This window comes from Orbicella faveolata, unplaced genomic scaffold (genome assembly GCF_042242905.1).
Source record: "Orbicella faveolata isolate gen_17 unplaced genomic scaffold, um_ofav_v1 contig_26, whole genome shotgun sequence".
NCBI lineage: Eukaryota > Metazoa > Cnidaria > Anthozoa > Scleractinia > Merulinidae > Orbicella > Orbicella faveolata.
The window spans coordinates 14,324,009-14,465,058 of record NW_028301554.1 but is presented as its reverse complement, the minus strand read 5'-3'; the positions used below and the strand labels follow the sequence as shown (position 1 = coordinate 14,465,058).

General features: G+C 39.6%; 12 protein-coding genes, 1 long non-coding RNA gene and 3 pseudogenes across 16 annotated transcripts in view; 7 read left to right on the top strand and 9 right to left on the bottom strand.

Annotated features, from left to right (window-relative positions):
* The window catches only part of LOC110043951 (N-alpha-acetyltransferase 35, NatC auxiliary subunit-like), a 37,487-nt gene extending 23,586 nt beyond the window's left edge, over positions 1-13,901 (top strand). The window contains exons 9-30 of the mRNA XM_020749456.2: positions 187-261; positions 1,399-1,465; positions 1,544-1,587; positions 1,682-1,735; positions 2,308-2,397; positions 2,983-3,100; positions 4,469-4,557; positions 4,977-5,060; positions 6,098-6,157; positions 6,651-6,745; positions 7,077-7,143; positions 7,680-7,778; positions 8,159-8,212; positions 8,487-8,611; positions 9,108-9,190; positions 9,531-9,578; positions 9,872-9,954; positions 10,372-10,437; positions 10,855-10,965; positions 11,643-11,726; positions 13,162-13,242; positions 13,607-13,901. Of these exons, the coding sequence (XP_020605115.2) occupies positions 187-261; positions 1,399-1,465; positions 1,544-1,587; positions 1,682-1,735; positions 2,308-2,397; positions 2,983-3,100; positions 4,469-4,557; positions 4,977-5,060; positions 6,098-6,157; positions 6,651-6,745; positions 7,077-7,143; positions 7,680-7,778; positions 8,159-8,212; positions 8,487-8,611; positions 9,108-9,190; positions 9,531-9,578; positions 9,872-9,954; positions 10,372-10,437; positions 10,855-10,965; positions 11,643-11,726; positions 13,162-13,242; positions 13,607-13,666 (1,737 nt within the window). The 3' untranslated portion in view covers positions 13,667-13,901. The remainder of the gene's footprint in view (positions 1-186; positions 262-1,398; positions 1,466-1,543; positions 1,588-1,681; positions 1,736-2,307; positions 2,398-2,982; positions 3,101-4,468; positions 4,558-4,976; positions 5,061-6,097; positions 6,158-6,650; positions 6,746-7,076; positions 7,144-7,679; positions 7,779-8,158; positions 8,213-8,486; positions 8,612-9,107; positions 9,191-9,530; positions 9,579-9,871; positions 9,955-10,371; positions 10,438-10,854; positions 10,966-11,642; positions 11,727-13,161; positions 13,243-13,606) is intronic.
* A 659-nt stretch (positions 13,902-14,560) lies between these two features.
* On the bottom strand, positions 14,561-18,241 carry LOC110043952 (uncharacterized). The gene is made up of 2 exons (XM_020749457.2): positions 17,621-18,241; positions 14,561-15,736 (listed from the first exon to the last, which is right to left on the bottom strand). The coding sequence occupies exons 1-2, from the start codon at positions 18,120-18,122 to the stop codon at positions 14,889-14,891; spliced, it is 1,350 nt and encodes a 449-aa protein (XP_020605116.2). The 5' UTR covers positions 18,123-18,241; the 3' UTR covers positions 14,561-14,888.
* Positions 18,242-20,282: 2,041 nt separating this feature from the next.
* LOC110043965 (beta-2 adrenergic receptor-like) lies at positions 20,283-26,171 on the bottom strand (annotated as a pseudogene). Its single transcript, XR_016209167.1, has 2 exons — positions 26,028-26,171; positions 20,283-22,360 (listed from the first exon to the last, which is right to left on the bottom strand). The product of XR_016209167.1 is annotated as a beta-2 adrenergic receptor-like (transcript).
* A 7,696-nt stretch (positions 26,172-33,867) lies between these two features.
* LOC149108235 (uncharacterized) lies at positions 33,868-35,936 on the top strand. Its single transcript, XR_016209228.1, has 3 exons — positions 33,868-35,139; positions 35,222-35,287; positions 35,643-35,936. It is a non-coding gene; the product is annotated as an uncharacterized LOC149108235 (long non-coding RNA).
* A 6,364-nt stretch (positions 35,937-42,300) lies between these two features.
* LOC110043959 (SHC-transforming protein 1-like) lies at positions 42,301-54,418 on the top strand. Its single transcript, XM_020749464.2, has 13 exons — positions 42,301-42,435; positions 42,671-42,741; positions 43,533-43,590; positions 44,244-44,274; positions 45,479-45,621; positions 46,682-46,733; positions 47,176-47,302; positions 48,198-48,285; positions 48,829-49,057; positions 49,961-50,209; positions 51,086-51,268; positions 51,464-51,657; positions 51,882-54,418. The coding sequence occupies exons 1-13, from the start codon at positions 42,301-42,303 to the stop codon at positions 52,005-52,007; spliced, it is 1,686 nt and encodes a 561-aa protein (XP_020605123.1). The 3' UTR covers positions 52,008-54,418.
* Positions 54,419-54,611: 193 nt separating this feature from the next.
* Positions 54,612-86,415, bottom strand: LOC110043956 (lon protease homolog, mitochondrial-like). The gene is made up of 23 exons (XM_020749462.2): positions 86,130-86,415; positions 84,228-84,311; positions 83,172-83,397; positions 72,062-72,150; positions 70,722-70,841; positions 68,983-69,175; positions 67,074-67,206; positions 66,162-66,304; positions 65,727-65,947; positions 65,394-65,532; positions 64,143-64,212; positions 63,498-63,550; positions 62,229-62,284; positions 61,556-61,643; positions 60,845-60,967; positions 60,120-60,236; positions 59,827-59,967; positions 58,872-59,037; positions 58,450-58,595; positions 57,926-57,997; positions 56,900-57,025; positions 56,607-56,645; positions 54,612-56,011 (listed from the first exon to the last, which is right to left on the bottom strand). The coding sequence occupies exons 1-23, from the start codon at positions 86,366-86,368 to the stop codon at positions 55,865-55,867; spliced, it is 2,931 nt and encodes a 976-aa protein (XP_020605121.1). The 5' UTR covers positions 86,369-86,415; the 3' UTR covers positions 54,612-55,864.
* Positions 77,719-80,050, bottom strand: LOC149108234 (uncharacterized). The gene is made up of 2 exons (XM_089295679.1): positions 79,932-80,050; positions 77,719-79,471 (listed from the first exon to the last, which is right to left on the bottom strand). Exons 1-2 carry the CDS (start codon positions 79,993-79,995, stop codon positions 78,504-78,506), a joined length of 1,032 nt encoding a protein of 343 aa, XP_089151805.1. The 5' UTR covers positions 79,996-80,050; the 3' UTR covers positions 77,719-78,503.
* On the bottom strand, positions 80,023-82,148 carry LOC149108233 (uncharacterized; the record flags this gene model as incomplete). Its single annotated transcript, XM_089296097.1, has 1 exon — positions 80,023-82,148. A coding segment is annotated over exon 1 (519 nt), but the record flags the coding sequence as incomplete, so codon positions are not given.
* Positions 86,416-86,450: 35 nt separating the features above from the next.
* LOC110043961 (serine/arginine-rich splicing factor 5-like) lies at positions 86,451-89,200 on the top strand. Its single transcript, XM_089295775.1, has one exon. The coding sequence runs from the start codon at positions 86,543-86,545 to the stop codon at positions 87,494-87,496; it is 954 nt and encodes a 317-aa protein (XP_089151901.1). The 5' UTR covers positions 86,451-86,542; the 3' UTR covers positions 87,497-89,200.
* On the bottom strand, positions 88,365-97,463 carry LOC110043958 (dual serine/threonine and tyrosine protein kinase-like). The gene is made up of 4 exons (XM_089295773.1): positions 96,710-97,463; positions 92,792-94,317; positions 91,748-91,994; positions 88,365-90,536 (listed from the first exon to the last, which is right to left on the bottom strand). Exons 1-4 carry the CDS (start codon positions 97,337-97,339, stop codon positions 90,141-90,143), a joined length of 2,799 nt encoding a protein of 932 aa, XP_089151899.1. The 5' UTR covers positions 97,340-97,463; the 3' UTR covers positions 88,365-90,140.
* Positions 97,464-97,614: 151 nt separating this feature from the next.
* Positions 97,615-101,449, top strand: LOC149108232 (uncharacterized; annotated as a pseudogene).
* Positions 101,450-102,917: 1,468 nt separating this feature from the next.
* On the bottom strand, positions 102,918-110,390 carry LOC149108231 (uncharacterized). Its single transcript, XM_089295774.1, has 4 exons — positions 109,737-110,390; positions 107,113-108,632; positions 106,112-106,358; positions 102,918-105,099 (listed from the first exon to the last, which is right to left on the bottom strand). Exons 1-3 carry the CDS (start codon positions 110,364-110,366, stop codon positions 106,202-106,204), a joined length of 2,307 nt encoding a protein of 768 aa, XP_089151900.1. The 5' UTR covers positions 110,367-110,390; the 3' UTR covers positions 102,918-105,099; positions 106,112-106,201.
* A 30-nt stretch (positions 110,391-110,420) lies between these two features.
* On the top strand, positions 110,421-118,755 carry LOC110043947 (dual serine/threonine and tyrosine protein kinase-like). Its single transcript, XM_089295772.1, has 4 exons — positions 110,421-111,309; positions 112,233-113,773; positions 114,119-114,365; positions 117,893-118,755. The coding sequence occupies exons 1-4, from the start codon at positions 110,680-110,682 to the stop codon at positions 118,286-118,288; spliced, it is 2,814 nt and encodes a 937-aa protein (XP_089151898.1). The 5' UTR covers positions 110,421-110,679; the 3' UTR covers positions 118,289-118,755.
* Positions 118,756-118,892: 137 nt separating this feature from the next.
* Positions 118,893-128,686, bottom strand: LOC110043955 (tetraspanin-36-like). The gene is made up of 7 exons (XM_020749460.2): positions 128,589-128,686; positions 126,177-126,368; positions 123,126-123,200; positions 122,512-122,610; positions 121,183-121,317; positions 120,354-120,437; positions 118,893-120,006 (listed from the first exon to the last, which is right to left on the bottom strand). Exons 1-7 carry the CDS (start codon positions 128,634-128,636, stop codon positions 119,920-119,922), a joined length of 720 nt encoding a protein of 239 aa, XP_020605119.1. The 5' UTR covers positions 128,637-128,686; the 3' UTR covers positions 118,893-119,919.
* A 2,517-nt stretch (positions 128,687-131,203) lies between these two features.
* On the bottom strand, positions 131,204-133,202 carry LOC110043963 (uncharacterized). Of its 2 annotated transcripts, XM_020749468.2 has the most exons (3): positions 132,935-133,200; positions 132,248-132,385; positions 131,204-131,459 (listed from the first exon to the last, which is right to left on the bottom strand). In XM_020749468.2, the coding sequence occupies exons 1-3, from the start codon at positions 133,136-133,138 to the stop codon at positions 131,340-131,342; spliced, it is 462 nt and encodes a 153-aa protein (XP_020605127.2). In that variant the 5' UTR covers positions 133,139-133,200; the 3' UTR covers positions 131,204-131,339. The 2 variants fall into 2 exon arrangements, with proteins under 2 accessions (XP_020605127.2, XP_089152497.1); XM_089296371.1 differs by lacking the exon at positions 131,204-131,459 and having other exon boundaries at positions 131,969-132,385; positions 132,935-133,202.
* Positions 133,203-137,823: 4,621 nt separating this feature from the next.
* On the top strand, positions 137,824-139,592 carry LOC110043962 (uncharacterized; annotated as a pseudogene). The gene is made up of 3 exons (XR_016209257.1): positions 137,824-138,361; positions 139,035-139,174; positions 139,320-139,592. The product of XR_016209257.1 is annotated as an uncharacterized LOC110043962 (transcript).
* The last annotated feature ends 1,458 nt before the right edge of the window (positions 139,593-141,050 follow it).

Here is a 141,050-nt window from a genome sequence, read left to right as displayed (position 1 = left end):
AGCATTGCACCAGTAATGCAAAGGTCAGGGTAGGAATCCAGTTCAGAGCCTGAAAATTTTTTCAGGTCTTTTTTTCAGTAGTGTTATGGCTGCATTGTCATCCATCATCCTGTCTGTATTTGGTATCATTAGTACCAGTAATTTGTAAATGATTAATTTATAATATTAATAATATTGTATTTTCAGGCATTCTGTATAGCTATCTTGAAGTCATGTGATACCATCAAGTCTATTGTAAACAGAGCTCAAGTATTTGAGGAGGCAAGACTGATTTGTTGAATGATACTGCAGTAATGTTTATGTCTGGTTTTGTAGGTTAATAAGGATGGGTTGCAAAGCCACCCCTGTATATGCCCTTGGCTGTTCATAAACCTATCATCATTTTACATCTAAATTATTTTTATTGATTCTACGCTCCATGTATTTCCTTTCAGATGATTTAGTCAGAGTTTCAGTAAATACACTAATTATTATAGGTGTAGAAAATGTAAATTGAGACTTTCAAATTTGGAGTTAACAGTCAGTTGAATTTCAGACTTGTAGAGGGTTATGAAAATAAATGCAGCTTAAATAGAACATCTTTTCTCTTTTTGCCAAAAAATCATTGCATTCCCATACTAATTCTTATACAGTCAAAACTCTCCATATGGACACCTCTCTAATATGGACACCTCTCTAATACGGACAGTTTCCTATGTACTGACAAAATTCTCATACATTTCCTCTAAAAAACCTCCATAATCGGATCCCCTCTAAAATGGACAAGGGACACAAAATCTTGGCCTCAGGGAGCAAGTTCTTACAAATTTAACCTCTTTATTACGGCCACTCCAGGGACAAGGTGTCGATAATTTGCGGTATGTACCATTTCCTGTTGGCGGTTACACAAACATTGACACTTAATCATTTAGCCATACCAATACCAGAACATATAAAAATGTTAGTTTCAAAACTTACAATTACAAATGCAGATACAATACAGTGTAATCGAAAATACTGTTCCAAAATTTGTATGTACAGCATGTAACTGAGAAGAACAATAAAGTTATTATAATCAACTTAGATCCAGAAATTCACAAGAGACTCACTTTTGGGCCTGATTTTAGTTACTAAACACTCTAAACTGTCAGTGAAGACTTAAAAGTGTCATCATCATAGTGTCCTCTCCCATACGGACACCTCTGTAATACAGACACTTAGCGCTGTCCCTTCGGTGTCCGTATTAGAGAGGTTTGACTGTACATCAAGTCATTGTAACACAATACCACTCAATAGCAAGAGTCACTTTCATGTTCCCTTACCACTGAGTTTCTAAGTATTGATGAAATCATAAGTGTTCTTATCAGTCAAAAAGGTCTGGAGAAATCTATTTATTAGGAACCAATTAACTCTTTGTAGGAAGATTTTCAAGCAATGACATATGGATTTAAAATGGCAACTCAAGTAACAGAGACAAGAGCAGCAGGTTGGTGTTTTAATAGAAAAACCCCTGAACATTACACAATATTATTTAATTAATCACTGTTATGTTGCTTTCTATTAGGTATGCTTAAAGAAGCAGAAGATGAAGTGGGCAGAAAAGTGAAGGTATACATAAGTTATATTATACTATCAGTTAATCCTGTGTTACCTCAATCCTTGACAGTCTCTGTTCTAACTTATTTCCTCATATTTTCCTCAGCCTCTGAAAACAACACTGAGAGAGGAACCAAACTGTGATTCTGAGTTGCTGCAGGTACAAATATCATTACTGTCTAGTGTGTGCAATTACATGTAAACATCACTGAATAGTAAAGTCAATGTTGGTAATCAAGACCAAATTGAGTTTGCAGTCATGACCGCAGCCCAATACCACATGTGACTCCCATATTCAGCATCTGTCAATCAGGCATGTTTTTTCTTGCACTGTGAATCTTCACAGTTGGCCTATTCTGAGAAGGCTGCAACTTGTCATTTAATATCCCTAAACAAGGGGCGGAAATTGGTGAGCACCCATTTAGCTCTGTGCTGCAACCCTACCAGGAAGGAAACTTATTGTTACTCTGCTGGACTGGGTTGATTCAGTCCCAGGATATTATGCCAGTAACCATTGCATAACTTGCAATACAGGCATGAGACACCCCTTAGCATGACACCATGTGCGGAGGCCTCTCATCTGGTGAATCTTGCAGTCAGTGGGTTTTGGTCTGAGCCTTGCCAGTACACTCCCTGCTATACTTTTGGTAACACACGGTGAGTCTGACGACACTTTACTGCATGCCTGATCATTAACCTTGATTATTCTATTTCCTACTGTATTCCTTGCAGAGCCAAGTCAAGAGATATGAAGCTGTTTTAGCAAGATTAAAGTTCTACAGATCATTTTACCTCACCCTTGTTGCTCTTGAAAAGACAGAGGTGAGATGAATACAATAGTTACATGTATTTGCACATGTACACCATTTTGTTTTCTAAGTCAAGCCATATATGACAGGGTTTTTTATGTAAGAGACAACCTTCTTGGCCAAATTAGAGCCATGCATTCAGTTGTTGCCCCTCCCACGGGCAGGACACTGAGCTTTTCGCAATAAGTTGCTAGTATGGGATATGCCTTGGGTTGATGTCTGGAGTTACAAATTACATGTACTTGTAATAATGGCTGAATGTAATGCCTGGCTAAACAGAGGTGAAAGTGGTTGTAAGTGGAACTTACCTATGGACTTGTAGTAGGTGGCCAAGGAGACTCACAAATTTACTGTTAAGAGTATGCAAGTTGCAAAACGAAAAGTCAGTGACGCACTCTGATCAAGCTTTTGGCAGCTTAACATGTGACACCAAGATATGTGCAAATTCAATTTCAAGAAATGCATCAACTCTCAAGTCCCTCTGGTCAGGCCTTACAGCTTTATCAGGTTTTTGCTTAGAACAAATTTCTTTTGCCAAATTAAAATACAGCAAAATTTTTCAAGTTACTTAATAATGTGCTTCTTTGAATCATGCTAGGGTTCAGGTGTACCCACTGCCAAGCAGTTGTTAAACACTGCCCTAACTCTATTTGAACCTATTAGGAAGACTGTTGGATTAGGTATCCAACCCATACCAACTGATGATAATAGACAAGGTAAACAAAATTCTTCATACTTAACAACTGATTTACACTTTAGAGTTGAGAATTATTAGAGTCATTGAGTTGATGTAAGCGGGAAGTTTGGAGAACCCAAAAGAAGCATCAACTAGGCTAGCTATATAAAATATACTTTAAAAAAAATAAATAACCAGAATACACAGGAATTAGCAGCAGCACTATTCCTCAACAGTTTCCAGATCAAATTAGATCAACAATTTCCAAATTGTTTGTAAATGTTGATTTTAACAATGCTGCAATTCGATTCTTGTAGATGCCAAGATCAGAAAATCCTTATCACTTCTTTCCCTAGAACAGAAATATCCTCAAGATGTTTCTTTCCTTATCCTGGGTGGAAAGCAGCAACGTTTGATAGTTAGTCATATACTTGATACCACAAATGTTAGATTCAGATTCAGATGTTTCTTATTTGCTCTATTTACAAATCTTGTACTACTTATATTTCTTTTTATATTTATATCTATGTATTTTTTTTCTCTTTCTACCTCTTCTTTTATTCATTTTTCCTACAACCGATTTAAAGTGTAATAATTCTTGTAACTCAGTTCGTTTAGTTTATACTATTTTGAGTAGTTTTTTTGCTTATTTAAGTTTAATGTATTCTTTTGCTGAATGATATTCTATGTATTGTGGGAGGCGCGGTGGCCTCATGGTTAGTGTGGTTGTCTCCAGATCGAGTGGTCTGGGTTCAAGCCCTGGCCGGGGACATTGTGTTGTGTTCTTGGGCAAGACACTTTACTCTCACAGTGCCTCTCTCCACTCAGGTGTATAAATGGGTACCGGCGAACTTAATGCTGGCGGTAACCCTGTGATGGACTAGCATCGCATCCAGGGGGGAGTAGAAATACTCCTAGTCACTTCATGCTACAGAAACCGGGATAAGCTCCAGCCTGATGGGCCACTTGGCTCGCACACAGACTTTACCTTTACCTTACCTTTTATTCTATTTATTATGCAAAATAAAATGGTTGTTGTTGTTGTTGTTGATGATGAAATTATAACATCTACAAGGAAAACATAGAAATGGAAAAAAGGAAAAATGTACATCTAAAACCATATAAAGATGTGCTCAGTGACTTGAACTTTCAAGTTAGTGGGTCACCCACGAAAAAAACTGACAAGAAATATATTATTACAAAAAAAGTAATACAAAAAAAGAGCAAACCAAAGCAAACCAAAGTTTACTAGTTACATGTAAGAACCACTAGGATCAAAACAAACAAGTGATTAGGCTATCACTCCTCTCTGTATTCTCTTAAGTTTGTGTTTCTTATTTATGTCCAAGTTGAAGACCATATAGGTTTATACTGCAGTGATACTTAGTTGGTTTGGATGCCATTGTAGGTGGTATAATGGGCTTTGAACCACTTGTCAATCAGAGGCTTTTACCACCATCCTTCCCACGCTACACTGCTATCTTTGGCCGCCCCCAGGTAAGCGAGCATGTGCATTTAATGATAATTATGTATTCAACAATTATTGACGAAATACCAGCCTATTTTGCCCCTACCCTTGGGGCCACAGAATTCAATCAAATAAGTCAGTAGTTATGGAAAACTTGCTGCTGAGCATTTTTTTTGGTGAGCTTCTAGTTAGAGGCAAATGCATTTTTGACTATAAACAGAGAGGCAATATAATGAGTGACACTAGAACTAGCCATAACCTCAAACCAACCTTTTTCAAAGATGTTTTGGGCTCTTCAAGTTTCACAAATGTTCATTCTCAAAGGTTATATTACTTGCAGAGACTGGTTAATGCACATGTACATTGTAAAGAGAGATACTACATAGTCACATGTGCAATCATTGATGCAGTGTTTTGATGTGTTTTTTTTTTCTTTTCTTGTTATCAGGCTATTGACTATACTGAAGCAATGGTCAAACGATTTCTCCACATCTGTGATGTAGTAAACTATGGATCTCTTCATATTATTATCGTATGTAAAGCTTTCAATTTCTTCTGAATTATTTGGTTGCTGAACAAGAAATGCCATTTTAAAATCTCAAGGGTGCAGATTTTGAAGAAATACTTTTTCAAATTCATTAATAATTCATCAAGTTTAAACAAAGGAAATCATGACCGTGACGGTGTTTGGATATGTGATGTTGATTAGCATAGATTTTTACGATTTTAATTCTCCATTTTCTCCTTAGTTTTAGTTTTGATTGAGAAGATATGTCAAACACTCAAGACAGTGTTTGACCATATTTCCATATACCTCGAAGTTTGTCAAAAATACTCTGTTACGCATTGTATTTTCAACTCTCTTCTCGGTGTTTGAAAATGTGGTCAAACACTGTCTTTTGCGTTTGATATATTAGAGTAAGCCATATCTGTATAGCCTTCTAAGCAAATATTCTTTGGTCTTGTTGTTGTTGAGTGATTTGTCTTAATTGCCCTTGATGTCATGCCTTCTGGAGACCACATGCCCAAGGAGTGTTTGCATAGGGTGTAAGGCCATATTTGTAAAATAGCTTTCAACCAAACAGGGATTAAAAAAATAGCACTTTATACTGGTGCTTTTAATGAAACAAATGTAAACCCTGCAAGAAAATGACATAGTAGGAGTGTAACATTTGTATCTTTCCTCTATGTTAGAATGTCCAAAGTGTATGTTGCTAGTTTGAGAATCAGATTTAAGCTGGTCTAGAATGTTCTAAAAAGTGAAATAAAACATTTGAAACACTAACTGTACATAATGTATAGTATTGTAACCTGCGTGGATAACAGCAGCTTTCACATCAACTGCCAACGGTTAATAACAGAGATCGGTTCCTGAACATATGACTTGTACACTGCAAGTCTACACACAGAAAAGCCCGCCCCCCTCCCACAACAAAACACGAGTCTTCTTTTCATACCCTTGCATTACAAAAATAGTCCGATAAGCCACCAAAGTGTATGAAGAAATTGTGATTGAATATAGCTATAATACAATGGTTCAAAAAAGTATCAATTGCATTCTCTTTGCAGGACTTTATTTCTGAGTTCAGTAAGAAGCGTCCTTGTGTTTTAACACGATCTTATTTACAGGTATTTTGATTGTTTGAAGAATTTTCCTTCTTATTCGGCATGTGAAGGTATTACCTTTGAATTTTTCAGTATGCTTTGGAATATGGTGTTAATCAGTTTTTGAGTTTTTTCATCGTTGCCTGTTCACAATTTTGTAACAACCAGAACATATTTAAAGGAGCTACATCACGGTTTGCGCATATTGAAAAGTTTAGCCTCAATTTTTCAAATTCGTCGTTTGCAATCTGTGTCAATCTTCTCCATCCTTAGCCATCCTTGTTCCTTTATGGTTTATCATTATCTCTTTGGTGTTTTTCTATCTTATTAAACTGTTATTTTCAGGTTTCCTACCATTTAAAGGTAATTTTGTATGTGGCCAAAATAACTCAAAATACCGTGACTGAGCTCCTTTAATAGACAACTATCGAAGTAAGGGCATAGTTTTCACAATCAGCTAACATGTTGTTGAAGGTGTTTGCGTATTTGTAGTAAGTTCTGTTTTTATTCTGTACAGCTCCTAGTGTGGCAGAACAATAATCTCTTGGGAAAAGCTGACACAATAAGAGATGCTATTAGAGCATTTAACAGTCCACCATCAATTGCTGAGAAGTAAGGCGCTTTATTTAGCTTGCTACTGATATGCCATTTGTAAAATTAATGTCTCATTCTTTTGAACGTTATGTGATAGCTTTTATCAAAATCTTATATAGTGGTATGGTAGCATTGTGTACCAACCTTTATTAAGAACTCATAAAAACGTTGAAAATGTACAATTTTAAATGTGACGAGATTCTAATTTGGCTGTGAAAGTCAATTCATTTTTTAGATCTTCCTTTCTCTTTGTACTTGATAGCTTGAATACTAAGTATTAAAAATAAGAGACAACATCTTAGGGGTCTATTTTAATGATCGACTGATCTTTGTTTTTTGATCGTTACAGGTCCTCTCTCAGTTCTAATCCCAAAGCTAATGACCTTGCTGAGAGCTTTATTAGCAGAGCTGCCAGGGTAAGTGTGAAGATAAAAACAGGACTCAGAGAGAAAATGACTACAGTAGCAAAATCAGCCAATCACAACGTCCGAATTACCCTATTTGTAGACCTGGTAAAATCCGTAGGAAATCCTTGGAAGCCAGTCACAGGGTCCGGGTGGGGTTCAGTACTGTAATCTCAGTCATCAGTTCAATTTTTGTTGATTTCCCAGTGCTTTATCAGCTAAAATTTAAAACCATTTCTCAGCTATCAGCGAGCAAAGTTTGCAGAGCTCTGATCTTAGCTATCAGTGAACAAACGCTTTTCAGCCGACAGTTACAATTTTGACCAATCCTTAGCTATCAATTCAGACCCTCCTATACGGCTTTCTCTACAGACCGATGTAAGAAATTGTTATTATGATTTGCTCCTGCGATAACTTTGCACCTTCTAGATTTTTCTGCACGTTCTTGAATTTCAGTCTTAGAGGACGTTTCCCCGGAAGAAATATCTCGGTTTCTGCGGTTTTTGAAATAGGACATGTAAAGGTTAATTGATGTAGTTGTTTTTCAGCCAGTGAAATCCATTATCCACGCTCTTGGTCACAATCGTGCTCGACAGAGGGACAAGTTAGCTCATATCTTGGAGGAGTTTGCTGCTTTGCAAGACGAAGTAAGAGACTTCACTTCAATCAGTAGATACTTCAAATGATGTACCTCTTTAGTTAGAAAATGTCCTCGAGGATAAAGACCTAATGGAAGTTCAAATGGAAACCATTAAAGATGTGACGAAATTGCTCAGTAGAGCTTTTAAAAAGGTTATATCTGTTGCAAGCATGCTAACTGGAGGGGGTGCTAGTTCTTTGCAGATTACCCTCCCCTCCCTTTCCTTTGCATTATGTCAGATGCCCTCAACAATTCCCTCAGCAATGGCTCAGCAAAGTAAAATGTTTTGCCCAAGAACACAGTCGAGTCAAATCAGCCTTAAACAAGACCAAGATGTAGATTTTGAAAGTCTGCAAAACTGCTTTTTAAACTTGTGCCCCATTTTAGGCAGACAAAGTCGACGCACAGCTTCATACACTGCTAATCAAGGTCGAACCTCAGGTAAGGAAAGAATATTTACCATAACTAACGTTTATAATGTACGTGATTGTATATTTAAGGTGAATTTTCACCCGTTCCTCTGGTCGCGTATTCCTGCACTGGGAAGTGATTGGTTACATCTCACACTCATGTTTGAAATAACGTTGTATCTCGAGCGTTTTGACTTCTTTACTTCGGTACTCTGTTTCTTAATTGAGCTTAAACAATAGTAGAAACACAAGCTCCTATTTTGTGTTGAGTGGGAGATAATAGCTTTTGTTCTTTGGTTTTGCAGCGTCAACACTTTGCGTGTTTCGGTTCGTGGGTGTTATACCACACACTGAACATCATGATTCAATATCTGTTGTCTGGATTTGAACTAGAGCTGTACAGTCCACATGAGTATCACTATGTGTTTTGGTAAGCTAACTCAGTCACAAATTTGTCTTATAATCCATGAAATAATTTTGCTCGCACGCGGTGCACGTGAACTGAAAATGCGTCACGTGACTGCTTTTTGCGGATAATATTTGAAGGAAAACAAACACAATAACCTCCATGTGACTTAAAATATGCTCGGATCTTTGTCCTTGGACATGCACCTCGAAGCTCGGAGTTTTCCTCGAGGGTCGTCGGAAAACTGTTCCAGCTAAAAGTGAGAAATAGCCTATTCCCATCCCTAGCGTTTGAGGAACGACAAGGATTTAAGTTCTAAAAAGTCGTCCTAGCTGCTTTTTTTCATACAAATCGTCGAAAAAAGGTCCGGGATAAGAGTGAATTTGCTGCTTAAAAATTCTAGAAGTTGGTTTTTCTCATTATTGAATCCGAGTGGCAATTAAGAGATTAAAGAAATAACTTAATGGTTCGATGTATTTCATAATTTGCTGTATTCATGAACTTTCTTTGCCCATCGTAGGTACCTGGACTTTTTGTTTGGTTGGCACATGACGTGCCTCAATCGCGCTGAGAAGTTACTGCAGGCTCAAGAAACCGCTTTAGGTACCTGTCTGTCGGCCTGTCTGTATGTCTGTCTGAGTGCCCGACTGTCTGTCTGTCTCGTTTCTCTCCTGTGTGTCTTAGTCTCTGCGTTAATCTGTTCTAGATTTACTGAGGATTGATAGCCTGTAGTTCAACCGAGATCGCGCGCAAAAATTTCGAAGTTGCACCGTATTGTTGGCTCTACTGTTTGTTTCTAGCCTTGACTCCTGTATCATACGATCTCTTTTGTTTTGTCTCTTGTTCTATATTAACATGACTTAAGTAGTTAAGTTGTGGTTCTGCAAATACTGTTGATGTAGAGTTAACACCTGTTTTGAGCATGATCTGATTTTTCCTACAGAGCAAAAAAGTGGGCGAAGTGGAAAGAAAAACAAAAAGAAAAAGAAAGGTGAGAAAGTGCAACATACTGTTTTATTTCAGATTCTCTCCAGTTTAAAAACTTGTTTGATGTGTATGACAGCAGTGAGCGAAGAAGAATCAATACTGCATATTTCTACACTATTTCCATATTAATTTGGATTCCGCAAACGTCGTATATTTATCATTCCAGTTCCGTGGGTACAACGCTTTATCCTCAGGACTATGGGAGGGTAGAGTAGAGTAGGCAGATAGGGGAACCAAGAATAGAGAGAAGGACTGAGGACTATGACGACATTGCATTTTTTCTTTGTTCATTGATAGCAAGTGAAAAAGCTATTCAGGAGCACCAAGGAATGTGGCACTTGTATCAAGGAATGAGACATTTATGTCAGGGATATCTCAGGGTAATTACACAGCCATATTTCCTCTTTCCGTTTAATATTCTGAGTCTTTTCTCCACTTACCGTGCTGATAAAACTCTCGTAAAATCTGGATATGTACTGTAGAGCGGTTGTAATCGAACTAGTGGTCTTACCGAACTAGTAGTGGTCAGGCCCAGGTTGTTAAAAAGGTGGATTACGCTATCCGCTGGGTAAATCATTTTCCAGCGGATAGCGTGATTTGCTTTGTTAACACGTATCCACCGGATAGTGAATTATCCGGTGGATAGCGTTATCCACCTTTCGAACAACCCGGACCTGGAATTCTGTAGGGTAAATGATTAAAGCTGGCGGTAAAACTAATCGTAGCACCAACACGTAATTTACATAGTATGATGAATGAAAACACTGCCTTTACTCATAATACTTTTCTCGTGCCAGGCTATTGAAGGGTTTGAACTACAAGATAAGACAAGGAAACCTGCGGATAAGTTTGGTTCCGAACAGGTATGAGCTTACTGTTACTGTAGTTGTCATTTAGTTCTCACGTGAAAAATATGCAGAACGGCTTCTACTGTACTGCGAGATACTCACACCTTTACCCTGTTTCGCACCCAAAAGACAGTGGCGCGGAAAGGAGCGTTGTAATTTAAATTTCAGTCCTCAGAGCTGAATGACTGGAAATTATAAGTTGGATCGACGCATATAATTGGTAAAACATTACCCTTGGTATAATTTGATATTTTCCTTTGTTTCACACACATTATAATATATTACCATACACCAGAGCAAAGAAGACTACAAAATTGTACCACGGGTAAAACACATATGCTACGACCCTTTCTTGAGAAATTAAGGCCTCTATTGTGCTGTTTGACTGTGCGAACTCACTAACAGTGATATGTGTGCCGTTTCTTGTTACAGCTGCGATTTGAGCGTCGTTTCCTGCCATTTCAAGCAGTGGATACACCTCAACCGATGTACTACCAACACTACAAAGAGTACAGTAACATGTCCAAGATGAACATGTCACAGGTCAGAATTGAAATGCTGCAACGGCTCTGAATAATGCAGGGTTACAGGGGAAAACCGTTTTGCTCTACTGTGAGGATTCCTACAGTCTTAAAATTGCTCTAGTGCTATTGGTTTGATTCTTATTAGTGACTAAGCGTTGTAATTAAACAAAAACTAATTGACTCGCATGGGCTAACTGGGAGCGTACTTCCTTTGCAATTATGAACACTGAAGTTTATAAGAAAAAATTCATGCACAGCAAAAACTGCTGAAGTGCTTTCTATCATCCGGTTCCTTTGAATGACTCTTAAAAAAATTATTGCTCAAGCTATTGCCCACGAAAAAAACTCATGCGCAACCTAAAGAAGAAAAAAAAATTCATGCCCCAGAAAATTACCCACTTCCAACCCCCCCCCCCCCCCCCCCGGCCGGCCTACAAGATAATATATGGTCCGTCCCAAAGTAAGTTTATATTGGGCCCTTTTAGCCGCCGGCGGATTTCACTGTTGCCCCAGTCTCCCAATTTTTTTTTTTTTCTGTTTTGGGGTGGAGGCCTGGAAAGAAATACCAGGAGATACTGGTGTTGACTGCTGTATTTTGGTTGGGTTCAGACGGTTTCAGAGATTTCAAGGTCTAACGGACTCGGCTTCGTCTAATGAAATAATTGAGCTGGAGGTTTTGCTATGTCTATATTACAGAGTACGGACCTGTTTGTGATGGCGTCGAATTCCTTCCAGCAAGCAAAATCGATCTTTGAAGTGGTGAACAATGTACATAACGAAGTGAGTAATCGCCAAAAAACTGTTTTCATTTGGTTAGTGCTTTTGTTTGTAAACATTGCGTAATACTTAAAGAGTGAGAACTGTTACTATTAACTTCACCCACTCCCTAAATACCTCTTACTAACCGAGTTCGAGGGCCGTACTGTAAGTTACGGACCGAGTTTTTCCCCATCGATTTATGGCCCAAGCGCGAGTGCATAAATCGATGGGGAAAACGAGGATCCGTAACTTACAGTACGGACCGAGAAAACGAGGTTAGTAACTATGATTATATCTCTACTGTGTGTCTGACGGGCTCAGGAACGATTTCTATTCACGCGGAACGGCTACAAATTCTGACGCACCTCGAAAGCAAAACGACTCCATTTGAAATCATCGTTGAGTGACTCTTAAGTCGTTAGTAGGTTTTAATGCACATTTTTAGAAGTAAAAGAAAGTTTTAAACTTTTACTTGCTAAAAAAAAACTTAAGAACACTTTGCGATAAATCACGAAACATTTTGGCAACAAACACAGCTTTAAATTTTAGCGGGCGGTACAGGAGAATACGGCCCGCTAAATCGACCAATCACAGCGCGCGTACTAACTGAGAGATATAATAAGCCTTGTTACGAAACACGCAGCATCATGCAGAACTACAGTAGAATTTCAAAAGTAACGGCCCCCGTTGCTTAAAAAACGTTTGTACGGTACTTCATAGTCGCTTCAGAGAAAGCGAACGCGTAACACATGAAATAAGAAAAGTTTACTTACTACCCACACAAAGCAGACTGTATTAACATAAAAGGCCGCGAATGTTGGTACTGTATTTCGAAGGTAATGCTCGCATTATATCGCAATGTAATACTATTATATCGTTTATAATACGTTTTTTTTATTGTAGTTGAGTGCTTATCTTTACAAGGCCGCTAATTTCGGGTGGGCCGTTACTTTAGGAAAGTTAAAAGTTACCATTACTTTCGGGGATCCGTTGTTTTCGGGGGGGGGGGGGGGACATTACTTTCGGGATTCTACGGGTATCATAAAAAAAAAGTATCCCAAAAAAGTAGCTGATGGAAGTGAAAAAGGAAATTGATTTTTTACCTCGCACCGTTTGATGTTCATTACAGTTGTTTTCTGTAGGACAATGCATGCACAAATTAATAAATATCTAGCTTGAGTACTGTCGAAATAAGAAATAACTCTCTAGACTACAGTTTTACTTGATCCAGGAAACAGACGGTATTCGTATTCTTGCAATGGAGGCTCATGCGGGGGATATCATTAAAAAGAGATAAATGTCATTTGCATTTGAAAAGACCCCCCTCATTAGCCTCACTTGCAAGCTAGTTCCAGTCCGATACCGAGAATGCAAATATGGTCGATTTAATCGTTCTTAGTTAATCGTTCAATATGCCTTGCGATATTGCTGACACGTGTCTGTATATTTTCGGCAGGTTGCTTTGTTGCTCAAAGTGACAAAGACAAATCTTGTCGTCACCAAGCTTGCGGCTGGAGGTCACAAACGCGATTCTAAGGTACGCTTTTAACAGCTTGGGAAGTAAAAATAAAAGGGTAGAGATAAAGAAACTTCATTTATGTACGGTTTGTGTTTTAAGGTGTGTGTGTGTTGTGGAGTCGTTTGTACTGACGAAATAAATAATTCAAAGCTGAAGAATTACAGCCGGAATGAGGCTTTAAGCAAAATTTTTAGTTCATTGCGGGTAATAACGAAGGAGACATGGGCTTTCAAAAACTGTAGAAAAGCTAAAGAGGTCCCATATATTGTAAAATTTCTAATTTTAAGACCACGTCACAGAAATGTCTAGTGAGAGACAGTTAACGTGGCCAAATTTACTTATACTAGAGTCAGTGTAATTGCTTTGTTGGTTTTGTTCTTAGAATCCTCCAGAGTTTGACTTCCAATGTCACCGAGCCTTTCCAATCATAAAACTGAAGTGACGCCGACCGCGACGAGAAGAAAGATAACTTGCCATCTTAACTTCAGGCGTGGTTGTGTGAGTCATCATAATTCGTGGCATTTCATTTGTTTCCTATCTAACTGGAACTTATGAGACCTGAAGAATTCACAGAACGGAAATACCATCGGCTTTCAATCTCAAGCGAAAACGAATGCAGTTTCTTTTTGCCCGGTTAAATTGTCATGTAAAAAAATAAAGCTTATTTAATAACGTCTTGCCTTTGCCCAGTTTTACCTCATCTAGTCAATATTGCTGTTTGTTTGTCTGTCTGTCTGTCTGTCTGTCTGTCTGATTGACTGTGCGTAAATTACCTGGCCAGGCAGACAGTCGACCATTCATTGAGTCGTAGTCAGCCATCAAGTCAGGCAGTCTGTTGGTCAGTCAGTCATTTATTCAGACAGAAGCTAGAGAGACAGTCATTCAGTGAGTCAGTCACTCAGAGAATCAGTAAGTAAATCGTTCGGCCGGTAAGTCGTCGGTTGGTCGGTCAGTCAGTCAGTCGGTCAAACAGTTATTCATGGAGTTACTCTCGGCCATTCAATCAGATGGTCCGATGCTCAGTGAGTCATTTATTCAGACAAGTGCCAGTAACACAGTCGGACAGTCACCCGGTCAGTCCGTTTGTCAGCTGACGGAAGTCGGTCAGTCAGTCAGGCGATCAGTCAACGCAATTTTCGTATGTTCATTGGTTGTATTTGAACCAATACTCTAATGATAACCCGCGCCCCAACCCCATTCCTGAACGGTAGCGTTTATATTTTACAAATAAGTTGATTTCGACAGAAAAGTTGTGACTTGTTTTCGTAATAAGTAGGTTTGGACTATCTAGAAGTTTCCTCTGATTCAGGCAACACTGCAAAGATTTTCAAACTAATTAAATGTGAAAGTCTTTTTATTTCAGTAGAGTGGAACAAACAATTCTATTTACAAACTTGGAAATAAGATAGCCAAATACATACATACATACATTACTGTATTTACCCTCGGATTTCAGAGTATGCAGGTAATATCTCCGAGCATTTAACTATCAGATGAAGGATAGACCACCACACCGGGAACTACGTCCCCCTACTCTTTTCGATCAATGTGTGGGTTCTTTTACGTCCCACAGAATTAATTATGAAGAGTTTTAAGACGGGGCCTACGGTTTATCATCGTTATCCAAGAATTCAATTAAATTCAATCCGTCACAAACCCACCAATTACTGAGAGCATAAGGAAGTGATATTAGAGAGTTTATTTGGATCTGTTCTTGTGAAACAATACTCCGACAGATCAGTTATTGTGAGGCAGTGCCGTCGGAAGGTAGGTTCCACTACGAGTCCAAGCAAGCCAGCGATTAAAATCCCCATGCCCGTGGCTACAGCTACAAACCCCAGAACAAATTCCCGCAGGGGGAACTCGTACGAATTAGTAAACACCTGCAGCACATTAGCGTACATAATTCCGATGATGAGACCAGCCAAGAATGAAATAAACAGCAGTATTGTTACACTGGGAAGGAAACGGTACCAGGCGGCAAAAAGACAGAACACAAGAATACTAACTTCTATCACAGTCAAGAGCCATAACTTTCGAATCATGACTTTGGGAAGGAATTCTTGTTTGATCAACGAAACGAAAGCGAGGTATGATCTACCGATGAATTCTCCCAAGAGAAATAACGTAATGTAGTACTGGTAATGATCCCGAGGGGGGAAGGGTGAGTTTGGAAATGCGTACGTCGTGATAACACCTTGGGTGACTAAGAACTCGGACATCCACGAAATCACCACGCAAAGGATTGTTGGAAGAATCTGTTTTATGGCTTGTAGCTTCTGTGCTGTTGTCAGCAGGGGTGGGGAGGGTTCGTCTTGTTTATTCTCTGTACTTTTGGTTTGGTCAACTGTTTCGTATTGTACATAGTCGAAGGGTAACTGTCCTGGTTTTCTTGTTGTTGGTTTGCTGTGCTTTCTCTCCATCAGCCAGTAGAATATCAAATAAAGAACAACAAGCCCAGCTACTGTCACTGTTGTAGTCTCGGAGGACACACAAAACCACGTTGTCATGGCTGTACACAAAAAAGAAGACAACTTTAAGAGTAACTCAGAACTGTTTAGTTTTAGATTCTGAAAATGAGAATAAGTAATACAAAATTCGGGAAAGAATTGAGATTGCCGGTGATGGGTACTTTCCGAAAAAGAAAGTATGGAATATTTGCAGCGAACAGGATTGTGGAGGTCAACGAGGTTGGAGAGTGGATCACTCCATAAACGTATTTAGAGGACTGACTATACAACGTACAAATAGCTTAGATACCGTGTTTATCCTGGAACACAAACGAAGACTGAAAAATAGCAATTTCAAATGAAAGCTGTAACTTTTCTGTTATGTATAAAATGCAAGAAAAAAGCCATTACCCAATGTAATAAAGTGAGGTTAAGTGTCTTAAATGGTTACGGTTATTTGGAACTACTCTATGAAGGATTGATGACTCAGAAAAACGGTTGCAGTCGAGTATTTAATAATTTGCATGAACAACAGATGAAGGAGTGGAGAGTCAATTCCAATCCCTCGCACAAAAAAACAGGGAAAGCAGAGAGGAATCGTGTATTAGAAAAATATAATATGAGAGCCAAAACAACAGTCTGAAGTTGAAAAATGAAAAAAAAAAAAAGAAAAAGAAAAAAAAGTCTTGCTGACAAAACGCGGCCACCCCTCCCCCAATCTCCACTGAGTTCCTTGGCTGGAACCATAAGAAAACCATTAATCGTTTGCATGGGTTTGTACGGGCGAGCGAAGGGAACTTTATTCAATTGTACCAAAAAACAATGAAGATTACTTAGAATTCAAAAAATCACTTTTAACTAATGCCTGAAGAAAACCCGCAGCATCTGTTCTCCGCCGGTTGTCCTGGTGACTAAAGTTGTGTTAGAGTATTTAACATCTGCCGGATGACCTAATCGTCCAATGCAAATTATTTTGTTTTGTTAACAAAATAGTTTGCTGAATTAAGAATTAATGAAAATTTACCGGGAAAGACGATCGACTCACCACTCAGTTGGAATCGACAATCGTAAAGCATACAGGTCAGAGATACTTTTTTGTCTTATTTGCTATTAAAAATACACGATCAAATTACGTGACTTTTTTTAGGGCCTGATTACATGGCGAATTTCAGCCGGCGCTGAAATTTCAGCCTGGTTAGGCGGGCTAAAGTTTCAGCCCGGCTTCTGAAACAAATTCTCATGAAATCAAATTCAGCAATTCAGCTGAATTCAGCTGAATTTTGTCAGCAATTCAGCAATTCAGCCCGGGCAAACGGAATTTCAGCCCGGGCTGAAAAGCAGGAAATAAGATGGCTGCCGCTACGAAGTAGAAGCGATCTCAGTGGAATAAAGGCGATAAAATAGAGAATCTCTCTAATTTCAAAGCTTAGATGGAATATAAGAACATCGAGACAAGGTTAAACAGCACGAGGCTGTCAGGGAAGCCATGAACTCGGCAAGCTTGAGGACATATTTTCTTTCTATAAAAGTACGTCTTTCTGGCTGAGAGACAGGTTTCGTTTCAGTTCCATCATCATTGTAGGGTGTAACTATCCCAAAAAGTTAACAATTGAGCGCCAACAAAAGGTCAAACTACGAGAGAAGCAATGCGCCTATTTTCACGATTCGTGTTCTCGGCGCCATTTTGATTCTCTGGGGACTTTTCGCACACAATTTCATATTTGGCGCCGAGGCTAATATTTCAGCCCGGGCTGAAATTCGTTATGTTTATATCGCAACAAAATTTCAGCGCCCCCTAGCCGGGCTGAAATTCGCCATGCAATCAGGCCCTTAATCTTTCGTTCGATTGCGATCGATTTATACGCATTTTTAATGGCTTGACTACGAGCTTCACATAGAGCGACTTAGACAACTGTCCTCTTTATCAGAAGTACGACATTACTAACCTGTGTAATAAAGAGGAGCTGTAATGAATCCGACACCAGTCCCAGCTGAAAACACTCCGACAATAACTTTATTATAGAACGATGTCATGGCTATGCTCGACATCTCTCCCACACCGAACGCGAGAGACACCAAGCACACAGAAAGCAGCTTCGTCTCAACACGCGACACGTAAACCAAACAGAACAAGCCAACTTCGTACAAGACAAACACCACGATAATGCGAGGCAGGTACGGGATCTTCTGAACAAAATAAGGCGACACGAGAGTTATCAACACATACGGTCCGATAATACATGAAATAACAGCCGAGGTTGGAATATCACTGCCCCTCAAGATATCTTCAGCGGCAGCTATCAGCAGCGAGTAAACCGAATACAAGATAAACCCGAACGAGAAAAACGCCACGACTGTAATGACTCGCTCGCTGTCGTCTTTTGCTGGTGTACCATTGTCATTTCCATCGACCAGTTCTTCACCTTCGTTGCCTTCAACTGGTGCCATGTCTCAGGGCGAGAGATGAATAAAAATATTAGTCAAACAAGAACGTATTCAGTACAATTCCACTTCAGATGCAAATGAGACTTTGATTGCGTGAGTTTGCTTTACTAGTTCTGCATATATTATAAATGATTGCTTATAAATTTGCAACTGGTGAATATCAATGATCCGTATCGCACAGGACACCCAGTCAATAGACTTATATATATGTAGCCAGTTTTCATGTCACTTTCGACAATGAAGAACAATAACAACACGGTCTTTTTATCTCGTTTTCCTCTCAAAATGTCGACGCTCGAGGAATAAAATGGGAAGCAACAAACTCTTGGTATCAATGTGGACTGTTTTGTTGTTTAAATGAAATACAGGAAAATCCGCAAAAATGAGTTTTTATGACTGAAATTCTTTGAAGGAACGCGATACTTCGGTCTTTAAAACAGTGCCATATTTAGGCGCGCAATGGTTTACAGTGAGAAATGAAACAAAAAGCGTGATGTGTGCCATCATTTATTATGTTAAGAATCATTCACCACTAGCTTCAATCTAGCCTGCGAACAGGCTCCCACGATCGCTTTGCTCTCCGAATTGTTCTGTTTCGCGCTCGCCGATCTAGCGAAATTTTTTTCCGTCCTCGCCGGGAGCCTGTTCACAGGTTAGCTTCAATCCGGTGTTGAAAACCCCAGATTTTTTTTATCTTGGTGTAATTTCCCTCTCGTACACATCTTTAAAGCTCTTCTGTAAAGTATAATTAAAATGTACTGAGTTGAATCCACGCAAACTGCAGTGATAAACATGGCAATAAAACGCATGTTAAAAAACAATTATTTACTTATTTTAAATTGTAAATTAGTTGTTACTTCTATTCCTAACGGTCACTTCTAAAGATGTATGTTGAAACATACGAAACGTCAAGTAAATGAACTTTGTTTTTTAACATGTGTTTTATTGCCATGTTTATCACCGCAGTTTGCGTGTTATTTCTTATCAAGCCACGATGGCCAAAGAAAAAGAGTATTTATGAAATGAATCAATGTTGTAACTGCTTTTGGACTGCAAACAACCGTTGCTATGGGCCTTGCTAGGTTGAAATATAGCTACCAGCGTGCAGATTTCTTAATTTAAACGTAAATCAAGGAGCAATTAGAGCATAATCGTTTCAAAATAAGTTTAGCCAATGGTCAGACATGTCGAATCTTCGTGTTTCGAAAAAATGTTTTTTTTTTGTTTTAGAAAAATTAATATCTGAGGGTATAAGACCACCTTAACCCAGGTTAGACTATTTTGACCCGGGCACAAATTGTCTGCATTGATTTGCGCGATATGGCGATATCACGCGACTTTCATTAAACTGTATACACTCTCAGGTGCAGTACACACAGCCATTCAACGTTTCATTTTCATAGCAATAATATTTTTGGAGACGTAATGGTGAAAATAAGACATCATATTAAGATATTCCCCACTCCTCTTAAAAACTCGAGCACAATCGTCTTGCTGGAAGAAGAGTGAGAAAGAGAGAGCTGGAGGGCGGGTTGGGCGGGGGAAAATGTAGGAGAGAGGAGAGAGCGAGAGAGGTGATTTCTCTTGATAGTTTTAAAGCCTCCTTTTCCACCGCGCGCGGACCGTGCTCGCCTCAAGTTCCTTGCAGTCGCCTCGCGCAACTCTCACATGCGTCTTGCTTGGTTGGTATCGTGTAAAAACAGCCTTTTCTACCATAGGATATTTAGAATCAAAAGCTAACCCGACTACAAAGAAACACAACTAGTAGTTAAATGCTGGAGTTCAGCTTGGCAGGAGTTGTCGTTTTGTTCTTTCAACGGTGACAGACAAACGTGCACTCCACCACCATTGTAATGAAGTTAACGTTGAAAGTCACAATTTCTACAGTACTTCCTGAATTGAGCGTTCCTTCGTAGCACAGGCATACTTACTGTATCTTCAAGAACATAAGAAAAACGATGTCAGGCGAGATAGTTTTGCACCATGTATTGACGTTGAGTTGGTCAACTCAGTAAAATTTGAATAAGTGCACACACGAGAGCATACGATTCGGTATAACCTTATCGAAGATACTATGGCTGGACTTGAACACCCCCAACCCACCCCCTCCCCCCCCCCCCAAAAAAACAAAAAAAAACCGGAAATTTCTACTTGCCGCGAATCTTTATCACCTATTACCTGTTTACTTCTACAATTCACTTTAAGATTCCTGGAAGTAGAGCCTTAATTCTGATGTAAGAGAATTACCCTCGGCCTTGATTGGCCATATACATTTCATTTCTAGGACGTATGGTTAAGTTTAAGTTACGACTATCTCTAGTCATAATATTTTTGTCATTAAATTTTGCAGTAGTATTATATATCAATGGAGAATAATTATGGTATATCGCAGTGGGTAAGATGGAGAAAAATATAAACAGCGACCTTACATGTACATGCCATCCATACATATTCCACCTGAAAGGAAAACGCAATCATCGAAAGTCTAATAGTGATATTTCGACGGCTTTTGAAGACTTTGAAATATGTGTGAAAATTGCAACGCTGAATTCACCTAATCATTTATATAACTTGTCGTACGTTCCTCGAATCTTTCTCCAGTCAATCATTTTTCACCCCATTGAAAGTGAATTCAAGCTATGTGTACTTAACAATTGACGTTGTGAATTCGGTTTACCTCTACGTACTATAGGGAAAGTGAAGTTGTTGCATTGATTAGTTCAAGTTTAAAACCGTTTGCAAAACACCACCATTCCAAGGCTTTCCAAGTGCATCTTCGTTAATGATTTTTCAGACACGCTCCCCTCCTCAAGTGCGTCTTCGCTGATGATTTTCAGACACGCTTCCCTCCTCAAGTGCGTCTTCGCTGATGATTTTTCAGACACGCTCCCCTCCTCAAGTGCGTCTTCGCTGATGATTTCCAGACACGCTCCCCTCCTCAAGTGCGTCTTTGCTGATGATTTTTCAGACACGCTCCCCTCCTCAAGTGCGTCTTCGCTGATGATTTTCAGACACGCTCCCCTCCTCAAGTGCATCTTCGCTGATGATTTTCAGACACGCTCCCCTCCTCAAGTGCGTCTTCGCTGATGATTTTCAGACACGCTCCCCTCCTCAAGTGCATCTTCGCTGATGATTTTTCAGACACGCTCCTCTCTCCTTGTGGAAGTCTCTCTCTCTGTAGATTGTTTTTGTTCAACACTTCGTCGACTGCTGTGTTTGCTGCTAGTATTTTGACCCTTTTAAGACCAGCCAAATTTTCTCCCTGAGGTCTCGACAACGCCAGCAATATAGAAACGGGTTGAGAGAAGAATTAAAAAACGTGATTGTCTCCGCCAAAGGGTATAACAAATGATCAAAAAGTGCATCGTCTTCGATCAGCATGTCGGCGAACGACGTGACCATGAGAAGTAAATAACAAAGAACAAGCACGCCTGTAATATATGCCACAGTTCGAGCCATATGCGTTTCCCTTGAGCTCAAGGTTGACTCCTGTGCAGAGCTATTGCCGGTGTCATCTTTGCGCGAGTCGCGCGCGCGAATCGCTCTGTTCACTAGGTTCTGTGCGTTAATTTGTCTCTCATGTCGCCTTATTATTTTGAATATTTTAAAGTACAAAGCTATGTTCAAAATCAGACTGAAGCCAATAACAGCTGAGGCAATGGGAGAGAAAAATTCGTCATTTTTCACTCTCAAAGTTCTGCAAATAACATTGAATAAAAACCACACTGCCCAAACTGCAACCACAATGGTTATCAATCGAGGTTTCGTCATGTAGTTGATGTACTTGAAAGGGTAAACTATGGCGAAGAACCTCTCACAGGCTATTAGACTCAATGTGATCAAGGAAAGTCCCACGCAAAATATTTCGGTGTATAAGTACGCAAGAAGCGCTCCGCAGTAAAACTCAAGGTTGATTTTGCCAGCGATGTACACTACGAAGGAGGGTTGCACAACCACACCAACTAACACGTCTATAAGAGCAAGTGAGAATATAAGTATGTTGGAGAGAGTCCGAAGAGATGGGAACTTGAGGATGATTATTAACACAAGAGCGTTCCCGACGGTAGCTAAAACCGACAACAGTCCATTTGTAATGCAGATGGCAAGGAGAAAACCATGCAATGTTGACGATAACTTGAAGCTAGCCAGCTCCAAGGATAGAGTTGAGTCGAGGCAGGGTTGTGATGCATCAGAAATGTTCATTGCTTGCATGTTGGAGACAAGTTGATTCCTCTAAGCGTCTGCGGCGAAAACAATACGTGTGCATGTCAAATTCAAATTAAATAGTATGCAAAATAAAAACCATCTTGATTGATGAAATTTTACGCTCGCGACTGGTTTAACCGAAATAACTTATCTCGATTCTCAAAGTCTGAGAAACTGAATACAGTCCCTCAGTTCGTTCGAGCAAGAAATAGATTGTAAAGAGGCTGAAATACTCAATAGGAATTCATTCGTTCTTAGATAATAACATCAATTACAATGTTTCCATTTCATTTGCAAATTTCCACTACCAAACATCGGGGGATTGATATTTACACAAAACAACAATTTTAATAACTTTCATCGCGTCTGTTTAAGTACGACAGAATTTTAATTTTGCGACCCTAACCATAGTTCAGACATGAGAGAAATTTTCTTGATCATATCTTATGAAGCGCAAAACAACATGCAAATATCCGAAACTGTAACAGTTGATAAATCAGCTTAATTTAGACAATAATGTAGAGGAAAAAAAACTTTTAGAGACTCAATTGTAATGAAGCCGGCTTCTAGCCAATCCTTTCTCGGTGCTGTCCTCGTGTACCGGTTCACATGAACCGATACAAAAGACCCAAAAATCTTCAACAGCTAAACAAAGGTTCGCAAAGAAAGGAGTACTATGGTTATTCCCTCTGTACACCAGGACACAACCCCATTCTGGATTGTGCGCGCTTTGAAACATCTTTCGCTGAAAATTGCCAAGACCAGCTGGTTTCAAAATCTTACTTTTAAATCTCCTGATTATTTATCCAGACAAACAGCCATCGAAAAATACCAATTAAACCACACACTTCCGAAAGGCTTTTATTTAGGCAAAAGGCCGACGAACATTTTTATTTGTAATTATTAATCGTGACTTTTTATATGTTTTCCAATGTACGTAGTTTTGCCTTTTTAACTTTTTACCTTTTTTAAATTTTAAAATTTTTAAATCTTACAGGACCCCTTTGATAACAGTACTTTATAGTACTGATGGGTTAATCCTGTCTAAAGATTCGTTTATTATTATTATTATTATTATTATTATTATTATTAAAAATCTCATTGACACATTCACATATGTACGGCGAGTGGTTCAAGAAAGTTAAGTAAACTAAACAAGTGGATATCAGTATAGAACAAGAAGCTGATCACTGATCACGACTATGGTGGCCCATGTTGGTTACCAACACAGCAGTTATGAAGGAGGCTTATCTGAGAAAGATGCACATTCGTCCGGTTACGTGGAGAAGCTATTCAACTTTACCACTTACAAAGTTCCTGAGCTGAAAAAGTCACCCCTTGTTCACGAGGAATCTCACCAATTTCGTCAGTTGCTTAAGGCGAGCAAAGACTGTACGTGTTGTTTGAGTCGGTCTGCTGGTTTAATGTATGTGTTTAATTATTCATGAATGTTTTTTTTATTTCGAACTCCAGCCGTCAATACCTACTGCGCGGCTGACCCATTCAACAAGAATCAATTTCAAGTGTTGTGAAAAAGCCTCGCCGCAGCGGTATGGTGTAAAATTATACAGGCCTTTGTTCTTAGGAGTTTTAGGAGACAGAGTCAGTGTCAAGAATTTGCAAGGTTTCCTTGATTAAAAAAAATAAAGAAATACGAAGTCATAGAGGAGAGAAATTAAAACTCATCTGCTTTTTGCACACAGATGGAGTCAATTGAGATGACGCAGTTCTAGGTGCGAACTAGCGCCTTGATGCCCAGCTCGTCTAAAGATGTTTGGCGCGGCAATTTATTTGTTTGGCTTGCAACACCAGCTTTTCAATGCACCTTCAAGGAAAATTCTGTTAAAAGAGTCAACTTGTTTCATAATCAGATCTTATAGTCATTGAACTCCTATTTCATTGTTTGCCTGAGTTGGCGTGAAATTGTTCTGAAACGTGAATTATTTTCTATGGTTACTAAGGCCTTTAACAGGGATAAGCACGATTCAGAATATTTTTATTGATGTTCGTATCTAATTCTCTATTTTTTATTACAAGAAAAAAGAAAAAAAATTAGGCGAAAGAATAAGTATCGCCATTCTTGAACAGTAACTTTTTCACGAATCAAACAGCTCACGTTTCGCGCAATGAAGAATCACGGAGCATTTCATCGCGCTGTAATATGGGTTATTGAGCAAGCGTGAGGTCCGAGATGGCCGGATATTGACCAAGGTTTACGGACCGAGATGGAGTCAAGGTCCATTATTAAAACACGCCAACAAAGAACGAGGCCAATATCCAGCGATCTTGACCGATATGGGATAAAAAACAAATTTTTCCTGCGGGACATAGCGCGTAATCCCGAGCGGGCAAGATAGCTCCATCTTGCCCGCTCGGGTAGCCAATCACAGTGCAGGATTTGGTTCATTTTGCCCGATCAGCGAGCTAGCTATATAATAAACAGCTGTATAAACTGTACTTTTGTTTCGCACTACCATTCAAAATCACTAACCTGTGCCAATATGTCAAAAAGCGATCGAAACGGGTCATGCTCGACAACAGAAAAATACTCTGTATTGTCTCGAGCGTTTTTTGGCCTTTGTAAAGTTACCCAAGGTAGCCTGAACTTTGCTCATCTAATATAATATAAAGCAGTAATATCGACAAAGTCGAATTAGATTTTCAATATTCCGTTTTTCGGACGTTGCTAATGAGTAATTCAAAGAGAGACGGCGAAAATAAACATCCTCCAACCAGAAAAAAAGAAAAAAAGTTTAAAAAATGATGTCGGGCTGGTTGGCGGTGACAGTCGTCTTCTCCCCGAAAAGCCTCGCAAACGTTTCAGGCTCCTTTTAAACCAAAAATGTATGAGACTAAAATTAACTACAACAAATTATATGAGCCTTATACGTTGTGTCCGTAGAGGGTTGCAGACCAAAATGTCGCGGGAAAATTATATTCAACTGTTTGCCGGCTTTTACCCTTCATCTTTTGTCCTTACTGCGAGGGTTAGTCCAGTTGTTAGTTTGCAGTTTCAGATTACCAAGTATTCATTGTATTGCCCAGTGCCCAACCTCTTTCAAATTGCTATATCTTCCCTTACTCGGTCACTGGAGGTCTAAAATTTGGCCCCGACATAATATATAGATTTAATCTTGAATATGATTTGCAAAGGCTTTAGAAGTTTATACCCTTGTAGTCGTCGTGTAATTGCCTTTTCTGCGAAGCTCCTTTTGCCGAGTCTCCGACCACAGCAATATAAATAAAGCAGCAACGTAACTTTCTGCAGCCAACCAATGTATTAGCACCATGAAAAGAAGCCAGGAGCAGACAGTATTTTTCCTTGCGCTTTTTGTTATGCAAAATGCAGTCAGGTGAAACAACACCCTAATGCAGAAAATAATTTGCCTCCAAAATGAAATCAATAAACTTTCCATGCGTGGTGTTGCCTATCGTGGGATTATATGCATATCCTGAGTTTATATCATATCGATAAAGTTACGACACTGATTTTAATTGAACTCTGTTATTTCAGAAAAAAAGAAAACTCAATTTCATGTAAAGTTAATTGATGTTCTGACCACTTGAATTCTTCGAGTATTTTCAAGCCAAAAATCAAAAAGCTCTTTTGAAAATACCACATTTATCAGACCCTTAGTTTAGCATCGGTAATATTACTGCCCAGTGAATAGCGCAAATATTAACCACGAACAATTTACTTACCTGATCAAAACGGAGGCCTTCCTCAGGCTAATAGTGCTCCTAAACTTTTATCCCACAGCAAAAATTGTCGGTTTCCTTTAGGAGTATTTGTCAGTGCAGATATTAACAAGCACGATTAAAAAATCAAATTATTTTTTAACTGTTCGAATACTGATACCGGTCGGTAACTGGACAACATAATGTAACACAAAACGCCTATAAAGTTGACAATGAAATCGCTGTCATTTATGTGCAAATAATGTAACATTCATTGAGACATTTCCTGACAGACCTTATTAGAGGAACAAATACGGCGTTGGAACGAATAAACATGTCACCATGAGATTTTGGTGTCGAGGTCATTTTGATCAGGAAAAACCTCGTTTTCAGTTTCTTTCAGCACACTAATTTGCATGCCTTTTTGAGCGCTTTTGGTCTGACAAATGTATAGATTTTGACCATTTTTGTCTGAATTAGGGTATCTTCTGTAAACTCTGGCTTGGCATTGGGTATTTTGTTTACAAGGAACTGATTTTTTCCGCATCAACATTGGTACATTTGTAGCCCTTCTCAAATGTTTACACACATGGGGCCTTGGTTAGCGGCGGTCATATTTTGAGCCATGTACAGTACTAATTTTGCTGGTCTGAAATAGGAGTCCCAAATTTTGGCACAGGTCTGAAATAGAGTGAGGGTGCCTTACACCCCAACCAAAAACTCTGGCGAGTAACCCCGCCGTAACCCTCCCCTCCCCAAGGGGCCTGCATGTAACTGAAACATGTTTCGGCAGTTGATGTCATGAACCGTCATAACATTTCTTGCAGGTGGTGATTGAAAGAACGAAAAAAAAAAAAAGAAGAAAACATACGAACTCAGTAAAGCGAGGGTGAACGGGCGATGTCTCGATTTGTTAGCCTGAGCCGGTAGGCTGGTCAGCAGATGATGTCTACTGCGCGGTAGGTACGTCATGTATGGGGACATATATTGTACCGAGATATACGTTTCATATATGCTTTATATGGTTGTCTTACTTGAGATTCTTGTCTTACTTTAGGTGCTTTCCTTACTTGAGGTGCTTTGTCTACTTGAGGTGCTTTGCTTACTTGAGGTGCTTTCCTTCTTGAGGTGCTTTGCGTACTTGAGGTGCTTTACTTACTTGAGGTGCTCTGCTTACTTTGGTTACTTTACTTACTTGAGGTGCTTTGCTTACTTGAGGTGCTTTGCCTGCTTGAGGTGCTTTGCCTGCTTGAGGTGCTTTGCCTGCTTGAGGTGCTTTGCCTGCTTGAGGTGTTTTCCTTACTTGAGATGCTCTGCTTACTTTGCTTACTTGAGGTGCCTTGCCTACTTGAGGTGCTTTGCTTACTTGAGATGCTTTCCTTACTTGAGGTGCTTTGCCTGCTTGAGGTGTTTTCCTTACTTGAGATGCTCTGCTTACTTTGCTTACTTGAGGTGCTTTGTCTACTTGAGGTGCTTTGCGTACTTGAGGTGCTTTGCTTACTTGACGTACTTTCCTTACTTGAGGTGCTTTGCGCGCTTGAGGTGCTTTACTTACTTGAGGTGCTCTGCTTACTTTGCTTGCGTGAGGTGCTTTGCTTACTTGAGGTGCTTTGCTTACTTGAGGTGCTTTGCTTACTTGAGGTGCTTTGTCTACTTGAGGTGCTTTGCTTACTTGAGGTGCTTTGCTTACTTGAGGTACTTTTCTTACTTGAGGTGCTTTGCGTGCTTGAGGTGCTTTACTTACTTGAGGTGCTTTGCCTACTTGAGGTGCTTTGCGTACTTGAGGTGCTTTACTTACTTGAGGTGCATTGCCTACTTGAGGTGCTTTGCTTGCTTGAGGTGCTTTGCTTACTTGAGGTGCTTTACTTACTTGAGGTGCTTTGCTTACTTGAGGTGCTTTGTCTACTTGAGGTGCTTTGCTTACTTGAGGTGTTTCCCTTACTTGAGGTGCTTTGCGTGCTTGAGGTGCTTAACTTACTTGAGGTGCTTTACCTACTTGAGGTGCTTTGCTTACTTGAGGTGCTTTCCTTACTTGAGGTGTTTTCCTTACTTGAGGTGCTTTGCGTGCTTGAGGTGCTTAACTTACTTGAGGTGCTTTGCCTACTTGAGGTGCTTTGCGTACTTGAGGTGCTTTGCTTGCTTGAGGTGCTTTGCTTACTTGAGGTGCTTTGCTTACTTGAGGTGCTTTGCTTACTTGAGGTGCTTTGCTTACTTGAGGTGCTTTGCTTACTTGAGGTGCTTTGCTTACTTGAGGTGCTTTGCTTACTTGAGGTGCTTTGCTTACTTGAGGTGCTTTGCTTACTTGAGGTGCTTTGCTTACTTGAGGTGCTTTACTTACTTGGGGTACTTTGCCTACTTGAGGTGCTTTGCTTGCTTGAGGTGCTTTGTTTACTTGAGGTGCTTTGCCTACTTGAGGTGCTTTGCTTACTTGATGTGCTTTCCTTACTTGAGGTGCTTTGCCTACTTGAGATGCTTTGCCTACTTGAGGTGCTTTGCTTACTTGAGGTGCTTTAATTACTTGAGGTATTTTGCTTACTTGAGGTACTTTGCACACTTGAAGTGCTTTCCTTAATTGAGGTGCTTGAGTTACTTGAGGTGCTTTGCTTACTTGTGGATTTTTGCTTTCTTGAGGTTCTTTGCTTGCTTGAGGTGCTTTCCTCACTTGAGATACTTTGCTTACTTGAGGTGCTTTCCTTACTTGAGGTACTTTGCTTACTTGAGGTGCTTTGCTTACTTGAGGTGCTTTGCCTACTTGAGGTGCTTTGCTTACTTGAGGTGCTTTGCCTACTTGAGGTGCTTTCCTCACTTGAGGTACTTTCCTCACTTGAGGTACTTTGCTTACTTGAGGTGCTTTCCTTACTTGAGGTGTTTTGCCTACTTGAGGTGCTTTGCTTACTTGAGGTGCTTTGCTTACTTGAGGTGCTTTGCTTACTTGAGGTGCTTTGCGTACTTGAGGTGCTTTAATTACTTAAAGTGCTTTCCTTACTTGAGGTGCTTTGCTTACTTGAGGTGGTTTTTTCGGCTTTTTGAGGAATTGGAGGAAATTTGTAATGTAATTCTGGTACAGGAAGATGACTACATTTAAATTCCCCAGGATTATTAAAACGATAGGCGCACATTTAAAAAAAAGGTTTATAAAGCAATGCTGCTCTACGAAAAAATTAATAAGGAGAAATCAATAGGTATTTTGTTGTATTTAACGAATTCAAAAGCTTTTCTTAAAGAACTTTTTAGTTTAATGGTCCATGCTAAAATAAAATAGTACGTTGAAGTGTTGACGCAAGCACATAGGATCCTTGATGGTGTTCTACACTCGCAACTTGCGATTGGCGGATTGTCCAATCAGCTTCGTTGATGAATGGACGCTTGTTTCTCCCCTTTGAGAATCACAGTAGTTCTATGCACCGGCGCCCGGTGCATACAACTGCCGTGATTGTTATAGCGGGGGGAATATCTTCCATTATAACCCACCCATCAATTTTCGCGCGATTTTGTTGGCCACTTTATGTCACGTGGTGGACAGTTATCATGCAACAACCCCCCGTTTGAGTCGATATTTGTCCTCCTCCTCTGATTTCCACTGAAAAAAAAAACAATGTCTGGGGGAAAATAGCCAGCAAAAGAGTTTCAGTTTTCATCTTTATTTTACATGGAAGAAGAACGATCTTGTTTTGTATAGTCTAGCGATAGTGACATTAGAAAGCTGGTCTCAAATGTTAACGTTGTTTCAACAAAATACGATTCAGAAAGCTTAAGAGCGCCAAGTTTTTCGAGTATTTCGAATTCATCTAAGGGGCTACTACAAGAGTTCATTTCACATCGCAGTCTGTCAAGTTTTGGTCTAATCGCAGTGGAAATTAAGTTAAGCCGATCAAGTTAACTAGCTCTCAACGATCGCGCCAATTCGTCTTCAGATCAATACTGGCTTTTTGCGAGCGGTGCAAGTGCCATATGAAAATTATTGGGAAGGTTATGAAATAAATAAACTCCTATCTGGTATGTTGGCTGATAATCTCCTTGGCTGAGAGATTGTCTTCAAAATTTCACATTTGCCCTTGAAGTTTCGCTTTTTGGCCAAATAGTGTATTCATTTTTCGGACAATCTCTCAGGCGCGGACTTTATCAGCCTACATACCAGCCATCCAAAGGGGTTTATTTACTAATTGACTGACACCCGTGGTTTGTGTTTGGTATCGATATCCCGTCCTTGGTCCGACTGGTTGCATTTTCGTTTTTCCTCCCCTCACAAAAACGTCCAAATCGATATTCGATAGAATTACACGTTACGAACTCCTAGAGCTGTTCCTATTTCGTGGGTAAATAAATGACACCTACCACATAGGCAGAATAAACGTGCTAACGATGTGACACACATTCTAGATCCACAAACGGGTATAAATTAAAACGCCTGAAACGAAATTTCAATCTCTCTGATAACCACCCCTTGTATGAGATGTTTTATGTATGAGATGGATTTATTGGGTGGAGTATTTTACCGGAGTCTAACTTAGACCATGGCTGAAGTTAACAAATAAACTTCTATATCTGTTCATAGTTGGGTTTTTCATAAGGGATGAATATTGTAGTAGTCTGTGCTATATGCCTGCTTGGGCTTACATTCTTGGATGTGCCAGATTGAATCGATTTAGACCATGGTTTTGTTAAACCTCGTCTAAACTTTGTTTATATGACCTGCCCATGGAGTCGGTATGCGTGCTTTGGCTCAGTTTTTCTACATACGAAAGAATATCACACTGGAAAAGTAATGGCAATACACCTTTATTGACAACTTCATAGACATTTTTTATTGACAGCTTCACTGGCATTTATTGACATCTCATTTTGACAGTCTCCTCCTCTTCTCTGAAAATTGAACAAAAATTGTACAGTTAGCATAAATTGTAAACTACCGTTGACCTTTTACCAAGAAGTGTAATATATAAACAATAGCCTCCATTTGGAGCGAAAATATGCTAGGATATTTGTCGGCGGACATTATCTGAAAAGCAAATACTTTTCCGAGTGCGTAGCTAGAGGAAAACTGTGAGCTTCGAGGAACAGATAATGTCCAAGGACAAATACCAGAGCATATTTTCGCGCCTGATGGAGGCTAGTGTGTTTATTATCCTTCAAATCGTTTTTCGCAACACGCGCAGTTTTCAAAATTGGGGAATATTCTCGGATATTCCCGGTTTTAGCTGTGGGATATTCGGTCAGGTCACGTGCTTAGACCAATCGCGCGCGAGCGAAAATATTTGTTTTACAATAACTGTCCAATTTCTCGCGCGCTGATTGGCTCATTTTTGTCATCTATAAGAGTACAGACGGATAAAATTTTAATTTACGCAAGCTTTTAAGTTCAGCTCTCAGCTGTCAAACTGTCAACTTTTCAACCAAAAGTAGCCAATCAATAGGCGAGAAAAGCTGTTGACAATGTTAGCGTCATTTGGAATAAAATCCACTTATCTTTGTTTACGGCAAGTTAACGGCGTCTTTTACTCTCATATTTATTCCCAGCATTTGACCATTTTGGGGTCTTGTTATTCTAAAAAACACATTGATGTCAGTGTTTTATGGGTATGTCCTCTTATTGATGATAAATTTCGCCATAACATTGTCAATGTACATTTCTTTGCCGTCCACTTCAAACCAACAAGGTAAAATGTCCGTCCTTGCAGTTTTTGCTAGATGTACGTATAACAACAACTAACTTTATTGCATTAGCCTGCGAATAAAGCCGCCTCTCTCGCACAATGACCCTCGGCGGTGGGCGATGAGAGGCGACTGTATTAGCAGGCTATATTTGAATGAACATAAATACATACAGTGTGAAATTTACACTTGCTGTATCACAATTATAGCGAGTTTTTGTACAAAAATACAGATTCATTTGTAATTAGGCGCTGTTCTCGTCGCCGTCGCAGTCCTTGCTTTTAAGATCCCTATAAGAGTTTTGTACTTTTTAGAACTTGATTCTTTAGTTGTTGTTAGACTGTGCAAGGTTAAAATTGGCAACGAAAGGCAGTTATTTTTGCGAAACGACATACGGCAGGAGTACCCGTCGGATCCGCTCCGCAAAATATCCGCTCTACAGATTAAAGTTGAGCTGGCTGGGAATTTTAGCATTAAACAGAATCTTGCTGAGAATTTAGCTTATCGAGAGCTAGCTAGCTGGAAAATTTTTTTGGGTGTTCAAATAGCTTACATTGTGGTTTTACTAATCAGTTCTGGCTGGAAATTACATTCCGGATGCAATCACTGACTGAAGTGTGTCACTTGACACTCTCTGACTGCTTGACCTTTTGTTTGAAAACATGCTTACAATATAATGTTAGTTCTTTTATTTGTAAAAAACTAGGTTACTTTACATATGAAGCACTACAAATAAGAGAACTTTGTAACCCTAGAACTTAAAATGAAGAATCTTGTAACTAACGATGTTTATTTTTCTTTCTGGTTGCTGTTGTAATTTGTTTCGTTTTTGAATTTTTATTTAACGATTATGTATTTAGGTAACACCATTTATATGGGAATATCAATAAATTGTTGTTGTTGTTGTTTATTAAAGTTTTATTTACCAGCAAACAATAGAAGTCTGTTCTGCTGTCATTTATAGTGTGAAATTAGATCGGTTTCTTTTCCCTTGACACTCCTTTTTCCCACGTTCAGTTGCATGTTTCACCACCGTTGATCCGGTCGCGGAAAATCATCGTCTGTTCTGCTTTCATGTTCTACCTTGAGACAACTGGTTATCTGGTGATGACGTTTGTTGATTCGTGCAGTCTTTTCACATTTTTGCCTGAGGCCCGGTGAGACTCGGGTAACCTCGTAATATTTTGTAACTAAAACATTGTTCCCGTATAATTTTGTGTCCAACGGTCGGTTTCAAGCGCGATCAGATTTTGCCGACCAGTTGTTTGAGGGTTTGGCAGCCAGAGAACTCTGAGGACTCCACTGATAAATTCCAAGGTTCTACTTTGGAGTTGAACTAGCTGAATCAGCCTATGTATTTAATATTCAGTGATAATGTTTAAGCAATGTGTGCGGGAAAAGCCGGCGCAGGTTTTCAAACTGTATTCGCCACTGTATTGTATTTCAAACCCAACGGAAAGTGCAGCTTCAGTGAAGACAGTGAAAGCAAGAAAAGGCCTAATATGTCTCAGAACTTTGAAGGGTTTTCGAAATTGTCAGTGCATTCATCCACAGTGATCCTACTTCCAAGTGTAATTTCAATTCTGTAATTTTAACGACCAGTAAAATCCGATCCCGGTGCTGCAGTCGATGATGACCGCTTTTTAACGCGTCGAACGTTAAAACACGAGCTATTGAAACACATTTGCCGCGTCTTGGACAAACTGACGAGATATTGAAATGATTATTTTTTTCCCGGTGTAAGAAAGTATTGTTTCCATTGGTTTCTTTACTGAAGTCCGATCGTGTTCTTTATATAACTGAAGGCTGATTACCTATTGCTGCCTTTTGGTATCGCCGAAAATTTGTCCTGAAAGAGTTGTTGACCAACACACCTGATTGATCTAGTTCAATGCTAATTGTACTGTACTTTGGGATTTAAAAGGGAATACAAAGGCTTGCCATGTCAAAGGTCAGAAAAGACCAGAAGGCAATCATGTCATTCCAGATTTCGTTCTTTCGGTGTCGATAGCGCCAGGACAATAATGTGTAATTTAATTTCTTATGCGTTCCCATTTGTTAACATTCAGTTTAGAGAACAAGTTATTTTGCATGCATGCGTTGTTACCGGAAATGGAGACATTTCGCCTTATTGTCCTTCTTTTTATGATGGCACAGACAGTGATTTTGTGGTGGAACAGTTATCGCGCGGTTCAGTTCATGTAGCTAAGGTAAAGCACGAAACAAGGCACACGAAAAAATAGGGGAGGGGCGTGGCACCAGTTCACACCATTCACTGAATTCACGCTTCTGGGTTATAGTTTGATGACGAAATGAGCGGTAAAAAATTATTCCACAATTATTTTTCTTGTACAGTTAAAACCTTGCTTCTTTCAGTTGCCCCAGGGAATGTAATTTTTAGCAATGTGACATCAGTTAAAATCTAAGACATTTCATTGAATTCTCTCATGAATGAGCTATTTTTGTGAACATAGTTCTTGATCTAGATCTTACATTGAGGGGCCCGATAGTATCACCAGTTTTGTATATTATTATGTGTCCTTGGCTGTATGCGTATTTGGATGCATGTGTGTGTGTGTGTGGACGGGGGGAGGACGCCGGTATAAGAGGGATTGTGCAGTATGTTACATTTTCTAAAACATATCATTTTTCAGGTGTAAAATTAACTGCGTGAACTATAAGAAGCACAGCTAAAGATGCTGCAAACGTTACCCGATGTCATGGACTGGTACCCAAGAAAAGACGAGCAAATTTGTTGATGAAATCACGAGATTAAGTTTGTGAATCTTTTATGCTGATCGTTCAGTGTATATTTATGACATTACATTGATCTGATTGATACATTTTGTTAACGAGTTAACGAGTAATGATGCTGTTAATAGCAATACTTTTACTGTGAACGGCCTTTAACATTCCAACAATGCCGGGGTCTTTGCTGCGAAACTTTGCACTTAACTGTGTGAAACTTTTACGGTGAACGGCCTGTAACATCCCAACAATGTCGGGGTCTTTGCTGCGAATGCTTGCACTTAACTGTGTGAAACTTTTACGGTGAACGGCCTGTAACACAGTCCCAACAATGCCGGGGTCTTTACTGCGAAACTTTGCACTTAACTGTGTGAAACTTTTACGGTAAACGGCCTATAACATTCCAACAGTGCCGGGGTCTTTGCTGCGAAACTTTGCACTTAACTGTGTGAAACTTTTACGGTGAACGGCCTATAACATCCTGACAATGCTGGGGTCTTTGCTGTGAAACTTTGCACTTAACTGTGTGAAACGTTTACGGTGAACGGCTTTAAACATCCCTTCAATGGGTATTTATGAAATTTTTACGGTAAACTACCTCTAGGAATGTGAGTGTCTTTGGTTGTTTAGCTTTCAAGTTAAATTAATTTTGTGAAAGTTGTGTTGACAGTGCTTTGCAGTGTTGGGTAAGGCATGGATCAGTGACATGGACTGAGATGGATCACCAACATTCAAGGTATATATTATCAAGATTCTTTTTATTCATTTTATGATAAAGATTCTAATGTGGTTTATACACTTTTATCTCGCAATTCCAGAGTGGGAAGCTCAGAGAAGACAGTTGTCCAAAGAAAAAGAAAAACACGTTTTTCAATACTTTTGAGGTAAACATGGTATTACTAATCAGCACTAAACCAGCTCCCTTTGGTTGTTTTAAGGAGCTGGCATAACCCTTTAGTTTTCAAAAAAATCATTAGCAATAATTGTAAACTACTAAATCGGGGTAAACATATAAAGTGTGTTGCTGTTGTTGAAATTACAATCATTATTGGGCTAGCAATGTAGAAGTAAGGCCGATATGTAGTAAAGGACTTCAATATAATTTTTTGTTCATTTCCCTTACAGCGTTATATAAAAGTAATTTTGCAACAGGCATTTCTTTGGTGAAAGCAAGTTTGATCTGAATGTCTAGAAGGATTAGAGGGATCTTATTTTAAACATAAGTGTGAATCGTTTTAGATGTCAGAACGTAAAGTGCCAAACTGTCACACGTATGCTGAACCTGGAAGACCTCTGAAGTATCGGAAAACAACGTGCTGGGAGACACCTTGTCCGATCCGCTTAAGACATAAATGGTAAGTTGTATTGTTTTTAAGTGATAACATAATCAAAGTGTAGATTTTGCTCATAGCGGCAAAAATAACCACATATTGCTAATTTATCTCTAATAATAGTCAACAGACAATAGGCTGTTGAATAAAGGTCCTAAACAATGCGTTTGTTTTTAATCTAGGCCAAAACGCTGGCCAGAACATTTTTTCGCTTATAATTGCCTTGCTGGCATTTACAATGTTACCCTTTACTGCTGGCTGGCTACTTGGCTAATTGCCATTTTTCTAGCTCGGTATTCAAAATTATCATTATGTCTGGCTGGGAGTTTTATGAAATAAAGTCGATCTTGCTAGCAGTGAAGAGCGGATATTTTTTTCCCAGGAAAGTTGCTTATTAATGGTAATTGACGTGGGAGCACAGAATCAGTGCTTGGGAAGTCACATATTAAATTTCCAGTTAAAGTGTCGTTGGGTACTCCTGATACAGTACAATTGTAAGAGTTATAGTTTTATAGCGCTCCACAGTTACAGTTTATATAGCGCCCTTTTTTCAATACGCTGCTTCTCTCGAGACGGGTATGGGTGTGCCAAAGTTGATAGAAGGAAATGGTCAAGGAGTCCCGGCAAACAACAAAGGAGCAACCAAAGAGGCCAACGGATTTATGTCGGAAGGTCCAGGACCCTGCACATCTCTTGTTAAGCTGTACACTAATTACCTAATTGTAAAGCTTCTTTTGTTAAGTTGCATGAGCACAAATAATCACCTTTTGTATTTGTGCAGTGTCAATATTCCATATAAAGCGGCCAAAAACATACAACAAAAAGCTTTTCTGGGCTCCTTAACCATTCCCCTGGAGTTAAGGTAGAGTATTAACTCTAATCTAGGATAAATGTTAAAAGTGGAAATGAATACATTAACAAGAAGCAATTTACAATACATATATAACTTGGAGGGAAATAAAAAATGCAGGGCCCGAGGATGATGCTTAAGGACATCCACGTTCCATCTTTTTCCAGTCACTTGTAATTTCGCCCAGTTTTACTGTATTTTTCTGTTTTTGAAAAGGGATCGCATCAAGTCAAGAGATCCACTTCCAAAGCCATAGTATAAGCCTCCACTACTACTACTACTACTACTACTACTACTACTACTACTACTACTACTACTACTACTACTACTACTACTACTACTACTACTACTACTACTACTACTACTACTACTACTACTACTACTACTACTACTACTACTGCTACTGCTACTGCTACTGCTACTGCTACTACTACTGCTGCTGCTGCTGCTGCTGCTGCTCCTACTACTCCTACTACTACTGCTGCTACTGCTGCTACTACTGCTACTACTACTACTAATCGAATATTTCCTCAGGATAACCCTTCAGTACAAAGTACCGTTATCAACGGGGTCCTGCTAAGAATTAAAAACAAATAAACAAGAATTATTAAGATATATAAAATAAGATACATATTAAAAACCGTTAAAAATACAATAGAAATTACAAGTAATAATCGTCTAAGGCTTTCCTAAATAAAACTCTAGAATTAATGTTTCTTAAACTTAAAGGCAATAAATTAAAAATCGAGGCACCTAAAAAATAAAAGCTACGGCGCGCAAAATCCAGTCTGACTTTTGGTAGTTTTGCAGTTTTCCTATTCTTTCGAGTGTTTAAAGCGTTATGATGTAATCGGTGAAAATAGTCTTTAAATGAAAAGCATACAGTTCCATTAAGGCAGTCAAATACAAAGCAGCACGCTCTTTTTTGTAAAAAGTTATCAACAGTTAAAAATCGAAGATCACAGTTCTGCGAACTGCATTTTGGGAAAAAAAAAGTTTTGTAAAAAGTTATCAACAGTTAAAAATCGAAGATCACAGTTCTGCGAACTGCATTTTGGGGAAATGATTTCGAGGCTTCGGGTCTCAATGGAGCGGATCATGCGTTTGCAGGACTCTGACCATCCAAGACTAGTATAGCCGCAATACGTAAATATTGGCATAATCATCGATTGGTAAATTCGTTGGGCAGTAAAAGTATCAATACTGGAACGGATGCGCCGTAAGAGGTTCACTCTTCCTGCTGCCTTCTTGTAAATTTTTTGAAAATGAGTTTCAAAATTAAGTGTCGAGGTACTTATAACATGTAGTGGTGTTGATGGGAAAACCGTTGACTGAGAGCTTGACTTGACAGCCTTGAAACAGATTCAACCACTTACCGGTACCAAACAGCATCACCTCAGATTTTCCTTTCTTCAGATTAAAAATAAGTTCATTATCACGAAACCAGTTAAAGAGATTATCTAAGTCCTGTAAAAGGCTGCCTTGTATCGCATCGATATCACTTGAGGATGTAAAAATCACCGTATCATCGGCGTCAGTGATAATCTTACAATGACGAAGGGGACTATGCACATCATTAAAGAAGATGAAAAAAAGGAGGGGCCCAAGAATACTTCCCTGAGGAACTCCAGTGTTAATTGGATTTGGTTCAGAAAGCACACCGTGAAATTGAACGATCTGCTTGCGATGGAATAACTAATCTTTATCGTCAAAGAGTGACTCAAGCAGTCGAAGACCTTACTCATATCAGTAGATAAAACATACAACAGTTGTTTTGTGCCGGCGGCCAGTTTCCGATCGTCTATCAGTCCAAGCAAGTTTCTTCCTGTACGTTGTCATTTTGGAGTACAGAGTTTTGTCATAGTGGCACATCACCTGGTGACTTAATAACTGTTCAAATATCTTGTCAACTGCTGTAAGGGAAGTGATGGGGCGATAGTTTTTTTTGCATCCCGTCTATCCCCCTTCTTAAAGACAGGTGTCCATTCACCCATTTTCCACGAAGTCGGCCATTCGCTCTTATCTATACAATGGTTGTAAAGAGGGTTGGTTAGCGATGTTGCTGTTCCCTTAGCCACATTCTTAAGAAGCTTCTGTGAGATCGCGAAGCCTCATCCACTTGATTTCTTTGGGGGTGATCTTTTCAAGTGCCTCTTACACTTCAGCCACCGTAAATCAAAATCGTTTTCTTTGTAGACTTCTTGTATGCTTCTAAAACTATCATCTTCCTCGGTCAGACTACTAACTTGATATCCAATATTTAATGCCGCATTGGTAAAGTACCTGGCCAGCATTTCTGCCACTTCATTTTAATTCTTTTCCACATTGTTTCCCTCAGTTTTTAGGAGTATTGCTGTAGATCCCTTGCCTTTGTTGCTAATAAACGGGTTTGAAGGTGAAGTAGGACTTATCTGGTCCATCTCTGCGTTCTTCCGTCTTTTTGTACCAATATGTGCGGCTACGTTTCGGTACTTCCTCTTGAGTTAGTGAGTTCCAAGTTCTCGGCCGTATACAATACTAGGGAAACTTTCCAGTGTACTTTCTTTCCATTCTCAGAGCATTTTTCCATAAGATCAGGTGATGGTCACTTATCTCTGGGTTGTAAACCCCGCACCTTTTGAACAGCTCTGGGGTGTTTATGAGCAGCACATCCAAAAGCGTGCAAAAGTGTGTCGTGACTGGTAGGCTCTGTTATTAGGCTAAATCAGGAGCCATTATGGCTCCTGGCTAAATTAAATACCTCCAGCTTCCTCACCCCAACCAGGGCTGAGCCTGTCCTAGTTTAAGTCTCCTAATATAAATGTGCCCTGCTACTGAAGACACGCCCACCCAAAAACGTAGTTTATTTCTTCCTCTACATTCTGCATGTAATAATTTTGATTCAGTGATCTCTCTTTCGATTGCCTAGGTGCCTGTAAAGCGCTAAACACGATATTTATTTCCTCCTTATCGTACATTCAACAGCAATAGCTTCCAGCGTCTTGTAGCTCTAGAAAAATAAGCAATGAGTCCACCTCCCCCTTTGGTTCTCTCTCTGCGATACATATAGTATCCTTGTAGTCTAAACTGCTCGTCGAAATAAGAGCTGTCAATTTGGGTTTTAGATACATAAGTATTTGCGCTTTAAAGAACCATTCAGCAAGTTTAGTTACTCAAATTAGTTTTGTACGCTGCTAATGTTCAAGTGTGCTACAAAAGCATTGTGTGAGTTGTTTTTTCGTTCTTCAATAATCGAGCTCTCCTGGGGATTAAGACGGACATCATTACCATATAATTCATCTTCAATTTCGTTGCCTTCCATCCCCGGGCCTTCCATAGACGAACCTGATAACAGTGTGTTTATTTGCGTGTTTAACTCTATTTAAACGAAAGATTCACATTCGCGAATGGAAGATTACACCATGAGAAAGTCTGAGCGAAGTCTGAAAAATCCAGGTAAAATACTTGACGGCTGTCTTTGTAAGACCGACACATGTAGCGTGCGCCCATGTATTAAAACCAGAGCACAAAAGGGCGTAAGATGTCATTAAGAAGCAATAACACTGTGTTGCTCCTCCCTTTTTACCCTTCTCTGAGCGTGGCATTTCTAGTCAATAAGGTGACGGAATTAAAAATCTTTAGCCGAGAGCATGAAAAAAAAGCAGTAATAAAGCCCATAAAGTACGCTAAACACCTCAGCTAAGCAAAGTACTTCCAGTACGTAATGCATCTCAAGTAAGCAAAGCACCTCAAGTAAGGAAAGCACCTCACGCAATCAAAGCATCTCAAGTAATCAAAGCACCCCAAGTAACCAAAGCACCTCAAGTAAGCGAAGTACCTCAAGTAAGGAAAGCACCTCAAGTAAGCAAAGCACCTCAAGTGAGGAAAGCACCTCAAGTAATTAAAGCACCTCAAGTACGCAAAGCACCTCAAGTAAGCAAAGCACCTCAAGTAAGGAAAGCACCTCAAGTAGGCAAAGCACCTCAAGTAAGCAAAGCACCTCAAGTGAGGAAAGCACCTCAAGTAATTAAAGCACCTCAAGTAAGCAAAGCACCTCAAGTAAGGAAAGCACCTCAAGTAATTAAAGCACCTCAAGTAAGCAAAGCACCTCAAGTAATTAAAGCACCTCAAGTACGCAAAGCACCTCAAGTAGCCAAAGCACCTCAAGTAGGCAAAGCACCTCAAGTTAGCAAAGCACCTCAAGTAAGGAAAGCACCTCAAGTAATTAAAGCACCTCAAGTACGCAAAGCACCTCAAGTAGGCAAAGCACCTCAAGTAAGCAAAGCACCTCAAGTGAGCAAAACACCTCAAGTAAGGAAAGCACCTCAAGCACGCAAAGCACCTCAAGTTAGCAAAGTACCTCAAATAAGCAAAGCACCTCAAGTAGGCAAAGCACCTCAAGTTAGCAAAGCACCTCAAGTAAGGAAAGCACCTCAAGTAATTAAAGCACCTCAAGTACGCAAAGCACCTCAAGTAGGCAAAGCACCTCAAGTAAGCAAAGCACCTCAAGCGAGCAAAGCACCTCAAGCAAGTAAAGCACCTCAAGCACGCAAAGCACCTCAAGTTAGCAAAGCACCTCAAGTAAGCAAAGCACCTCAAGTAAGCAAAGTAAGCAGAGCACCTCAAGTAAGGAAAGTATCTCAAGTAAGTAAAGCACCTCAAGTAGGCAAAGCACCTCAAGTAGGCAAAGCACTTCAAGTAAGTAAAGCACCTCAAGCACGCAAAGCACCTCAAGTAAGGAAAGCACCTCAAGCAAGTAAAGCACCTCAAGCAAGTAAAGTACCTCAAGTAAGGAAAGCACCTCAAGCAAGTAAAGCACCTCAAGTAAGGAAAGCACCTCAAGCAAGTAAAGCACCTCAAGTAAGGAAAGCACCTCAAGCAAGTAAAGCACCTCAAGTAAGGAAAGCACCTCAAGCAAGTAAAGCACCTCAAGTGAGCAAAGCACTTCAAGTGAGCAAAGCAACTCAAGCAAGTAAAGCGCCTCAAGTGAGCAAAACATCTCAAGTAGGCAAAGCACCTCAAGTACGCAAAGCACCTCAAGTAGGCAAAGCACCTCAAGCGCGCAAAGCACCTCAAGTAAGGAAAGTACGTGAAGTAAGCAAAGCTCCTCAAGTACGCAAAGCACCTCAAGTAGACAAAGCACCTCAAGTACGCAAAGCACCTCAAGTAGACAAAGCACCTCAAGTGAGCAAAGCACCTCAAGTAAGTAAAGCACCTCAAGTACGCAAAGCACCTCAAGTAAGGAGAGCACCTCAAGTAAGCAAAGCACCTCAAGTACCTCAAGTAAGGAAAGCACCTCAAGTACGCAAAGCACCTCAAGTAGACAAAGCACCTCAAGTAAGCAAAGCACCTCAAGTAAGAAAAGTAAGCAGAGCACCTCAAGTAAGTAAAGCACCTCAAGCACGCAAAGCACCTCAAGTAAAGAAAGCACCTCAAGTAAGCAGAGCACCTCAAGTACGCAAAGCACCTCAAGTAGACAAAGCACCTCAAGTAGACAAAGCACCTCAGGTAAGCAAAGCACCTTAAGTAAGCAAAGCACCTCAAGTAAGGAAAGCACCTCAAGTAAGACAAGCATATAAAGCATATATGAAACATATATCTCGGTACAATATATGTCCCCATACATGACGTACCTACCTACTGCGCACAGCATTCTGGGAAGATCAAGAAGACCCAGGAAGGTAAGGAAGTAATGTTTACGTCAGGGTTGTGTCTGTAAGCAAAGTCTGGAACAAACATGTTTGGCAAGAAAAAACCTTCCGATCCTTCAGCTGAGTGGACAAAGACAGGTAGCTTTGTACATAAGCCAAGCAGGGGATGGCTTCATTCAGATAATTCGCTGATGGAAGGCGGAGTTTGCTACGCTGTCAAAGTGAGTTTGTAGTACTAGTACGAGGGATATATTGGGTCTCCGAGATTTTAATAAATATGCTTTTGTTTTGATTAAGACAGCGGTGTTTGTGTTAACGTGACTAAGAAGTTCGCTTCAAAATGGACTTTGCTGCCTTCGAGTCACCATAAGTATCCATCAAACCAGGGATCGATGTTCAAATCAATTGATTGTTCGAGTCACCAAATTAATCTGAATATTACTTCTTCCTTCTCAGTATGTTGGCTGTTTGCAAGTTTTAAAGTCCATGCGAACTCTGCCTTATGATCTTCGACAGCAAGTAACAAGGTATGAATTCAAACTGAAAAAAGCAGGAATTAAGTCGCACATCCGTAGGAAGCCGTGATTATTAACTGCTTAAATTAAGACTTACTTTATATGGCTGTGCAAAATTGTGTTTGCTTACAAATATAACTGCCGGAATGCGTGAATAATGCTTTAGAGATTTGAAAGTTACAAATAAGGCGGGACTTTAAATATTTTTCTCGTGAGGAAACACGTCAAATGCGGGCTTGATAGAATCTTTGTATGTTAGAAACCAACTAATCAATTTCCATTGCTTAATTGAATTGATCGCCATGCAATTACGATTACGGGCTCATCAAGAAATTAAATAATCAGCTTTTATAAAATGATTGAGCTACTATGCACGCTCTCATTGGTTGACAGGTGTGTTTAGATGAGAGTATGTAAACACAGTTGTGACGTTTTAGCTTCGTGCATATTTTTGAGAATTATTTTATAAAAGCAATAGAACACTTTTTCCATGATTACATAGCCTCATCTAAACACTCGGGGGTTGGGAGAATTCTCGTAAGTTATGCAAACCCAAGACATAGTCGAGGGTTTGCCTAACTGTCTTGAATTCTCCGAACCCTTCCCGTGTTTAGATGAGGCTATGTAAACACGGAAAAAGTGTTCTATTGCTTAATTTGGGTATTATCATGCATGGATATACCCTGGGCATCAGAGGGGTTTTTTTTGGTGATGAAGCCACTAGTGCACCCAGGGTAGCATGGCCAGGCCTTGTTTTGTTTTCATGTGTTTTAGTTTATTATGTTTATTGTCTGGTACAACAGGGAGGCCATCTTGAGATGTTCTGAAGCGGCTGGTTATCAGTTAGGAAGAAGAAAAAAGGTACAGTGTGCAATGTTTGATCCAGCTTTTAAGATAGCTGTTCTTTTCCTGTGTGTTTATTTTCATGATACCTTATTTGGCACCCTCATAATTAATCCATCAATCAAATGTCTACATTCAAATCATATGCTGGCACAGTAATTTGCAACATACATGAAGGAAAATAATTGCCAACCAGCCAGTTTGGGGTCATTCCATGATATTGATACAGTACAGTATGTCAAAACTCATCATGCAAGTCCACACATATAGGCCACCAAAAGTTGCCCCATGAGGTCAAAGTCCTAATGCTATGATACCTCCCCCACCCCCTTCCAAGTAACCTAAGTTTTCTGTAGTCCCCCGAATCCCCTCAGAAATATTCATAGAAGAGCAACCACCTCACAAATGGCTTTCATAGCCCTTCAAAAAATCTTGTCAGTGGGGGAGGGGGGGATATAAAATGAAATGACCCTTTTTAGGTATCAACATAGTCATTGTTTTGATTGAGTGGAACATTATACTGGTATGTTTGATATAATTGTACAAAATTACCCCTTGTAAATTAATGCCACAAGGGTTATTTGTTTTTCATTCATTAGCCAGGCCGTGTAGGTTCAGAGCTGGAAAGAAATTAAATTGATATACAAAAGAAATTCTGTTCTTTCCAACAGGCTGCAAAGAACATACAGAAACTTTTAGGAGGTAATAAAGTTTTAATGATCTATTGATTGTTAATCATTTGTAAGATTCTTTTACAACAGTTCAAAGTGACTGTACTATTATACTGTACTGACACATGATTGTGAATATATGGTCCTTTGCTCCAAGTACATTACATATACATGCAGCTTTTTGTAGCATTATCAGGGCTGTAATTAAGGGCAGTACTCCATAACACCTACATTGTATTATTGAAAAAGAAATAAATAAATAAATAAGTAAATAAATAAATAAATAAATAAATAAATTAATTAACACTTGTTATGGCTGAGTATGCCTAAGGAACCCTTGATGTTACTGTGAACGTGCCTGTTGTTGATACCATTTATCCACAAAGCAGCAAGTTTGTTACGGATGTGAAGACCATGGCGACAGGTGCCTCAAAACTTAATGAGAGCTGTGCACATGATTATATTTTTGATGTAACTAGGAATTATATATAGAACATGTCTTTTTATTATATAAAACTCAGTGGTTTACTGAGTGGTAACAAATTGATAAAAATGATATCCCACATGTGAGGATATCATTTTTATCCACATATGTGGGAATATCAATTTTGATAACATTTTTGTCCCTGTAACTGCACTTAAATTTGTTAGTGTATGATCAAAACATCTTTGGACCTTCTTTGGAAGTCTTCGTCAATCTTTGGTTATCTTCAGAAATCTTAGGAAAACTTCAGAAATCTTTGGAAAATGTTCAGAAACGTTTGACTGGCCTTCGGTCAAATCTTGGAAAATCTTAGAAAAGTGGTCGGAAATCTTCTGAAAATCGCCAAAAACATTGTTATGTATTGTGAGAATTTTATATAATAAAAAGAAAATTACATGGTTGCTTGGCAATATGAAGTCATCTAATCATGTTGAAAAATATTTCACTTGTTCGCCATGCTCACTGGTGAAATATATTTTAATCACTCGCAGATAAATTTTGTATCTCCGCGTGGCCATGTAATATCCTCTTTATAATCATTGATAACAGTGTCTACTGGTATATGTACATTGTTAAACATATATTTATTGTGTGACTATTTTATAAATCATTATACACATATGTTTGTCGTTAAAGTAAAACTCTAATTCACTTAACACTCCTAACTTTCTAGTTATTTGTTAGGAAAAAGGAATAGCTCACTTGAATACTACAGCTGAAATTGCATTTTGTTTGTCTGAATGTTATTTAGAACTCCCTGGAATGGTTAACTCAGGTTGTACTGTAAATATGACTGTGTCATCACTTGGTATAAAGTTAACAAGTATTGAAAGTGGTAGAGTTATCTTGACTCATGACATGCAAGGAATTTCATTTGCTAGTGGTGGGGAAAAGGTAAGTTGATACTTTAAACCCTTGAAACCATCTTGGAATGAAATCCAAGTTATAGTAAAACCTTGTTAAAGAACCACCAATAGGCCATACTGTTGGTGCTATTGATCCCAGATATCTGTTGAACTGGCTTATTTCTCAGGCTGTTTTGTGCACTGTTGGTTTCATTCACATGATTTAAAAGTGATCACATGATAACAAACATCTCTTGGTGTGGATGGATTTTGCACCTGTCAAAGTCTTCTCTGTAACATATCTTGGATAGCATCTTACTAGAAAGTGTGAAACTCAACAAACTTGCAAAGAAACTGTGAAGCAACTTCCCCAATGGCAGATATTCACTCATCACATGATCATGAAAATTCATCATCACGAGTTCAGTTGTTTTTAGTCACATGAAAAACCAATAGTGCATGCAACAGCCTAAAAAAAGCCATTTCAACAGACGTCTGGGATCAATATTATCTGCGGTAATAGAGGTTTTCATGTTAATTTAAGATTTAAATAATGATACTGGAATTGGTTTATCATTGTAATCATTATAGTTATCATTAATTAAATGCTGAAATCCCCATTAAATCCTGTTTGAAGTGCAGTGAATACAAATGACTCATTTATCTCTTAATGAAGGGAGTTTGAAAGCTCATTTATTGTATTTTCTCAGTATGCACGTGAGCATTTAGGAGAGTGTTTATATAAAGAAACTACAGGTGGAAAAATGGAGAGGGTTGGGCAACTTGACAAAGAACGTAGAGGCTCAGTACTCCAAGAGGCTGTTGATCATATGAATGGATTCGTCAGACACACACATTTGGCTTTCAGATAACTAATTGTCCAGATGAACTTTAGTTTGGGTGAAATAAGTAGCCATTACTACTAAATGAGGGGTTTGTATTGACAGGATTTTCATACTTACAAAGAGTTGATCCTCACCATAAGCTGTGCTCAATCTACCTGAGTCAAATATTTTTTGCTGCTTTGTGCTCCTAATTGTGCAAATAACTAAATATAAATTTAAGTTAAGTCAAAATTCAGTCACATGATTTTCAGTTTCTTCTCATAGGACTGTATCGATATGATAGGATATGTGGCTAAAGATTCTGCCAATGGAAGAGGTTGTATTTAATGTACTTGTTTAACTATAAATTAACAAGTGATTTAAATGTGGAGTTGTATTTGATATAATCCAAACCCGTCTGTTTCTGTTTGAGACCTACATGTATGAGGTTAAGTAACAGTCTGTTTAACATTAAATTAATGTTTGTATTTGTGTTGGCTCATTCAGTTACAGAAAGCACCTTTAGTTAAATATAATCATTATGACTGCAAGGATGCTCTTGGAAATGAATGTGAGAAATGGTACCCTAGGCTAGTACATTATTTGAATTTAGTTGTTTAATTTGACAGGTTGAAACTCCAAGCAGTGATTTAAAACTGTCAAAAACAAAAAGAGAAAATATCAGGAAGTCACATTGAACTATTTTAGCCACAAATGAATGATTAAAACAGGTTGTGTCGCCTGTAGCATTGTAGTAACCAGAAAGTATTTTCCTGCAGCCTGTTTTGTGGTTGACTGTGGAGGAGGATTAGCTTATGATGTTATTAACACCATTGGTCAAGCTTTTGAGATTCGTTTTAAGATGTTTCTACAGAACCCTCCACTTGCTACTGAAGTGCCTGAAAGGTAAATTTAACAAAGATGCTGTCAGTACTAGTTAAAAAGGAAACACTAAGTAGTTGTCCATGTCTTGTTATGAAGCACTGCAACATACAGTGATACTGGATTTGAATCTGACGCAATCCAAGAGCCTCACCTCCCCTTAGGGGGTAGGGGGAACTCCCACATGAAAAGGACGGGGATGCTCGTTGTACCTTTTAGGGGTTAAGAAATGATTTTGGTACCTCTGTGTGTTCAGCCTAAAGAAGTCACAGGAGCTTTCTTGGTATCTATTAGGGTATAATGAACGACTTATATTAAACAGGATTGAGATTTAAAGAGCAATGCTTTCAGAATAACTTTACAAGTGGAAGGTATTCAAAGCAATGGTCTTTGTTGCTATTAAAAATAATGAAAGTGTCAGTTACCGGTAATGCATTGGTTTAGAATTGGTACCTCTTAGGTGTGAAAAATATTTCAAACCACGCTAACAAAACAGTTTCTAACAGGCACCCCAGTCCTTTTTATGCAGGGTTCCCATCCTGGCCTTGTCCCCCCAGGTTTTTCAAGGCCATCATCTACAAACAAAAACGTACACACTCCAGAAATTTCACTTATAATAATTATTATATTAGTCTAGACAACTTGGAGGTGAAACAATTTATTCTATCTTGTGAATTTGTTTTTAGATTTTATGATAATATTATCACTTTTACTGATTTGGAGCCATGTAGTTGTACATGTAGTTTCTTGGACACCCAAAATGTTACAGTATCATGTCGGCCAGAAGTCATATTATCAGACCAGTGATCATAAGTAGCCTGTGAATGATATTTTCTCATGGTTCCCATTGGGAAAACAGACCAGAGTGATGAGAGGCGGAATTGTACTTGCACAAGGTCATGAAGAGTTTTGTTGTTAGGTTTTCAGAGACAATATTTGAAGAGAGTGAGGACCACGCTTATGAAATGGAGTACGAGGAACCAAAGAATGATGGAATGCATGTTAAGGTACAATCAAACCCTAGCTGTTAATATGGACACCACAGGGACCAGCGAAATTGTCTGGCATAGCAGTTAACAAGGTGTAGATCTAGTGTGTCAACTGGGTGAAGTTATGAGAAAATACATGTAGCTAACCAGGAATGAAAACCACTGGCTACAATTACTGTCAAAGACATGTAAATGGTTTATTTAGTTTTTACTCTGCACCAAATTTAATTTTTTTCAAGAATTTCTAACCATTCATAGATTTTGTAGTTAATCCCATATATGTGGTTCTTACAGCTTGCAAGCTGAATGAAACTCCTGAAAGAAGTGGCAACAGACTTCTGCTAAAGCCTAAAGAAACAATGCTCTATAAACATTATGTTCTTTCAAGGAATTGAAGTTTGGAATCTATTAGCACAGTAGGACACACACCAAGCCATGGGCTTTGGGCCTATCATTTCTTTCATTACACATTGTACTTACTTACAGTTTTACATGTATCAAGTTGAATAATCTGCTCATCTCAAAGTCATTGCTAATTATTTAGTTTGATTTCATCATCAGCCATCTGGTGCATATGAATCACCCATGGATCCAAAGCCTGTAGGGTACATGACACTCAGAAGCACAACAACTGACGGATTAAGTGACTATGACAACCCTAATGACATGAAAAATTCCCATGGTTATGATGTTCTTCACATGAAAGGTTCCCACGGCTACGATGTTCCTAAGGGATCCCTTGTGGGAAATGAAATGTCTAAAAATCCCCAGACTGACAGACATATGCCTGGTAAGGTTTGTAATGATATGCACCTTATTATAGGTGTATAGAATGTAAGAAAACAAAACAAACACTGAAGGATGTTTCATACAATGTTCTATGATTGTAATTAACAATTATTCCACTAATGTGCATTGAATATGAGATGATAGATAGCCAACGAGGTCAGGTGCACAGTGCCGAGTTGGCTTTAATCATCTCATATCCAACAAGCGCGAGTGGAATAATTGTTTTATTAAAAACTGCCCCCATAATATAGAAAACTAAACTAAAAAATAAAAACGTCCCAAAAAATCACGCGTACGCTTACTATATTTGTAGAGCATGGTGTAATGGCTCATAACCCATGATGGCTCAGCCAATGAAAACTCTCATGTTATCCAGTGATCCAGTTTTTAATAATATCATTTCGATGACAGTAATTATTAAATATTAAGGAAAATAGTGATTATATATAACTACAAACATGTTTGCCGTGCCTGGGTAGGGATGGTACTCTCAGAAAAATTGGGTGGGGGTGTGTTGCCCACTTCCCAAAACCCTTACCCTCTTGAGGACCAAGGCTTTTGTTGATGGTCTGGTAGATAATGATGAAAAAACTAGTTTCTTCTCAAAAACATACCCAATTTAAGACTAGAATGCAAAAACTATACCCTGTTTGAGACCAAAATGGTCAAAATGGATACCCTATTTCTGACCAAAATGGCTAAAAATGGTACCCTTTGGGCTGCACATACCTGTAAAGCCCATATAAGGCAGTACTCCCTTCTGGGTGTTGTACACAATGTTGTTTATATTTTCCTTAAAGCAGGAGAGGAGGGCAGGCTCATTTCCTAAACAGGGTCTGATACCCAAGCTTATTAAACCTGTGTCATTTTCTTCACTAAATTAATGGTACCATTATGATCTCAGTTTCAGATGGTTATGATAGACCGTCAGTACAGTCCAATAAGTCTGGTAGCAGTAATGGCTTGAGCCAGAGTGGTAGCCTGATGTTTGCTGCTGGGGCTTGTTATGAGAATCCTAATGGTTTAGGTTTCTACGAGAATCCCCTGGCTGCTCCAAAGTTACCTGAGAGGAATGACAGCTTGGAGAGACATCCAGGTGACTTGCTCGACTCATCGCTGTATGACAACCCATCCTCTCCGACCTCTGGATCAGGTAATGAATGATTTAATTGTTTCTGCCTCAAAAAATGCGGTAAATCCTCGCTAGCAGCCATTTAAAATGTGCCAAAGAAGAAGTTTCCCTCCCAGAAGATGTGAAATATGAGTTAATATGAGCCTCTTTCATCGCCAAACTGGCTAAAGGTGTTGTTTCAAAAACCCAAATTTTAAACCTTGTTGTAGAATGTTGGAAGATGTTTTTTGTCGATGTGGCACGAGAAAGCATTGCATTATTTTAGCCTGGTATGTCTGTGGACTCTTTCCCATACGCATAACAGGAAAGAAGCTTTGAATAAGACTCTACTGAACATTTGAGAAAAACTGAAAAAACTTTTGACATTACCGGTTCCGATTCGAACTCTTCCCTCAGCTTTTCTGATAGCCAGAGGATGAAATATGTATACAGTAAACAGGGGAGTCTGTAACGTGAAAAGTTCTTGCAAAGCTGTGTTTTCTTTGCCGTTCTTGGCTGAGCCACCTGGCGCGCGTTGTGAGCTGCGGCTATCATTTTGGCGGGAAAACTTAGATCCCGTGATCCCGTGATGAATGCCGGGAAACTACTTGGAGTACTTTCTACCAGTGACGGGGGACCGGTGGGATACTGCTGTCTAGCTTCATGATTGGCTATATTCTGTAATGCATGGGATAAATACGTTCGAGGTCTGTACTGTAACTTACGGACCGAGTTCCCCCTCCTCCCTTATCAATTATGGCCCAAGCGCGATACTCACAGTAGGGACCGAAAAAATGAGATTGGTTAACTGTCTGCATAGGAGAAGTGTCCGCCTTTATTACAGCGATTCCCGTATTGCATGAGGGCGTTGCCCGTATACATATATATGGTAATCGAGAACTTTTAATTTCCCCCTAGAACAAAACTGGGCAAAATTTGATGAGGACATGCCGCCTCCTACTCCACCACCAATGGCGACGAATCCTGATCACGAGGACTACCTAACTCCGCGTCCCGCCCCGAGGAAACCTCCACCCAAACCTAAACCATATGCCGCGAGCAAGGCAGAGAAACTGCAGCAAGAAGCTGCAGCCGCAGAGGGTACGTTACCACTGTGACATCGCTTTTGACGCGTGAAACTTCGTCGTTGTACTCAACGATGACTATTGGATTCACATTTGCTAAAATTCTCATTTCGCGACCTGCATTTGAGTCAAGTTAATAAATTGTCCAGGGTTGTCATTTGCTGCTCTTTTAGAAAAATAAGTCATTTCATGCGTTTTCTTAATACTGCAGTTCTCAAGTCCATTCCTCTCGAGTCTGAGGTTTGGTACCATGGCTCTATGACCCGTGCTGAAGCAGAACTGCTATTGGAAGACGAGGGGAACTTCCTTGTGAGAGAAAGTAAATCAAAAGCTGGCCAGTATGTTCTTTCTGGAGTTCAAAATGGACAGCCTCGACATTTGTTGTTGGTCGACCCTGAGGGCAAGGTTTGTACAGTTTGTTGTTACTTACGTTTACAACAGAAAGCCGTTGAACTCGAACCTTTGGGTTGTTCTTAGAATGTCCCGATTCACCCACGAGCAATCCCGAATCCCGGACACTAACGAAAATTACCGACAAAAAGTTACCGTTATTCTTGAAACAGCATTTTATAGAGTTGTCAGCGCAAACCAGTTTCATTCATATTTTTGCTGTTATTCGCTCATTCCAGGTACGAACAAAAGATCGCGAGTTCCCAAGTGTCCAAGAACTCGTTGCGTACCATATGAAGAACTCTCTACCAATCATATCATCAGGGAGCCAGGTCACAATAACTCATCCTGTCCACAAACATTAACTACAGCTGTTTCTGTCATTTGCTATCCGATTGCATAGACTGGATTGCAAAGCAGACCACTGTGAACTCCAAAACTGTAATATTTTTGTACATGATGTTTTAGAGGGGAAGTTACATGGGGGAACTGGATTACTGGTAGAGACTTACAGCTCTCTTCAGTTCCTCGTTTCAACTTCTCATCTGCACGGGTTCGCACGGTAGCGTGTTCGTGGTCGTTTGTTTTGAAAGGTTTTGTAGTAGATCTATTAAGTCCAGCTAACGGGGCAAAAGCTACTATGTAGTAAGTTTATAGAAGGGGGCCCGGCTTTAGTACAAAACCAATAAGTCAGTGATTTTTTTTAAATCGTACTTTGCTAATGATGAAAAACAATTTATATTGAGCCGGACCATGATTAACCCCTTGTCACGCCACTGGAAGTGACATAGTAACGGTGCTTGTGTAGTGTTATTGTACAGTTGGAAAGAGAGATTATCACAACATGGGGCAACAAAGTTTTGATTGTAGAGCGTTTTCTAGTGCCACTGTAACGACGGTGTTAATGCTTAATTACCTCATAGCCAGTAATACAAGTAGCGTTAATAAGGTAGGAAGGAAGAGGTTTTTGTGGAGTAGTGGTAGAGTTTTATAAAACGCACTTACTATAATCGAAAAGTTTCTCCACCAGGTGAGTTATCGAGGGATTTGTGGTTATCTAATTGGTCATACTTGTCATATAAAGTTGGTTTCAAAATGATTACTTCCCCCGTTTTGAATTTGTTATATAAAGAGAAGTTAGCAATAAGTGACAATAAGCAATATTTTTTTCACGGTTATTTTTGTTGTCGTATCTGCATCATAATAAAATCCAACGTGAATGTGAGACAAATTCTCAAGGTTCTGCACAAAAAAAGCCCTTTTCACGGTTAAAGTTTGTCATTTGCATTACAATATAATCTAACTTGTATGTGAGGTGATTTCAGGGAATTTTCTAGTTTCTGCCCGAAATTTCCCCGCAGCCACCGTCAATTGCATTGTAATGCAATGAGAAAAGCTTATCGTAAAAAGGGTTATTGCTTCACATCCACATTGAATTTTAGTATACTGCAAATAGGACAAATTCACCGTGAAAATAGCTACTGTAAAAGAGTGAAATTTGTAAGAATGGAGGAGATACTTTATCAAAGTTGAAAAGCGACTTAAAGCTACATCCATGATAGAAAATGGTCCTTTTCTGGTCGAAGATTTCTTACGATTTGCGATGGCATTGTTTTTCTTGTTAAAAATATTAGTGTTAACTTCCGTAAACTAAGTCCATGGTCTAATATACCGATTCAGCACTTGAAGAAAGATATCATTTTTCCCAGTGAGTCATCCCTTTCTCCCAGAGACAGAGCCCTTCCCTAAAATAACCAAAGTAAAGCTTTGAACAAATGTCAGCCCAGGACTTAGTTGGGAATTTTACGGTTTTTGTAATTAAGAACAATTTATAGCAATGAACTTTTGAAATTTTATCTATAGTAAATAATTTGCACGCAATTTACACAACATACCGACTTTGTGGAAACTGGATCAATTGATAATGTGAAATAATGTGGTGTTTTACATGCAGATATTTTTTTTGAGAATGAAACCAGCTAGCCCTGGTTTGTAGATTTGTAGCTCACAATTGAGAATATTAATAGCTGGTCTATTATTTTAGACGAAAGTTACAATTCAATGTTCTATTAAATGTCCAACCTTTCTTTCATACCATGCAGCAGTTCTATTATTGCATGCTGCTATTTTCGTAGAAAAATCAATTTGGACCAAAAGTGCTCAGGTCCACTCCGAAGGTTTTCCTTTTACGTGAGACAACAGTATAAGGTTTTAAATGTGGAACCATCGTCTCAGTTACGACAGTGGTCACGCTTGTTTCTGTGGAAGGAGTAGAGCCCCCGTTTCCGTCTTTATAACGAGGATTTATTCCTAAAGCGAATTCTTCACTGTCACAAGTGTTTCAGTTTTGTTTTTGGAAAGAAATCACATTTCATGGCTTCTTCCCTAAACAAACACAGTAACATGAAAAGAAATCACTAAAATACATTACGTCAACTACGTCATCTTACAGTAGTTTCCTTGTAAAATAGAACACGTGATTTGTTAATAGAAGTAGTAAATAATTGTTATAATAGAGAGAAGTTATGCAATGTAGTCAGGGGAAAACAGGTTCTGGGCCAAGCTCTCCAAGAGTTGGACCCTGATTATCCCATAGGAAAAGAGCATTTTAAGATGATGAGAGTTCAAACTACTTACGGTATTACGGTACGTAAGAAAGTAACAGTTGCTATCGAAGTTACGAAAGGTATATCATGGCAACAACTTGAGAAGCTGCCACAGTTTTTGTACTTTTTAGATCACTCTTCCGCTATTTAAAATAAAAGCGTTTTTAAAATCCGTTGTTTTGCCTGGTGTTAAGAACAAAACATCATCCTCCCAATCTATCATTTGTACTTCCCTGTTCCCATCCTTCCATTTTCTTGTAATTAAAGAACGTTAAAGAATTGCACTACAACGAGGGCATTTCTCCAAAAGAAAATTCAAAGGCGAGTCTCCTGGTTTTTTTTTCGTTTTTTTTTTTCTTTAAATCTGAAATTTGGTGGTACAGTTAAATTCCGAAAATTTGCTTTTCTTTTCTCTTCCCCGAACGAAAAAAATCCCATTCTGGAAAACATGAAATTTTGAGAGTTTATAATATATTTTTTTTTATTGAACTAAAGGTGTTGATCCCGTTCCTATATCCTATATCTCTATGACGCCTTTAGCGAGCCAACAATATCTCGAAGTAACATTATGCAGTCAATTTGGAGATGCATTTATTTGTAGGGTTTTGTGTTGAACTTGCCGATATAAGAAATTCTTTCATTTCATCCCAGTGTATAAGTAATGAAGTTTTCAGCCATCGGTGATCGCATTCACGGGGAAGGACTTAGTTTTCTTAATTGATGATTGACTGATCTTTGTAGGACGTTCGTAGATCCATTATAATGTCTTCTCCAGAATAATCTTGGAAGGCTTGGTTTGCAAGATTCGTTCAACTTGTTGTAAGCCACTGCATTATCCCTTCACAAGATTCCTGTGATATGAAGCTTTGAATGGTTTGAGGCTCTTGCACCTATTACTAACCATTCAGAGCCGAGATGCTGTTCTGTCGACCAATCAGGTTCCAAAACGACCTTTATGACAAAACACCGCAAGGTGTTCCAAAACACATGGCGTGCATAGTCAAGCATGACAAATTTATTCTAGGTTTTTTCTTCCTCTTTTTTTTTTGTTTTTTGTTTTGTTTTGCTGGCTATGAAAGTAAAGACGGCTTGATACTGCAATAAAAAAACCTCAAAATAATAGAAAATCGACAAAAGGGGAATGATAAAGTAAAGCGAAACAAGGATGGTTTAGATTGGGGAAATACGAACAGTGACTCCGTGACATGGCCTTTCGAGCTCCGTTTATGACAGTCCTCGAGAGCCACTAGGTTCATCAGATTTCACCACAAACAGGTACGTACAAAAGGCGATTTCACCACATACTGGTACGTTTAAAAAAAGCAAAGTCTAATTCTAGGGAGCGGAGGATCCGACAGGCGAAAAGCACTCCCACCAGATTTGTTGACGGGCATCTAGACTGCATTGGCTGAAGTGTCTTCCGAAAACTCAAATTTCTGAAATGCTTGCGCAAGAGCAAACATTTTCTTTAACAACTATGTGTAGAACTCCTTCAGAACTTGGATGGTTTCCTGCCAAATTCGAAAGGCTCGATGTACAATTCGCATTCCTCTTTACTTGTAGCCCTGAAAAGTTGAGAGGACCTTTTCCTTGCTGAGACAGCCGCGAAGCCGATGTCACGAATCAAAGGCGATGCGATATACATCATTGTAATGAGACACGAAGTGTACTTCAAGTCCTTCTTTGACAAACTCCGGTAAATCAGCGAAGTCTTTTCGATTGCCCTCGGGCAAAATGACACAATTAACATCTGCACGGCGAGCCTACAACAGGCAAAGAGAAAAAAGAAAATCATCAACTGAGAGGTACTGTCTTGGTGTAAGGTGGAGAAGTGATAGGTGGAGGCAGCGTGGCCGAGTGGTTAGGACGCCGGACTTGAAATCTGGAGGTCGCGGGTTCAAGTCTCGCTCTGACCACTAAGCTAGAGTTGTTTTTCGGTAGACCCTAGTTCAACTCCTCGGTCATGTTCGTAAATAGCCAAGTGGTCTGCCTCCTGCCAGGTGGGAGTTTTTAGCCTATTATGTTTAAATGAAATATGTCTTCCTTTCAGTTTCAGTGGCATGCCTGAGAATAATAATAATAATAATAATAATTTATTTCTAGCGCATTACATTAAAAAATCTCAATGCTCTTACAGAATAAAAATGAGAAAAACGATAACGAAACCAGCTAGTTGTAACTAAGCGCATCTATCACTATAAACATTCAACATTTAAGAACAATTTTTAACATTTTAACAGAAATAACATTAAAGAAAATCTACGGACACCACTTAGGAGAATTGATGTTTTGAGAACCGGCATGAAACGAGTACACAAGTCGAGTAAATCCAACATAAATACAAAATTCGTTACTCACCGCAATTATCTTTTCTTTTATTCCACCAACGGGCAAAACCTGAAACGTTAAAGAAGACAGTAAAATATACACTTAAAAAACCCAGCGTGATCAACATTTAATTTCCTCTTACCTCATCAGTACATATCCAGCACACAGGTGATGAGAATAAAGAAAATCATCACCTAAATAGTATTGTTTTGATGTACTACTTAATTCTTAGGACTAAAATTTAAAGAAATCTAAGGACGTCGCTGGGGAGAATTGCTTTTTCAATCTTGGGACAAAGGACAAAGAGAAAGAAAAGCTCGTACCTTTCCAGTAAGAGACACCTCACCAGTCATGGCAACATTCTGCCTAACGGGTTTGTCGGTCGCCAAAGACAGCAGCGCTGTGATGATGGTGCAGCCAGCAGATGGACCATCTTTAGGAGTGGCTCCCTGTAATCAGCAAATAAAGTACCCCAGATGTTACTCCTTTCACTCAGTTACAATCATATTAGCCTTTTCGAAGCCCTCAGACTGTGATGAAACGACGGGTGAAATTACCTTACAAATGCGTCTTTTCTCGTTCCTACGTTCATTAAAACCGTTCTCCACAACTTTAGACCCTTGAACGGGGCACAAAGTGTTTGGGAAGCCAACTATGGCCATGAAACTATCAAGATACTACACGCTGAATTTTCTGAATATCCAGGAGAAAAAAATATTCCCTTCTCGTGTGTCCTACAACCTGATGCAACCGAGTTTGGATTAAAGCATTATCACTCTCGCAGCACGACCAAAGTAAACAAAGTTCAACAACAAAACCAAATTATACGAAGACATGATTGATCCTCGCAGTTATACACACAACTTGAGCAGTTGTGAAATTAAAGCACGTAAAAAAAAAATTCAGGCTTGAACGGGATTCGAACCCATGACCTCTGCGATACCGCTGCAGTGCTCTACCAGCTGAGCTATCAAGCCATCTGGGAGCCGGTCACGTTGTGGGTTCGTAATATACTCGTAGATGGTAAAGAATGCAAGTGAATATATGACAGATCATATGTTGAAACTGCGAAGAAAGATATGAAGACTTGCTTAAGCTCTGTGTACAACTGCGATAACCAGTCAGGTCTTCATATCTGTCTCCGCAGTTCATATATATAATCTTTCATATATTCACTAAAAAAAAACCAAACTATGTTCGCTAAACTAGGGTTTTGTGATCTGTCACTAGACTTTCTCAAAGTCCGTTTCTCTTAGAAGTAGAAGTAGACTTGTGGGCAAGTCTAATCTGTCTGTCACGTGTGACAGAAAAACTGCTACTACCCAAAGTGTGTGTGTATCGTGACCTACCTCTGGAACATGAAGATGAATGGAAGCGCGTTTGAAAAAGTTATTCTTTGGATCTTCTTTTGACAAAAATAACTGAAAGAGAAAAGCGCGGCCTTCTTTATTTAAATTTATGAGAAAAATTCTTCGAGAACACAAACAAGTTCTTTATTGTTCAAGATGTTAGAGTGTTACTCAAGTTTATAATCGTAGGTAGGACAAGTCTACATACGATCCAAGTGGCCCATCAGGCAGGAGCTTATCTCCGGTTTCTGTAACATGAAGCAACTAGGAGTATTTCTACTCCCCTCCTGGATGGGATGTTTGTCCATCGCAGGGTTACCCCCAGCATTAAATTCTTCGGTACCCATTTATACACCTAGGTGGAGAGAGGCGCTGTGAGAGTGAAAGGTCCTCACTAAGGACGCAACACAATGTCCCCGGCCAGGGCTCGAACCCGGACCGCTCGATCCGCAGGCCTGCGCTCTGATCATGAGGCGACTAAGGCCATAATTATCAACTAAATATCATCATAGCGGGACACAAACCTTAGCAAATGTGTAAGCAATATGTGAACTTTCCCTCATCACATCTCCCAGCTGGCCTGTTAGATCAAGTGACGGATGGTCCTTGTCATCGTCGTCTTTGGAAAACAAGTCTTTAAGAGAGGTTTCGATATAAAGTGTGGAACCACCTAGAAATAAAATGAATCCAAGAATTAGTGCCCCAATGCATCGACAAGAACCCGGAAAAACCAAGTAAGAGAAGCTTACACAGCACACGAACAGCACCACATGAGAGTACTGCTCAATAGCATCCATTTGAATGATTACATACCAAGATTTCATTTAGGGACTTATAAGTTAGAACCACATTACATGACTGTTTGAAGTTTGAGCACAAAGATCATGTTTAACTGGATATAGAGATTGTCTTACAAATCACTACACAGGGAGGTGTGAGTACGTACCCAACGAAGTCCAAGCCAATCCCATTACCACCCCTGGAGGTGTTTCGTCGTATATACGATCACTGTTAAACAAAGGCTTGCCAACATACTCGTGCAGATTATTAGCTGTTACTTCTACTCCCTCCTCTGTTCCTTGCACTATCCTAAGAGCAGCTTTACGGAATATCTATAGCACAAAAAACATCGAAAAAATCACGCACACAAATCCAACCGGTGCATGTTAAACTACAAGCACTTTCTCTTTTCATATATTGGATAGAAGCGAAAAAAGCTCCAGAACAAGCCGCGGCACATATCTCACGCCATAGTTTTTCCAGTGGCTATTCTTCTCCATTTTGTTTCACTTTGCACAAAAACATATTAAAGAAACACTGAAAATTTTTGTTGCCAGGCTAGATACACAAAGACTTCCTTGCAGTCGTTTTCACAGCCAGTTTTTCTCTCAGGAATGGCTTTAGGACCATAATGTGAGAACAACCCAGGATTTTGGACTGTTATTTCACAGTGTGGTTGGCTCAGGCTGGCTTAAGACTAAACCAAATGGCCAAAGGAAGGACTTCCGCAGGCTTACGCAGATTTTCCCTAAGCAAAAGAGAACCATTTACGTTCCGGACAAAATTACTGACATTTTCTACTAGTCAGCTCTATGTTAAATACTCTTCAGCAAGTTTGTACATCTCATTTCAGATATCCAGACCCTTTACGATACCTAGAAGTTCAACAACGAAAACGCCATGGACACAGTGGCAATGAAAATAGTGTTCCCATTGATTTAATTTTCCAGTGCTGGTGTTTGTTCACCCGCAACAAACTTAGCACACTCGGCATCATTTCTTCAATTTTCCTTCCCCTTGTGTTTTAAGTTCAAATGCCCAACACCTTTGGCCTGTGACTGCTACATAAACACACACCACATAATACTTGATACCATTATTTGCTCATCACGGATAACTACCTTTTCTATATGTTTCTGTAGATTTCTCACGCCACTCTCTCTGCAGTAAGATTTGATGAGAAGAGACAGTGAAGGGTCGTGTATCGCAACTTGCTCTTCTGTAATACCAGCACTCTTTCTTGCTTGGGGAATGAGATACGTCTGAGAAAAATAATACGGCAGTTTTATTAGTTTAGTTCTACACAGTGATAAGCATCTTTGCAACAGCTCTCACACTTCTCAACTGCTTTCTAGCATCTATCCAGTCAAAGCTAGTCGGAAATAGTGAACATAATTTTTTAGATGCTACACACCTTAGCGATTGCTTTCTTCTCATCTTCCACATATCCCGACACGTTTATAATTTCCATTCTGTCTTTCAAGGCACCAGGAATTGTGTCCGTGATATTGGCTGTGCATATGAACAGCACCTGCGACACGAGAGTGCACAGAAATCCTGTCAAGTAACTCTTACAAGAAACTACAAAGTTATAATGTCAATGTCTTAAAGAAGAAAGGAAGGAAGATAGAGAGAGAGGGAGGAAGAAAGGAAGAAAGGTTAGTAAACGTGTAGATCAAACTGTTTTTAGGTTTATTTCTTTACAAACTAAGTTCATACTAAGGATAACACTCTCACAATCACGGAAAACAATAGGCCATTTACAAGTTGTCTCTTGCCTATGTGTGGAAACGAGTCTTTGTGCAAAACAATTCTTATGAAAACGTGTTACAACAACACATTCATTTTCCTGCAAATCAAATTCATTGCCAATTGAAACGTTTCCCACAAAGACTCGTTTAGAAACGGAGGTAAAAGGCAACTCCAAACTCGGAAAAGACTTATTTGAACAAAATCAAAGAGTTTACAAAGTTTGGTTGATGCGTAAGAATTGGTTTTCTTTTTTTTTTTTTTTTTCATTAAACGGAACGCTAGTCTAATTGCTGCTACAAAATAATATAACTAAAGGTTTAAAGTAAATCAACCTAACAGTATGGACCTACAACAGGCACGTCAAAGGTACGTGTGGTTATTAAGTACCTTAGATAAATCCACAGGTACGTCCAGATAATGATCCAGGAATCCAGAATTCTGTTCAGGATCAAGGAGTTCTAATAAAGCGGACGCAGGGTCTCCTTGCACACCACGCCCAATCTTATCCACCTGAAAAAGAATGACACAGTCAAACCTTGGTACAAGACACCTGCTGTTAAAGCAGCCTCTTTGTGATGGCCCAAGTCACACACAAAAACCACAGTTCAACCCCAGATGAGCAGACAACCCTCCGTAAGGTTTGAGTAACACAGGCACCTTGGTCCATTGCAAGCTGAAAAGCATTGTTAAACAAATTACAATCAGTGTTTTAAGTTGCGGCAACGTGTTGCAAGAAGTTGAACTCGTTTCTGCTTCACGCAACATGTTGCGGCAACTTACAACACGGATGGTACCACGAGCAACAGCACTTTTTCTTAACTTACAATGCAAGCTGTAAGGAAAATGTTGCCCATGCTGCTTGGCCTTTAGTTGGCATTTTTTGCCCCCAAAGTCCCAGAGGGAGTCGGCTTATAGTTGTACGAGATAACACTGTCGTTGGCAAACCTTACTTCCGTTCGTTTACTTCTGATTGCTAGAAAGTTCAAAAATCATGTAAAATAAAACAAAGCAACTTTTCGCACTTGGGTTCTATTCACTTTTAGCTGATGGCCAGTATGTTGGTTACTTCAATTGTTCGTCAAGTCTTCTTAATCATACCTCATCAATAAGTATAAGTGGATTTTCTGTTCTGGTCTTTTTAAGACACTGTATAATTTTTCCTGGCATAGCACCAATGTAGGTTCGCCTGAAAAAAACAAAACAAAACAAAATATAATATGCAACATTTAGCAATATACAGTGTATTTGTAGTTGTAAAAATCTTCAACCTCTCTTACAAGTACACTGTACGATAAATCATGGCGACACTTAACAGTAATTTTCAATGATGAGAACAAAATAGCAACAACATTTAATAGAAAGTATTTAAAGTACAAGAAAAAAGTGCTTTTAGGAAGTAGTTAACCACATATGGCGGTTGTGTGAACACAAAATCATATTATCCCTCTGCCTTAAACTACGATTATCAGTTGAATAAGGCACGACAAAAGTTTGGTGACCAATTTGTGTTGCTGTCATGGTAACTTGTCGGCCTTTGACGTCACTGGCAGTAAAGCGCGCGAAATTGCAGGCGATGATATTGTTACCATTGGAAAAGAGGAAAGTTGCCCATAGCAACACTATAAATTTAAGTCCAAAACTTTGTCACCAAAGCTCCGTTGCGCCTTAATCAACTGATAATCGTAGTAAGTCAAAGTAAAACTTAAAACAAAGTGCAAGATGTCAGTGATTTGGCAAACAGTCCACAAAGATAAAAGTGTTATTGACTGACCTATGACCTTTGATCTCAGCTACATCGGTCATGCCCCCAACACTGAATCTGAAGTACTAAAAACAACAAGTACAGCATAAAGAATGGAATTGAGAGTACTACAACATCTATGGAATGCTGAATGGACTGAGAATGAACATGGCAGGATCCAACCTACAGTCACTAAGATAAAGAAAGCATGCATCCATATACACTTTTAGTATAAATCTACTAGCATTCTTCAACGAATACTCCTCTCTGATTGGCTACGCTACTCACTATCTGTGATAGATAGTGAGTAGCGTGATAGAAATCTCGAGCTCATAATCTAATTGCTTAATATAATATGTTGAGTTATTCTCACATTTCGATTGTTTCTTCCTGATGATAAATTGGAGGACGGGTGCATAGACGAAGTCACTAACATTTTTTTTTTGTTTCTTTATTATAATTATACAAAACAAATGGATTCAATGTTGCCATATGTCGTCTGTACAGTACCTGATCGCACGGCAAAACGGAATCTATTTGCTAATTATATAACAAAGCTAGTAAACCTGGCTTTCAAAGCAGTAAATGCAAGTGCCGTCATAATTATATGATGCACCCTAATTGCGTGAGCAAAGTTCACTCTGGTTTTTCTATTGGCAATGTAATAACACAATAAATTGACTCATGCTTTTGACTGTTAACGTATCATCATGTTTTCATACACTTAAGAAGTTTGGAGAACACTGGGGAGGGGGATATATTCTGTAACTCTTTGGGTGGGGGTGTGCTGCTTGGACACTGAAACCCTAACCCTATACCAGTCATACTAGACCATAATCAGCTTGATTTTGCAACCCTATTCTGGACTAGGCACCAAAGACCCCTTCCCTATCCCAGGCTAGCTGTTTTCCACGCAAAAACTTTAATCACTACTGTAGTCCAACATATGCTAACTTAACCAATATCTTACAAAGTCACTTCGGAGTTTCAATTTCTATTATAGAACCCCGAGTAAAGAACCGTGTTCTAGACTAAATTACTTACACACTGGCCATGTTCCTGGTCAATTATACCATATTCTAGACCAAGACTGTCTGATTTCTATACCCTATTCCAGACTAAACTACCTGAAAACCATACCCTTCACAGCAACACATACCCATATAGCTTATATATTAGAGCACACCCCCTGGGGGAGAACAATCAAGAAGCCTCAAGCAACTCTAGATGCATCATGACTCATCGATGCACAATAAAACATGAATCAACAATAAATGATAATCCTTGTCTCTACAGTACCTGTCTATTGAGGGCCCTCGCAATAGACCTGGCAATGCTTGTTTTGCCCACTCCTAAGAAACAGGACATAAAAGAATTAAGGTCAGCCTGTGGGATAATCGTCATGTTTCTGTTCCCTGGAGAGCAGCAGTGAAGCAGCAGGAAGGCAGGGGAGACACCAAAATAGCCAAAAACCCTCAAATTACAAGCACAAGGACAGTATACAGGAGCAAACAACTTGAAATTTCCGTTATGTATTTTGAAATGGATTTTCAAGATCTGGCATTGTGTTTGTTTAGTTTCCCTGTTCTTGTATTATGAAAGAAGCAAAAATGGAAGTATAAACAATAACAGAAAGGAAAATTTATTGCAAGCTGCTTCTTCTTTTACTACTCAAGTTTGTGTTTGCTTTTGTGTAAATGAGGCTGTTATCTTAATCTGGTAAGAAGACAGCATATGATATACAGCATACGTTTTTATACAATGAGACCAGAGTGTATGTCCTGAATTAAATATTACAATGCATGTTTTTGGTTAGAAATTTCTCTACACCAGTTTGACCTTTATTTTCCATTGTTTTCACAAATTTACCACAGTAATGATTTCTGAAACAAAGGTAATTTCAAATTTCAAATTGAAACCCCAACATGTATGTAAATCACAAACCTGGTGGCCCTGTGAAACAGAGGATTTTTCCCTGCACAGATGCATTCAACTGACTTACAGCAATAAACTCCTGTAGAATAATAACAAACATAGAAGGAAAAACGTTTGGGCATCATTTTAGTCAAAAATTGCGGGCAGGAGCAGCGAAGCCACATATATGGAGGATATTACACAGTGGCGAGAAGATAGGAATTTTATGTTCGAGTGGCAAGAACAATGAGATATTGTTCTTGCCACGAGAACATAAAATTCATATCTTGGAGGTATTTTATTAAATAGATATACAGAGGACGGCATTTTTGACGTTTTTCCGAAGATTTCTGACAACCTTCTGAAGATTTCCGAAGATTCTCCAAAACTTGTCCGAAGGTCACACGAACGTTGCCGGATGTTTTCTGAAATTTTCCTAAGATTGCCGAAGATTACTGAAGATCACCGAAGACTTTCGAGGAAGACCCGAGGATGTTTTGATCATTAACCAAAGAATTTAAGTACAATTTAAGAGACAAACTTGACATCAGTGAAATCATCGATATCTTCACTAGTGAGGATATGGAAAATACGCCACCCGAGTCCTGGATGTGGTTTCGTATGAATTTTACGAGTGGTGTATTTTCCAGTAAAACACTCGTGTCTATATAATAAAGAACTCTACACTATAGAACCAGACATGAAATGTAGTTGTAAATAGACACTTAATAGTAATGTGCAATTACAAACCAGTTTAGGGGTAACATTGTTCATTTAAAGTGCCCATAACTTGTTTTCATTTTGTTTTTAACTTTTGCATTTGAATCTACACATCTACACATATTTTGGTGGTGATAATTGTTTTGCGAAAACCTCTTAAGATGACAAAAAGCATTACACAATTCTTGAACTTATTTTGGATAAGACATCTTCCAGGTCTAACAATCTGGACTCATTCACACCTTGCCATCACTAATAATACTGGAGTGCATACTGCAGGGTTGGGTAATGTTGGATCAAAAAGGAGGTAGCATGTAACCAATTCCTTTGTTTGAGCAAGATGCTCTCTAATGAAGAACAGTTGACAGTTCTTCTATTTTTGAGTAGGGAAGGTATAACGAAACACTTAATGACTGGCCCCGTGAGAAACAGTAAGTTTTGTTTCCCCTTGACCCTCATTATTCTGCTCAGGTTTGCCTCAAGGAACACTGAGTGTCTTGGGGAACAAAATTCACTGTTTCTCTTGGGGCCAGTGCTTAGTATTTGACGTATGTAACTCACCAATATTCTGTCTTTAATGTCCTGTAGCCCGTAGTGATCTTCATCTAGTACTTCCCGTGCTTGGGTGATATTGAAGTTCTCCTTGCTGTGAATCCCCCAAGGAATGCTGGTTAACCAATCTAGGTAATTCCGTGTTACACTAGAAAATTAGAAACCCAAAGAGAATTTATTAAAAGAGAATTCACACAGGTGGTTAGCTTTAAGAATGATTCTTGTATTCCACTCTGAGTTTGAACTCTCAGATGAATGAACCTTAGAGAAAAGATGTTCACACTAGCTCCTGAGTACCACTGCCGATGAAAATGAAAAGAACTGTGTATGCTTTGGACTCACTTAAATTCTGATGAATGAGTATCAAGATAGGCTAATTTAGCCAGCTCTTCTTCAATGACTTCTTCGGCATGTTTGGGTACATTTCGGTCTTTGATTCTTTCTCTGAACTTTTCTCCAACAGCATCCTTGTCTTCTTTCTCCAAACCTAGCTCTCTCTTAATGATCTTTAGTTGTTCCTGGAGTAAGTATTTCTTCTGTTGTTTGTTGACTTTTTCTTCCACCTAAACATTATTAAGAAAGTTAATAAACACCAATATGTGCATGGAAGAGCACAGCATAATGGTTGTTAGATCAAGTTGAATTATTTTCCACACAATCACTGTTTTACATGACATCCCCCACCCTGCCTCCCCCCAAGCAACTGAAATGTTTGGCTACACCTTATACACTACCTTTTACAAATGACTCCAGAAGCCAAATGCTGTGTCACCTTACCTCCTTCCCCAGTTTGTGTTGCAGCATACAGACAGCAAGCTCTTTCTTCAGCAGTTCAAGAGTAAGACGTAATCGCACTGGGACCCGTGTCTCTTCATAAACTTCTTGCAGCTGCTGTGTCTCAGCACTGGTCAGTGCAGCACCTGAAATTGACACAAAGACAAAGATCTCACTAGCATCCTAACTGAAGTCTGAAAAACATGATCGAAAATGACATGATCTTCTGGTAAAAGGTTGGGTGAAGCAGCTATCTTTCAGCAGCCCAGCATATGCCTCCAATCAGTGGCAAATCTAACCTATAAACACATCCGACCTTTGTTCAGGTCTAATACATGCAGTTATGTTCACCAGTCTAGAATTTTTTTTTTTTTCCACACAGCAAAGAAACTCTGCTGTAGTGAAAATTTGTTAAGGGTGATGACAATACCAGCTACAATTAACTTGTTAGTTATTCAATGTGTATATTTTCCCTGTTTATGACATGTAACTGCCTCCCAACCCTATGGTTGGTGGGTAACAACCCCTCAATGTAGGCTGACTCTCTAATGTAAAAGAAGCAGGGGTAATTGATCATTGCACCATCTACCTTTTGTGTTTATTTGGCATCTTCTCGGAAGTAGTCAATAGTATTAAGTTCATCACGGACTCTCTTAATTTCTGGTGATTTGGTTTGTTGTTGTCAAAACCACTGATTCTTATTTTCCTTAAAGAGGTCTCCAATGTACAGAAAATCAAAAAACTATTTGGGTTAGGAGAAACAAAAACGTTCAAAAGCTCAAAAGCTCATTCCAATCTCCATGTACTTCATGTGATGCTGCCTAAGTTTTCTGATCTTTTCCCTTGTATCCCTACACACAATCCATCACTTGTCAAAATAACAACCTTATCATCAAGGTTTTGGATTCTCCTTACCAAAATCAGCTAAATGAACAGGGTTGTCTGCCACTTTCTTGCCACCTTCCATGAGCTGAGCCAGGAACTCTTTGTACAAAGGATTCAGTGAAATAATATCTCGAATTGTCTTGATCACTTCAGCAGCCAGAGCCTGTTGATAACAAAACAAGATCAAAACTTTTTACCATTTAATGCCAAAGTAGTCTTTCTATATCACTTCACTTTCTTCACTTTTAACCATAAGCTCCTGGGGCTATTGGGCCAGAGTCTTTCCTTGTGGTACCAATAAATCATGCAGGCAGGAAATGATATCATACTGTGATCATTGTTTGAGAATCTAAGATCACAGAATTTCAATATAAAATCCTAAACTGCATTGTCTTAACAAATGAGAAACTAAGTTGTACTGGTCTGGTTGAATTACCAAACAGTACTTTCTGTGAAGAGGTTATGGAATCTGTCAAGCATTTACTTTTCTCTTGTAGGACATCTTCAGATTAATTTTATGGAAACACCTCTTGTCCTGGCTAAGAGGTAACAACGTTCCTGTTGAAATAACTAATGAGTCAGATTTGATCTTTGGAAAATTTGATATTGAAAATGACTTTATTTTAATTAATCACATTTTGTTGTTACCAGGTAAATTTCATAACTACTTCAGGAGATCTCTGAATAGCTTACCCAAACTTGGAGGCTTTACAGTTAGATTAAGGCAGGTATACAATATCGAGCTCCATATTGCCAAGTAGGCAAAGTTAATTAATGCAGTAATATAACAGATAACTCAATAGCCTTGTGTAGAAAAGCCTGAAGTCACAGTTTTTCACCATACGGACTGACCCTAAGCCGGCAAATAACATGTTTATTTTTTTTTCTACAGTTAGTTGGTTTTACAGATTACAAATGGGTTTGTTTACGCAATTTTGTCATTGAATTGGCTTGTCTGCCGTCTACTAATGATTTTTAAAAAACTCTTTGCAACAAGCGAGTAACTCAGAGAGTAGACAAAGAGAGATGTACTAATAAGAACAGATTTTCTTTGAACTACTTTACGTAAGTTGCATTTATTTCACCAGTTAAGTTCTCCAAAATTGTTTTTGCGGTGAGAAATTTCCTGCGAAGTTTGAAGTTTTATTACACCAATTTGTGTCAACTGTTGCTTTTAAAATCACTTGAAATCAGACTTTTCTACCGTAAATTGAATAGCAGAAAGCGAGGAAATTCATTAAGTGTATTCCACAGAAATTCTCCTAAATACAGCAACGATCAGAGAGGTAAACTTGACTGAAATTAACTCAAATTTTACGGTGAGAGAAACACAGGATTACACGCCATTACAACGCCAAGCTACAAACAACCAAGCAAACTCTCACAACTTCAAAACACTCAACTGAATTTAGTTACAGTGACTTTCCTTGCCATTTTTAAGTGAACAGAGATAAACTTGCGTTGACTAATCGTCGATGGATGTGTAAAAAAGGCAAAAGATTGACGATTACCGCTAACTTTTAGGAGCGAAATTTAGGCAGCAGGGAAAAAATCTGGCCCATAGGCTGTATCATAAAAAGCTGGACCAGTCACATGCATACGACTAGCCAATCAAATTAGAGGATTTAGAATTCTGGCCCACTCAGATGCTTGAGAAAAAAATAAATTCATTTATTTATTTATTAATATTGCCTTATTTTGTTTTCCGAGTAGTTGTTTCTGTTGTTGTCTATCTAGTTATAGCAATTGTAATTTGTAATTTGTTATCTTCTTTTGAAAATCAATTAAAACTATTAAAAAAAAGACCAAAAATTTATCAAAGATACATGGGTACATGGATATGAATTCACTCTGGCAACAAAATTATTTTGTTTCCAGAGAGAATCCATGTACATGTAAGTTAAATAACAATTACAGTCAATTGCATTTAAAGTCACACCTTGACTTCCTCAGTAAGTTTGAATGGCTCATGTAGAACATTTTCTACTTTGACCATGAGTATGGGTTTCTTGTTAACAACATTCTCTTGCTGAAGGGGTGGTTCCAGGGGTACATCAGTTGCTGAGGGATCAGGGTCAGGTGTCATGTCCTCACTGTGTGGTGAATAATCAAGGGTTCCAGTGATTCTTATTCTGGAAAGATAACAAAATAAGGAAGTCATTTTACTTTTAATTAGTTAGCGGTCAAGTTTCCTGGCCAAGTTCTAAGCTCTCTGAGCTCCTTTCTATGGAACAAAAGTCAAAACTTGGTATTAAAGTGCCTGTGAAGTAAAAAAATAATTGCTGCTTATTTGAAAGCTTTTTTTTTTTCAAAATAAAGAATAGTATTTTCCTTTTAGGAATATCTTTTTTCATTTTAGAGGTACATGCGATTTTGTATTGTGCAAATGAAGGAAGTTATGATGTCAAAAAAAAAAAAATGTAAAAAAAAATGTAAAACACTGAATAAAGAATATCTCTAGAACTATTAGGGTGATGTTCTTCAAACTTGGCACCAGAAATGTGCATCATAAAGGAAACAAAATGACACCTGCTGTGTCATTGCTGGAAAACAGCCACTTCAAAACTGCTCAAGACTACTGATAAACAACTGATACAAAAATGCTGGAGAACTCAAAGATCCAGCCAGTTTCAACGTTCCCGGGGTGGGTACTCCTAGAAAATTGGGTGCGGGTGTGCAGCCCGCTTCCCAAACCCTTACCTATTGACCAAAATCTCAATGTTCTATACCCTAGTTATGACCTGATCAAAAATTTGATACCCTATTATTTTTTGCTTTGCGTGAGAAAAGATTGATCGGATTTCTATTGCTGAAAATTGAAGAAATAAGGAAAATAGCAGTTGCACTGTAGTCTTTTCTGTTTTGTAGTTTGATAACCGTGGTGAGCAATTTGGTTCCAATATTTTAACAAAGATTCAGCTGTCTGTCAAAATCAAACTAAAAAGTTTATTTGTGTCTGACACAAGTATTGACTGTAGTTTGAGGTGTGTTTTCACGAGTCTGGGCTCACAAAGATTTTACAATAACTTGGAATGCATTCTTGTAATAAGCATTAAATAATACCAAAATGGGATACTGTATTTTCAATGCCTCACTGCTCCTTAACGAGCACGGGCACCCCCCATTTTTATTTTATAATTAAAGTTCTCCTATGATAAATATTCAGTGGACAAAGTTTTAACAAAAATCTATCGACAGTTTTATTTCAGGGGAATTACCTTACATGTAAATCAACACCTTGTTTCAGACCTGCCATATAACTAGTTCTGTAGTTCAGACCAATGTTAAATTGCTGCAAACACAATTTGTGAAGTGCTTTTGTTGATGGTCTTATCGATAATGATGAAAAAGTAGCTTCGTCTTAAAAACATACCCAATTCAAGACTAGAGTGCAAAAACCATACCCTATTTATGACCAAAATGACCAAAATCAATACCCTATTTACATGTACGACCAAAATGGCTGAAAAACCATACCCTTTGGGGCTGCACAAACCTATATAGCCCATATAAAGGAGTGCCCCGCCCCAGGCAATGTTTCACATGGGCCTGCACTTGTTTGATTGGCCACTGACTGGAAGAGCCTGCTAAACTTGTGACTGTTAACTTTGTTAAATTATCATTGAGTTAAAAATAGGTCTGGAATAATTTTAGATTTTATAAATTAACTAAGCTAACCTTCTGTGCCCTAGAATAACCATTCTTATTTTATCTCCCATGTCATAGAGCTCTGTGATCTGAACAAAAGCACCAACTTGGTAGATATCATCCAGACTGGATATAGTTTCTGCCTCATTGCTTCAAATATATAGAAGGTTGATGATTAGAGAATTAATGGATAACTAAATGTCATGTCCACATACAGGGATCCATATTCACAGTTGTCCATTCGTCTGGGGTGACTGAAAAACCGTAAGGACGACCAAAACAATATGAAAACTCATCTACTGGACGACTTTCTTATGAGTTCTTTACATTCTGAACACTTGTCATCCATTTGAAGTTTTAAAAAACAGAGAAAGATTTGCAGCTTTCTTTTGCAATAAAACACCATTTTGGTCCTCTATCTTGGATTTTCAATTTGTCAGCCACTGATGATCTCTACTTCATCTGCATCTGCAAAAACACGTGGCATGATCACATCAGCTGTTTTCATCAGGAAAAATAAGCCAAATTTGAGCTGGAAGAACAAAACTTTCCATTTACATGTTGTACAGTTGGTATTCTTCCCTGTTTAATGGCCAAGTAAAATGTGACAAGGGAGATGACATACTTGCCCGGCTGAGTTTCGACTTGAAGAAAAAACCACTATGGATCCCTGCATATATAAGCAATGACATCTAACACTGATAGTGACAACTGGTAAATAAATGGCTTTTACAATCTTTAATTCCCCTAGTCATACATGTACGAAAGATGTTTACAGCCAACAAGTGGACACGAGAGAAAATAAGGAAATAATAATAATTATATTGTTGCTCAGTTCATGCATCAGCAAACTCTCAGAATCAAAATAAAGAGAAACTCATGGATATCAAATACAGGTAGCATGATATTGTGTAATTTTTGATAACTTGAACATATGTACATTGTAGGGTTTAAAGGGAAGGTTACTCTCTGGAGGTAATCATTTCATAAAACAACTGATCATAAAATTTGGTTTACAACAAATGTTTCATTTAAAAAGTGTAGCATAACCTGAAAAAACTTTTCTAATAATCAAGTAACACTTTTCCCAAATGATTGTGGCAGTGCTGCCACAACGATTTTACACATTGTGTTACAGTTGCACTGAGCAATGTTCAAAGATGCAACAAAAGCATAAAACATTTTTTACAGCTATTGTGTATAGTGTGACAGAAACTTCGGTTCAAATACCACACATAATTTTATACATATGTATGTATAGCATACATATATACAGCAAGTTGCAACAACTGAGATCTCTAAATTTATCAGTGTTGTTTTTAACAATAACATGCAAATCGAAATGAAAACAATGGTGCTTGGTCACGTACCTGTCTTCTTTTTTTAAAAAAGCACCTGCATATGGCTGAGCTAATCGAGACTTTACTCTGATTAACTCCATAAGTTCCTTGTCTGATATCTAGTGCAGAAGAAGGGACAATACATCAACTTAAGGCTGTGCAAATAATAACCACATCCTTCATTGCAAACTGAATCACAAATATCATCTAGACTAGTAAAATTAACATTTAATAAATGAAACAGCTGGAATACATTGAATTATATACAGCTGAACCTTTCCACAATGGCCACCTATGGACTGTCTGCTGGTTCATAAAAAAATGGCCATTGTAGAGAGATGGACACTGTAGAGAGGCGGCCGTTGTGGAAAGCAGGCCATTAGTGGAGGTTTGACTGTAAGTTGTAAAAAGTTAACAACTATCAGCCTGCAACTTCTTATTGGTGCCAAGACACATCCAATTCAAAATGGAATACATAAATCTCAAAAATTCCTGATTTGCCAAAGTGTGTCTATATTCACATTAGATAACAACTCAAGAGAGTTATGATAGTTGTTACTATCGTAAATAAAATTATGTAATGGATAAACATTTTAAAAAGAACAGTAACTTAAATATTATGACAATTATAGACCCAAAAAATTGAAGTAGTAGCAAGGCCTTTTAAAAGAAAGTGAAAAGAGGAGAGCATTTGAATTTCTGGCCGATAACTTTTTTCACAAAGAAAAAAATATTTTGTCAAAGACAATAATTATCTCCTCAGAGCTTTATTATCTAGCTCTCTGCATGCACTGCAGGCCTATGATGCTCCCTCATCATAGGCCTGCAGTGCGTGCAGAGAGCTAGATAATAAAGCTCTGAGGAGATATGAAAGGCCGCGTGCAAGAACGTCCCCTAGATTTTTTGGCCATTTTGAAAGTGTTCAAAAATAGCTGAATTTTGGCATGTAGGCTTCGTTGTACCTCAGAAGCATTGCTCTGGATTTTTTTTGGCTGGGGCGCTCTTCGTTCTCGAGAAATAACGTATGCAAAAAGCTCAGTTTTCCAAGTGGCATCTTTTGGAGATCTTTTGCTGAACAAAAAACAAAAGAAACCTTATTATTTTGTTGAACAGCAAACAGGCAGACTGTTTATAGTGTATTCCACTGAATCTTAGCTGTCTTAAAGTCAAAGGAAAATAGTATATAGAGCGGAAATCTGGGAACAGATTGTTTACATCGGTTATTGTGACGTAAACACAACACGTGAATCGATCGAGCGGCAAACGAAATACCATCGAACGAAAAAGAGATGTGCCGCATTAGAACTCTGTCAACTAATATCTTAAGCATAGTGTTAAAGTACCTTGTGTGCCTGCCTGGTGGTTGAGAGGCATCATAAAGCCTTGATAAACCCATAAGTCATCAGCACGTTTTAAAGAATCAAAATGTGTTCTGAAACTTCGAAGGTAGCTGATATACCGTAATCGTGTTATCGGCGTTCGAAGTCAGATCGAGCCAGGCAGCAAAGTCCAAGAGCAGTTCTTGCCCAAGAAAAATACCCTCTCGTGAGTTGTGGCCCATTTGCCAAGCGTTGCTAGTGTCAAAGTTTGGAAAGCGAGAACTGGTTTTTGACTTATAAAATTTCTCTTGTATCAACCGCCATGTTTTCCCGCGCACGAGGTGTAAAGACCCTTCCCGGCATGCATTGCGATCACGTTCTGCTCGCGTTTCTCGAACTGGTAACTAGATTGTTTCGGCTTTTTTCATTTAAAGGTAATAATGGCCAACAAGCAGCGATCGATTGTAACATAGATCTGTGATCCAGGTTGCGTTGATTTTATTTCATATCGGCATGATTTGTAGTGTTTTGAACTTCTGGGATCAGCGGACATGCAGATGTATGGAGACCCGTACGTTGCGCAGACGGGTTAATTTGTTAATCTGTTAGGCGGTGCATGACATAAAGCTACGATCGCGTTTGTCGAAAAATATGTATTTATCTTGTGATTTTTAGCCATTTAAGACGTTGCTGTATTTAGAAAAGTGCTTATTTGATGTTTATTTGTTCAGTGCAGATAATCATTGTCCCAGATAACCAAAGTAAGTTCCAGATGTTAACACTATTTTCCGGCTGCCATATTTTACCTATTTAAACCTGAAAACAACATTTTCGAGCTTACATGTCGCATGAAATTAACATTTTGCTGTTTTCTAAGTGAAATCAACATCCTTTCCGTCACGCGTTACGTGAAATCAACATTTTTACCTGTTTAGACCTGAAATTAACAATTTTTAGTTTATAAGTTGCGTGAAATCAACATTTTGCTGTTTCCTAAGTGAAATCAACATCCTTGCCGTCACGCGTTAACGTGAAATCAGCATTTTTACCTATTTAGACCTGAAATCAACATTTTTGAGCTTATACGCAGCGTGAAATCAACATTTTGCTGTTTCCTAAGTGAAATCAACATCCTTGCCGTCACGCGTTAACGTGAAATCAGCATTTTTACCTATTTAGACCTGAAATCAACATTTTTGAGCTTATACGCAGCGTGAAATCAACATTTTGCTGTTTCCTAAGTGAAATCAACATCCTTGCCGTCACGCGTTAACGTGAAATCAGCATTTTTACCTGTTTAGACCTGAAATTAACAATTTTTAGCTTATAAGTGGCGTGAAATTAACATTTTGCTGTTTTCTAAGTGAAATCAACATCCTTGCCGTCACGCGTTAACGTGAAATCAGCATTTTTACCTATTTACACCTGAGATCGACAATTTTTAGCTTATAAGTTGCGTGAAATGAACATTTTGCTGTTTTTTAAGTGAAATCAACATCCTTGCTGTCACGCGTTAACGTGAAATCAGCATTTTTACCTATTTAGACCTGAAATCAACATTTTTGAGCTTATACGCTGAGTGAAATGAACATTTTGCTGTTTTCTAAGTGAAATCAACATCCTTGCCGTCACGCGTTAACGTGAAATCAGCATTTTTACCTATTTACACCTGAGATCGACAATTTTTAGCTTATAAGTTGCGTGAAATGAACATTTTGCTGTTTTTTAAGTGAAATCAACATCCTTGCTGTCACGCGTTAACGTGAAATCAGCATTTTTACCTATTTAGACCTGAAATCAACATTTTTGAGCTTATACGCAGCGTGAAATCAACATTTTGCTGTTTCCTAAGTGAAATCAACATCCTTGCCGTCACGCGTTAACGTGAAATCAGCATTTTTACCTATTTAGACCTGAAATCAACATTTTTGAGCTTATACGCAGCGTGAAATCAACATTTTGCTGTTTCCTAAGTGAAATCAACATCCTTGCCGTCACGCGTTAACGTGAAATCAGCATTTTTACCTGTTTAGACCTGAAATTAACAATTTTTAGCTTATAAGTGGCGTGAAATTAACATTTTGCTGTTTTCTAAGTGAAATCAACATCCTTGCCGTCACGCGTTAACGTGAAATCAGCATTTTTACCTATTTACACCTGAGATCGACAATTTTTAGCTTATAAGTTGCGTGAAATGAACATTTTGCTGTTTTTTAAGTGAAATCAACATCCTTGCTGTCACGCGTTAACGTGAAATCAGCATTTTTACCTATTTAGACCTGAAATCAACATTTTTGAGCTTATACGCTGAGTGAAATGAACATTTTGCTGTTTTCTAAGTGAAATCAACATCCTTGCCGTCACGCGTTAACGTGAAATCAGCATTTTTACCTATTTAGACCTGAAATCAACATTTTTGAGCTTATACGCAGCGTGAAATCAACATTTTGCTGTTTTCTAAGTGAAATCAACATCCTTGCCGTCACGCGTTAACGTGAAATCAGCATTTTTACCTACAGTACCGCTCAAAAGTAAGTTACCACCTCTCGTCTCGTTTCTCTCGAGACGTTTCTCGTTTCTCTCGAGAATCACTGAAGCGTTTAGTATGGCGTATATTACGCATAAGAAACCGGTTACGGGTAACGATTGCCGCTCTGCAGTTCGTTGTCAAATCGATGGGACCGTCCAACATAAAAAATGCATCGATCGTTTGCTCGATTCATACCGAACAAAGGTAATATCGAACATCGAATGTAACTACAAGTAGAGTTACATGCGTTTCAATTCGTGCGATCACGGGGGCAAAGAGTTGATTTTGCGAATCTTGCTCACTCTGAATGATTCAGTTACCTACATTTGCTCGCTCTGCAATAACCGCTAACTCAAACAAACATTTAATTCATGACAACAGAAACTTTCTCTTCGAACGGCAATACTGTACTTGAGCGCGCTCAAATCCACGAAACTATGTTAATGTCGTTGTTCCTAGCGAAAGTAAGTTAACCGTGGCGACTTGCGATTGAACCAGAGCTATTACTCAAATACAAACAACTCGTGATGGCGTTAATGGGGGAACACTGCCTTGCGTTTGGTTAGCCCATGCGACTTCCGGCGATAGCGTGACAAAACAACCTCACTTATCTCCCCAGCACTACGAGCTGAATGACAGACAGCACGTGCTGGATCGGACAAGAGTATCGGTTAGCAAGCGATGTTCAAAGGCGATGAAAAAACAAGCTTGGGGGAAGTCGCTGCGCAGACTTAACCGCCACTGATGCATGCAAGGCAATGCATCCCCCCAAGCCATGGAAGCCGGTGAGAAGCTAGTTCGGCGAGAAACGTTCAACAATGTTAGCCATCCTGGGAGCTACTGACTCTAATGTAGATTGAGGAGTTCTTATATAAAGCTGGTAACAGTCTGAGGACCAGCGACCCATGACTTTAATAAGCCAGTCTGGCAAGCCGGCAGCAGCGGCAACCGACGCAGCACCTATGCGGAAGCTATGGCCCTTGAGACTCTGGTAAGGAAGACCTGCGACCCTCGAACTGTCCCGTAGAAGGTGCGAAACCGCTCCCCGAGTAAGCAAATTACCTGACTGGAAGTAAAATAAGGGACCCTGTTGCGGCCGTGCTAAGAGAAAGTACTCTCGCATAGCCGAGACCGCGCAAAGGGTGGACGAAGTGCGAGCGATGGTGAGAGATTGCCCTCGCCTGTAAACATCTGTTTTTGAAGATTTTAGCTGCACCGTCATGCGCTGCGGGCATGCCAGGGTTGGATGAAAGGCTATACAATCAGTAGAAAGATCAAAAAGCGGTCTAAATTTGCGAACACTGTTGTAGGTAAATTCACTGCATCGCAGGAAGGCGAAAAAGGCTAAATTGAAGGCGGCCCATATCATGGAGAAATCCCGGGGGCTAAGCCATGATTGCAGAACAGGACGGATTGCCGAGAGAACCTGAGGGGTAACCGGTTGACGGCGAATACGCTGTTCGCCTTGGTAGCGGAGAATACCGCGTAAAACCTTGTGGAGAAGAAGCTTGCCCTTCAGAGGGTCACTGTACCCAGCAGTGATATGGAGGTTGCGAACAGCTGCTAAATAGAGTTTAATTGTGCTATGACGCACCGTTCTAGCGAGATAGGAGGCAAAATAAATAAGAGTACCCTCGGAGGCGGGTAGGACATCCCCGTCTGGACCTAGGAGACGATTCAACAGGCAGAATTGTAAAAAGCGTTTTTCCCCACAGCTGTAGGCTCGATTTGTGTTCTTGGAAAGACCCCAAGAAGCGTAGGTGAGCACTTCCTCTCTCAAAGGGTCATTAGTGAAGGCGGGATGGTACAAGGAATCTGGTCGGCGTCGGGTGCGAGGGCCCAGAAACGCTGCATCTGAAAGCGGGAGAGGGCATCAGCAATCTCATTTGAAACCCCAGGGACATGACGGGCCCGTACAAGAAAATTATGTTCCATGGATAGGAGAACAAGCTTTCTGACCAGTTCCATGATAAGGGGAGCTTTTGAATGCCCTGAATTTATGATAGATACCACTGATTCATTATCACACCAAAACTGCAGACGTTTTCCCTTGAAAAGTGGGTGCCATATAGCGCAGGCAACAACGATGGGGAAGAGTTCTTGCCACTCAATGCTTATACCCCGCTCTCGGTTCAAAAGCATATGGGGAGGCCAGTGCCCTTGGAACCACTTTCCCTGAAAATAACCGCCGAACCCCGCGGAGCCCGCTGCGTCAGTGTAGAGCTCTAGGTCTGGAGTAGGGGTAGTGGTGGACTCAAGAAAAAGGGAGCGCCCGTTCCATTTGGAGAGGAAAACTTTCCACATATCGAGGTCCCTAAAGAACTCCCTGTTAAGCCTGATGTGATGAAAACGACTAGGGACACCCTTAGTTAAATTAATGGCGCGTTGAAGGAAAGTCCTGCCGGGAACTACCACTTTACATGCAAACTGGAGAGTACCAATGAGTGATTGTAACTCAACCAGGCGCACGGAGCGGCATTTCTTAAAGGATGTCAGCAAGTCGTAAGTCCTGGAAAGTTTGTCCTGGGGTAAGCGGGCCTCCATGCGAATGCTATCTAAAACGATCCCCATAAATTCTATTTCTTGGGAGGGGCCTATGGTCTTGGACGCTACTACCGGGGCCCTAAGTGACATGAATACCCGTAAGAGTGCTGAAGCTAGTAAGACAAGCTAATCTAGAACTTTCAGCGATGAAGAAGTCGTCCAGGATGTGAATGACCCGCTGGAGACCATAGTTATGTTTTAGGATCCACTCGAGCCCATCGGAGAGCTGATTAAAAATGAACGGGGCACTGCGAAGCCCGAAGGGTAGGTACATGTCCACATAGTATTGAGATTTCCACAAAATACCCAGTAAGTTCCAGTCTTCGGGGTGGATTGGTATAAGGCGAAAGGCTGATTTAAGATCAGTCTTAGCCATAAAGGCTCCCTTTCCCAGGGACTGGAGGATATGAATTGCATCGTCTACCCGAACATAGCTCAGGGAATAGGGATCCTTGGCAATGTGGTCATTTATACTATTTCCCTGTGGGTAGGAGAGGTGATAAATAGTTTGCCAGTCATTTGAGTGTTTTTTAGGAATAACTCCCACTGGATGACACTGGAAATTTGCTAAGGGAGGGGCAGGATAGGGACCGGCTACCCGTCCTAAGTTCACTTCCTTTTGCAGGTTGGCAGAAACTACATCAGGGTGCTGCGTCGCAGATATAAGGTTGGGGGAAATCCGGGCTGAACGCGGCCCACGATAACCAATACGAGCGCCTTCTTTAAGCGTACTTAGCAAATTAAAGACAAAATTACGATCTGGGTGATCGGTTAATTCTAAATCTAAGCGATAAATGTCAATAGGTGAGGATACTAATGGTTTCTGATGACGCCTTTGCTGCTCCACTTTACTTCTTGCTTCGCTCACTGGGTCTGGGGACTCCCGCGTTCCGGGCTTGGCCACTGGATTGTTGCTGAGGGCAGTCTTGGACGGTGTGGCCGTTTGAGTAGCAGCAACGGCACACGTGCGGGTAGCTGCAGTTTCGGCGCCGGCACCCAGAGGACTTGTTGAAGTCAAAGCACACCGTCTGGGAACGACGCTGTTTTCTGTAGGGGTCAGCGGAAGGACAGAGATCTTCAGCGTGATAGGGACTCGAGCAGATACCGCAATGGGGCTTAGCTAGGCCCGAGAAGGTCACCGTCCATAACTCCAGGTCTACTTTGTCCCACTGAAGGGACAAATTGGAAGAGGCACGGCGACGAAATTGCTGGTCGTAGGAAAGCCAAGCAAGACCCTTGAATTTAGTTACCGCGCGACTAATTATCTGCTGGTACTTAATCAGCTCAAGGGCCCGTCTTGGATAGGCAGTTACAATGACCAACATGTACACCATGTAGGCCTCCAGCCACTTCTGAAAAGAGTCTATAACGGGTTTTCTTTTCCTAACCATGGTGACCGGGGAACCCAGGGGACCTGAGGACGAGTCGTCTAAGCGGAGCTGAATTTCAGGGGCCTGGGACTGATACAAGTTGTCAGGTAAGAGTAAGGCAAGATCAACGTACTCACCCCGGAGTATTTTGTCCTCCATATTACGGTCCACTGGCCTCGACAGACCCAAAGGAGACGCCATACCCGAAGCTGCGAGAGTTTGGCTGGAGGGCGTTGGGCTGAAGGCGCTGTTTGTACGAACGGCATCCAGAGCGCTGTGTACGGACCGGGATACGATGTCCTCAATGGCAGAACGCTGCGCTGGACTGAGGGCGTCTCTTTGATCAGTAGAGTGATTAGTATGGAAGAGATCTTCCTCTGTGTCTGACTGCAGCATGTCCTCAATAGAAGACAGCGAGGCGCAGTCGGAGAGGGCGCTGTCCTCCGGAATGCTGAGACGCCGGCCTTGAGTGGCGTCGATTTCACTGGCTGTAGTGGACGGCTGTTGTGTGGATGTTTTGTTCGCCGTATGACGAGTGCGTTGAGGCCGACCAGGTCTTCGTTTAGATTGACTGGCCTTTCCCGTCGATGCTCGCTTGAGCCGGGCGAGGAGTTGCACTTTGGAGCCTGTTATGGGCAAATTCAGCGATTGAAGACGGAGTTTGAGGACCTCGCTGGATAGCTTCGATAGGTCCTCACTTCTGGTAGCGACCCGAGCAGTATTCGACGAGCGGCGAGAGCGAGCCATGGAAGGTTTACGAAAATTAAACGATAGATTTACAATAAGTAATAGCTACATTGCTTAGACGAACTCAGAATGGACTCCGAACAGTTTTCCGAGCTTTTATACGGAGACGTTCGTCTGCTTGTAAGCCAGTAGAAAAGGCTGTACTACCGAACAGCTTACCCTAACACGTGTAACATCTTAAACATGAATAGTGCTTTAATGCTTTGCACCAATGCTATGGTACGTTATAACGTTCAGAAGATAACAAAGCTACAATGTTTTAGGTTTGGCTACAATAACGCTTACAGTTTGTTGACCTTTGGAATATAACTGCTCAATAGCTCTATAGAAAGTGATGCCGCCATGAACGGCTCATTCAGAACGTACGTCACGCTCCATTAACTATATTTTACTGGCGTGACAGTAAAATCTCATTTGTTATCTCTCAATCTTTCTTATATGAACTTGAACACGTGAGAATCTCCGATTTTAAGACTGATGAATAAAAAGTTAGTCGAGGTTTCATGATCAAAACGTGGTTTAGCATTTTTACGAGTATGAATAAAAAGTTAGTCGAGGTTTCATGATCAAAGCGTGGTTTAACATGTTTAAGAGTATGAATAAAAAGTTAGTTGAGGTTTCATGATCAAAGCGTGGTTTAGCATGTTTACGAGTATAAATAAAAAGTTAGTCGAAGTTTCATGATCAAAGCGTGGTGTCGCATGTTCACAAGTTTGAATAAAATGTTTGTTGACGTTTCATGATCAAAGTGTGGTGTCGCATGTGTTCACAAGTTTGAATAAAATGTTAGAGGTTTGATGTGGCAAAAAGCGTGTGAACACAAATATGGATAAAAAGTTGGTCGAGGCTCAGTGATTAAAGTGTGTGTTCAAAAGGTAGTCGAGATTCCTTATGTTTACAAAGCGTGTGTTGTCAAGCGTACACAAGTATGAATAAAAAGTTAGTCAAGTCGGATTTCATGTGCAAAGCGAGCGTTCACAAGTTCGAATAAATTAGTTATTCGAATGTTAAGTGAAGTGAAGTATGATCAAAGCGTGGCGTGCTCGCAACTTTTGAATAAAAAGTTCGAGGCTTACATGTATGTGCAAAGCGTGTGTTCGCAAGTTTGAATATTAAATTATTCGACGGAACACTTAGCGTCGTTTCGTATGTTCGCAATCTTTGGATAAAAAGTTCGTCGAGTTTCCCGACAAATCAGTTGGGAGCGATAGTTGGCAAAACATAGGCGGCGCTGCTGTGTTGACTTGGTGATCTCGATCGCTGCTTTAACTTCCCACACGTAGATCGGGTGACAAAACTCCACAACTTTTATCGTGAATGTATTTACAAAAACTAAACGTTAAGCAAGTCTGGCTGGAATAAAAAAAAGGTTTGGCCGATGTATATGAAACAATACTGGACGCTTGAGAATTTATAATAAACACATGGTACACACGCATTGCTGATGAGAATGAAAATCGTGTCTCCCACGCTAATCGATACGATACGATACAGACGTCTTATTAACAAAACAGGTTTCGAATACCGACGAATCCGTAGCATTGGTACTTCCAGTGCACTCGCGAGAAACGAGACTCGTCTCGTTTCTCTCGAGACGAGTCTCACGAGAAATGAGACACGTCTCGCGAGACGGTGGTAACTTACTTTTGAGCGGTACTGTATTTAGACCTGAAATTAACATTTTTGAGCTTATACGTTGCGTGAAATGAACATTTTGCTGTTTTCTAAGTGAAATCAACATCCTTGCCATTACGCGTTAACGTGAAATCAGCATTTTTACCTATTTAGACCTGAAATCAACATTTTTGAGTTTATACGCTGCGTAAAATTAACATTTTGCTGTTTTCTAAGTGAAATCAACATCCCTACCGTCACGGGTTAACATGAAATCAACATTTAAACCTTTTTTGACCTAAAATTGACATTTTTGAGCTTTTACGTAGCGTAAAATTGACATTTTGCTGCTTTCTAAGAGAAATCAACATCCTTGCCGCCGCGCGTTAACATGAGTCAACATTTTAAGCACTTTTGACCTGAAATCAACAAATTTGAGCTTATATAAGCTGCGTGAAATTGATATTTTGCTGGTCAAAGTCCTTGCGGTCGCGGCAGGCCGATCCTCTGTTATAATAAACCGAGGCGAGACTTCGACTTATAACAAAGGCTTGGCTTGGCTATTATAACAAAGGATCAGCTCTGTTTATCATAACAAAGGCTCAGCTTCGTTTATTTGAAGGACTCGGCGGGAAAAGGGCGTCAGGTATTTTAATCAAAGGTGAACTTTGTCGAAAACGCTCCAAATTTCGCATGCAGTTTCGTTCAGGTATGTTAAGCAATGTCCCGTAGTTTTCGCGCTAAAGTTCGCTTCGTTCTCGAGATATTGCGTATGCAATAAACCACTCGGTTTTTCCAACCTGTGTGCCTTTTTTGCATACGTTATTTCTCGAGAACGAAAAGCAACCCAGCGAAAAAAACTTCAGAGCAATGTTTTTCAGGTGAAACGAAACCCACATGCCAAAATTCAGCTAGTTTTAAGCACTTTCAAAAATGGCCGAAAAATCTAGGGGACGTTCTTGCACGTGGCCTTTCAATTATTTTACTGTTTAACAAGAAAAAATTTTAATATGTACCTCTATCATCTTAACAAATCGTGGAAACACTGGATTTCTATGAACTGGTAATAAAGGCACCTCAGGGAACACATCAGGTACTACCACCTGGGTAAGGGCCCCCAGAGAGGGGTCCACCTTAGCCCCTGCCTTGTCCTCTATCACTACCTCAGCCCCATCATCTTTCTTGTCTCCACCATCTCCATCATCATTCCCATTTCCACTGGCTCCTTCTGAGGACTGGCCACTATGATGGTCAAGAAAATTTACCATAAAATTACTGAACCACTATGCACACTCTAATTGGTCAATAAGTGTGTTTAGATATAAGTAAACACGGTTGTGACGTTTTAGATTTGCGCATATTTTTGAGAATTATTTAATAAATTAAAGCAATAGAGCACTTTTTCCGAATTCACATAGCTTCATCTAAACACTCGGGGGGCTGGGAGAATTCTCAAAAGTTATACAAACCCTTGACTACATCTCAGGTTTGCATATTTGTTTTGAATTCTCCCAACCCTCCTTGTGTTTAGATGAGGCTATGTAAAGATGGAAAAATTGCTCTGTTGCTTAACTATTTGATTTCTTGCATTATATATAACACAACTCCATAAACATTTGGTAGTCCACTCCAGGAGTACTAAATTACATGTCTAAATATGCAGGGCTGTCTTTAAGTTTTGATTCGCCTGTAGCCTTGACCGTCACACTCATAACAAACTTGTTACTTTATGGGTGAATTGTATCAACTATAGGCAAGTTCAACTGCAACATCAAGGACCCATCAAGCATGCTCAGCCAAAACAGGTGGTACGGGGTAAGGCCCTTATTCACAGCCCTGTAATGAATTTTACGCTAAGGAAAATAAATGCTCATTAGCAACCTGCCTGTTCCACAAATCTCATGAAAAGAAATTTTAAATATACGTAACAAATATGCCATACATATTAAGCATTGCTGTAATACACAAGTGGCTGCACAACTTGCAACCATTGAACTGAACAAAAAAAATGTCACATATATACAATGTGGAGCAGTGTTTAATGTAACCTGATCTACAAAACCATGACTAACCTTGAACTCTGGCTATTTGAATTCTGTGATTTAGAGTGTCTTCTCGGATACAAAACAACATGGCCATCCTTAAAATCAAGAACTCTGGAAATAAAATTAAAAAAAAAAAACTGCCAACATCACTACAAGAGTTAACAACTCAGTTCCCAGAATTTGTGAGGCATACAGTAAGGCAATTTAAGGTATCATAGTAGGTGGATTGACAGTGTTTGGAAATCAACCTCTTGCACTTGCACTTTGAAAGAAAACCCTATCAACCTATACCTTTTCTGAAAGCTTAATAGTTATAGAATACAATCATATCTTTGAAATTCCTAAAAAAGGTATTGTCGCAGTGATAGTAAAAGAAATACCCAGAAACACTGCTTCGCTTAAACTGGTTTGCTTCCGCACGTGAATTGTTGGAATGGCGCGATTTACATCAGAAATGTTTTCTCACACATCACCCTCAAAAAGGGTGTCTGCGATTTTCCAGATGTGGTTTGGTTTCTTTTCTAAACCCTCTTAAACTTTGATATTTCCAATGCGGACGTTTCCTTCTACTAAAGAGGCCATAACTTTGAAACAGAAGCGAAATTAAACAAAGCCCAACACCATTTTCGAAGGAGGTATCCCGGAACATACCGGCCAATTTTCAGTCAATTCCATCGGAGTACGTGCATAAATGAACTAAAAATGTTCATCCTTATATGCAGTTTTATTTTATTGAGAAAAAGATGAAAAACCTTATGAGATTGGTATGATTAGGTGTTAAAAATCTCCTACGCACTGACAGATGTTGGCATGGGTCAGTTTACCACAACAATGGCTTATGACAACTTGAAATAAACAGACGTCTACAATTCTGGCGTGGAAACCCATTGCAGTGAAATCATCCGAGAAGCAACAAACTAAAAGTTAAAGTCCCGTGATTTCTTTGGCTTAAAAGATTCTGTCGGCGGCATTGGTATTATGTTGCTTAAGTTAAGGCTTCTTCGTTCTCCAGACATTTTTTGAAACCATGCCTCGTGAAGCTAAAAAGAGGACATCTCAAGGTCTACATTGTCCCTGAACAGAATGTGACTCTTGAAATTGGATGCACATGAATCATGGGATTGTGTGAGAATTATTCCTGAAAACATGAAGATACTAGTTATACAACACTCCCTGTATACACTCAAGCCCAAAGGCTTGTGAGTATACTGAGAAAATACAAGTGACTCGTGGGATGTTTCATGGTGTGGCACAAGAAAGTGTTGCTTCACTATTAAATATCATGTCATAGAATGTACAGAGGCCAGCACGATGAGCAAGCTGGAAATACAATGACTCTCCTGTGGAGGAGGCGTGGCCGAGTGATTTAGGGTACTGGATTTGAAATCTGAAGGTGCCTGGTACAAATACTCCACTTTACCACTATCTGGAATTGTTCTTGGTAGTCCCAAGTTCATCTCCTCAACCGCATAGTGTAAATAGTCAACTGGTCAGCCTCCAACCAGTTGGGATTCTTAATAGTTTATATTCTGTTTGAAATATTTGTTTATTTATTTACAGAGTCCCCAATTAGCACAATAGTGCTAAATACAATGATGATAGATGCGAATGCAGCCACAACACTTCTGGAAAAGAGACCTGAAAAAATTTTCAGGCTTTGAACGGGATTCGTGCTAAATACATTTGACACTTAAATAAAGTTATTTATTTATTTATTTATTTTATTTATTTTATTCCTGTGTTCTGACTGGCTGTATTTTCTATGGCATGGTTTAAAACTGTACTACCCACCAGGGGTGTCCCTGGGAGCTGGAGAAGAATCTGGAATAATTGACATTACATAATTGAAAGACTGAGAGCTTCGGACAGCCGACAGGTTGTCTTAAACTTAACAGAGCAGGCAAATATTGAACAAAATGTAACAATCACCTTTCTTTCCAAGAGAGCTCGTCAGAAAAATGCTCTGCTGATGTAGTGAACGTTTTGGGTCCAACCAATACACCTACAATAAATCGCTCGATTCCCACTTGAAAAAAGTCCAAACCATTATGAAACGACGAGTTTCTGTTTATATGAGAGCCGTACTTCAATGGCTTGCACAGCCTGTGATAATTACGGCTCAAACTCCTGCTAAAACATGATGATGTAAGTCTTCTGATTGCAAACATGGCGCACCGAAGACATAGTACACGTGCGCTTGGTAGCCTCTCGCCATCCAGCGGTCTTTCCAAACCGTTATGCGCAGAAAAGTTTTGCGCTTATGATGGCGGAGGATTTGGAGCGTGGTTTGTGACTTTTTCTGAAAAGATTTTTTCGTGAATTAGCAGCGTTTACCAGAAGGCATGAGCGGTAGGATCTATTGTGGAAGACTGCCTTCCAATGCTGCTGAAAAGGATTTAGAATCTTTGCTGAAGTCCATCGGCAAAATTCGCGACATCGATTTTAAGGAGGGATACGCTTATGCCGTCTTCAAGGATTACCGCGATGCCGACAAAGCTGTACAAGAACTCAACGGCAAAGAGTTTATGGGTCAGAGTATTCTTGTTGAGCGAGCGAAAGATATAAGAAATGGTGTCGGGGGATACACTGTGGCAGGAGGGTATACTGCAAGAGTTCGCCAGCCCAAACCACCTCCTGTGCGAACTAATCACAGAATTCGAGTCGAAAACCTCCCTGCGAGGGCCAAATGGTCTGAACTAAAGGAGTTTATGAGCGTTGCGGGCGAAGTTACTTTCGCAGATACCCACAGGAGGAGACCTGGTGAAGGAGTGGTCGAGTTTGCAAACAAGGAGGACATGATAAATGCCTTAGAAACTCTTGACAAGCATGAGTTCCTTGGAAAGAAAATAAAACTGATTGAGGAAACCCCTCGCTCTACTAGGGATCGTTCTGTGTCGCGATCAAGATCATTGTCACCATCTCCAAAGAGGAAGAGGTATTCTTCTTCACCATCCTTGTCAAAATCAAAAGAACGTCGATCTTATTCACGTGACAGATCAAAGTCACCAGAAAGAAGTAGAAAGAAGCATTCATATTCTGTATCACCTTCTCGCTCAAGTCGTCGAAGATCTACATCACGCTCTTTGTCCAACCACAAGACAACGTCACATTCTCGAAGAAAAAGATCATATTCTAAGTCACCAAGAAGATCACGTCACAATTCAAGATCTCCATCAAATTCTAAGTCAAAGAGAAGGTCAGAAAGGCATTCCTCAACAAAATCTAAGTCACATAAAAAGAAGAAACATAGATCAAGATCACATTCACGGTCAAGATCCCCAAGGAAGCACAGATGAGACTGGTCAATTTTTTTTAGCAGAACAGTAGCCCAGTATATTTTAAGGATGCCAATGGATTACTGGATCGCTTTATTCTTTCTTCATTTGTATAGGAATACACACATTGCATTAACAAAATTGTCTGTGACAGTCTTTGTTTTTAGATGGTACAGGATTGACACCTCAAAAAACCTGCACTTGTTCAGAAGTTAAATCTCAATAATCTATTAAACTAGTTATTTATAGCCAACCACCCCTATCATTTTGCAACACACGATTGTCTCGTTAACAAACCAATCTTTGTAGAACCATCATTCCTTGCCACTGACTAGGAGGGGCTGAGATTCTGTTAGAGGGACTGGTGAGTTGTATTAATCTAAAGCATGCATACTAGAAGAACATTGTTCTGTGATATATTTTTCTGTCTGTCTAGGTGTAGAGAGATTTCATCTCATAAAGTGTTCATTTCTTGAAATGGTTGCATGCTTTTAGACCTGACTTTTCACTCAGGTCGTATAATGTAAAATTAAATACTGTGTTCTATTTCCTTGATTGTGGCAACTTCTAAATGTGTAATTGAAAGCTCAGATAAATTTAGAGGATACTGTTGTAACCATTTCTATTACAACAGTAATTATTAATCCAAGACTACCTAAACCCCCATACATGAAAGATTCAGTAACTATACAGCTTAGCATTCTCAAAGTGAATGGCCTTTCTTGTGAAAGTCTTAAGTATTGCTCCTCCTAACAGACTGAATAGTAACAGTAGTCGTATCTGGGTTGGAACTACATGTAGCTGTTATGTTCATGTAGCCATTTGGTTAAATTAAGGCAAAACTGTTGGGTATTGCGGTCTACTAAGAGAAGCAGTGCACTAATAACCCTTGTAGTGTAAAGATTGTAATTTATTGACACCTGTCTCCTAAATGTTAGTCTGGTCAACTACATGTACATGTATGTGGTACAACCAGTCAAGTTGTTTTACATGTAATTGCAACAAATTATGTATTGATGATTTATTGATGTTGTTATGATGAGAACTTACACATAGATATTAACGATTTTCTAGCATCAGAGCTGTTTTTATTATTTATACATAACTGTTATGGAGGGTGAAACAGTTCCTTGTGGACTGTGGTTTCATTTGAGACTCAAAAAAGCTTTTTACATATGCATAAAATTGTCAAAGATTATTGAGAACATGAAATGCTAATAACTACATCCCTCACAAATAAGGAGAACATTATACTGTGTGTCATGGTTATATGACAAAACTTCAAGTTCATGTAAGTTTATGGAATGTTCAAGTATCTGGCCAAACTAAACCCTCCTTTTAATGTAAATACTGTAAAATAAGAAAATATCTATCTTTAAAAAAAGAAACGAAGCTATACTGTATGTCTGTACAAGTTATTTTGCGTCAGAGAAAGATGTATTTGTGTATGTACTGTAGCTGAGGTTGCTAGTGTTTTTTTTTAAACAGGAATTAAGCTCCATGTTGTATGACAAATGGCAAATGTCAACTTACTTCTGATTCTATTTCCTTTGCCTAAATTTTTAAACGACTCCATAGGAAAGATGTGACACAATCTGTTGTTCTCACATTCAGATCCAAATATTAAGACTTTGCTGTTTTAGGAAACAACTAATGTGAAGCTCAATCTTGCCAGTGGCTGAAATTAGGTAAAGTACCATATTAAACTAATTTTTTCACATCAAATGTTTGCATTTTTTAGACTGCAAAAAGACATAAGTTTGAAATTCATGAAAATCAAATGTCATGAAACATTGCTCTGCTAAGGTAACTGTAAGTTAATTTTTTTATATTATGGTAAGAAAAGCTACTGCCATTGAAAGAAATAGGTTAGTTGGCAGAGATATCAAACTTTGCAAGTTGCCAACTCCTAAAAAGCCTCAGACAGAGTATAAGCTGATTGAAAGAAGGATGGATCTTTTTTCATATTTTTCACTTTTGTGAAAGTTCACAGGCATCAGTGAATATTTCGCTTGTCCCCATTGTAACGCAAGACATATATGGCCACTTTTTTAACCAATCAACTGACTCTATTGGGAAGAGTTTATGGTCAATTAACATGAGCCAATGTGAACTCAGTTGCCAATACAGCTTATTTTTGTCACTTGTCGTAAACTGCATTCAATGTTCACTTCTCAATGGAGGATTCTTCATTCCTATCTTACATTCTTAGGGCCTGTTTACAGTGGAAAAAAGTTGTTCCTGGTGAATGAAGGGTTTCCTTTCTCTCTTTATGGGGATAAGAAATAAGCTCTCTCTGTTTTGTACTTGCTCAGTGTGTCACAATTTGCCCTTGTGGGTGGAAATAGCTTTAGTGTTAGCATGGGGAAATGTTGGTTCCCAGGGCCTACAGGTCACCCTAGTGTCAAAGCAAATGACTCTCCACTCAGGCACCTAAGTCAACTTGATGATCTCTCATGTGAATAGTCCACTTTAACTCGCATTGGATGGTTAACTATGGAGGAGTACAGGACAACTTATCTCTGTTTAAACAGGCCCTTACAGTATCTCCCAAAGCCTAACAGGATCATATCAATAGACAAACTGATGAATTTGTAAACAAAAGAAAAAACTGTTGCTATGCATCAGCTTTACCACTAAATTGTCAGGAAATGATTTCATTTTCTCACTGAATGGAAAGAATAATGTATTCCATCTCTCGACACAGGTCATTTGCTGTTAAGACACATCTCTGATGCCAACACTTTGTCATTAATTCCCAGCAGGCTTCAGTGGCTTTCAGTGGCCGTTCAGGGTATATCTCCTTTTCTACTGCCAGCTTCATGGCTGCTATTGTACTGTATTTATCATAGGCCTGTGGACGCCTGTTCCCAGATCCCTCGCAAAGCACCCACAGCAGGACTCCAAAGGCATAGACGTCGTAAGAGCAATCACTTCCTTGACCTTTGCTGTGGTTTTTGTGCATCTCCAAAGATATGTGGAATGGAGTTCCTTGTCGTGTTCGCTCGAATGGCTTTTCGGGTTTGGCCATATTTATTTTGGCTGTACCATCTCTCATAAGCTATTGAGATAAAGGCAGCAAATCAAAACTAACAACAAAAAGCTCTCTCAATACAGCTGGACTCTAGTAACAGGTCAATAGTATTGATTTTTACCAAAGTTGAGATATTTCCCGGCAATGTTTTTTGACTCTTTTTTAAGGAAACACATGTACAGATAATGAGAGATGCACTAAGAATAACCTATCACTGACAACCTTATGATGAAATTATATACGATTATCAGTATTATTTCATTGATTTTCTAAATAATCACAATTATTCCAGATTAAAATTATAATTTATTATTATAAATCGACTGAATGATGGGGACATTTCAGTGTGATCTAAATGAGGGTACTGTCAGTAAAAACGGCGAGGAAATTTAGGGCGCGGTGTTCACTTTTTGCATTGAATGAAACATGCGATGAAGGCGCGAGCGAGACGGTCTACCGATCATCCCTCGTAAATCTCCTGTTACAGCCGTCTATATTTTAGATTGGAATTATTTGTGGAGTTGCCGTGCACAAGGTTGTGGTGCACTCGTCTACGATTTTGCACGCAGCTGTCACCATTATAAGAGATTGGATTGGTCTTCGGGAGGTTTGCCGTTTCATTGTGCTGGAATGAAATCATTGAAAGCTTGGTCCTGCTGGAATGCTTGTCCAAATGAAAGTAGACTTGCTCATAAGTCGAGCTGCAAAAACCGAGCTCAAAAGCGAAAAGTGTCCGAATTGCTAAGGCTAAAATTAGGGCCAAACTCTGTTTTAATTTCACTCCCCGAACAAATCTGTATCGACTGCATCGGTTTTCGGATGTTCGGTAAATAATTCGTTGCTTCTTTTCGTCATCATTTATAAGGCTTATATTTTGAGCCATTTTAATACGTGTTTCCTATCAAACTCTTTGTATTACTTAGTAAAGTTAATTGTAAAATTTTGACGGGGAAATTTTCTTCTAAGTGGTTCTAAGCTACAATATATAGCTGTAATTTATAGTCAGCTGTTTGTTACGCGCTGAAAACAGACGAGATCAAAATAACCAGCTGGAAAGCCAGAATAGTCTAAATTTGCTGAAAACCATTCGTGGCTATCGTGAATTTGGTCTAAATTTATAGAACAAAATGAAAATTCTCCCTCTTTTGAGGCTTTTAAACGAAGTTCTATTAGATTCCCGTATTCGGATCGTTTTGAGAAAACGTGCATTTGTTACATGTAGTTCCTTGACCGCTCACCAATATGGAATCCGCTTTGATATCTTGATGGATGTAATGTGCTGCGTGTATTGCCTTCAGCCCGTTAGCCACATCCCCAGCTATCTTCAGGCGGGTCTGAAGAGAAAGCAAACCCTGCTGGAGTGCCGTTGTCACGTCTAATTCTGCCTTTTCCATCACAACATGAAGAACGCCAGGTTCAGGAATTAGCCAACCATGAACAAAAAGAAGGTTGGGATGGGCTTTGCCAATGTTTGCTTGTATTTTCCTGCATTCATAAAGCGGGTGAAATGCAACGCATATACGTTAGTTCAAACGAATGTTGTTTACTAAAAGCGTATAGAACGTGTTCTGGAAAAGGAAAAGAGTACAAGTCTATTGCTAAAGAGAGCCGACTCTTCTTTTTGCTAACCCTTGATTCCTACTTAAACTTCTGTCGCCTGAAGTAAAATCTGGGATTTTGTGTCACGTTTTGTTTCAGTTCCAGAACATGGTTCTCCCTCTCATAAATAAATGTAAAGCCACCATGAGACAACTGTGATATGTGTACCATCATTTGTCTGTTCGTGAGTTTGTACGTTGGCTCGTTCGATGCTAGGTTCTTTTGTTTGTGCAGGGGGTAGTGGATTTCGCTTATGAAAAGATCGGGAATGCTCGTCGTCTCGCTTAGGGGTGTAAATCACTGATTGCTGTCTTACTTAGGGTGTTTAGGACGAAACACAGCTATTTCTGGTCGTGAAAGTATCTTTTAGAGTGCATTCGAAGAAACAATAAAAACGCTGTCATTTCCGTTCAACGTGGTATCTTTTGGGGGACAGATAAAGTTCGAGCCACACCCAGATTGGTCTCCTTTAGGGATTGAATTTAAATTTTCCGACGAGACTCCCCGACCTTTTCATATGGGAGTCCCGTCCCCAGGGTTCTTTCGTTCGATGGTTCGTTCGTTCTTTCCCTCCACTGGTTCGTTCGTTGGTTCGCTCCTTCGTTCATTCCTATTTTCATTCGTTCGACTGTTTAATAAGGAATATATTTAGTGGGATGTACAAGATTTCTGCTGAAACTTACATGGTGTTGATCAAATCCACGGCTGTCTGCGCCCAAACATCTGGTTCCACCTTCTCCTCTTTGATCACCTTCACTACAAACTCTCCAGCGGACACTTCACCTGTCCATCCAGTGCAGTCATGAATCGTTCCGTGTTTTGTAGATTTCATTTCTGGACCGAGGATCAGTGGTCCGTTGTTTAGCAGGAACTGCAGAGCGAACCCTTGAACGGCAAGATACCTCACAGAGGGGATGTACAGGGCTGCCATTTCTTCCAATTGCCGTGACCAGTTGTTGGACACTAAGTCATTTAGGCCAGTGAGGTCATCCATGACCTTCAAGAAAGCTTTGTGTATGTTATCAAGGAGACCTCTAGAGGCAACACAAATAGCACGCGTGATTCGCGATCGCTGACTGCTGAATTTAGAAACAATTAACTCAAGGATTTTTCTTCGACTTTGCGTATCTGCCATATTGAAATCATTGGCGTTTGAGGATTTGCGTTCCATCGCGTGAAGTAACCCTTCAGTCAAAATCTCTGACAGCACCTTTCTTAACGCTTTGCTCACCACGGGTGTCAGAAGTACAGGCAACTCTAGAGAAGGTTTGTTTGGTAAAGAACTGCTCTCCGTTTTTGGTAGGCCTGATCCATAAGCTACCCCGAACGCATGCCGAAGTAGTGGATTGATAATCTTTCTTGAATGTACCTCAACGACCTCTTTTGCTCTGTCAACAAACCCTCCAAAACTCCGTTTTAAATCATTGAAAGTTCTGTCCAGGACCAACCCTCTCAAAACGATCAGGAATCGAAGGAAAGGTACGTCTTCCTTATTCCAGGTAAGCCTGCGATGATACTTGGAATTTTCTTTCAAGAGAAGCAAGCAATTCATGCGTGCTTCCAACTCGTGCGCCGGAGAAACTTGTTCTGTTGTGTGGAAATGAACAGCTTCGCGGAGGAATTTTTCCTCAAGATTTAGTAAAATGCAATTTACCACCCTTCCAATGTTTTCTTCGCTTCCGATGGTTGAGGTCAACGAATCATATAAAGATTTTTCGACACTTTTAGCAGTGTCAAATTCTAACGGACTTCCAAGCATGTGGGGGAGGACTCGCCTCGTTCTTCCCATTGCACGGACCAGACTCGTTTGCAGAAAGATGAGCTTGCTTACCACTTGCTTGGCTTGCCTTTTGACGGTTTCCTCTAAGACACTCAACAAACCCTCTTCAAATTTGCTAAATAGCTCAGTTGCTCTGCTAAAGGTTTTCTTCCTACGGTCCTCACGGACGTTTTGCGCAGATATTCCATAAAACGAAGAACAACTGTCATAGGATTCACTCTCCGCTATCAATCCGTGGCGTTGTAGTTGGGCAAAGACAATTTTCTGCTTGTCAACTCCCCTCTCTGTTTCCTCTTCGTCGGAATCAAGTTCGTCGGAGCTTCGAGCGTCGAATGTCTGCGCGCTAGCCGATGTGTCTACCTTGTTACACACGAACATGAATGACAACTGTGGGTGTTTGTCTTGAAGGAAGCGAATTGTGTCGAGATCCTACGATCAATCAAATGAACTCAACATCAAATAAAAATTACTGGCTTAAACGGCTGAATTTGGGTAGTTTTCCTTTCACAAGATTTAGAGGCTATTTAGTCTGAGTTGATGCTCCTCCGGTTAAAAAATGTGGGAGAAGGGCGTGCAGTTAAGTGTAGAGTATGAGGAGCTAGTAATTATTTAACGGTTTCAACAGTACAGCGGAGGGACAAGAAGAGGTGTAACAGAAGTGTAACAGGCTTAGGCAAAGTTACAAGCATAGGGATATTGACAAAGTCACAGACACAAGCACAGGCATATCACGTGACACAGGCACACGCCCACATGCCCAGGAAAAGGCATGAACACATGCTCAGGCAAGAGCAAAGGTACAGGCACAGCCACAAGCACAAGAAAAGGCATCTTCCCAGGCACGGACACATGCACATGCAGAAGCAGAGGCACAAGCAAAGGCATAGGCACGGACACATGCACAGGCACAGGTACAACCACGAGCACAGGCACAGGTACAAGCAAAAACACAGGCACAAGCAAAGGCAAAATCACGGGTACAAGCATGATCACAGGCACAAGCAAAGGCACAGGCACAGTCACAAGCAAAGGCAAAATCACGGGTACAAGCATGATCACAGGCACAAGCAAAGGCACAGGCACAGGTACAAACAAAGGCACAGGCACAGGCACAGGTACAAACAAAGGCACAGGCACAGGCACAGGTACAAACAAAGGCACAGGCACAGGCGCAGGCACAAGGAAAGGTACAGGCACAGGCACAAGCACAGGCACAGGTACAAGCAAAGGCACGGGCACAAGCACAGGCACAAGCAAAAGCACAGGCACAAGCAAAGGCCCAGGCACAAGTACAAGCAAGGGGAAAGGCACGGGCACAAGAAAAGGCAAAGGCACCGGTACAAGCAAAGGCAAAGGCAAGGGTACAAGCGAGATCACAGGCACAAGCAAAGGCACAGGCACAGGCACGAGTACAGGCACAGCTACAAGCAAAGGCACAGGCACAAGATTTTGAGCTATTTTTGCTTTCACATTTTCTTAGTTTACGAAAAATCTGTCTTGCAGATTTTTATTTTACTTTGCATGAATGTTAAAACAGAGCCAATTTCTTATTCCTGAAATTTTGAGGTGGTCATCCTGGTAGATTTTGAGAAAACGTGATTTAACCCACTAGTGCCCAATCTCTCCTTAGGTACTCGGTCGTTCATTTTGGCCATTTGTTGACGTTTAATTGTTCAAGTTTCATATAGAATAGTAAAAGACTTAAGTAAACAGTAAATAGAGAAAGCAAAAACATCTTGGAACATTTTTCAAAAGAGTTAGAAATTGTGCTGTTTTAATCCATCAAACTGCAGTAAGCCACCTTAACACATTTAACCGTTATTTCAATCAACATCAATGAACTTGCAACGGGTAACCCGAAAACACTGACCCCCGGTCCGCGGACCCCCACTATGGACCGGGTCCGTGGATTACCCATGGACCGGTCCACGGGCTTACCCTTACGGACCCCCTCTACGGAACCCCCCAAAATAGTGTAAAAATAAGAAATAAATATTTCACTAATGTGTTGTCTAATAGAATACTCATATCGGCGAAATTTCGAGTGTTACACTGTGCAAATGTAATTAACCCCCCCTCCCCCTCCCCAAAAAAAAATGCCTTAAAGCTGTTTTCAGCGTAAGGAGATGCCGATGACAAAAAGAAGGAAAGTTATTAACTTTCATTCGTGGCTCAATCGGGCTATGGTAGGTGTGTTTTTAGGTTGTTTAAGATTGTTCGTATCTGTAATTCCGCTGAGCAAATTATTAAGCCTGGAACGAGTTCACGAATCCGCGCGAGAATGGGCTGAAAAAAATGGCAGAGGGGAAAGAGCACAAATTTCGACGCTTCCCAGAGGCTTCCCGGAGGCTTCTTGGAGGCTTCCTGGTCTGTCATATACTGTATGGCCACAGCAAAGGAAATGGCAATGTGTAATGATATAACTTGTGTTCGAGCCTGAACCCAAGAATGTTACATTTGCACACTGACGTTCGAAATTTTGCCGACACGACTAATCTATTAGACAACCCGTAAGTAAAATATTTGTTTCTTATTTTTATTCTATTTCGGGGGTGGTCCGTAGAGGGGGTCCGTAGGGGTAGTCTGTGGAGCGGTCCATAAGTAGTCCGCGGACCCGGTCCGCAGTAAGGGTCCGCGGACCGGGGGTCAGTGTTTTCGGGTTACCCACTTGCAACGGCTAAGACTGCTTCATAATCAAAAGTCAGTTATTATCACGTTTCAACAGGGGGAGACAACACTTCAGTGTTTTTAGTCCGTTTGAACATTTCAGTAACGAATTCGCAAATGGCAAATCAATATACAGATAACACTTGATACCTACCGATGGCCTTAGTTGCTCATTCCCATCGATGACATAAACGACGAGAGGTGTAGTGCCTTTTTCAAAGAATTCGTCCACCACATCGTCTAGAGCATCATTCTCATTCCTTCCCGGGGAGTCGATTAATTCGATGCCACTTTTCAATATGGGGTGATTCAAGGCAATTTCAACGATGTACTTCAGCCGTTCTGATTGCTCTCTACTATCATCACAAACCACCACATATTTCTTGGGAACTTTCCTTGTGAATGTAACGGGAGGTTGAACTTCTTCTCCTGCTTTGTCAACGACCCTGATTGTATTTTCACGCATCGAGTGACTAATCTTGACTATTCGGGAAGTACATGGGTTCTCGTGGACTGGTAAGTAGGATCCGCCGAGAACTTCGTTCAAAATCGAGCTTTTTCCACAGTTTCGATTCCCAATAAAAACTACCGAGGTCCTACTCTTCAGGGCTTCTTTCATCTCTTCGATGTTCAAGGACGAAGCTAAAGTAGTAATGGCGTCTTCGCTAAGCTTCGCTTCGGCTTTCATCTCCTCCAAGCACTGAACGGTCTCTTGGAACAACGACGAAGCTCGTTCATAATACACTCTGAACTCTTCCACGGCCCTCTCTAGCTTTTCTTGCATGTTCTGGTTTAAAACGTCACCAAGTCAATGTTGCCCGTTGTTTCATTCGAGCGACAGGCAAAATGTCTGTTGTTCGCAGGCAAGGACAAATAATGCTAAACAAGGCCGTAAAGGTCGTTTATAGGGGTCACTTAGCAGACTTTACGTGGAAAAATGCCTCACACCTATTGTCACGGCGTGACAAGTAGTTTGTGAGGCGTAAGCTATAGAAAACATTCGGTAGACTCTAAGTGAGAACTTTAACTTCATTATTTTCATAGATCTGAGCTACAAAAATGCAGGAAAAACTAGAAAAGGCGGTAGAGGAGTTCAAAACGTATTCTGAACGATTTGCGTCGTTGTTCAAAGAGACTTTTCAATGTTTGGAGGAGATGAAAGCCCACACCAAGCTTACCACAGAAGCAATCAACGCCATGTCTTCGTCCTTGAACACATGGGCGCACGGGCAAGTTTTTGCCAGGGGGTGCTTTGAGCCATTTGCCCAAAAAAATTCGCTCAAGTTGTCCAAGTATTTACTAAACTGAGCCGAGAAGAAACAAGGGTCACTAACGGTGCACTAACATAGACCTACAGATGAAGTGAAAATATTCTTTCGTATGATTCTATCATATGAGCTCATAAAACACGTTAAAAGAAATAGCTGTCTCTGCCATTTCGACGGCCGAAGATATTAATGATACGATCCATGTCATTGTTGACTACAGAGTTGGCATATGCCCTTTCAATGTTAATAAGTGCGATGTTACTGACAAGTTTTTGCCCCATGAAGGTAAGTTTTTAATCTGCGCAACGCACCGAATGATCGTTCTGCAGAACACGATGCAGCAGGTATCACTGCAAGGATATGTACCACATTAGAAAATTCTGGAAACATATCAAATAGATCATTCTCGTGCATTGTCTCCAGCATTTCTGAAACAGTCATGCAGCCTAATCCGCGCGCACGACGAAAACTCGCGTACATTTTCTGCTCAGCTTCCAGAATCTCGCCGTCGATTTTGTAAAATTTAGCAACACGGGAGAAGCTTTCTTCATCTGGTGTTTCCGTTAAACAGACTCAGATCTTCTGAGTCTCCAGTCAATAATCTACAATATGATTCTTGAACGTTATACCGAAATTAATTAATTCACGACTGCAAATACCTCACACCAGCTAATGCTAATGCCTCCCGGCCCGTACGCCTATGCTTGAACATGGAAGAAATCTAACAAGTATTAAAAAAAAAAGACCCTCGGTAGTTTTTATTGGTAATCGAAATTGTAGAAAAAGCGCGGTTCTGAACGAACTCCTTGGCGGATCCTACTCACCAGTCCACGAGACAGCTTGTGCTTCTCGAATAGTCAAGATCAGTCACTCGATGGGTGAAAATAAAATCAGGGTCGTTGACAAAGCAGGAGAAAAAGTTCAACCTATGGTTACGTTCACAAAGAGAGTTCCTAAGGAATATGCGGTGGTTTGTGATGATAGTAGAGAGCAATCCGAACGGCTGAAGTACATCGTTGAAATTGCCTTGAATCATCCCTTTCTGAAAAGCGGAATCGAATCAATCGACTCCCCGGGAAGGAATGAGAATGATGCTCTAGACGATGTGCATGGTGGACGAATTCTTTGAAAAAGGCACTAAACCTCTCGTCGTGTATATCTTCGATGGAAATGCACAACTGAGGCAACCGGTGAGTTTCAAGTATGGGCCATAGCTACCTTATTGCGGATGTTTCTAATAACCCATATTTTAGTTGTTATTTTGTGACGGAGGTAATAAAGAACAGACTCTATGTTACTGAGACACCCATCTGTTACAGCGTGATAATAACTGACTTTAATCGCGCACTTTATAATCATGTTTTCTGGGCCGTTATACGTTACCTATTGATGTTTTAAAGACTGCGACAAAACAGTCACGATAGAACTTGTTGTCCCCATACAATACATCCGGGATATCTAACCCGGAAGTGTGACATTTTCTTATCGATATTAATGGGTAAAACTGTGTGCAACATTATTAATCACAAAGCAATCGTAGTAAATGCTGTAAACGCAGCTGGCAGACAGAGAAGATTTTGGATTTAGCCTGTTTCGGTGGAGTTTTTCGGTGGCCATGAGAAGAATGGTGACGAGAGAGAGGTTTCTCCCCCTGGGAGGGAGGGAGGTGTGACGATTTATCGGACAAACTTGAAATGTCAAACGAGTGTACAGAATCAATAGCTGATTAGTGTACTAATCAATGTAGGCAGAATGCTCAAATTAATTAAGTTCCTCGCCGAAAAATATTCCTTTGGACCCCTGCCCCCAACCAAAACAATTTCAGGTTTTTAAATATTTTAATTATTTAAAAATATTAACACAGCACACTGCAAAGCTCCTGAAGAGATTCTCCCACCCCTACCTCCTCCCACCCTTCTTTATTAAAAGAGATCAAGGGAAAACGCAAAGAGTCGCAGTAATCGTTGAAACGTACAGGTGGATCAGCTTATTTGATTCAGTTCTGATTCCTAGATGTCAACCTACCATCTCATTTTCTTTCTTTTATTCTTTTGCATTGTAGGATCTCGACACGATTCGTTTCCTTCAAGACAAACACCCACAGTTGTCATTCATGTTCGTGTGTGACAAGGTAGACACATCGGCTGGCGCCCAGACATTCGACGCTCGAAGCTCCGACGAACTTGGTTCCGACGAAGAGGAAACAGAGAGGGGAGTTGACAAGCAGAAAATTGTCTTTGCCCAACTGCAACACCACAGACTGATAGCGGTCAGTGAATCCTATGACAGTTGTTCTTCTTTTTATGGAATATCTGCGCAAAACGTCCGTGACGACTGAAGGAAAAAACCTTTAGCCCAGCGCCCGTGATATTTAGCAAACTTGAAGATGGTTTGTTGGGTGTTCTTGAAGAAACCATCAAAAGGCAGGCTAAGCAAGTGGTGAACAAGCTCATTTTCCTGCAGATGAGTCTCGTTCATTCCATGGACAGAACAAAGCAGAACCTCCCCAGTATCTTTGGAAGTCAATTGGAATTTGACACTACTAAAGCGTTGAGAGATCTTTATATACCACATTAACCTCAAACATCGCAAGCGAAGAAAATGTAGGAGAGCTGGTGTCATCCAGTTTACTCAGTCTTCAGGAGAAGGTCATGCCAGAAGCACTTCGGTTCAATGCAACAATGCAAGCCCCAGCGGAGGTCATTCCATTGATTGCAAGTTTGCAGGAGTTGGAGGAACGTCTGAGTCACTTGTATTTGCTTCTCTGTGTAAACGCGACTCGGCCAAAGTGTCATTTTCCGCTTGATTGGAATAAGGATGACGCTCCTTTCCTTCGATTCCTAATCGCCATGAAAGGGGTTATTCTAGACAGAATATTTAATGATTTCAAACGTACTTTTGAAGAGTTTTTAAAGGGGAAAAAGGACGTCGAGCTGCACTCAAGGAACATTCTCAATCCACAACTTAGATATGCCCTCTCTTTAGCATATGGAGCAAAGGCGAAGACGAGTACTTTGCAAGACCAATCTCCAGAAGAGCTTTCTTTACATTTGACAAGCCTGGTGAGCAAAGTGCTAAGACGGGTACTGTCAGAGGTTTTGATTGAAGGGTTAGCTCATGCAATGGAATGGAAATCTTCAAACACCGATTTCAATGTAGCTGATAAGCCAACTAGGAAAAAAGTCCTCGAGTTAATTCTTTCCAAATTCAGCAGTCAACGCATCACCCACTCAATTAGTGTTGCCCTACAAGGTCGCCTTGAAGAGGCACACACGGTTTTCTCTAAGATCTTAGATAGTCTAACAGTCGTTAACGAAGTCATATCGAACACCTCGGCACACCAGTTGGAAGAAATGGCAGCCCTGTACATCCCTACCGTCAGGCATCTTGTAGTTCAAGGGTTCGCCCTACAGTTCCTGCTAAACAACGGACCACTGACCCTGGGTCCAACAATCAAACCTACAAAGCACGGAACGATTCATGGCTCCACAGGATGGCCAGGTGAAGTATCTGCTGGAGAGTTTGTTGTGAAGGTCATCGAGGAGGAGAAGGTGGAACCGGATGTTTGGGCGCAGACGGCAGTGGATTTGATCAGCACGATGTAAATATACAAAAGTCTTCTTCTCCTGTACTCACGAACTGAGGAGAGTAGATAAGCCTTGTCGGTACCTCTTTGTCTTTCTAAACAGTCTGGATAATTTGAGAGACGTTCCGTATCGTTTCAGAACCGAGGTAAAATAGAAAAGAGTAAAGTTTTGATTACAGCGGGAGCAGCCCCGGGCCCATGAAAATGAGCCCATAACCTTTTATCAACTTTATTCTGGATTTTGCTCGAAGCTTGTAAGGTCTCTTATTATAGAGCCTATTTTGTATATGATGTCGTTTCAGCATACTGGGAGGGGAGATTGGTGCTGTTCATTTAACGAATGTAACGCTTTTTTTTAGGGAGATCCAAAGAAGGATTGAAAAGGCCCATCCCAACCATCTTTTTGTTCACGGTTGGCTGATTCCTGAGCCCGGCGTTCTTCATGTTTTGATGGACAAGGCAGAATTAGACGTGACTACAGCACTTCAACAAGGTTTGCTTCCTTTGAAGACCCGACTGAAGATAGCTGGGGATGTGGCTAACGGGCAGAAGGCAATGCACAGTACAAAGTATGTCCATCAAGACCTTAAAGCTGATTCCATATTGGTAAGTTATATATAATGCCAGGAGCCATAATCGGGGACGGAGACCGTAAGCGCGCGCTATTTCTAGTATTGGGGCTGTCCTATGATATGGGACAATTTTTCTATTTTTAGAACAAATTGCGCCATCATGTGCGGCACACGCGCGCAAATGCTGCGTAGATTTTTGCGGATATAGCGCGGGGAAATGGCGTCCGAAATTCCCGAAATGTTTGATGCTTTTGGCCCTTAAATCAATACGTTCATGTCTGTTGGAATTTTGCTTCAGTATTTTCGTCGTAAGCTGCTCCAGTTTGAGTGAAGTAAGACAGGGCCGAATTTAGTTATGTCCCGCTTTATATCGCTGACCAAGTTGTGTTTCGCTGCTTCTTTTACAAGAGCTCCACATTACTCCACTCTAAGTTTCACATATGTTGAAGATTAACAGCTTTTCCATAACACAGCAAAAAACCATTTGGATATATTTGGATATAGCACCGTTTCAGGACTTCAAAGTTTCCCTCCTCTTGCCACACGCTTGCGAAGATTTCGCCAGAGTCTATCTCGACCGAAAAGTAAAACAAAGTAATTGCAAGTTTGAGTTTCGCCTGAATTGTAAGCAACGCTTGATGCTTTATCAAGGCCCAATAACTGACAATAAAGTTTATGTCTGTAGATGCTGCTCAGTTTTTTTTAGTAAAAATCCAATAAATTGTCTGTTGTCGATGAATAAGAGCGCCCGCCGATGCGTGTATTGTACAGTCAGTAAAACACGACAAATTGGATTTCCCCACTTTCGTGTGAAAACGTACATCGAACTCATGTAATATCTCTAGTTTTTAGATATGTTTAAGGTTGATAAATGTTTGAGCACATTTTAAAAGCTTAGCTGAAAATATGTGAATACAGCAGAAATAATCAGCAAAGTTACGATGACGCTTTCTTTAATCAACTCGAAAAACGATTTCGATTTCGTTGGTTGAGTTATCAAAACTCCTTCAGTGGCTCCTTGTCTATTTTATTTTCGCAGTGTAAAATTTCACTATGTTAAAGGAATACACATGATGTTAGTAGCCTTTTGGCGTTGATGAAAATTGCTGCAGCATCTCAGCGAAAAAGACAACGAAAGAAATCTTTGTCAAGATTTGTTGACAATCGAAAACACCGACTCGGATTTACAAACCCTACTTTTTTCGTGTTTAAAATTCGTATCCCGCTGGAAGCGATGTGTTGTAAAAATTTTGGAAGATTTCACCGAAGAAAATTTAAGAAAATCACAAATAAAGCCAAACACAGTGAAAAACACATTTGTCTGGGCATTTATAACTCAAGACGAAAGCCCAAAATTTTAACAGAGGTGATAGCAAAACACTACTTAATCATTCGTTATTACATGCAATAAGTTTGAAAGGACTGGGTGTGAAAGCGAATGCAAAAACAGCATTCAAAACATAACACATGCGCGGGCAATGCCATAAATGATTACCCTATGAAGCCACCTTAAACTAACTTTTTCACACCGCAAAAAAGACATTAGTTTGAAATTCATGAAAATCAAATGTCATGAAATATTGCTCCGCTAAGATTGCAAATTAAAGTGATTTTTTTTATATTAACCCTTTGACTCATGGAGCTTTTTGCCAAAAACACATTTTTTGGACATTTTGGAGATCTTCCGCCTGGATGTGAGCCAAATTAGCTCCAATCTAATCAAAAAGGCATTTGCAACATCACAGCATGCCTTTCTTTCCACTAGCACCGCGTTTTAGGACATTTTTTGTTTGGGTATCCACAGAAATAAACATTTTGAAAGCAGAACGTGACTTACATCTTAAGATTTTCAGTTTTTTAATTTTTTTTTCTTTTGCCTTTCCTTTTTCTCCTTTTTTTATCTTTTGCAGTAGTGATTGACCCTCTACTGGGCTTGCTTCCAGTTTAAACATTTGGCCACTTTTTTAAACCAATCAACAGACTCTACTGGAAAGAGTTTATGGTCAATTAACATGAGCCAATGTGAATTCAGTGACGTGTCTAATACAGCTTATTTTTGTCACTTATCATAAACTGCATTCAATTTCCACTTCTCAGTAGAGGATTCTTCATTCCTATCTTACATTCTTAGGGCCTGGTTACACTGGAGAAAAATTGTTCCTGGTAAATGAAGGGTTTCATTTCCCTCTTTATGTGGATAAGAAACAGGCCCTCCCTGTTTTGTACATGCTCTGTTTGTCACAATTTGCCCTTGTGGGTGGAAATAGCTTTATTGTAAGCATGGAAAAATGTTGGTTCCCAGGCTAGGGCCTAGAGGTCACCCTAGTTTCAAAGCAAGTGACTCCCACTCTAGCAATTGAGTCAACTTAGTGATCTCTCATGTAAAGAGTCCACTGCTGTTAACTTGCATTGGATGGTTAACTATAGAGGGGCACAGGACAACTAATCTCCATTTAAACAGGCCCTTGCAGTATTTCCCAAAGCCTAATAGGATCATATCAATAGACAAACTGATGAATTTGTAAAAAAAAAAAGGAAAAAACTGTTGTCATGCATCAGCAGGTTAGCAAGACACTTAGCTGATTATCAATGTGAAGTTTATAATGGTCTCTAACGGTTGTAGTGAAGTTAGAACATTAAGACCACGTTTCTAGCTTGAGCCCATTGTCAGGACATTTTGGAGTGCTTTACTACTAAATTGTCAGGTGATGATTTCATTTTCTCGCTGAATGGAAAGAATAATGTATTCCATCTCTTGACACAGGTCATGTGCTGTTAAGACACATCTCTGATACCAACACTTTGTCATTAATTCCCAACAGGCTTCAGTGGCTTTCAGAGGCCGTTCAGGGTATATCTCCCTATCTACTGCCACCTTCATGGCTGCTATAGTACTGTATTTATCATAGGTCTGTGGACGCCTGTTCCCAGATCCCTCGCAAAGTACTTACAGCAGGACTCCAAAGGCATAAATGTCGTAAGAGCAATCACTTCCTTGACCTTTGCTGTGGTTTTTGTGCATCTCCAAAGATATGTGGAATGGAGTTCCTTGTTGTGTTCGCTCGAATGGCTTTTTGGGTTTGGCCATATTTATTTTGGCCATACCATCTTTCATAAGCTATTGAGATAACAACAGCAAATCAAAACTAATATAACAACAAAAAGCTCAGAGTTCAGTCGGACTCTAGTAACAGGTCAAAAGTATTGATTTGTACCAAAGTTGAGGTATTTCCCAGTAATGTTTCTCAGGGAAACACAATGTACCGGGCGAAAGTCTCTTTTTACAATAACTGTCTAATTTCTTGCATGCTGATTGGCTCTTTTTTATCATCAGTTATAAGAGTACAGACGGATAAAATTTCAATTTGGGCAAGCTTTCAACAGTTTAACTTTCAGCTGTCGAACTGTCAACTTTTTAACCAATGAGATTTTATTGACTCTAGTAGCCAATCAAAAAGTGAGAAAAGCTATTGACAATGCTCACGTCATTTTGAATAAAATTCAGTTATCTTTCTTTACGGCAAGTTTACAGGGTCTTTTCCCTCATTTATTCCCGGCATTTGACCATTTTGGGGTCTTGTTATTGTAAAAAACAAATTGACGTCAGTTTTTTATGCATCTGTCCTCTTATTGATGGTAAATTTCGTCATAACATTGTCAAAGTTTACTGCAGAACCACTTGCCTGCTGCTCGTGGTTCCACAGCCACTTTGACAATGTTATGACACAATTTATCATCCACTAGAGGACAGACGCATGAAAAACCAACGTCAATTTGTTAATTTAACTGTCAGAGTTTCACTTGAGCTGACTGAACACATCTGTATCAGTTTTCGGATATTCTGATATCCTTTTCGTCTTATTCAAAAAGCTTATATTTGGAGGCATTTTAATACGTGCTTCCGATCAAACTCTTTTTGATGGGGAAATTTTCTTCTAAGCGGAAAGCCAAGATACTCTGAAATTGCTGAAAACCATTCGTGGCTATCGTGAATTTGGTCTACTTTATACAAAAAAACTGAAAACTCTACCCCTTTTGAGGTGTTTAAAAGAAAATAGATTTTTCAATGAAATTAGATTCATTTTAGGAGGAAATGTGCATTTGTTGCATGTAGTTCCCTGAGAGCTTACCAATATGGAATCTGCTTTGATATCTTGATGGATATAATGTGCTGCGTGTATTGCCTTCAGCCCATTAGCCACATCCCCAGCTATCTTCAGTCAGGTTTTAAGAGAAAGCAAACCCTGCTGAAGTGCGGTAGTCACGTCTAATTCTGCCTTTTCCATCAGAACATGAAGAACACCAGGTTCAGGAATCAGCCAACCATGAACAAAAAGAAGGTTGGGATGGGCTTTGCCAATGTTTGCTTGTATTTCCCTACATTCATAAAGTGGGAGAAATGCAACGCAAATACATTAGACGCCGCCTGTTTACTGAACGTGTATAGGAGGTGCTCTGGAAAAGGAAAAGTGTACAAGTCTATTGCTAAAGAGAGCCGGCTCTTCCTTTTGCTAACCCTTGATTCCTTCTTACGCTTCTGTGTCACGTGAAGTAAATCTGGGATTTTATGTCACGTCTTGTCTCAATTCCAGAACATTGTTCTCCCTCTCACAAATAAATGCAAAGCCACCATGAGAAAACTGTGATATTTGTACCATCATTTGTCTGTTCGTGAGTTTGTATGCTGGCTCGTATGATGATAGGCTCTTTTGTTTGTACGGGGGGTGGTGGATTTCCCTTATGAAAAGGTCGGGAATGCTTGTCGTCTCACTTGGGGGTGTAAATTACTGATTGTTGTCTTACTGAGGGTGTTCAGGACAAAACACCAGAAATAATAAAAAACGCTGTCATTTCCGTTCTCACGTGGTATCTTTTAGAGGACAGATAAAGTTTGAGCCACACCCAGATTGGTCTCCCTTAGAGATTGAATTTAAATTTTCCAACGAGATTCCCCGACCTTTTCATATGGGAGTCTCGTCCCCAGAGTACTCTCGTTCGATGGCTCGTGCGTTCTTTCTCTCCTTTCATTCGTTCATTGGTTCGCTCCTTCATTCACTCCTATTTTCATTCATTCGACTGTTTAATAAGGAATATATTTAGTGGGATGTACAAGATTTCTGCTGAAACTTACATGGAGTTGATCAAATCCACAGCTGTCTGCGCCCAAACATCTGGTTCCACCTTCTCCTCTTTGATCACCTTCACTACAAACTCTCTAGTGGATACTTCACCTGTCCATCCTGTCCAGCCACGAATCGTTCCGTGTTTAGTAGATTTCATTTCTGGACCGAGGCTTAGTGGTCCGTTGTTTAGCAGGAACTGCAGAGTGAACCCTTGAACAGCAAGATGCCTGACGGTAGGGATGTAAAGGGCTGCCATTTCTTCCAATTGCCGTGACCAGTTGTTAGACACCAAGTCATTTAGGTCAGTGAGGCCATCCACGACCTTCAAGAAATCTTTGTGTACCGCATCAAGTAGACCTTTACAGGCAACACAGATGGCATGCGTGATTCGCTGACTGCTGAATTTGGAAATAATTAACTCAAGGATTTTTCTTCGACATTGCGTATCTGCCATATTGAAATCATTGATATTTAGAGATTTCCATTCCATGGTGTGAAGTAACCCTTCAATCATAATCTCTGACAGTTCCTTTCTTAACGCTTTGCTCACCACGAATGTCAGAAGTATAGGCAACTCTGGAGAAGGTTTGTTTGGTAAAGAACTGCACTCTGTTTTTGGTAGGCCTGATCCATAGGCTACCCCGAATGCATGTCGAAGGCGTGGATTGATAATGTTTCTTGAATGTACCTCAATGACTTCTTTTGCTCTGTCAACAAAGCCTCCAAAACCCCGTTTTAAATTATTGAAGGTTCTATCTTGGACCAACCCTATCAAAATGATTAGGAATCGAAGGAAAGGCACGTCTTCCTTATTCCAGGTAAGCCTGCGATGATACTTGAAATTTTCTTTCAAGAGAAGTAAGTAATTCATACCTTCTTCCAACTCATCCATTGGAGAAACTTGTTCTGTTGTGTGAAAATGAACAGCCTCACGGATGAATTTTTCCTGAAGATTTAGTAAATTGCAATTTACAACCATTCCAATTTTTTCTTCGCTTCCAATGGTTGAGGTCAATGAAATATATAAAGACTTTTCAACACTTTTAGTGGTGTCAAATTCCAATGGACTTCCAAGCTTGTGGAGGAGGACTCGCCTTCTTCTTCCCATTGCATGGACGAGATTCATTTGCAGAAAAATGAGCTTGTTCACCACTTGCTTGGCTTGCGTTTTGACAGTTTCCACTAAGACACCCAACAAACCTTCTTCAAATTTGCTAAATAGCTCAGTTGCTCTGCTAAAGGTTTTCTTTCTTCGGTCTTCACAGACGTTTTGTGCAGATATTCCATAAAACAAAGAACAACTGTCATAGGATTCACTCTCCGCTATCAGTCCGTGGTGTTGTAGTTGGGCAAAAACAATTTTCTGCTTGTCAACGTCCCTCTCTGTTTCCTCTTCATCGGAATCAAGTTCATCGGAGCTTCGAGCGTCGAATGACTGGGCGCCAGCCGATGTGTCTACCTTGTTGCACATGAACGTGAATGACAACTGCGGGTGTTTGTCTTGAAGGAATCGAATTGTGTCGAGATCCTACGATCAATCGAATGAACTCAGCATCAAATTAAAATTATTAGTTTAAGCGGGTGAATTTAGGTAGTTTTCCTTTCACAAGATTTAGAGACCATTAATCCGAGTTGATGCTGCCTCCAGTTAAAAACTGATGGCAGAAGGGCATGCAGTTTAGTGTAGAGTATGAGGGACTAGTTAATATTTATCGGTTTGAACAGTACGGAGGAACAAGAAGAGGTGTAACAAAAGTGTAACAGCTTAGGAAAAGTCACAAGCACAGGCTGATTGGCAAAGTCACAGACACAAGCACAGACACATACACAGGCACATGCCAAGGAACAGGCATGCACACATGCACAGCCGCAAAGGCATAGGAACATGCACAGGCACAAGCAAAGGCTCAGATACAAGTATGAGCACAGGCACCAGCCACCAGCATAGGAACATACGCAGGCAGAGGCACAAACACAGGCATATGCCCAGGCACTTATACATGCAGAGGTACAGACACAAGCAGAGGCATAGGCAAAAGCACAACCAAAGCACCACCACAGGCACATGTGAGGCTCAGGCAGAGGCACAGGGACAAGCACAAACAAAAGCACAAGCATAGGCACGGCAAGGATGCCTGCACAGGCACAAGCATGAGCACGGGCACAAGAAAAGACAGACAAAAAGCCAAGAAAAGGCGTAAACTTGAGAGATATGCGGGGTGAGAAAGTACAAGCATAATTAATGAGAGAACCCCTTAGCATATTTCATAATAATTGTTAATAAAATTCCCCTTTTCGAGCGTAAATCGGCTTAAAATAAACCATAGTCATATGGCCATGGGCATCACGAACTACAGAAGTATCGTGCATGCGTTATGCCGCTGGACTTGAAACGTAACACTTCCGGGTAACGACATCCTGGAAGTCTGGGGGCTCTACAAGGATTTTTTCCACATTAATTAACCGTTGTTTCAGTCAACATCAATGAAATTGCAATGGTCAAGACCGCTCCATGATTAAAAGTCAGCTTTTATCACGTTTCATCAGGGGGAGACAACACTTTAGTGTTTTTAGTCCGTATGAACAAACATTTCATTGGCAAATCAATAGACGGATAACACTCGATACCCACCGATGGCCTCAGTTGCTCATTCCCATCGATGACATACATGACGAGAGGTGTAGTGCCTTTTTCAAAGAATTTGTCCACCACATCGTCTAGAGCATCATTCTCATTCTTTCCCGGGGAGTCGATTAATTCGATGCCGCTTTTCAATAAGGCGTGATTCAAGGAAATTTCAACGATGTACTTCAGCTGTTCTGATTGCTCTCTACTATCATCACAAACCACCACATATTCCTTGGGAACTCTCCTTCTGAACGTAACCACAGGTTGAATTTCTTCTCCTGCTTTGTCAACGACCTTAACTGTATTTTCACCCATCGAGTGACTGATCTTGGCTATTCGGGAAGTACATGGGTTCTCGTGGACTGGTAAGTAGGATCCGCCGAGAACTTCGTTCAAAATCGAGCTTTTTCCACAATTTCGATTACCAATGAAAACTACCGAGGTCTTGCTCCTCAGAGCTTCTTTCATCTCTTCCATGTTCAAGGATGAAGTTAAAGCAGTAATGGCGTCCTCGCTAAGCTTGACTTCGGTTTTCATCTCCTCCAAACACTGAACGGTCTCTTGGAACAACGACGAAGCTCGTTCAGAATACACTCTGAACTCCTTTACGGCCTTCTCTAGCTTTTCTTGCATGTTCTGGTTTAAATCTAAAAAAGTCACCAAGTCGATGTTGCCCGTTGTTTTATTCGAACGACAGACTAAATGTCTGTTGTTCGTGGGCACGGAGAAATAGTGCTAAACAAGGCCGGGCTAAACTCCAGAATACCCGGCCACTTATTACAAGGCCGTAAAGGTCGTTTATAGGGATCACGTTACGTGGAAAAATGCCTCACACCTATTGTCACGGCGTGACAAGTGGTTTGTGAGGCGTGAGCTATACAAGACGTTCGGTAGACTCTCAGTGGGAACTTTAACTTCGTTATTTTCAAAGATTGGAGCTACAAAAATGCAAGAAAAGCTAGAAAAGGCAGTAGAGGAGTTCAAAGAGTATTCTGAACGATCTGCGTCGTTGTTCAAAGAGACTGTTCAATGTTTGGAGGATATGAAAGCCCACACCAAGCTTAACACAGAAGCAATCAACGCCATGTCTTCATCCTTGAACATGGACGAAATCGAACAAGTATTAAAGAAAAGACCGTCGGTAGTTTTTATTGGTAATCGAAATTGTGGAAAAAGTGCGGTTCTAAACGAACTCCTCGGCGGATCCTACCTACCAGTCCACGAGACACCATGTACTTCCCGAATAGTCAAGATCAGTCACTCGATGGGTGAAAATACAATCAGGGTCGTTGACAAAGCAGGAGAAGAAGTTCAACCTATGGTTACGTTCACAAGGAGAGTTCCTAAGGAACATGTAGTGGTTTGTGATGATAGCAGAGAGCAATCAGAGCAGCTGAAGTGTATCGTTGAAATTTCCTTGAATCATCCCCTTTTGAAAAGCGGCATTGAATTAATCGACTCCCCGGGAAGGAATGAGAATGATGCTCTAGACGATGTGGTGAACAAATTCTTTGAAAAAGGCACTACACCTCTCGTCGTGTATGTCATCGATGGGAACGAGCAACTGAGGCAATCGGTGAGTATCAAGTATGGGTTTAGATGTTGATTTGCCATAGCTACCTAATCGCGGATGTTTCTAATAACCCATGTTTTAGTTGTTATTTTGTGACGGAGTTAATAAAGAACAGACTCTATGTTACTGAGGCACCCATCTGTTACAGCGTGATAATAACTGACTTTAATCGCGCACTTTATAATCATGTTTTCTGGACCGTTATAAGTTACCTATTGATGTTTTAAAAACTGCGACAAAACAGTCACGATAGAACTAACCTGCGATCATACCCTCCCTCCCTTATATTCAGGATATCTAACCCGGAAGTGTGACAACTATCTTATCGATAGTAAAGGGTAAAAGTATGTCCAACATTGTTAATCACAAAGCAATCGTAGTAAATGCTGTAAACACAGCTGGCAGACAGAGAAGATTATGGATTTAGCCTGTTTCGGTGGAGTTTTTCGGTGGCCGCGAGAAGAACGGTGACGAGAGAGAGAGGTTTCTCCCTCTGGGAGGGATGGAGGCCTGACGATTTATCGGACAAACTTGAAATGTCGTATGAGTGTACAGAATCAATAGCCGATTAATGTACTAATCAATATAGGCAGAATGCTCAAATTAATTAAGTCTCCCGTCGAAAAATATTCCTTTTGACCCCTGCTCCCAACCAAAGCAATTTCAAGTTTTTTAAATATTTTAATCATTTAAAAATACTAACACAGTACACTGCAAAGCTCCTGAAGAGATTCTCCCACCCTTCTTTATTAAAAGAGATCAAGGGGAAACACAAAGAGCCGCAGTAATCCTTGAAACATACAGGTCGATCAGTTTATTTGGTTCAGTTCTGATTCCTAGATGTCAACCTACCATCTCATTTTCTTTCTTTTATTCTTTTGCATTTAATTTGAGAGCTTAATCCTGAAGTATTTGGTTGATTGTAGGATCTCGACACGATTCGTTTCCTTCAAGACAAACACCCAGAATTGTCATTCATGTTCGTGTGTAACAAGGTAGACACATCGGCTGGCGCCCAGACATTCGACGCTCGAAGCTCCGACGAACTTGGTTCCGATGAAGAGGAAACAGAGAGGGAAGTTGACAAGCAGAAAATTGTCTTTGCCCAACTACAACACCACAGACTGATAGCGGTCAGTGAATCCTATGACAGTTGTTCTTCGTTTTATGGAATATCTGCGCAAAACGTCCGTGACGACCGAAGGAAGAAAACCTTTAGCTCAGCGTCCGTGATATTTAGCAAATTTGAAGATGGCTTGTTGGGTGTTCTTGAAGAAACCATCAAAAGGCAGGCTAAGCAAGTGGTGAACAAGCTCATTTTCCTGCAGATGAGTCTCGTTCATTCCATGGACAGAACAAAGCAGAACCTCCCCAGTATCTTTGGAAGTCAATTGGAATTTGACACTGCTAAAAGCGTTGAGAGATCTTTATATACCACATTAACCTCAGACATCGCAAGCGAAGAAAATGTAGGAGAGCTGGTGTCATCCAATTTACTAAGTCTTGAGGAGAAAGTCATGCCAGAAGCACTTCGGTTCAATGCAACAATGCAAGCCCCAGCGGAGGTCATTCCATTGATTGCAAGTTTGCAGGAGTTGGAGGAACGTCTGAGTCACTTGTATTTGCTTCTCTATGTAAAAGCGACTCGGCCAAAGTGTCATTTTCCGCTTGATTGGAATAAGGATGACGCTCCTTTCCTTCGATTCTTAATCGCCATGAAAGGGGTTATTCTAGACAGAACTTTTAATGATTTCAAACGTACTTTTGAAGAGTTTTTAAAGGGAAAAAAGGACGTCGAGCTGCACTCAAGGAACATTCTCAATCCACAACTTAGATATGCCCTCTCTTTAGCATACGGAGCAAAGACGGAGACGAGTACTTTGCAAGACCAATCTCCTGAAGAGCTTTCTCTACATTTGACAAGCCTGGTGAGCAAAGTGCTAAGACGGGTACTGTCAGAGGTTTTGATTGAAGGGTTAGCTCATGCAATGGAATGGAAATCTTCAAACACCGATTTCAATGTAGCTGATAAGCCAACTAGGAAAAAAGTCCTCGAGTTAATTCTTTCCAAATTCAGCAGTCAACGAATCACCCAGTCAATTAGCGTTGCCCTACAAGGTCGCCTTGAAGAGGCACACACGGTTTTCTCTAAGATCTTAGATAGTCTAACAGTCGTTAACGAAGTCATATCGAACACCTCGGCTCACCAGTTGGAAGAAATGGCAGCCCTGTACATCCCTACCGTCAGGCATCTTGTAGTTCAAGGGTTCGCCCTACAGTTCCTGCTAAACAACGGACCACTGACCCTGGGTCCAACAATCAAACCTACAAAGCACGGAACGATTCATGGCTCCACAGGATGGCCAGGTGAAGTATCTGCTGGAGAGTTTGTTGTGAAGGTCATCGAGGAGGAGAAGGTGGAACCGGATGTTTGGGCGCAGACGGCAGTGGATTTGATCAATACGATGTAAGTATACAAAAGTCTTCTTCTCCTGTACTCACGAACTGAGGAGAGTAGATAAGCCTTGTCGGTTGCTCTTTGTCTTTCTAAACAGTCTGGATAATTTGAGAGACGTTCCGTATCGTTTCAGAACCGAGGTAAAATAGAAAAGAGTAAAGTTTTGATTACAGCGGGAGCAGCCCCCGGGCCCATGAAAATGAGCCCATAACCTTTTATCAACTTTTATCTGGATTTTGCTCGAAGCTTGTAAGGTCTCTTATTATAGAGCCTATTTTGTATATGATGTCGTTTCAGCATACTGGGAGGGGAGATTGGTGCTGTTCATTTAACGAATGTAACGCTTTTTTTTAGGGAGATCCAAAGAAGGATTGAAAAGGCCCATCCCAACCATCTTTTTGTTCACGGGTGGCTAATTCCTGAGCCCGGCGTTCTTCATGTTTTGATGGACAAGGCAGAATTAGACGTGACTACAGCACTTCAACAAGGTTTGCTTCCTTTGAAGACCCGACTGAAGATAGCTGGGGATGTGGCTAACGGGCTGAAGGCAATGCACAGTGCAAAGTATGTCCATCAAGACCTTAAAGCGGATTCCATATTGGTAAGTTATATATAATGCCAGGAGCCATAATCGGGGACGGAGACCGTAAGCGCGCGCTATTTCTAGTATTGGGGCTGTCCTATGATATGGGACAATTTTTCTATTTTTAGAACAAATTGCGCCATCATGTGCGGCACACGCGCGTAAATGCTGCGTGGATTTTTGCGGATATAGCGCGGGGAAATGGCGTCCGAAATTCCCGAAATGTTTGATGCTTTTGGCCCTTAAATCAATACGTTCATGTCTGTTGGAATTTTGCTTCAGTATTTTCGTCGTAAGCTGCTCCAGTTTGAGTGAAGTAAGACAGGGCCGAATTTAGTTATGTCCCGCTTTATATCACTGACCAAGTTGTGTTTCGCTGCTTCTTTTACAAGAGCTCCACATTACTCCACTCTAAGTTTCACATATGTTGAAGATTAACAGCTTTTCCATAACACAGCAAAAAACCAGTTGGATATATTTGGATGTAGCACCGTTTCAGGACCGGCGTCGACAAAACCTGGATCGGACCGGACCGGATCACGGATCGGATCACGGACGGGATCACGGATCGGATCACGGATCGGATCACGGATCGGATCACGGATCGGATCACGGATCGGATCACGGATCGGATCAAGGAAAAAAATCCAAAATTTTGTTGAGCAAATTGCACTAGAGTGACTACTGTGAGCAGAACGTTTTATTTAATTCAGGTGTGATATTCCTTTATTTTTTTATAATATCAAGCCAACTGGGAGCTGGTCACAGATCAATTTTTTTCAGGCTGTTGGGTTTTGATTGCGATGATCAATCATGTCTTCATATCTTTCTCCGCAGTTCAGATAAATGATATTTCGTGTAATCACTTGCATCAAAGGTAAACTGTCATAAAACGAGTCAGTATGGTAATAATAGGACGAACGTATGAATAGAAACACAAAAACTAAAAACACTAAAAAATTAAACACCTGATGATTTCAAACAATTTCCGTTTTTGAGACAAGTCTATACTTTTACAAGATGTGAGTTTGGAATACGATATTTCGCACTGGAATAAAACGAAACAAACCATTTGTATTTCAAGGAAATATAGCTGTTTTTCAAAAAATTCTAGGAATAACATCGATAGTGTGAACGATAACGCAACCCGAGAATAAACAACATTTTAGGAGTTACGTCACGATTTTTAGAGTTATTTTTAGGGTTGTAAAGAGCTGCCTTTAAATAGAATAAAACCTTAAAATGATCGTGTTCTAGGATAGAAAACACTTAAGAGGCAAGAACAAATCAAAACGGAATGAGGATCGTTAAGGATGGCAAAGATTAACGGGGATTGCAAATGACGAACTTGAAAAACTAGGCTAGTTTTTTCAAGATGTGCAAATCGTGACTTAGCTCCTTCAAAGCAAGTCATGTCCTTAAGCTTTCGCACGTAAGTTTTCTCATTAACTGTATTGTGTGTAACGCCAACTGTAACGCTCACATCTAACACGAAAATGTAGCCGAGAATTAGCCACTGAAAACAATTTCAAAAACGAGAATGGGAGGTTCACGCAAGCATCGAGCCAACTAACGTTCAAATATAACTACATCTGCCTGTTCATTACAATTTAAATTCGTCGTAAATTAGGCGCTTATGTGGCTTTTTAAATGACCTCTTGTCATTCTCTGTAATTAACATGTCATTGCGTCAAATTCGGGATTCTTATTTTCATTTAACATATTTTAGTTTTCCACTTTTATTTTTTATTTATTATTATCTTATAAACGGTTTGATTTTTGTTTTTGTTTTTTTTTTTTTCTTTAAAACTTTGTTGTTTTTTTTTCTGTGATCCGATCCGTGATCCGATCCGTGATCCGATCCGTGATCCGGTCTGTGATCCGGTCCATGATCCGATCCGTGATCCGATCCGGTCCGATCCAGGTTTTGTCGACGCCGGTTTCAGGACTTCAAAGTTTCCCTCCTCTTGCCACACGCTTGCGAGGATTTCGCCAGAGTCTATCTCGACCGAAAAGTAAAACAAAGTAATTGCAAGTTTGAGTTTTTCCTGAATTGTAAGCAACGTTTGATGCTTTATCAAGGCCCAATAACTGACAATAAAGTTTATGTCTGTAGATGCTGCTCAGTTTTGTTTGTGTAAAAATCCAATAAATTGTCTGTTGTCGATGAATAAGAGCGTCCGCCGATGCGTGTATTGTACAGTCAGTAAAACACGACAAATTGGATTTCCCCACTTTCGTGTGAAAACGTACATCGAACTCATGTAATATCTTTAGTTTTTAGATGTGTTTAAGGTTGATAAATGTTTGAGCACATATTAAAAGCTTAGCTGAAAATATGTGAATACAGCAGAAATAATCAGCAAAGTTACGATGACGCTTTCTTTAATCAACTCGAAAAACGATTTCGATTTCGTTGGTTGAGTTATCAAAACTCCTTCAGTGGCTCCTTGTCTATTTTATTTTCGCAGTGTAAAATTTCACTATGTTAGAGGAATACACATGATGTTAGTAGCCTTTTGGCGTTGGTGAAAATTGCTGCAGCATCTCAGCGAAAAAGGCAACGAAAGAAATCTTTGTCAAGATTTGTTGACAATCGAAAACACCGACTCGGATTTGAAGGTGCACGCGCTGCACTATGCAAATGAGCTACTTATGTACGCGTCAGACTCAAACTCGCCAAACAAACAGAAGCAATTAGAAACTATCAAAAACAGGGTTTGGTTATGATTAAGCATTGTTTGGGAAACTCTCAAATTAACTCGATGCCAGAGTAAAGAGTTTTCTTTCACAACTTTTCTTTACAGAACAAACGCAAAAGCTTAACGCGTTCAACTAGCGCGAGCACATATTATTCATTCACAGCGCGAAATTGAAGTCTTGTTTTCGACCCTGAAAAACTCACCTTTTCCTTTAGCTCAGAGCATAAAACTACATATAAGAGCCCTGGTTCTTATTCCTTGCCTTGTTCCCTGCCATCGCTGTGAAAAATCTGCAAGAGAATCTCGCAACTCTAACCATTTGATCAGGCAACGTGACAACATCCACGCAAGAGCCCCCGACATGTGCGTGGATCCGCGAGGATATATGACGTCAGGATGGCGCAATTTGTTCTAAAAATAGAACAATTGTCCCATATCATAGGTGCGCGCGGATCCCAAGACTTAAGGTCTCCGTCCCCGATTATGGCTCCTGATAATGCCTACTTCACCAGAGCTGAACACGGAATAAGTTATGAAATACAAGAGATCGCATAGGTATCACCTTTACGGTGGACGAAAATGCAGGACTTGGTTACACGCCTTTTAAGAACAGGTGAAGAAGAGATTAATCTGTGATTAAGGGAAATGTCTGTGACCAGGAGACATTGTCTCACATGATTAATTTACTCGTGAGCAAAAACGTTAAAGATGGCTTTACCCTTTTACAATCACACCTAGTCAGCTTGAGGATCGAACCCAGGGGGGGGGGGGGGGGGGGCGGAGCCGCTGACATGAGGCTGCGAGAGTTCTTAGCGGTTTGATTTCATTCCTTTGTTTCAATAGCTTATGAAAGATGGTACAGCTAAAATAAACATGGCCATTCCCCTAAAACCATTCGAGCGAACACGACAAGGCACGCCATTCCACATATCTTTAGAGATGCACAAAAACCACGGCAAGGGCCAAGGGAGCGACTGTTCTTACGACATCTACGCCTTTGGGTCCCTGCTGTGGGTGTTATGCGAAGGATCTGGGAAAAGGCGTCCACAGGCCTATGATAAATACAGCACAGTAGCAGCGATGAAGGTGGCAGTTGAAAAGGAGATATACCCCGAGCGTCCACTGGACACCACTGATGCATGCTGGGAATTAATGACAAGATGCTGGCAACAGAGATGTGTCTTGACTGCGCATGATTTATGTCAAGAGATGGAAAAACTTTTCCTTTGCACTCAGTAAGGAAACAAAGTCATTCTTTGACAATGATAGTAAAGAAAATACGGCGTGGAGCATCAGAGCATGCAGCATCATAACTTGACTTAATGCTTCGAAAACCTCAGATTTTACATTGAACAAGATATAGCTTGCATTTGATTGAGTTTAAACAGGGAATTTTCCATTTAAATTTTTCTGCGGGCTTTACTCTGCTGCGCTAAAAATATTTTGTGAAAATCTCTTAGTCGTAAGACTTTGCAACTTTCAAAATTTGTGAACAGCGTCCTGATCTCGGCCCTTTTCGAGCAGATCGTAAGTAGTTATTTTTAGCAACTGATTTGCATTGAAAACTTACAGCCAAAGTCTTCTAAGGATTAGTCAATGCTGGCGTGTCAAAGAGTAATATATCACGAAAGACCGTGTTTGACCATATTTCCCAACATTGAGAAGAGAGTTTAAATAAAATGCGCAGTGGAGTATTTTTGACCAAATTCGGGTTTTTATTTGGCTAGCTACGATCTCGGTTTCGCCACGGAAACAAAACAAAAAAACCCTCTTGCACCCAGGGTAGAATTTACTTGAAACTTCTTGTTGCATGATGTTGTCCACATCACCAAGACTTGCAAAGTCCCCATGACATTTCCCTTTATTGTGTATTCTTCAATAAATTACACTAATTTCTATTTGTCGTCAATAATGCTTACAAAGACCAAGTTTGCTTTCAGTATTTAATAGCATATATAAACACGACTCTGTTGATTATTGTATAAAGCACACGGAAATGCTTAAGATGGTTGTTCACGCTATTTTCTGGTAATTACTTTACTGGACAGTTAAACTCCGCCCAAAATTCTAGCAACAAAACATGCCTTTGTAGAACGTAGTCAAATTTAAAGTAACTCACAGTCAGAGTCCCGGTATCTTGATTCACAAAAAACGTTTTTGACAAGAAATTTGAGTTAGTATTAGCCAAAGTGTGAACAATTTCATAGTCCAAAATGATCGTAACTAGGGATTCAAATTTTAAGACCTGCGTTTTTAGTTAACAGTTACTAAAATATTAAATAAATTTTACAAAGGGCCTGTTACACACTTCTGCGCATGTGCGGACCGGTGATTTGATTTTTAGATAGAGGGTCCAATTTTCAAAGTTGGTTTCCGTGAGGAAATCATTTCCACTGATCTTCTGGGAACTGTGAAAGTTATGGTAAAGGCATGAAAGGAATTATCTGTCATTTGTGGAAGGATTTGACAGCATTTTATGTTTGTGTGAAGACCATCGGGAAATTTGAAATTCTTAACAAAAAATTCCATACAAAGGGACAAAGGCGGCACAAAGAAGATTCCAAAGGCAAGAGTTTAAACATAAAGACGCACAAAAAAATCACGATTCATCCCAGGAGCACATAGTAATGAGCTGTACAATTTCTATTGATTAAAATCCTACATTGAACCTTACAATATCAATTAAAGTTGTGCAAGCACATTAATTCAAACTAGGCCCTTTAAGCTACATAATTTACATGTAACTTTCAGGAATGGATACTAAGTACATCCCCTACTGTAATAAACAAGAAAAATGCTCAAATACATTTATCTATCAGTTAACTTGAGCAGCCAACTTAATTCAATCAACACGAGTCTGATTGCACTGATCAGACTCGTAACCCTCCCTCGAGTCTCAGGTAACCAGACTCATGGCTACAGCACATCAAGAAGCATGCTCCAATCATTCCAAGCAGCTGAAAACAAAATGTAACGAGATAAATTTTAGAAACGTTTGTGTGATATAATTAATCGGTCAAATCTTATCTCCAGCCACCTGCAAAATAGCAGACAGTCTCCCAAAAATGCATTGAAAAAGGACATACCCTTGTTGACAAAAAAAAACAAACAAACAAACAAAACAAATAACTTTGAATTCATTCTAATTCCCCTCTTCCTTTCAAGGTATGGCTTATAACTGAATTTGAAAATAAGCCTGAAATTCAGGCAACATTTATAAAAGGAGCAATGTAGACTGGTAAATACACTTTGACCCAACTGATAAGAGAATAATAATTATTTACTGTTGATATTTAGCACTTACTTGCAGCACAGCAAGTCCAATAGCAGTGCCCAGGATATAGCTGAGGTTGTCCTTAACCTCTTCAGTCAGTTTGTCCAAGCAGCCCTAAAAATACACAGAATGACAAACGCCCTCCCTATAATTCACAAGTCTCTAATCAAATGTAAGTCTACAATTATTGTAATACTACACTGTCCTAAAAACAAATTTGTAAAAAAGAAAGACTTTTTATTTCTTAAACAACAAGAAAACGGCTTTTTACTGGCTGAGCATCATGCAATTTAAGAGGAAAGTGAGGAGATAGAAAAAGCAATATATAAAGTTAATTTCATGCTGACATAACATGATCTAAGTATTTACCTACTGTCTTGTCATTGCAGGACTTTTACAGTATAGTTATATAATATTTAGCATTTTTTGAAAAAGTCTTTTGTCTTGGGCTCCAGTGAGGTGTGTATGTGTGTGTTTCTTTTACTCTAATAAAATTTTAGTAGACAGTGAATTGTAGAATAGGATTAATTAACTCTTGAGGACATCATTATAATAATGTAATAATTACAATAAAAATACCAGTTTAAGACAAGGCCAGTATAAATTAGAAAATCAATGTTGATATTATCTTACCTGTTTCATCAGTATAAATAACTTCTTTAAAAATGGGTTTAATAGCTGACTTAACTAACATTGTTTTAATTCAAAAGTTCTAACTTCAATATTTTTTGGAAACATTTGCAACACGTACATATTGACCAGCTGTACCTTAATTTGTTATGAAAATCTTCAGTAAAAAGGTGCACATTCTCCGTGTGCTTGCAGAGTGAGGTAGATTTAAAGGCCTGTATGTACATACCTCATTGTAACAGTTCAATTGAGTGCAAACCAGTTGACCTGGATCACAGCAGGATTCAGGATATTGCAAATGATGTTTCTTGAAGTATGGTGAAGCCATCCAATCAGCTGGGTGATTACTGCCACAACACTTCAACTACAGTACACATAGAAACAAAATTAGCTTCAATCCATTCACAGTGGATTTACTAGGTGGTACTTAAGATGTCATTGCATGCAACTTCTATAGCTTCCACAGCTAGTTAGTGTCATGCACATCTTTCATCATATATAAACTTGTCTGACACTATGATTGTTGTAGGGCTTTAAAACTTCCTTCAAATTCTCATCCCATTTTTCATGTAAAAAATCACACACAAAAGACTGTGTTTGACCACACTTCCAAACACCGAGAAGAGAGTTGAAAATACGACCTCCAGCAGAGTATTTTGGATGAACTTTGAGGTGTTTGGAAATGTGGTAACTGTCTTGAGTTTGATATATCTTCTCAATCAAGACTAAAACTAAGGAGAAAATGGAGAAATAAAATCGTAAAACTCTATGCTAATTGAGACCAGATATCCAAACACCAAAGTTCAAGGGGATGACTATCTAAATCAGCCATGAGGAAAAGACAAAGAAGGACTTGAATTGCAATGCCACTGAGGCCATGGCAAAGCAACATCTGAAAAGCAAAATGAATCAAAAACTTGTGACAGCACTGGATTAACTAATTAAAACCAGTTTCACTTTGAAAGTCAAACTTCAAGTCATACATGTATAATATTGTTCAACATTTTGTGTGAGTGGGTGAAACTTAATTGTGTGATGTAATGATTCAAATGAAAGTTAAATGTGTAGATCTTTTGTGGTGTTATTCACAGTAAGAAATGTACTATAAACTATGTTATTCACAGTAAGTATTGTACTATAAATTATGGTGTTTATGCTGCTTCAACATGTATGTCAGCAGATTAGACTCTATTTTGTCTTCATTTTCAAGAACTAACTTTAAAGGCTATGGAGCAGTATTTTCTTGTAGTGCTGTTATAATGCTGTACAAGGTAACTTAAACTTTTGAATCTGTACATGAGACTCACTTGTCTTAGCATTGTTAGAAACAAATGCTATTTATAGTGATTTCCCCTGGCCAGCACTGTTATGTGTTGCTGTTTGCTTATTTTTGAATTTTCATTAAGCAAAGTTCCAGATTTTCTCCAGACTTTGATGGGAAAAGCATGTAGTCTGAAAGAGTCAAGGTCTTAACCCTAAAGTTGAAAAACTTGCAGGACGGAAATTGGCAGGTCATAGTTGTTGTTAAATTTTAGGGGCACAAAGTAAACACACTAACATCTTTCTGGAGATCATCTATAGCTTTATCCAAGGTTGAATGTTTATCATCATACTTCTTTATGGCATCAACAAAACCATCGTTTACAAATCCTCGAGCCTGTCAGGATAAGACACACAAACAGTGAGAAATCAGGTGCTTTGAAAGCCAGAAACAAAATTATTTACAATTTGGTACTCTGATCAAAGCAAATGCCATACTTGAATTCATTATGGCAGTCGATTATCTATACCATTACAAAACATGTTAGTTAAAAAATTCTTTATGGTACAAGTATGGATTTTTTTAGCACAACACATACATTGTGTAGATACCTACCCATGGAAGTGATTTTTTTCCAAAGCCCCCACCCATCCCTCTGGAAATTCCAATTAAGCTTGATACATTTCTTTAAATGTTTTGGTCTTAGAGAACCCCCCCTCCCTGCCCTCCCAGGAAATTCCAATCCCTTCTGTGGGGTGAGCATGGATATTTTCTTGAAATGCACATTGCAAGGAAAAACATTACGGATGATCAGTTACAAGTCTTGGGGTCTAGCAGCTCTGCATGCAAGTTTCAAGACAAGTTGTAAAATAGGCCTTAAGAAGAGTATAAAAAATTCAAACAAATTGTACCTTATCTTTGTAGACAAAGCCCAGAACCCCAACTGTAACCTCCAATGTAAATACAATGAGCAACAGTACAAAGAACTAAAAAAATAAAAGCAAATGAATGAATTATTTGGAACTGACATTTTCAAATTCAGTCTCAATTATCTATTTCCAATATTGATCATTAAAAAGAATAGTGTACATAGATTGCAATCAGATTAAAACTATCACACACAACTGAAAGCTGTTGTGAAGTACTTTCATATAGAACTGTTAATACACTGTACGGAGCAATTTATAAACTCCTAAGACAGTGAAGAAACTCTTACTAATGTGTGACCACTCACATGAAAGCTACCGCACAATACAATGCTTTTAAACGCTGTTTTAGGCTATCTGGAGTACTTTTAAAACTCTGTAGGTTAATTTTAGGTGCCCTAAAATATTTTATCTGTTCGGTTATTCTAGGAGAACTTGAGTATTATCAAATTTATTAGGGCTTTTTTGGCCATTCACCGAAAACCTTAGGTCTTATCACCTTTCCGAAAATAATAGCTGACCTTTTTTCAGTACCCAAAACAACATTTTTTACAATCCAAAAACAACAGACATTTCTCATATCACAAAAGTTCGAGGTGACAATTCTCTTCAGAAAATCAGAGGGGATTAAAGGCCTTCCAAACAGATAATAATTATTTACCGAAACGATCTGTTGGGTGCCCCTCACATGATACTGTTTTTAAATATCAAATCCTACAAACATGGGTTATTGACCAAGCACGAGGTCAAAATGGCTAGATATTTGCCAAGAATGGGGGCAATATCCAACATTGTTATATACATTAGTTGGAGTTTACTTGAATTTAACGCATGCTGTTATTGGTTGATTTATGGCCACATGACAATGGCTAAATCTAAATGTCACCCAGCAGGTGACAATTATAAGCAATTGTACATATGTCACCCGCTCTCCCATTAACCAGAGACTACTTTGACTTCTCCTTGCCTTTGCACCTAACTACAGCTGTATATTCAACAAAACATTTCATTACTGGTCCCTTGGGAAACAGTTAGTTCTGTTATCCCTCGTATTTCAGTGTTTCCCTCAGCTTTGTCTTGGGAAACATCAAGACTCTTGGGAAAACAAAACTACCTATTTTCCCCTGGGACCAGTAACAAAGTGTACATGTACATTCTTGACCATATAAGCTTGGTCAATAAAGGGATTTATAATATGACAACAATGACTGTGAGGAAGAGTGGGTAATCCTGAGCGGGCAAGATGCCCCATGTTGCCCCTCATGGAACTAACCCAATAAAATTAGTGTTTACTTCCTTTTTACTTGATCTTTGGAATTGAAATCTCTCAAGAACCACACTTTTGTGGGTTCAGGGCTCGAAATTGCGACTCACTGGTTGCCAATGCAACCAAAAATTGAGCACTGGCGACTAAATTTTCAGAACTAGTCACCAGCTGGCGACTCGCGTTTTGTCCGATAACTAAAGAAAACCACAACACAACTTTTGTTTTTAAATCTTTATATTAGGAAATCAATCAGATATGGTAGCTAGTATACAACTCACCTTTCCATCCCCACTAAAATAATGTCTGAATATTACAAGATAATCGAAAAAATTGAACGTGTTTCGACACGTCGATACTGCGTTCACGGTGCACCATATTGTTTCAGTGGCTTCTTCTGAAACTGGGATCGCAGCCCTTTAACACCATGTGCTTTTCATTTGCTGCGAAAATGGCGGCAGATACCAATCAGTTGAAGGAATTACGTGCATGTGCGGGGAATGAAGATTCAGCCAAAAGGTTAATCCAAACTTTGAATCCTTCATCAGTTGTTGAATAAAATACGCAAATACGCAAGGACTCCTGTTTGTCTCACAATGAAAACCACGGACTTAAAACATTTTATGCTTTGCTTCATTTAAAATGACTATGGAGAGAACCATCACCTTCGGACCAGAGACATATCACCTGAGAACAACGGTAACTTTATAACTTAGTGTTACTCATGTTGTTTCTAACTGTTTTCGCTCTTCAATTGTGACTTTTCTTGCATGCAAAGTAATGTATAAAATCATGTTCTTGTGTGAGTTATATATAACATAAGTTGGCGACCAAAATTTTTCCATTACTTGCCAGCTGGCTCCCAAACGAAAAAGTTAATTTAATGTTTGTTCATTAATGCGTAGTGTGAAACTAATTTATATAATGGTAATTATTACCATCATTAAAGCTTTAATTTTGGGTTTAAACTCTGATACTCTCAAGAGTCAAACTTAAAATACATGTATAACATTGAAAATTTCACTCTTGAGAGCATCAAAGTTCAAACCCAAAATTAAAGGGGTTTCGACAAAGTACTGACCCCCGGTCAACTGACCCCCTATAAAATCAATGAGAAAATGAAAGCCCTTTGACTCTTCAGTGGAGGTTTTGTTGATGGAAAATCGAGCACAGAGTAAGCTTGAATATCAACAAATATTGTTTTTGTACACATTAGAAAATGAGGCAAAGAGAAACGCTGACAAATGAGCAGGCTCACAAAAGGCTTGTGATGGACTGCTCATGCAAGCGACACGAACACGTGCGTAAACCTCAACCGGAAGAATTTCTTACTAGATAGCTTTCTTTGTGCAAGTAGGTTGATGTAACCATGTGCGTGTCGCTTACGGTTAGTTACGTGTGTGTTAATTTGCCAGAATTTCCTCGTTATTTTCGTTGCTTAATTTTCTAATGGATACAAATATCATACTTGATGATATTCCAACTTATTCTGTGCTCGATTTTCCGTGGCAAATCCTTCCATCAAATGAGAAAGGAGTCAGAAATCTGCAATGCGTCCGCCATCTTGGAAGTTTCAGGTAAGCTAAATTTATTGATGAACTTGAATTGGTCCCATTGATAGTTCTGGGCTTTTATAATTTTCATTTTCCCATTGATTTTATAGGGGGTCAGTAGGGGGGTCAGTAGGGGGTCAATAGGGGGTCAGTGCTTTGTTGAAACCCAAATTAAAGATTGATACTAACAGAGATATGGTAGTTGAATTTGAAACTTACTGTTGAAAGGCAGCATTTGTTGTCACTACATGTTCCACAGCATCCAAACAAAGCAGTAATAAAGATCAGGACTCCCACTCCAACCAAAATTCCACAGGGTACCAGTGTGTATTCATCTGTTGTAATCTTGGTGATGTCACTGTATCTCTTGATAAACCATACTGCCACAAAAATGATAGCTGCAGCAACACCCTTAAAGAGATCAACGTGTTTTTAGAATTTTACATAGCTTAATGCATACAATTTTAGTTAATCCTAGACAGAAGACTGCTAGAATGTATGCATGGCTGAACTGGTCAGTGATTAAAAGGACAATACTGATTGGTTCTCTTAGTGGTTGGAATTTTGTAATACAGACTGCAAAGGTGGACCGCTCACAAAGCAATTTCAGCGGATCACTTTTTCAAATAATAGCACAAAATGAACAGTCAGTTGAACATTCAGAAAAGCGATGTGAGAAACTTAAATTAGGAGACAAATTTATTCATTAGCACATTAAAAAGAGCCATTATAATAAGTACTTTTTTATCTTGCTTGTTCAGCCTGTATTGGAGAATATCGGTCTCATTCTTTTTTAGTAAGTCTAGTCAGTTTATGGACCTGGCCTGCGGCTTGGTCCATAAACCTGCAAAAAACAACCAATATTTCTTCAATACGGACTCACGCTAGTTCAGTGACATATATTCATTGACTAAGCATGAGGTCAAGATGGCTTGATATTACCAAGTTCTTTTTTCCTTTGCATTTTTTTGGACTGAGAGGTGGCAAAATTCAATACATAAACGTGCACACAAAAAGATAGTAACATGTGTTTTAAAACTAAAAGCTGTGTAAACTAAAGCTTCATTGGATTTGGGGCATGGCAAGCAACATATTTAACTTACATAAGCTTAGTTTTGCAACCTAGAAAGTGACACGGCAAATTGCTGTATATTAATTTTACATGTATGCCTTGGTCTTAAGATGATTACTTGGAAAAGGAAGGAGTTTTAATTTAAAAATTTCTTACAGTCTGACATTACAAAAGTGAGATAAAAATAATTGAGGTCCCAGTGCTCTATTTGTGCAATATGGATGGTCATTTCAATGCAGTGACTACATTTTGACCCACGAGGATTTTCTTATGAGCACTTCCAGGCTGCATTTACAGCAATCAGAAAAAAAGAACAAAATTTCTGGAAAAAGTTATTCCTTGCAACACAAAATATTGGAGCTGTTTAACAAAATAGACTTTTGGCAATTTTAGTTGAAAAAGGATTAAGACTGCATATTACATACATACGTACAAACTAAATGGAGAGATTACGATTAAGGTCACAAGGCAAATTAAAGAAAATGCTACATGTGTGTACAACAAACATTTCCTCAAGACATTTCCTTTACAGCATTTAATTAAATAAAAATATCTCAAAGCAGAATTTAAATAATTTTCATTAAATTGTGATACATTGAAGTCAACCATGTGTCATTTAAATTAATGTATTAAAATAAATGTTTCTTTTACTGTTGCGCTTAGCTTGAAGGAAATCATCAATTATATCTCATGCATTTAAAATTTTTGATTTGCGGTGTAGATTGCTACTTCATATTTGTCCACTCACAATTGATACCCTATTTATGACCGTTGCCCCTCGCACAGTTGCCCTAAACATAAGTTATGAAGGGCTTTTGTTGATGGTCTTATTGATAATGATGAAAAAGCAGCTTCTTCTAAGAAAAATACCCAATTGGAGACTAGAGTGCTATAACCATACCCTATTTAAGACCAAAATGGCCAAAATCGATACCCTATTTATGACCAAAACGGCTGAAAACCCCTTCCTTTTGGGGCCGCATATACCTATATAGCCCATATAAGGGAGTACTCTCCCCCCCCCCCCCCCCCCTTCCCGCGAGCACACGTTGTCAAAATGGAGGACTACAGTAATCCGTTCAAAATTTCAATCTTTAGCGACAAATCAACTTGAAGGCTCTGCTTAAGGCCTTCTTACACAAATAAATGAGGCGAGGTTAGCCGTATAATAATATTGCGTGAGGTTGCTTTCCTTACAAACTTAAAAGCCTACCTAGCTTTGTCGATATTTGCAGCTGGTCATGGTCCGTGAAATGGTTGAACACAAAGGAATCTAACCTGGTAGTTTTATACTTCACTTCCCCGACTTACTTAATGGCTATAAAAAAATTTCATTAAGAAATATAATTGGGTACATTTTGGTAAAGTGCATTTGTAAAATAACCCTTGCCAAATCGAAATATTCTGCATGATTTCAGCTTCCTTCCTTCGTTTCCGAGAAAACTGCACAAAGCATAATCGATCAATTTACGCAAGCTTAGCTTACTTACTATTGAGCACTGTAGACAAACTCAAGCTACAATGCGAGCCTTTGACAAAATATTTTTGGAGTTACTCACCAAATAAATGAAGTTGAAGATAAACAAGACCGCTTTTGCGAAACCCATGTTAGTAAGAATGAGAAAATCAAACGTTGTCGGATCAAGTTACATAGCATCGAGGGCAATTTCAATGACGTCATGTTCAGAAACAGACAGTCACGAGATCATCAGTTGCATTCCAAATTTCATTATCATCACTCAGAAAAACTGCTATTTTAAACCACTTCAACTTCTTAGTAAGTTCTTATTTTAGACATACAGTCATGATTCTCCCTATAATGCATGAATTATACTAGCACGGCAATTTCCGGTCGAAAGGCGTACCCTTTTCATGCTGGAGCAGTATATATAAAGATATGCTCGGATATTTGTCCACGGACATTACCTCAGTCCGAGAACCGAACAGGTTTCCGAGAGTGTAGCTCGAGGAACACTATGAACTTCGAGGAATTAGAAACAGATAATGTCCAAGGACAAATATCCGAGCATATTTTCGTGTTTATTATCCTTTAAATATTTTTGTAGGCTCGATTACCAGCCGCTGTTCAGGAAAGGAGCCCGCGCTCCTCTCCCGCGGGGAGGAACGTATACCGGACACGAGAGAGCGGTGGAAATCGAGCCTAATATTTTTGCAACGAGCGCCGTTTTGAAAACTGGGAATATCTCTCGGATAGCGGGATAGCGGTAGGGTTTGGGCCTCGGGGCAGAGCCGAAACCTGGCTGGAACACAAGAAGTCTAAGAAGTAAACTAAGGTCCTTCGCACGAAGGGTTTGCTTTCTTTTTGTCAACGATAACATTTAAAAATACCTTCCGTCAAACAGCAATTTGCTGAAACATTACCAAATAAGTAGACTGCTTGCAGTCGGCCTTTAGCCTTTTCTCTTGGGGTAAGAGTCCAAGATCAGGCGAATACGTTGACCGCACCCTCATCTCGTCCCAATCCGTTTTCATGGCAGCCCTGTTCTTTCTTCAGTACCGTACCGTTAGCCTTTTTGTTTTTAGCTTTCATTGATATGGGTTAATCGGCATTTTGTATTCACTATGAGCTTTATAAAGTTAGATTTTTTTAATTTTTAAGCGACTGGCAGGAAATATTGTATAGTTAAAAAGGAAATACTGTATAACTAAAAAATATCTTCAACAAAATAGATTCGATTGACACGAAGGGACTTCTGGGTATTTATTCAGTGCTGCTTTCTTCTGATCGAAGCCATAACAATGGATATAGTTTCGGTCCCACGTGCATAAGAGACATCAAGTTTTATTGCTCTGCTCAAGGTATATCACTGAATAAAAATGTCTGCCACAGGCTTGCTAACCTTGAATTTGTTATTGATACGATTCACCAGATTGGTTTAGATATAAACCAGTCTCGACCAGTTGGATTCAAGATTGTTTGTCATGTTTGTCAATTTTGTATGTTTTATTGTTGGCTACTTCTCTTACATAGCACATTTTTGGGAGCTCGATTTTTTGGGGACCATCCTCCGGCTTTACCGAGTAAGCAACGCAGTTGCGCATTGCACAACGTTTTTCATAACCTGACCAGATTGTCATGGAAACAATACAGGCCAATCCTGTTTCTGCAGCTGATGATAGGGACCAGTCGTCAGACCGCATCAGTTTTGTGGAGCCTCAAACCAATTAAAAAACATCTTAACAGATTGGAGACAAAGGATACCTCTGGAGTCAGTGTCACGAGAGTTTCAAAAGCGCCAAACTACTCCGAAAGCGCTTTCTTTCCCATTCGACGAGTCTGGAAATGCCTTTCAAGTGCTCAACTTGCGGTGAAGGCTTCAGCGACCTCTTATCCAAAACGAAACATGTCTCTAAACACAGACCTGAACGAAAGTTCAAATGCAGTGGTTGCGCGCTGAGTTTCTATGAGATGTCAGCACTCGAAAAACATTCTTGTCGCGGGTTTGGTCGTCTTAACCAGCATACAAAAGAACATGGCGATGCACCAAGACCCTTTAAATGCAACCAGTGTAACAAGTTACCAGAGCTGAAGTTACAAGCGTGTTACGAGTTACCAGAGCAAGAAAGTGTGCTCTTGTCACTTCCTTGAGTGTTTCATAACAGAACATAGCACGTTAAAGCCATTTTTGTTTAACCTGTTTTATAAGAAAGCTCAGTTTACTTCTGTAATGAAATTTGCTTCACACTTCACTCGTACAAAATCGGCTGTGGATGGCGCGAATTCGATCACAAGAGTTATAAGCTCTGTGCTTTGTACTCTCATAAAGGATGTTGTTTAAACCAATATGAGCGCTTGTTATATTGACGCCTATTATACATCAGGAACAGAATTGGGAGTTTGCTTCTGAAAAATTCCCGTTGCGTACGAGAGTAATATGCAAGGTAAAGCTAATGGTGACTTACAATAATCGAAAGAAATAGCTTTCATTTATACCTCAACTATCACAACCAAAAATCCAAGTCCATGGGCTTATAATGGAAGTGGGGAGGGGTGAAAAAGGCATCGATGTGTAGGATTTTTTTGATGTTTGATGTTTTCATGTTCTGTATATCAAATGCGCATTTCTTCGCTTCGCTGAAACAAATTCCAGAAGTAACCACGACCTTTCCACTTTATGTGAAATATTGCAGGAAAATCAACGCAAAACACAGGTTTATAACAATCAGGCTCTTTTAATGCAACATTTGTTCACTCATGACAACTTGATATCGATACAAAACTACTGTCGGTTATCGTGCAGGCTCTATCACGGTTTTTTTTTTTTCGGTTTTAGGGTCAGTGGAGAAAGTTACTCTTCCTTGTCTCCAAGTTCCTTCAAGCATTCTCCATACCTCACGAAGCAACACAGCTTCTCCTCGCATGACCCGCTACGCACCAAGCAACAAGGGATGATCGGCAGACATTTTTTCTGAAATGAAAAAAGAACAAAAGGAAAGAAACAGGTTACATTCCGCATAAAGTAAATTGCTAGAGGAACAAAAAAATAGATAACAAACAGAAAAGAAAAATATTAAAACAGGACGATTCCGCTCTTTGCTAAATTGGACAGGAACAATACGTATAGAGGCCATTGAGTAATATTCCACTTTTTCGTACTAATATGATGTTTTACGAAACGTTACAGTCAAAACTCTTCTCAGGCACATCACTCCATCACAGAAAGTCCAAAAAAGCCCAGCGAAATCCCCGCACACTATATGAAAATATTAATGACTTTTCAAGGAGGCCTCCACAATATACGGAAAACAGACACGAAAACTTAGTCGCATATAGCAAAAATTCCACAAATCTTAGGGCTAAATTCATTATTGTGGACGATAATAATGTACATTTGTAAAATGGATGTCACCTTATTTGTCTAATGTTGTGTTACACGTAGTCTACCGTAATAGATACAACCTCTCTCTGTAGACTGTTTTAGTTTGTAAAATCGTCGCAACGTCGAAAGTCCGACAACGGCTGACAGGGTGGGGTAGTTAGCCCTAATCTCAACCTGCAGGGATTGGGGTTGTCTTTCGTCTGGTCTTTCGTCTGGCCTCTCCCCGCACCCCCTACCCCAGACCTGTCCGGCTTGTTGGAACCTGCCAGGGGCATAAGTCCCTGCTGGCAGAACTCTAAATATCTCAGAGACACACAAGTTCCTACACCAGAACAGAGTAACAGCCCAGGTGGAATTGTGTATAGTACAGTGCTTACCATATTCTCGGGTAGGTCCTCGATCGTCAGACCAGCCTTCGCAAAACACTTGCTAGTTAATTCGATGCACTTTAGATGCCGGCAAGCATCGTCTTTAGCTGTCTTGTGACATATGACGGCCAATCCTATGCAGATTTTCTGTTGAAAAATTCAGAAACAAACCCTTCAGTTTTTGGCAACTTTCCTTTTTAGACTTCGCTAGCTTCGATCCGATCAATTCAGATACCAGGGTAATAACTTCTATCAGCAAAAGGGAAATGCTGTGTGGAAAAACAAATGGACCAGAAAATGCGGGAGAATAGCACTGCAAATGAAACAATTTAAATAAAATGTTTCCGTTTATGAAATAAAATTCGAGAAACAGAATCAAAATTTCGAAAGTGAAAAATTTACAAACTTTGGGATTTTTTGCCTTAAACATAGATGATATCAAACGTTTCATTTTGTCAGGTTTTTGACTTTTTCCATTATGTTCCGGCTTTATCGGAGGACTAATTTGCAGGTTATTACTGGGAGAGGGTAACCCAAAAACTTCACTTATCTCAAGAAAATTTCAGTTGACTACCTTCGACTTTGGGTGGCATTCCGAAAGATAAGTATTTTAGGCGACGACAACGCTGAAAGCTAGCCAGTCGTACCATTTGTTAAAATTATATTGTCTAATTGTTAAAATTTACGACTACTTACGAATTTCGGTGGCATTCCAGTGGCGGGTACGGTGGGTTTGGGCTCCGCGTCGTTCATTTTGAGAACACTGCGAACCTTGCTTGCCATTTCACGATCTTCCATCTCCAGATAATGCATGATGGCTTGGGGATGGTATTCCAACTCCTGCGCCTGGGTATACGCGGCCACCGCAGCGACAAACAGCAAAGCTAGTATTGTCTTCATGTTGACGCCTCTTATCTGTGCTTTTAGAAAACACGATGTGAAAAGAAATAAGCGCGCTCGTTTATATAGAGCACGGGGAACGCCGGGCACGCCTCGTGACACCAACCGGGGAGAAAAGCTCCCAAGAAGTATTTAAACAGCTTTAAAACTACTTTGTCGACTTTAAGCATGTTTATCGAGAAACCGGTAATACATATATCTCTTTTGCTATGTTAAAACTGCAATGTCAATATGTTGTAGCCCCCAGACAATCTTTTGTTATGTTACCGCATTTTGTTAACATAACTTCGTGCAAATCAGATTTCTTTTTTGACTTGTGTCATTAACGTGTCGTGAACAAATTACCGAACTTATTTCACAAATCATGCTTCGGGAATAGAAATTTGGAATTTTTTCTTTTTCATTTTTTTTCGTGTCGAATACTACTTTCCATCCTCCTCTTGAAGGAAAAAGAGAAATGTCTTCTCAGAGGTTACGTGTTTTTCAAACTGATCCTCTCTGAAAAAAACTTTCTGTTCTACCTCAGTTGGATAAGAGGTTTTGACTCATTTAGCAACCGTTAAGGTGTAATCTAATGGCTTCAAAATTCGGAAATCTATGTCAAATTTTAAAAAAAGTTGCCGTAATTGTAGAAAGCTGTAACAACTACAGCAAAAACTTTAGAAGGGGCGATTTAGACATAAGTTAAACCTTCTTCCAAAAACTGTTTACGTAAACAGGGTGATGAAAATTTCTTATTCAAATTGAATTTTAACTAAAGGAAGATTGAAGATGTTCTGATTATAATGCATCAATGAGCTATTTACATCTGCTTCTGCATTTGATTTCGTCGGTAAAGTCGTTAGACATCACACCACTATGAAATAAAGAAAGTGAGGCTTTCACAGAGAGTGTTTTTAATCCTCCATTAGGAACGTTTTACTACATCTCAGTTGTACATAACTCAGCTGAAGGGCAGCGCTCGACATCTTTCACAAATGGAGTACGAGAAGCATTTATGGGTTTGTGATCCTTTTGTTATTAAATTGGGCTTAGGATTTGACCAGTTTTTCCTAAATAAGTCATGTTTTGTTCTCTGACATCCTGGTTTTAACATTATTTGTTTTTCTATAATTAAACATCACAAGCATGAGGGGTGATATTAACTTCCAAAAGTTTACACAAAAAGATATCTGTCGCTAAGATCTTGTATCCGAGATGTACCTCGGAGGACTGATTTTGGGTCAGTTATGAAACTGAACATTGAGGAATCAGTTTTGTGGTCTGAATTAGAGAAGTGTCAAGAAAAGGGACAAAGATACCAGAGGAAGAGGTCTCATGAGTTTTTTTTTCTAAAAATAAATGTGTTGCATAACTGAGAGTACAATTCAAATTTCTAAGGTTTAGTTGAATTATACTCGCAGTTCCATAACTCTTCGTATTTCCTGTAGTTTGTTATCACAGTGAAGTTGATAAGGTAAAAATTCATATTCCGAGTTTAATTTTTTTAGTCTCTAAGTGCCTAAGAAGAACATGATTGAACTCATTACCAAAGTATTTGCAACAAATATTTGTTGACTTTCTCAGTCAGTTGTTCCCGACCCAAGGCAGCTGCGACTTTGCAAGAAAACTAATCTGCAAATTTCAACATTAACTGTCCAATTTCTCTGATTTTGGAAAGCATAAAAGTTAACTTAACAAAAGAGAATCAACAAAATATTTCGTAAAATTTGGTCAGATTGATCGTTCTTTGTTGCTTCGCTAGATGTCTTGCCGGATATTTATTTACCTAGAGGAAAAGTAGTATCCTTGTTGTATTTGTTCAACATTGGGGTAAATTTCATTCGCCCCCACTGTCCACTGTCTTTTGTCTTTGCATCACAATTATTTTAAGTTATCATTAGATCATAGGCAAAGCTTGTTTCAATAAGTTTGTTGTGAAATATAAAGTTATAAGAGTGGTCCAGAAATTGCTCACGACACGAAAAACGGTTTTAATTTTGGTTTAAGGTAAATTCCCCTCTTCAGTTGTAATTACCACATGCTTTCGCGCGTATAATGCACTTTTTAAGAAACGGCGACGTAAAAATGTATTTTTTGTGCACGTTTTGGATGAGGTCTTTGTCTTGGTTTGCTTTGCTGCCAATTACTCATAATTTACTGATAACTTAGAAATGGGCTGAAATTTTCACTGATTGCTGCGAAATAAGCAGAAAGCGAACTGATAATTGAAATCCCCAGTGCCTCCACCCAACCCTGAGAAATTCCCTGGAAAATACTATTTTTATACGGTTTTTTAAGTACAAGAATAATAAGAGAAAAGTAAAAGGGCTAAAGCATTTAGATCCAAGGCAAATTAAACTGCAAAGACCTGATCTTTTAGGATCAGGGGCCCATTTCTCCGAAGGTCCCGAAAAGTTTTCGCGTCCGGAAGGCCATAGCAAAAACTCGAACCTTATAATTACAGAGCTGTTTTATTCACATATTCTTAATATGAACAGAGGTTCCCTTCATACAAGAAGTTTCAGGCGTTTACACTTCTTTATCTTTAAATACCGATTACCTAAAAATGGCTTCGCGGGCCCGAAAAGTTTCCGGGGTTTTCGAGTCCTTATATCTTAAACGCCATATCGTTACTTAAAGAGTTTAGATAAACTACTGAATCTGAACTCTGAAGATATCTTAAACGCGGTATAGTTACCATGGAATATAGCGTTACAAATGTAAGAAAATACTCCACAGCTAGTCAAATGTTTAATTTCTCATTCTTTTCGTGTGTTTGTTAAACGTTTTGAAAGCCAAGATACGTGTACATAGGATAACAAAGAACCCTGTCTAAACGAACAACGGCTTCGTAAAAGACATTAAATTTTTGAGTTCTATTTGCCCGGCCTGTCAAACATCTGAACTTATTTTAAACCAAGCTGATAAATGATGATCATAGCTTTTACACCTTTAGAAAGGCCAAGTTTCAATTTTAATTTTTTTTGACTGTTATGTATAATTTTTGCTGAAGTCCAAAAAAAATTTAAAAAATACATATTTTTGTTGATGTAAATGAATATCTAATATTCAGAAATAAAGAGAAAATATCTAAAGATTTCGGCCAACGTGGAAGTTAGCATAAGAATTGTAACAAGAATCACACCCCGCCCTCGGTTTATTATTAAGTTTTGCCAGGGCACTCTGTCACAAGTAATATTTACTTTGTTTGCAGCACGTTAAGCAAACTGAATACAACGCCTTCCTGTTCGCTTACCTGCTAAGTTAATAACACTGTTTCCGTCTCCTCCTCTTTTACAGCTGCTTTGGAAAATATTTCGGTTGCAAAAGCCATGATAAATACTATGAGAACTCAACACTTTTAGGGAACAAAGCATCCTCTCGAAACAAAGAACGAGGCAGTGAAAAGTCCAAACATTTTGAAAGTCTTGGTGATAGCTTGGGCCCAACCAATATTAAGCTGAACAAATAGCAAGTCGCTGAAACTTCACAAGTTAGGTATAACATGAAGAATGAGTCTAGGGGAGGCAAAGCTAAACAAGATAATTTAAAATTCCCAAGTGCCCCAAGTGTTTCCTCGCCACTGAGTAGAAAAGTAACGGACGATTAAATGTTATTAAACTGAAGTTGGTAAAGTTTCGCAGTTAATCTCCGGATCTTGATGGAAAACGAACTTCTGTGAACGGACTGTTTCACTGTATTTGTTCGTGTTTTTTCCTTCTTATCTTTTTCTTATTTTTTTATCTTTGGACACTTTGGATTCAAATTTCTAAACTTTATTTGTCTCCTCTTTAAAAACTGGAAAAAGATTTCATTTTCTGCCTTATGTTTCGAAAGCCATGATAAATATTTTGTTGCAATGACATCTTTAGGGGGACAAACAACGAGAATTGCGTCGAATTCATGGTAAGCTAAACAAATATCAAATCACTAAACTTCACAACGAGTCTAATTTGATCAAATCGTCCAGTGAAAGAGAATTTCAATACATTTCGAGTTTGGGACGCGTAAAAAGTCCTTGAAGGGTTGGAACTGCTGGCACGTAACATAAGGAGCTGTTTTGTGTAGACTAGCAGCATTGAATTATTCTCTTAATCCGTGAAGCTTTGTAAACCTTTTGGTAATATACCGGTGAGAAACAAAGAAACTAGCCTTCAACAGAGCACTGTTTTTTTTGGCTTGCTGATGTTCATCTTGACTCATTAGGCTTAAGAATGTTAGGTCGTTTCTTCACCTTTGACTTCATTCAAAAATAAATTTTGACTGTAGAAATGTTTTGCTGTAGACATCGATAATCCTTTACCGAACCTAATCGATAAGGAACTTGGATGAAATTGTTGAGACTGTCAAGGTAAACCCCCTGAGTTGAGGCGAGAACTTAATCAAATTTCCTGCGATGCCATTATATTACAGAAGAAAACCGATATAACTTGCCACGTAGAAAGAAATGGCAAGCTGGTGGGAGATGGATTGAAAAATACTAGGAAATAAACTGCCATATTTTATAAGTTGCCCCTGCAAACATTTTCCAGAGTGTTTTCGATGTTATGGAAAATTTAAACCAGAATTAATTTCGTTTTTTTCTTTTTCTTTTTTTTGGCGGAGGTGTAAAGGAAACAAAGTAGTCTTTTGACGCTGAGGATGTGGTAGCCGGCCAGAAACAGATATCCCAAGGCAAAATTCAACATTCTTAACTTAGAGACTTAACACTTATTATCTCGCATATTTCTCACCAAACTGAAGTTGATAAGATACTTCAAGGTTTCTAAGTGATTTCTTTGTCACCCTATTTCTAGAGCGAAAGTGTTTTTCTCGTTGTATTTGTTCACATCTGTGTAAATGGGAGCCTTTTGTACTTTGCCACACGCTCAAGTTAAGTTAACACGAGACCAGCAAAGCTGTCCAAATACCATTTTTCCCAGAACGCTTTGTTTTCTGCTAAGCCGCAAAACAAAGTAAGGACGTCTCAATTATATATAAGGGGCATTCGTTGTCTCAAAGATACAGTGTCAACCGCACACATCGCTTGAAGCCACAATGAAGACTCTCGCAGCTCTTCTTCTCATCAGCGCCTTTGCAGCCTTTGTCTCTGCTAATGAAGCTGAGTTCCATAAGGCCGTGATGGATTTCTTAGACGAACGCCATGACGAGCACATGAAACAGCTTCTGAGAGACCAGGGCTTCCCAGAAGATACTCAGGAGTTGGTTTCCTCCGATAAGCGAAAAGCACCATTATGGGCGGTAAGTCGATGTAGATGAACTGATTTTATTTTTGATCTTTTATCTCTTCTCGCAATGACAATCAGTTTTCCACAAACCCTACTAATAATGTAATGCATTAAAAAACTGCAAAGTTCTGTTCTATGCTAAGTTCATGCTCTGACACTTTCGTGCCTGGGGGGTGGGGGGAGGGGGACTCCTATATAAAAAGGTAGGGGTCACTCGTCGTACTTTTTGGGTTAAAAAAGAGCGGTTTCGGTGCCTCTTAGGGCTCAGCCTCTTAAGGTCCACAACGGAAACTTTTGCGGTATCTTTTAGGGTATTGAGCTGAAAAAAAAAAATGTCAGGAGATAATGTGTTCTTTTAGAATTAGTACCTCTTAGGGGTGAAAAGCATTTCAAGTCACGCCCATAAAGCGGGATCTTGGCATCTCTTAGGGGTTCTTTTTAATTTCCGCATTTCTTGTATAATTCTGAAGTCGTTGAAGAAATGGTGCTGAACTGAGAACAGTGCTCGGTCCAGATTCGAATCCAGCTAGTCTCCAGCTAACAAAACCACAGAAACAACTGAAAGAGATATTCAGTAATAAGAAACTAGCTGAAGATTATAACTTCTGAAATCAGTCGTTATTCATCCTAAAAATTAAGAACTCTTTTATTCTGTCTACCTAAATGAAAGCAGTGTTTTTTCACAGGTAGTTTGCGTTGTCAAAGGAAAGATATGCTGGAAGCTGGCCGGCAGCGATGCCTGTAAAAGCTAGCGTGCATCGATAATTTCTTCAAGTGCCTTGTTAACAACCACCCCACCCCTCTTCCTACTATGACTCCTTTAGAGGTAAGCACATAACGTAACGTAACGATAACGTAACGATAACCTAACGATAACGTAACATAGCCGCGGATATCCTGGGAAATTTCGAATCGTGTATTTCGCCCCAAAACTAGGGTTAATTACTTGATTATATCTGTCCCTCTTACAGAAACTCTGTACAGGCCTGCTTTATGTCTGCAGGAAAGGTAGACCTACCTGTGCCGGTCAACTGTGCTGCTTCGTTCGCATCAAGAGATGCTTTGCTCTCAAGCCGACGCCGACGCCTGGGGAATAAGCCCTCGAAGAAATGCCACGCTGTTACCATGACAACAAATAGTACGACATCGACTGCGCAATCAGGCTCAAAAAGATTTTCTTCACATCATATATATTAATGTATCATGCAGGATATGGTATTCAATAAAAAAGATAATGCCTGGGACTTTTTGAGTGATCTTGTTTGGTCCCTCAATCCTACAAACCCTAAAGATCGTATGCACAATATTAAACATATATTACGTTAAAAATTCAATTTAGGCCCTCAGTAAGTGCTGTGCTGGTAATATTTGCTACCCCAGTTAGCCCGGAGTTGAACTCCAATATAAAACGGACCGCTTGGATGCTCGTCCTTTTAGGGGTTAAAAAAGCGGGTTTGGTATCTTTTAGGGTGTTCATTCTCAAAAGGTCCACAGCAGGAGCTTTTGCAGTACCTTTTATAGGTATTTGAGCCGAAAAAGGTCAATGTGCTGTTTTAAAATTGGTACCTCTTAGGAGTGAAAAACATTTCAATCCACGCCCACAAAACAAGATTATGGAAGCTCTTAGGAGTTTTTTCTAAAATTTCCGACGAGCACCCCCACATAAAGTTAGAGCCAATTAGATAATAACAGAAAAAAGATAGTTTTAACTAGCACAAGTCAGATCATACAAGTCCATTTAAAAAAAAAAAAAAATGTCAGTTATACTGTGATAACAGGTTTTTGGGGCGCTTAAGTTGTTATCCTTGTTACAACAATCCAGAGGGAAACACGCTTGCAGCGACGGAGTTTGTCAGACTCCTGGAGGTTTCGGGATCTATTACAGCAAAACAATCCAACGGGACGAAAGAGGACAGTTATTTGGGTCCAGCAGTAGACTTTAATCCAATAGCGTACTCAGAACGTAACCAAAATAAAACCAGAGTGTAGGCCAATTAACAATTAGACCCGTAGCCCTTGCGGGCTACGGGTCAATAGCCCATGAGGCGAAGCCGAATGGGCTATTGACCCGTGGCCCTAGAGGGCGAAGGGTCTAATTGTTTTAGTATCACCCAACTAGTCGGACAGAAAAGGCAATAATAAAGTTAGCAAATGCATGTTGAAGAAATATTTATTTGGGAATAAAACGAAAGAAAGCGTCACGCTCGATGGCGCCAATTTCGCTACTCGATGACTATTACTAATAGTCCCCTAGTAGCGTAGCCAATCAAAATGCAGGATTTGCATTAGTCCACTAGTTGGGTGATACTAATACAGAATAGTGGTATCCGGCGTCCCACCACCGACCGGGGGCGTAACCGAAGAACAATTTACAAAACACCTGGCCCCGGTTGTTCGAAAGCCGATTAGCGCTAACCCAAGATTAAATCGTCCTAATCCACGCAATAAATTTATCCTTCGATTAAATTCTGTTCCTGGAGGCTCGATTAGCACTATCCAAGGATTAAACTAAGGGTTAAATTAAACGCACCTAGCGAGGTGGATTAACTCGCTAATCTAATGAAAAAGCAGACAAACAAATTAAAATGGCGGACTTACGGCTTGTTGATTTTGCTTTAATGCCGGGCCCGGTAAGAAAAGAAAAGCAATTCGGGCTACCTGGCGACTTTTCCTAAATAGATATTACTATTCTCTCACGGACG

Coding starts and splice junctions, on each gene's coding strand:
- LOC110043952 (XM_020749457.2), bottom strand. CDS start 18,122: ATGGCACCAGTTGAAGGCAACGAAGGTGAAGAACTGGTCGATGGAAAT. Junction 15,737..17,620: donor AGCTCCTCTTTATTACACAG/GTTAGTAATGTC, acceptor TTTTGTGTACAG/CCATGACAACGTGGTTTTGT.
- LOC149108231 (XM_089295774.1), bottom strand. CDS start 110,366: ATGCAAGAAAAGCTAGAGAAGGCCGTAAAGGAGTTCAGAGTGTATTCT. Junction 108,633..109,736: donor ATGAGCAACTGAGGCCATCG/GTGGGTATCGAG, acceptor GATTGATCGTAG/GATCTCGACACAATTCGATT. Junction 106,359..107,112: donor GTGGATTTGATCAACTCCAT/GTAAGTTTCAGC, acceptor TTATGAATGTAG/GGAAATACAAGCAAACATTG.
- LOC110043963 (XM_089296371.1), bottom strand. CDS start 133,138: ATGAAGACAATACTAGCTTTGCTGTTTGTCGCTGCGGTGGCCGCGTAT. Junction 132,386..132,934: donor CTGGAATGCCACCGAAATTC/GTAAGTAGTCGT, acceptor ATTTTTCAACAG/AAAATCTGCATAGGATTGGC.
- LOC149108234 (XM_089295679.1), bottom strand. CDS start 79,995: ATGGCGTCTCCTTTGGGTCTGTCGAGGCCAGTGGACCGTAATATGGAG. Junction 79,472..79,931: donor GGAGGACAAAATACTCCGGG/GTGAGTACGTTG, acceptor TGACCCCTACAG/AAAACAGCGTCGTTCCCAGA.
- LOC110043958 (XM_089295773.1), bottom strand. CDS start 97,339: ATGCAAGAAAAGCTAGAGAGGGCCGTGGAAGAGTTCAGAGTGTATTAT. Junction 91,995..92,791: donor GTGGATTTGATCAACACCAT/GTAAGTTTCAGC, acceptor TTATGAATGCAG/GAAAATACAAGCAAACATTG. Junction 90,537..91,747: donor TCAAAGCGGATTCCATATTG/GTGAGCGGTCAA, acceptor TTATCTCAATAG/CTTATGAGAGATGGTACAGC.
- LOC110043961 (XM_089295775.1), top strand. CDS start 86,543: ATGAGCGGTAGGATCTATTGTGGAAGACTGCCTTCCAATGCTGCTGAA.
- LOC110043959 (XM_020749464.2), top strand. CDS start 42,301: ATGTTTGGCAAGAAAAAACCTTCCGATCCTTCAGCTGAGTGGACAAAG. Junction 48,286..48,828: donor ATGATGGAATGCATGTTAAG/GTACAATCAAAC, acceptor TTTCATCATCAG/CCATCTGGTGCATATGAATC. Junction 49,058..49,960: donor GACTGACAGACATATGCCTG/GTAAGGTTTGTA, acceptor TTATGATCTCAG/TTTCAGATGGTTATGATAGA.
- LOC110043955 (XM_020749460.2), bottom strand. CDS start 128,636: ATGGGTTTCGCAAAAGCGGTCTTGTTTATCTTCAACTTCATTTATTTG. Junction 126,369..128,588: donor TCTTCAACTTCATTTATTTG/GTGAGTAACTCC, acceptor GATCTCTTTAAG/GGTGTTGCTGCAGCTATCAT. Junction 123,201..126,176: donor ACAAATGCTGCCTTTCAACA/GTAAGTTTCAAA, acceptor TTATTTTTTTAG/TTCTTTGTACTGTTGCTCAT.
- LOC110043956 (XM_020749462.2), bottom strand. CDS start 86,368: ATGTTTGCAATCAGAAGACTTACATCATCATGTTTTAGCAGGAGTTTG. Junction 57,998..58,449: donor TTGCTTACACATTTGCTAAG/GTTTGTGTCCCG, acceptor TTTCTCTTTCAG/TTATTTTTGTCAAAAGAAGA. Junction 57,026..57,925: donor TTCATCTTCATGTTCCAGAG/GTAGGTCACGAT, acceptor TGCTGATTACAG/GGAGCCACTCCTAAAGATGG.
- LOC110043947 (XM_089295772.1), top strand. CDS start 110,680: ATGCAAGAAAAGCTAGAAAAGGCAGTAGAGGAGTTCAAAGAGTATTCT. Junction 111,310..112,232: donor ACGAGCAACTGAGGCAATCG/GTGAGTATCAAG, acceptor GGTTGATTGTAG/GATCTCGACACGATTCGTTT. Junction 113,774..114,118: donor GTGGATTTGATCAATACGAT/GTAAGTATACAA, acceptor GCTTTTTTTTAG/GGAGATCCAAAGAAGGATTG.